This window comes from Balaenoptera physalus, assembly GCF_965194825.1.
Source record: "Balaenoptera physalus genome assembly, chromosome: 1".
NCBI lineage: Eukaryota > Metazoa > Chordata > Mammalia > Artiodactyla > Balaenopteridae > Balaenoptera > Balaenoptera physalus.
This window is the reverse complement of record NC_138882.1, coordinates 186427611-186547116: the sequence shown is the minus strand read 5'-3', so window position 1 is coordinate 186547116 and position 119506 is coordinate 186427611. Positions and strand designations below refer to the sequence as shown.

Genomic DNA, 119506 nt, shown 5'->3' with positions numbered 1-119506 from the left:
GCTCTCAGAGAAACGTCTGGCATTCTCCCTTAGTGCCCGTTACTTCGTAGCGAGATTTAAGGTTATATTACGAAATAGGCCTGGCCCTGACCACTTCCATCTCCCTGAAGGGGCACAAAGGAACTTTAGAAGCCCCCATGCCTGCCTCCATGCATGGTTTGTCACACATAGCACAGGACCTGGGCTCATCAGGGGCTATCAAGGCTGTGATGTAGGAAATGGTGCTAATGACCCCTTGTGATGTCATTTTTAACCCTATTAAAAGGGATGGCAGGATCTCACAGTGGTCAGAGTATGGAGGTTGGTGGTAATGACCCCCACGATGTCACCTTTAACACCCCATTAAAGGAAAAGCAGGATCTCACAGTGGTCAAACCACAGACTCTGGGTCAGGCTCCCTGAGTTTAGATTCCTGCTCTGTGACTCACTTGCTGTGTGACCTTGGGCAAATTTCTTAATCTCTCTGTACCTCAGTTTCCTGACCTGTCAAATGGGCATGATATTCATCATGCTACTACCCCTTAGTGTTTGTAAATGCTTAGACTGGTGCTAGATGATGCCGAGTGGTGGTTAGGGTTAAATAAAGATCAGACTCAATAAAGAGGACATTCCTTTGAATTTGAAACCTAACCAAGTTTCCACTTGTGGCAAAACTGCCTCTTCACTGCTCTCCCCCACCCTGCCTCCAAAGGGAAGCTCACCCGCCAGGAGAGTTCTCAGGCTGCACATTGCTCAGGATTTTCCCAGGCAGCACTTCTGAAGGTTGGGAGGGTGGATGAGTGCCTTGACCCTTGGCCCTGTGTGCCTGGGTTTCTCCCTCTGGAAGATGCACCCAGCTCCGTGGCGTGAGCCCTCCCAGGCCACGATGGAAATGCTGCATTGGCCCAAATATCTAGTCTCAGGGCCTGTTTTCTCAAGGGCTCCGCCCTCTGAATTCTTGGAATTCTTGGCTAACAGGAGTGTCTCCCAAGGGGGCTGGGTCAGCTGAGCTGATTTACCTAGCAGGGGGCTCGGGCTGCAGCCCGATGGGGTGTGGAGGGGGCACTGAGGATGAGGATTCCCACCGTCCCCTGAGGCCAGGGCATCCTGGTGGTGCTCAGGCCCCACCTCATCTTCCCCAGCAAGTTGGCGCCCCAGAGTTTTGCTCTGTGCAGGGCGTGGGGGGCTGGATCTACCTCGTAGCACACCCCAGGAAATGCAGCACCCCTCCCAAGGGCCTGGGAAGGGAGGGACCCTGAACCCTTCAGAGGGGGAGCTAGTGTCTGGACTGTTGCCTGCCTTCCCCGTGATCTGGGTAAGTTGCAGACTCCCCGAACTCCAGTTTTCTCACTGGTAAAATGGGGTTCATAGCATTACCTACGAGCATGGAGTAGAATTCTGGGCCACCACCTTGCTGTGTTTGGTGTCCCCGGGAGACGGGGTGAGGTCCGAGCCTGGCCAGGACGCCCTGTCCTACAGCACAGTGGGAACCTTGGCTGGCTGTGTACAGGAAGCTCTGACTTGCCACTCAGAAAGCCCGTTACTGTTTTTCCCCTCTGGAGTCGTGTTTTGGAAATTTGGTTCAAAACCCTGCTGTGACCAGTGATGTTCCACGTGCCTCCAGATTTCAAATTCCAGAAGGGCACCCATCCTTCAGTTCAGGTGTGTTGAGCAACATCTCTGTGTGGGCGCTGGCCTTGAGAGGCAGGGGGGCCCTGGAGGGTGAGCCTCCCTCCGTCCACCTGACTGTCCATCGGTCCATCTGTCTGCCGGTCTGTCTATCCATCAGGGAGTAGATGGGCCGAGCCCTTCTACTTCCTGGCTCTGCAAACGTGGCGAGTTAGTTAGGCAATCTTGGGCCTCAGTGTGTTCATCTATATGGGGATGACACCAGTATGTATCTTAGGTGGTTTCTGGCATTAATCAAATTCACACAGGTAAGGGACTTAACAGCTGTGCTGGCTCATGGCAGGCACTAAACCAGTGTTGGACCTTAGTTATTATTATTGTTGTTGCTATTGTTATTGTTGCTGTTATTATTAAGATGTTATTGGAACTTGCACAAAATTAACACCCAGCCTCACATACTTGGCAGAAACTTCTTCACCTTTGGCAGGGGTCTTGGGAAGCTGACGAAGTCTTGCACCAGAGTCTGTTTCATGTTTGTACCTTCACCTCAATTGGCTCTTGGTAAGAAACGGGCTTGGCAGGTCTCAGTAAATGGCAACTATTTCATAGCTGCATTATATGCCTTGAGCACCTAGAGATTCAGCCACAGGCAACCCCACTGAATGTGCCCAACAGCCTGTGCTTTTTCATCTCCTCTGCCTTTGGACATTTCAGGACAACACTGCATACTCACACCGCTGTCCTCACAGCTCCCTGGGGTCTGAAGCCCCACCTCCGCCAAGCTAAATCCATAGTCTCAGTGAAGCCACATGGGGTGAAGGGCATGGGAACAGAATGGTCTGGGGAGTTAAAACTCAAAAGCTCTGTGCTCTCCTTGCCCTGTTCATCCCCCAGAGACCTCTATTAGGAAGAAGGAATGATATTGGTTAAGGTTGTGACTCAGGATGGATCTGCTTAAATCACACCCCTGCTCCACTGTTTGTTAGTCTAGGGCTTCCCCTCTTTGAGCCTCAGTTTCCCGATCTGTGAAATGGGGATAATGATACTACATTACCTACAGGCTTCTATTGAAGAGTAAATGAGATAATATTCCTAAAGCACTTGGCACCGTGTCTGGCACATAGTAGGTGCTCGGCAAATATGATTATTCTCCAGTAAGTTCAACCCCTCCCCTTTCCTCTCTGGAATATGACCTGGCAGAGGGTTTGTGCTCTGTCTGCTGGCCCCTCTAGATCTAGCTTCTTGCCTCCTCTGTTTCCTGGTTTCTCTTCCCTGGGAGGGAGCCTGCCAGATGGGAACCACAGCGTGTGCCAGTGTCGCCAAGAGTGGGCTCCACTCCCACGCCTCCCCCAGGCCTTTCTTCACCTACAACATGCTAAACCCCTCTGCTTGCAGGCTGGAGGTTATTCATTCGTCTAGTTAATTACATCCAAACTCATGTGGTAGGTAGAGGTGCTCAGAAAAGCAGGTGTATAAGTACCACATCTCCCATTGCACATTGCCTTATTTGATACAATGAGGCACCTTTATCCCCACTTTACAGATGAGGAAACTGAGGCACAGAGGGTTCAGTAGCTTGCTCAAGGTCTCAGATATAGTCAGAGGGGGAGCCTGACACAAACCCTGGCGGTCTGTCCCAGAGCTCACGTTCTTAAACACCAGGTTATACTGAATGGCCTCTGTTCTCTGACAGCAACACTGTGGGCTATTGTGAGGATTTGCTGGGAGAACACATGTCCAGTGCTTAATGCATAAGGAGGTAGTTCTGGTCACATTAATGTGTGCTCAGTAGAACTTAACTCTATAATGACAATAATATCAATAACTGCTATTATTGCTCTTGCCTATTTCCCGACCCGCCAACCTGAGATAATGTAGAAGCATCAGTCACAGGACCTGTATATTATAGATGTTCACTCTTCCTTCCCAACCCGGTTGAGCTGACAGTAAAACCCCAGGGAAGTCTGGCTGTAATGCAGAAATGCAGATTCCCATTAAGTATAAGAAAATCATAATTTTTTTTCTTGATTATAAAGGTTATAATCATATGGTTATTGTAGAACGATGGGAAAAAAATCCAGTGCCAAGAGATGGAGTCAGTTTAAGTCCCAGGGTCCCAGGGGCGGGGCTGGGAGGTCAGGCTCACCTGGCTGTTCAGGTTGGAGTGGGGCTTGGGGGCTGGGCATAGAGTGGGTGAGTATGAGGGGTACAGGGTGTGGGAGGCCACGGGGGGTGGGTCCTGGGGACTGGGAGCAGCATGACCTTCCCTCTCATCCTCTGCACATCAGTGAAGTTTCTGAACTCACAGGATGCTGATAGTGACTGGATTTTGTACGGCAGAAATCACCAGGGCTGAGGCAGAGCTAAGTCTGGACAACACGATCCAATGCAGGCAGGAGGACTACAAAGAAGCAGAAGGAAAAGTCAAGATTTTAGGAAGTGGAGGTTTGCTCTGGACTGGATGCTGTTAGCAAGCAGTGCATCTCTTAATAAACCTTATTTAGAAGTAGGGAGGCTACGTGCGCCACAACTACTGAGCCTGTGCTCTAGAGCCCACAAGCCACAACTACTGAAGCCCGCGCACCTAGAGCCATGCTCCGCAACAAGAGAAGCCACCGCAATGAGAAACCCGCGCACCGCAACGAAGAGTAGCCCCCGCTCGCCGCAACTAGAGAAAGCCCATGCACAGCAACGGAGACCCAACACAGCCAAAAATAAAAATATCAAAAAAAAAAAAAAAAAAAAAAGAAGTAGGGAGACTAGACCGAGGCTAAAGCTGTAATTGCCTAAGAAGCAGAAGTCGCTCATATGAGTCTTTTTTTGGCCATTATTGTGCCTTAGCCAATGTTCATGTTTTGTCTGTGTTCAGATGTGATTATGAAAGGGTCTTTTCTTTTTTCTTTTTTTTTTTATTAATCCATTATGGTCACCAAGTGGCTTTATCTAATGTTTATGTTCTATTAAATTGTCTATGCTCACCAGGAAAATACCAAGGCGCAGGTGACAGTGCCAGGGGCCAGCTCCCAGAGGTCAGGGTTGGTTTTCTTTCTCAGAAGTGAGATAAAGACACTTACAGAAATCAGAAGGAGGCTTTGGCCCTCACATGTACTGGAAGGAGGATGGCGGCCGGTTGAACTAGCTCTCCAAGGGGTGGGCCCAGTTTTTACAACTGGGTGACAAACAAAGTCTATAAGGAAAGAAATAGAAACTGGTCTTAAGCCACGCTGCAGTGACGATATTTTGTGTGATCTCTGGGTCAGCTCCCCTGGATTAAAATCCTAGCTCTTAGTAGCTGTGTGTAATCTTTGACTGAGTTCCTTAAACTTCTCTGTGCCTGTTTCTTCATCTGTAAAATGAGGATAGGATTCGTAGGGTTGTGTGAGGATTAGGGAGATAAGGTGTAGAAAGTGCCTGGTATATAGTGAGCACTGAAGTGTACGCTCTGTGTAGTTTGGTCTTCTGGTGTCTGGCTAAGCAATACATCAAGAATGTATTGTTTGCTCACATATCCCCCGCTCCCGGAATGATACTTGGCACAGAACAGACATGCAATAAAATTTTGTTGAATAAATAAGTGAGGGCATTTGTTTAACCATTTCTCTATCATTGGACATTTAGGTTATTTCCTATTTCTGTTGTCATAAATTACACGGTGCTATGAGCCTCCTGTAAGCAGAACATACGCTGTCCAGCTGCCCCGAACCCCACTGCTCCCTATTGCCCCCAACGCTGAGGTCATAGGCTGTTGCTGTTTTTATCATATGCGCGCTATGGTTTTTCTTAAAGGAATGTTGTTCTGCACGTACTCTCTGTCAAAAATAGAAACATAAAAGTAGGACCGAGGGAGTTGCCTGTTCCTAGAAAAATGGGAGTAAGCAAGCTCCTTGGTGAAGCTGATGAGCATCTTGTGTACAAAGCGTCCTTGTCTTGTACCCACTTGCCTTGCCTGTTGGCATATCGCCCTCCTTTACCTGCAGGATCTGAGCGAGCATCTTTCATCTACTCAGTGTGGGAACACACCTGTGTAACCAACGCCCGGCTGAAGAAGAAGAACGTGACCAGCATCCAGAAGCCAGCACTGTGCACGTTCAAGGGTTAACGTCATAGACTAGTCTTACCTGTTTGAACTTTGTATAAGTGGAAGCATACAGTATTCATTCTTTTGCGGAAACGTTGTGTTTAGGAGGTTTATCCATATTGTTGTAGTTTGTCCATTTTCATTTCTGTGTAATATTCCCCTGTATGGATATACGGGAGTCGTCCATTTTACTCTGGATGAACATTTGGGATTTTGTTTCTAGTTTTGGCCTATTACAAACGATGACTTTAGGGACATTTTTATGTCTTTTGGTGATCACCTGGATACTTTCTGTTAGCTTCTAGGAGAATGTTCTGCTTTAAAAGATTCTGCCAAATGGTTTTCCAAAGTGCTTAAGTCTGTTAAAGTTTTTTGTTTTTTTTTCTGCACTGCATGGCTTGCGGGATCTTAGTTTCCTAACCGCGGATTGAACCTGGGCCCTCGGTGGTAAGAGCATGGAGTCCTAACCACTGGACCACCAGGGAATTCCCTGTTTGAAGTGTTTTAACATTGGACATTCATTTAGTTCTGAGTATTATTAGTGTCCCTTTTTCACAGATAAGAAAACTGAGGCTCAGAGAGGTGAGTTAATTTATCTTAGGTCACACAGCTGGTCAAGGCTGGAGCTGGTTCCAGAGACCTCACTCTTCAACACCACGCTGTATTGTTTCTCGTGGAGTTCCAACCTGATTCCTATACAGTGTAGTGTCTGGGACATAGTAGGAGCTTAGTAAGTATTTGTTGAATAAATGGGCCAATGAAAGAATGAATCCCTCAAAGAAAGGGCTGAGGGGTCCTATCAGTCTACTCTCTGGACCAGTGGTTGATTTTTAGGGAACGTGACAGTTTGGATTTAGAGACCCAGAAGTGCTGCCATTGCTTCTGCTTCAACCTTCTGAAGAACTTTTGTCTCTTAAATTACATAAATAATAAATCATCACTACTGAAAAATTAGAAAAATTGATAGGTAAAAAAGATAAAAGTCACTCCAAGTCCCTCCACCCAGAGATAGCTACTGTGAACACATGACCAGTTACTTGCATGTAAATAAATGCTATTATGCCATTGAAGTCATCAATCTTCTCTTTTGTGATTTCTGTATTTTTAAGCATAGTGGAAATTACTTTTTCTTCTCCAAAGTTATAAGAAAATTCTTCCATATCTTCTTCTGGTGGTTTTATAATTTTTGTTTTAAAAGTGTATAAATTTGCTCCATTGGAGCTTACCCTGGTGTACAACATTCAATATGGGCTCAATTTTATTTATTTTCACTTAGCTACCCAAATGATCCCAGATCATTTGTTTAAAAGCACATATTTACCTTATTTTAATTATGAAGGTTTTGAAATATGTTTTCAAAAAACGTATTTTCAAAACATATTTTCAGTTTTCAAAACTGGCCTGGCCAGTTTCCTCCTATCTTCTTTTTCAGAATTTCCTGGATAATTTTGCTTCTTTATTTTCCACTTGAGATTCCATATCAGATTTTATAAATTTCAGGGGGAAAAGTATATCGGTCTTTTTGTTGGAATTTTATTAAGTTTAAAAATTATACCAGAGGAAATTGGCAACTTTATGATATTGAGTCTTCCTATCCAAGAACATATTATATAGTCTTCTTTTGTGTTCTTTAGTAGTATTTTGGAGTTCTTATTGTAGATTTTTTTTCACACATTTCTTATTAAGTTTGCCTCTTGGTTGTCTTTTTCTTGTTGCTGTTATAGAGACTATTTTTCTATTGTATGTTCTAACTAGTTGGGTTTTTTTTTTCACATGTAAGTGCTCCTAATTTCTGTATATCATTCTGTACTCTGCTACCTTACCATTATTGTTGGTTGTCATTTTCCTGTTGATTCTCTTGGATTTTCTAGATATACATTTATGTCATCTGCAAAGTAATAACTTTATTTCTCCTTCATTCCAATTTTCATGTCTCTAATTTAAAAATTCTTCCAAAATTGCATAGGCTAATCCTTTGAATGCAAAATTAAGTAGAGGTGCAATAATGGGCATTCTTATCATGTTTCCTAATTTCCTAGATGTGGGAATACTTCTAATATTTCTCCCCACTTAGAAAAATCTTTTTAAAGAAGTATTCGCTGATTTCTCTTTTATTAAATGTTTTTATGAAAAATGGATATTAGGTTCTATTAATGCCTCTTCAATAATTTTCTTTTGAGAAAGATTACATATCTTTAATATGTAAATTCTGTTAATAAATCTCCTAATATCAAAACCCCTTGTATTCCTGAAATAAATCCCTCTTGGTCATGATGAATAATTATTTTAATATGCTCTTGGATTCTATTTGTTAATAATTTGTTTGGGATTTTTGAAAAAATATTTACAATAAGCTATATCTGTAGTTTTCTTTTTGTGTAGTTTGTCAGGTTTTGTTAGAAATGTTATTTTTTTTTATAATGAAACTCTCTAGGAGTTACACCAGCATTTTATTTATTTATTTTATTTTTGGCTGTGTTGGGTCTTCATTTCCGTGCGAGGGCTTTCTCTAGTTACGGCAAGCGGGGCCACTCTTCATCGCGGTGTGCGGGCCTTTCACCGTCGCGGCCTCTCTTGTTGCAGAGCACAAGCTCCAGATGCGCAGGTTCAGTAATTGTGGCTCACGGGCCCAGTTGCTCCGCGGCATGTGGGATCTTCCCAGACCAGGGCGCGAACCCGTGTCCCCTGCATTAGCAGGCAGACTCTCAACCACTGCGCCACCAGGGAAGCCCAGAAATGTTATTCTTGCTTCAAAAAATAATTTAGAATGTTAGTGAAGATGTGGAGTAAATGGAACCCTCATGCATTGTTGATGAGAGAGCAAAATGGTAAAACCACGTTGGAAAAAGGTTAGTCAGTTTCTTATGAAAATCAAATGTAATACCTGCTCCATGATCCAGCAATTCCATTCCTAGATATTTATCTAAGATATATAAAAATATATGTCTATAAAAATGACTGTGACAAGAATGTTCATGGCAACTTTGCTCATAATAGTAAAAACTTGAAACAGCTGAGGAGTCCTTAAATAGAAGAAGGGATAAACAAACTTACATATTCATATGATGGAATACTACTTAGCAAGGGAAAGGAATAACCTAATGATACAGAGAAAAACAGTAATCAATCTTCAAAATATTACCATGAGTGAAAGAAAGCTTACACAAAAGGACACATATTGTATGCTTCCAGATATATGAAGTTCTGGAATAGGCAAAACTAATTCGTGGTGGAAAAAAATCAGAACCTCTGGGTGGGGTGGGAGAAAGGATTGCTTTGGAAGGAACATGAGAAAACTTTCTGGAGTGATAAGCCAAGCATAGTAAAATATTAATTGCAGAATCAATGTAGTGAAAATACAGACGTTAATGGTAAAATTCTTTCAATTTTTCTGTCTGCTTGAAATTTTTTATGGAAAATACCTGATTAGAAAAAACAGTTTAGGATTTCTGCTTCCAACCATAACAGAATAACTGGTAATAGAATTACCTTCCCATGGAAAACAAGTCTAGGCAACCCAGGTCTAGGCAGCCACTAATCTACTTTCTGTTTCTATGGATTTGCCTGTTCTGGGCATTTCATAGAAATGGAATTATACAACATGTGATCTTTTTGATTGGTTTCTTTCATTTAACCTAATGTTTTCAAGGTTCATCCACATTGTAGCATGTAGCAACACTTGATTCCTTTTTATAGCTGAATAATATTCCATTGTATGGATATACCTTTTTTTTGAAATTTAAAAAAATTAATTAATTTTTGGCTGCATTTGGTCTTCGATGCTGCGCATGGGCTTTCTCTAGCTGTGGCGAGTGGGGGCTACTCTTCGTTGCAGTGCGCGGACTTCTCATTGTGGTGGCTTCTCTTGTTGTGGAGCACGGGCTCTAGGCGCATGGGTTTCAGTAGTTGTGGCACTCCGGCTCAGTAGTTGTGGCTCGTGGGCTCTAGAACGCAGGCTCAGTAGTTGTGGCACATGGGCTTAGTTGCTCTGCTGCATATGGGATCTTCCCAGACCAGGGCTCGAACCCGTGTCCCCTGCATTGGCAGGTGGATTCTTAACCACTGCACCACCAGGGAAGTCCCTATCTATCTTTTTTATTATAGTCATCCTCTTGGGTGTGAAGTGGTATCTCATTGTAGCTTTGATTTCAATTTCCCTAATGTCTAATAATGTTGAGGATTTAACATACACTTATTGGCCATTGATATATCTTGTTTTTATCTATTCAGGTCATTTGCTCATTCTTCTTTTTTTGGCCACACTGCATGGCTTACGGGATCTTAGTTCCCTGACCAGGGATTGAACCTGCGCCCTGGCAGTGAAAGTGCCAAGCCCTAATCATTGGGCAACCAGGGAATTCACAGCCCATTCTTAAATTTGGTTATTTATATTTTATTATTCAGTTATGAGTTCTTTATATATTCTGGATATAAGCCACTTATCAGATATATGACTTGCAAATATTTTCTCCCATTTTGTAGGTTTTCATTTAACTTTCTTGGTGGTGTCCTTTAAAGCACAAAAATTTAATTTTGATGGAATCTAATACATCCATCTTTTCTTTTGTCTTTTGTGCTTTTGATGTTGTGCCTAAGAAAGCTTTGCCTAATCCAAGGTCATGAGGATTTATTCCTGTTTTCTTCTTAGAGATTTACAGTTTCAGCTCTTACATTTAGGTCTATGATCCATTTGGAGTTACTATTTGTGTATAATGTAAGGAAAGGATATAAATTCATTCTTTTGCATGTGGAGATACAGTTGTCCTGCTACCACTTCTGGGACAATTATTATTCTTTCCCCATTGAATTACCTTGCCATTCTTGTCAAAAATGAATTGACCATAAATGTGACAGTTTGGTTCTGGACTCTCAATTCTATTCCATTGATCCACGTATCTATCCTTATTACGTCAGTACCCCAGAGTCCTGATTGTATTGCTTTGTAGTAAGTTTTGCAATAAGGAGTTGTGAGTTCTTTTTTCCAACTGTGTTCTTTTTTTCAAGATTGTTTTTGGTATTCTGGATCCTTTATGTTTCTGTATGAATTTTAGGATCAGCTTGTCAATTGCTGTAAAAAAAGACAAGCTGGGATTTTGATAGGAATTGCACTGAATCTGCAGATCAATTTGACAAGTTTTGTCATCTTAACAACATTGTTTTCCTCGCCATAAACAAGGGATGTCATTGTATTCACTTAGGTCTTCTTTAATCTCTTTTTAAAATTTAATTTAATTTTATTTATTTTTGTCTGCGTTGGGTCTTCGTTGCTGCGCCCGGGCTTTCTCTAGTTGCGGCGAGCGGGGGTTACTCTTCATTGCGGTGCGCAGGTTTCTCATTGTGGTGGCTTCTGTTGTAGTGGAGCATGGGCTTCAGTAGTTGTGGCACACAGGCTCAGTAGTTGTGGCTCATGGGCTATAGAGCGCAGGCTCAGTAGTTGTGGCGCACAGGCTTAGTTGCTCCACGGCATGTGGGATCTTCCCGGACCAGGGCTCAAACCCATGTCCCCTGCATTGGCAGGCAGATTCTTAACCACTGCACCACCAGGGAAGTCCCTTTAATTTCTTTCAACAGTGTTTTGAAGTTTTCAGACTACAAGTTTCCCTTATAGGTTATTGCAAAATATTGAGTATATTTCCCTGTGTTATACAGTAGGTCCTGGTAGGTTATCTATTTTATATATAGTCGTGTTGCAGGAAAGAGAGTGGGGCACGAGAGGATGGTCATGTCCCAGGTCTTAGGCGAGTCCCAGGGATGGCTGCCAAGTGTGGGTTCTTGGGTTTGTGCAGGAAAGAATTCAAGAGTGAGCCATAGTAAAGAGAAAGAAGGTTTATTCAGGGAGATACACACTCTGAAGACAGAGTATGGGCCATCTCAGAAGGCAAGAGAGGCACCAGAGTATAGGGCTGTCAGTTTTTATAGGGGTGGGTAATTTCATAGGCTAATGAGTGGGAGAAGTATTCCAGTTATTTTGGGGAAGGGGTGGGGATTTCCAGGAATTAGGCCACTGCCCACTTTTTGACCTTTATGGTCAACCTTGGAACTGTCATGGCATCTGTGGGTGTGTCATTTAGCGTGCTGATGTGTTACAATGAGAATACAGTGAGGCTCAGGGTCAAGTGGAACCATCTTGGACCTAGTTTGTTCTAATCAGTTTATGTTGTGTCCTCAGGCTATGTCATTCTTTTAAAGGCTGTGCCCTGCCCCCTTCCTGTCTCAGTAGTGTGTATATGTTAATCCCAAACTCCTAATTTATCCCTTTCCCCAGGAAATATACAAGATATTCAAGATATAATATACAAGATAATGTCATCTGCAAATAGAAATAGTTTTGCTTCTTCCTTTTCAATCAGGATGCCATTTATATATATCTATCTATCATCATCTACCTATGTATATCTATCTGCCTGCTTATCTAATTCCCTGTTTGTTTGTTTGTTTTTGCCTAATTGCCCTGGCTAGAACCTCCAGTAAAATATTGAATAGAAATGGTGAGAATGGACATCCTCATCTTGTTCCTGGTCTTAAGGAGAAAGAATTCAGCCATTCACCACATGTAGGCAGAATAACGCCCTCTGCCCACCAAAAGATGTCCATAGCCTAATCCTGGAAACTGAGAATATAGTACCTTACATGGCAAAGGAGAATTAAGGTTGCAGGTTGCTAATCAGTTTAAAACAGGGAAATTATTCCAGATTATCTGGGTGGGCCTAGTGTAACCACAAGAACCCTTGCAAGTAGAAAAGGGAGGCCGAGGAGGCAGAACCAGAGACATGGCAGCATGAGATGGACTCTATGCCTTTGGCTTTGAAGATGGAGGAAGAGGGCTGACGCTGAAAGTTCAGCTTCTCTGTGCACCGGTGCCGAATAAAATCTCAGAGACAGAGTTTTGGGTGAAGTAGAAAAGGATAGCTTTATTACTTTGCCAGGTAAAGGGGGACGCAGTGGGCTCCTGCCTCAAAAAACTATGTGTCCCAACCCAGGAGGATGTGATAAGGAGTTTTATAACAATATTTCCCAAGGTTGGTGTTGCTGACAAGATTAGGGTGTGTGTAGGGGCTCAGGTGGTCGGGTCTCCTAATTTTTCTTTTTAAACTTTATTTATTTATTTTTAAATATTTAATTAATTTATTTATTTGGCTGTGCCGCCAGGTCTTAGTTGCAGCACGCGGGATCTTTAGTTTCGGCATGCAAGATCTTTAGTTGCGGCATGCATGCGGGATCTGGTTCCCTGACCAGGGATGAGCCCAGACCCCCTGCATTTGGGAGGGCAGAGTCTTAGCCACTGGACCACCAGGGAAGTCCTGGTCTCTTAATCTTGATGAGCGTCTCTGGTCCCTTTAATCTTGCCTCAGGTGGTTTCTTGGCTGCTCCTTCCTTGATTAACAACTGTTTGAATCTGCCCTTTGGAACTCAGGGAAGGTCATGGAGGCTGGAGTCTTGCCTGCAAGAAATGGGGGAGAAAAAATAAGAGGGGTCAATGCCCAGGAGGCTCACAGGGCCCCGCTCGGTTTCAGGGTTATGAGACAAGGAATGTGGTGGTCTCTAGAAGGTGGCAAGGAAACAGATTCTGCCCTAGAGCATCCAGCAAGAATTGCAGCCTTGCTGACACCTTGATTTTAGCCCAATGAGATCCAGGGTGGACTTCTGACCTCTAGAACTGTGAGGTAATGAGTGTGTATTGGTTAAGCCACTAAGTTCATGATAACTTTTTTTATAGCAGCAATGGAAACTAATATACACCATTAATTATGATGTTAGGTGTGGCTTTTTCATAGATGCCCTTAGTCAGGAAGTTCCTTTTTGTCTTGAGTTTGTTGAGTGTTTTTATCACAAAAGGGTTTTGGATTTTGTTAAGCGCTTTTTCGGCATCTACTGAGATGATCATGTGGTTTTTATCTTGTGTTCTATTGATATTAATCGAATTTCACATGTTAAATCCGCTTTGCATTACTGGAATAAATTAATTACTTGGTAATTAATCCTTTTTCTAAGTTGCTGGATTCAGTTTTGTTGAGGATCTCTGCATGTATATTGGTCCATAGTTTTCTTTTCTTTTGATGTCTTTGTCTTTGATATCAGGATAATACTGGAGTCACAGTGAAACCGTGTGACTCAGAATGGGACTTGAACCCGCGGTCTTTTAACTGAGATCACACACTTGGGTCTCCGGACTTAATGAAGCTCAGGTTCTTGATGTCTCATCACAGAAAGAATTCAGTGAGAGACACAGTGATGGGTAAAAAGTGTATTTATTTAGAGAGAAGCACACTCCACAGACAGAGCATGGGCAAGAGAGGCACCAGAGTATGGGGTTGTCGGTTTTTATAGGGGTGGGTAATTTCATAGGCTAATGAGTGGGAGAAGTATTCCAGTTATTTTGGGGAAGGGGTGGGGATTTCCAGGAAATGGGCTACCGCCCACTTTTTGACCTTTGTGGTCAGCCTTGAAACTGTCATGGCATCTGTGGGTGTGTCATTTAGCTTGTTGATGTGTTACAATGAGAATATACTGAGGCTCAGGGTCTAGTGGAGCCATCTTGGACCTAGTTTGTTCTAATTAGTTTACGTTGTGTCCTTGGGCTATGTCATTCTTTTAAAGGTTATGCCCTGCCCCCTTCCCTCCTGTTTCAATAGAACAAGCTGGGAAGTGTGTTCTTTCCTCTTCAATTTTTAAGAAGATATTGTGAAGAACTGGAATTAATTCTTCTTTAAGTGTTTGACAGAATTTACCAGTGACACCATCTCTTTCTGTTGATCATACTTAGAGCTTCTTGGATGTGGATAATGTTTTTTATCAAATTTAGGAAGCTTTCAGCCATTACTTCTTTGAGTATTTTCCTGATTATTTTTCTCCTCTGGCATTTCCATTACATGTATGGTGGTGTACCTAATGATATCCCACTTTTCTTGGAATTCTCTGTTCATTTTTCTTCCTTCATTTTCTCTCTGTTCTTCTGATTGCACCATCTCTATTAGTCTACCTTTAACTTTGCTTATTATTTCTTCTGTCAGCTCAAATCTACTGTTGAGCCCCTCTAGTGAATATTTCATTTTGGTTATTGTACTTTCCAATTCCATAATTTTAGTTTGGTCTTCTTTTTTAAAAAATAATTTTTATCTCTTTGTTGGTATTCTTTATATGAAATAAGATCATCATATGTTCCTTTATTTCTTTGAGCATGATTTTCTTTGGCTCTTTGAACATATTTATTATTGCTGCTTTGACATGTTCGTTAAGCCTGACATCTGGGTACTCTCAAAGGCAGTTTCTCTTGCCTTTTTTTTTTCTTCCTTATGGTCACACTTTCCTGTTTCTCTGCATGTCTCATAATTTTTTTTTGCTGTTGTTGAAAACTGGAGATTTTAGATATTACCTTGTAGCAATGCTGGATATTGATTCCTCCCCCACTCCTCCCTGGGCCTGTTGCTTACATTGTTTGCTTATTTGTTTAGTGACTTGGATGGATATCCAGTAAAGTCTGTTTCCCTTAGTGTGCAGCTCTGACTAAGGGGGTGCAGCCTCGGGATGACTTTTTTTCTTTAGGGCCCTCTGACTTTCGGTGATCTCTCTGCTAAGCTATCTGCCTCTGTTGGTGCTATACCCAACTGTTAGCCTAATTGCAAGGTAGGCTCTTTTGTTTTCAGCAATGTCCTGGGGCACAAATTGCTCCACCAGCTCCTCTAGGCACAGCTCCTGAAATGTGCATGGCTTCCCCAGACCTCGGGTCCTGCAGCATGTGTGGTTTTATCAACTCCAGCTCCTGCTGTTTGGATGGCATCTCTTGTAGTAGCTTTCCCTTCCAGGCCCCTTGGGTAGTTTCACTGAAGAATGCCTCCAGCCAGATACTTCCCTGTGAATGAAGGGCTTTTAATAGCACCCAGGTGGGCAGATTTCCAGCAAATTATTTTGGTGAGGGTTGGGGTAGATGCCATCAAGTCTTGCTGGTACAGCAGCAGAGCAACTATTAACCGATTCAATGAGGCCCTCTCCAACAAGCTCTGGACCTCAAGCCAATGGGGTGAGAGGAGGGGTTTTTCCTTTGGGTGCGCTATCTCAGCCCTAGGGGTAATAGTTGTTCCTTATATCTGCAATTATTTTGAGCTTCCTTTACTTCTTGCTTCTTCTCTTGTGACTCCCCGTTATGGTTAATAATTCCTTCTGTTGCACTTTTCCTCACACAGTGCAAAAGCTGGGTGCTGGCAAAGCCACGTGGTCTGAAGGATCCTGCTGTGTGAGTACCTGGAACCAGGAAGCCGAGCCCTTCTCTCCTGAGATGTCTTTCCAGTACTCTTTCTTTCTTTTTTTTTTTTAAATTAATTAATTAACTTATCTATTTTTGGCTGCATTGGGTCTTCCTTGCTGCACACGGGCTTTCTCTAGTTGTGGCGAGCAGGGGCTACCCTTCATTGCAGTGTGCGTGCTTCTCACTGCGGTGGCTTCTCTTTGTTGCGGAGCATGGGCTCTAGGCGTGCAGGCTTCAGTAGTTGTGGCACGTGGGCTCAGTAGTCATGGCTCACGGAATCTAGAGCACAGGCTCAGTAGTTGTGGCGCATGGGCTTAGTTGCTCCACGGCATGTGGGATGTTCTTGGACCAGGGATCGAACCTGTGTCCCCTGCATTGGCAGGCGGATTCTTAACCATTGCGCCACCAGGGAAGTCCCTCCACTACTCTTTCCTGACAATGCTTTGGTGCCAGTGGACAAAGGAAAGACATTGAAAAGTTCCAGCCCATTTTCACAGAGCAGGCAAAAATTGTGAGTTTGGAGCTAAGAGGCAATGCAGTGATAACTGGCAAAAACTCAAATGTCCTTCAGCAGCAGAAGGACAAATATACCACAAATATACCACAAAAGTTGTGATATATTCATACAATGGAATGCGATACCAGAATAAGAATGAATGAACCGCTACATACAACACGGAAGATACGTACAGCAGTGTTCAGTGAAAGAAGCCAGACATAAAGGAACACTCTCTGCATGGTTCCACTTGTATAAAATTCAGAAACCAGCCAAATGAGTCTTGGCTGTTAAAGGAAGGATTGTGGTTACCTCTGGTGGGTGTAGTAACTAGGGGAGGGGGTGGTGGTGATGTGGAGAAGATGCTCTTTATCCTTGGTTTGGGTGCTGGTCACTTGGGTGTTCTTGTTTTGTGAAAATTCCTCAAGCTTATCCTTATGATTTAAGCACTTTTACATATGCACATGTATGCATATATTTATTTATTACAGCTCAGCAAAATTGACTTGAAAAGTGAGAGGATGTTTACACATCCATGTTCATTGCAGCACTATTCACAATTCCTCAGTCAGGTTTTCTAATGGTCTCCTTCTTACAGGAGAGGAAATGGACATGCAGAGACCAGACATAACTTACCTAAGACCACAGAGCCAGTAAGTGGAAAAGGCAGGATTCAACCCAGGTGGGCTCGCTTCTGAGTGGGTCCTGTTAACCTTGGGCTCCGCTGCCTCTCCCCAGGGGGATTGGAGCATCAGAGCGGGGTCAGGACAGCTGACTGGAATAAGATGCACTTTGCCCACCTTGACCAGATGCACAGGAGGAAGGCTGGCCGTGTGTCTCCTATTTTACAATTGAAAGATCAGGCCAAAGGCTCCTGTGCAGCTTGCATGAGACCTCTCCCTTGGTGCCCAGCTGCGGGCTCTGTTTGAGCCTGATATTTGCTGAGCCTTTGGGAAGCCCATCTCCCAAGACTCCCCCTGGTCCCTGTATTCCTTAAGGAAGTAGGTCCCTCCGGCTCCCACTTGTCCTGTTGTGTTTATGTTTAAGAAGCCAGGTCAGGTCACAGGTCAAAGTTAATCCAAAAAGAGTGGGAGGCTACCAAATGTAAAATGGACAGGTGGTGGGAAGCAGTTGCATAGCACAGGGAGATCAGCTGGGTGCTTTTCGACCACCTAGAGAGGTGGGATAAGGAGGATGGGAGGGAGCCGCAAGAGGGAGGAGATATGGGGATATACATATGCATATAGCTGATTCACTTTGTTATACAGCAGAAACTAACACAACACTGTAAAGCAATTATACTCCAATAAAGATGTTAAAAAAAAAAAAGAGAGTGGGAGGGAGGAGACAGCCGATATGACCAGCTCAAGTCCCACTGACAGAAGTTCCTAAGCTCCTCACAGCCTCCGGAACACGGTGGTCCCGTGGTTGGTGCTTCTCGCTGCACTGTGCACCTTTCTCCTGGGGGTCTTTGTCTGGGCTGTCTTTGAGCACTTCCTCGCCACAGGTGTCCCCTCTACTCTGCAACATCCTGCCAAGTTCCGATTTCTGCACTGCGTGTTCCTCTACATGGTCACTTGGGTGAGTTTGCACTCAGGCCCTGTCATGGGTTGGGGCACTCTCTCTCTCTGTGCCTTGCCCCTCCTTTCCCTCCTACATTTGCCTTCCCTCTCTCTCTTCAGACTCCCCCAAGAAAGACAGACTTTGCTATAAAGTGGGCTCTCCATATCCGTGGGTCCTTCATCCATGGATGGGGGGTCGACTGTAAGAGACTGAGCAGTGAAGATGTTGGTATCATGGCGGTCCTGGAACCAGTCCTTCATGGACACGGAGGGACGGACGACGGTCCTCTCTTTTGTGTCTGCTATTCTGTTTCTCTCCTTCTTCTCGTCCTTCCTCTCACCTACCCCCCGCCTCCTTTCCTTCCTACAACAGCAAATATTTACTGAGTGCCAATCACCGGGCTCATTTCTGAGGATTCCCAAACAATTCCAGACCCAGCCTCTGCCCTGAAAAGGCTTAGAGCCTGGCAGAATGAACTTGCTTCAGCCACAGTGTCTTCCACTTCATGGCACACAGGCGTTTCCCTCCTGCTTAGATTGCAAACACCTGGAAGGCAGGGACCACCTTATGCATCTCTGCAAGCCTAGCCCCTAGCCCAGGGCCTGGCACCTAGCAGGTGCTTACTCACCATTTGCTGATCAATCACCAGGGAATTCACCCAGCGTTTCAGAGTGGCCACACCAACCAGGCTCTGAACAGGGGTTTGGGATTTTGGGTAGAACGGTGCCTGCCTAGAGCAGCAGATTTGGAAACAGTTTGGCACTAAGAGATAGGCAACTTGATTTAATCCCAACGTCCCAACCCTGGGTGGAGACCTGATGGCAGCCAAACAGTTCACAATGATGACCTGTGGGGAGAACAACCGCTGAAGGAGGTGAGGAGGCCACGCTCAGCTCTGACAGCCGCTCCCTGGCTGTGTGATCTTGGGCAATTTACTTTACCTCTCTTCACCTCTCTGTGTCTTGGTTTCCTCATCTGCAAAGGGGGAACAATTGCATTTCTTCCATCAGACTGGTAAGAGGATCAAGATGACAGGTGAAAAGGGCTAATTTGTTTGGTGATATTTGGTAAATAAGTAGAATATGTTTCTGTGCTGCTGTAATGTTTCACCAGGGAAATGGATGACTTTCAGAGAAATGAACAAGTCTATGTCATAATTACATGAACGTCACTGCCCCAAGGAGACAGGCTGAGGATGTGGTACTAGCATCTCTCTTATTAATCCGGGTCACGCACTTTGCTGGAGGTCAGGCTGTCTCAAGCCAGTGGCTGCAATCCTTATGGAATTATAGGCTAGTTTGAGGCCCTAGGGCTGAAAATGAGGGCCTCAGATGTCCAGGTGGCCCAGAAAACCCGAGACCTTTCCAACCTTCAGTGTTTCTCCTCAAGAGTAACCCACAAGCCAAGCATCTCTGATGACAGCTGCTCACGGGAGCCTCTGAGATGGGCCATGGAGGGTGAATTCAGCTCATGATGTCCCACCCTGGTCCCCCCAGCACTGAGCCCTCCTAGGACAGACTGCTGATCACAAGGTGACTATGATGAGGGTGGTGATATCCAAGTGGTCACTTGCTTCCAGAAGACAGATGGGTACAGGAATTTTAAGGAGAAGGAGGCGAAACCTAAAAGCTTCTACGGCCCAGAAATCAGGTGTCTAGTTTTGGTATCAGACAACCTTGTGTCTGAGACCTGAATCTTCACTTGCTAGTTTTGTAGACTAATGTCTTTGAGTCTCTGTTTTCTGCTCTAAAAAATGAGGGGCTTCCCTGGTGGCGCAGTGGTTGAGAATCTGCCTGCCAATGCAGGGGACACGGGTTCGAGCCCTGGTCTGGGAAGATCCCACATGCCACGGAGCAACTAGGCCCGTGAGCCACAATTACTGAGACTGCGTGTCTGGAGCCTGTGCTCCGCAACAAGAGAGGCCGCGATAATGAGAGGCCCGCGCACCGCGATGAAGAGTGGCCCCCACTTGCTACAACTAGAGAAAGCCCTGGCACAGAAACGAAGACCCAACACAGCCATAAATAAAAAAAATAAATAAATAAGGATAGCAAGAGATGCTTTTTACAGGTGTGAGGTGGGGATTGAATGAGAAATGCATTTAAGGTGCAAGGTACAGTGCTGGGCACTTAGAAAGGACTCCATAAAAATAGATTATTTGTAGTATATATATCAAATCTCTGAAGGCAAAGACACAGCATTTCCTAAAATCATTATTGATTTAAAAGCTGTGATGAATGATTTCAGCCTTACTAAAAGATATAAGGACTAATATAACAAATGCTATGGATTTTATTTTATTTTTTGTTTTTGTTTCATTTTTTGACCTCTTCCCAGGGTGTGTAGGATCTTAGTTCCCTGACCAGGGATTGAACCCGCGCCCCCTGAGTTGGAAGCGTGGAGTCTTAACCACTAGACTGCCAGGGAAGTCCCTAGATTTTATTTTAAAGGGCAAACTCTGCTAGAATATTTTGTGAAAGAGTTTCAATATCCATCTAAAGTTCTGGATCTCAGGCATTCCTAAACTAGTGATGGTCCCATTTATACTACTACTAATACATTCTTATAAATAATATCAAAATATTATATTATATTTATATTATTTATATATACATATTATAACATTTATGCAAATAATATATTTATAATATAGAAATATAATATTTATATATACAATATATTTATAATATTTATATATAAATAATATGTATTTATAATATTATATAATAATATATAATAATCAATCTTCCTTATTTGCCTCTGTCCTAAATTACCAGCTCTGGCAAATATGGACTCACTGTGAGAAAAAACAAACCAAACCAAACCAAATCTAACTTCCTGGCTGTATCTAGTGACCTTTCAGAATGTCGTGCTAAGAGACGTTTATCACCACATTGCATCGTTCAAAATCCCTGAAACATTTACTCTTCTAGATGCTGGAAATGGATTCCTCAGATGTGGGCTAAGTGGTGGGGAAAGTAGGTCATCTCCACCGCGTTGGTCACCTTGCTCCCACCTCAGGCTGGGAAATAGGGGTTTTGTTGGGAGTTCCCTTTTGAGAAACCTAAGCCTTGGCAATGGGGCAGTGGGGATGGGGGTGGGGTCGTCTCCATGGAGCGAATGCACTGGGGCATCCCATAAACCTGGGGCAGGACCCAGTATGAGCTCACACTTGCCAGGACCCACCAGTGACACACTCCATATGGGTGGTTGCATCTAATTCCCAAGCTTCATCCTCAGGGACTGTAGACTCCATTCTTCTATTTTATAAAATGAGGAAAATTGAAGCTCAGAGAAGGTAACGCTCAAGATCTTTCAGTGAGTCGGTGGTAGATAGAGCTAAGTCTTGAATCCAAATCTGCTGGACTTGAGAACCCAAGCTCTTTCTAGTTTAGTGGTTGAGAACGTAAGTTCTACATCTTACTTGTTGACGGGCAAGGCACTCGACCTTGGCATGCCTCTCTTTTCCCATCTGTGAAATGGAGCTGATAATTGTGCTTGACTTAGGAGGGTCGCTGAGTGGTTTAAGCCAGTTAATAATCCAAATCACTTGGACCAGTATTGGCATGTTGTAGGAGACTAATAAGTGTCAGCTGTTCTTATTATGTTCACAATTATCCCGGGCTGTTTTCTTTATGGCAAAGACACATATTCCATGCGAGGTCCACGGAAGAGATGATCCATTATGGTGGAAATGCATTTAGTACATGAGGTATGATACCATGTGACTATATTTCATGAAATATTCAGATATTTTGCTTGTTTATAACTAGAGTGACCATATTAGTTTAAAAACAATGGACTTCTTTTCACATTTGGCAAATATATAGCCCTTGTGACATTGCTCCTTCCTCCTGAGCCCATGGCAGACAGCCCTAATCGATCTCATTACTCTTTCCTGTTGAACACAAATGAGACTTAAGGGTCTGTCATAACCCAGAGAGGCAATGATGGTATTGACCCAGGTGATGGACCGTCTTTGCCGTCTTAGGCTGGGAGCCAGAGAGAGCGAGGTTGCCAGCCAGCTGCCTTGGACATTGGCTTTGATCAGTTCAATGCCCAGCCACTCAGCCCAAACGTGGGCTAGCTCTTCAGCAAATTCATACCGCTATTCAACCAAGAGCTTTTGGGAGGAGATTCTGACAGCCCAATGCTTTATCTGGACACACCCTAGAGCCTGATGAGCTCTGGGTGCATGCCTTTGAGGCAGATGAGAAACTGGCAAAACACCCTAGCAGTTACAAGGGGCAGGAGTCATCTACCATCCAGATAGATCCTAACCTCTCCTAATATCTCCCGCTCTTTCTCTTACCTCTAACAGGGGAATCTACTTGAGAAATTGGGCATTTGCTCCATGCCCAGATTTATTCAGTTTTTGCACAACAGCGTGAGAATCAAGAAGGACCCTGGGCTTGTGGTAACTGACCTGCGTTTTGGAACCGCACCTGTGAGGCTGTTCCAGCCCAAGGCGGCCTCCCCTGGCCCCCCGCGAGGCATCATCTTCTTCCACGGAGGGGAAGCCGTATTCGGGAGCCTGGGTAAGATGGTCCCCGGCGGCTTCGTGAAGGAAGAGCCTCATCTTCATGCACAACTCTGCCCACCCCTCCCATGGGAACCTTGTTGGAGTCACTCCAAGGAATCAGCAGCTGGACGTTCTTATAGGGAGCCCTGACTAAGGGCTTTGGGCTCAAGTCAGCGGATGGTGTGAAAACGTTCTTTTTTTATACTATGATAGTCTTGGTCAAGGAGAGGGTGGTGAAGTGGCCAGGGCTGGGGTAGGGTGGCGTTTGGTGTTTATGGCCCTGCAGTGTTGACTCTTCTCCGCTTCTTCACCACTCACAGCCATTGACCAGTCCTGTCTGTTCTCACCCCACAGTATTTCCCAAGCCCATGCGTTTCTCTCCGGCTCTGCAAGACCCCTGTGATCTGAAGCCACCTTCTCTTGTCTGCATCCGTTTATCCCTACATCCCAGTAACTGCTCTCCCCATGTCACCCCTCACCCCTCACAGTCTAATCCTCACCCAGCAACCAGAAAGAACCCTTAAAAATACAAGTCGGAACTTGTCAGTCTTGCAGTGAACACTTCCTGTGGCTTTACAGGGTCTTTAGGTGAAATCCCAACTCCTCCCCACAGCTGGTGCTGGCCCTGCAGACCTCTCCAACCTGGTCACCCGGGTCTCCCACCTCCCACGGCGATTCACTCTGCTGCAGCCATGCTGCCTGTTTCTCTGGGCTTTGGACACACCAGGCTCCTTCTCACCCTGAAACTCCTGCACTTGCTGTTCCCGAGTCCTCCAAAGTTGTGTCTCCCCCAACCCCTGCTTTGCAGGATGGGTGACCCCTTCTTCATTCTTCCAGTCTGATCTCAAATGTCCCTCTGCAGAGTGGACTCTCTGGACATCTTATCTAAAGAACTCTCCCTGCCCACTCTAGTGCCCTACCCTATGCCTGACCCCACCTCCATCCCTGACATCATCCTTTAGTTTTCTTCATGGCACTTGTCGCAATCTGAACTTATCTCATTCCTCTGGGTGTTTCCTTATTTACCATCTGCCTTCCCCAACTAAAAGTGGAAATTCCAAGAGTGCAAGAAAGTCTTCTATTTTGCTTGCTGCAGGATCCCCAGGACCAGGCCTGTGGTTTTATTTTTTGAATGGATGTATGAGTGCATGAATATATAGATGGATGGATGGGCAAATAACTGGGTGAAAGGTTATGTTCATGAACCAACAAACCAATGGATGGATGGAGGGATGGCCGCACAGGAGAAAAATTTTTTTAAATTAATTTTTATTGGAGTATAGTTGATTTACAGTGTTGTGATAGTTTCTTGCTGTACAGCAAAGTGAATCAGTCATACGTATACATATATCCACTCTTGTTTAGATTTCCTTCCCATTTAGGTCACCACAGAGCATTGAGTAGAGTTCCCTGTGCTGTACAGTAGGTTCTCATTAGTTATCTATTTTATACATAGTAATGTAATATGTCAATCCCAGTCTCCCAATTTGTTCCACCCTCCCCTTCCCCCCTTGGTAACTATAAGTTTGTTCTCTACGTCTGTGTCTCTATTTCCGCACAGGAGAAAATTTGCCCATGTGAAGAGGTGTGCTGTTCGCATTACATGTTCCCTGAGATTAGGGTGTACTGCCACCTGGTGGTGAAAATACAATATCTGCATTTGCTGCCCTGAAGCTCTCCCCTTTTCAGAAGTTAATTATGAATAATCTCCCATCTACTGGCCTCACCCTTGTCCAAGATCACTCTTCCCTTTCAGAGGCCCCGGGCAGCACCCCCATTCATTGGCTGGGTCTGTTCCCCTTCCTCTGTGGAGGGATGACGTTATTTCCAAAAGTAAAACCAGGGCTCACTCAGCAAATGTTTACTGAGCACCTACTTTGTGTCAGACCCTCTTTGAGGCACGGGGGACACTGTGGAGAACAAGAAAGGTCCTCATTGGAGCCCACTCAAATGAGGGGGCCGGACAGTGAAACAAATGAGTAGGGTAATTTCACATCGTGGTAGCACAGAGCGATGGAGTAGAGAATGACTCAGGGAGCAGATTTAGTTTATCCTATCAGAGGAAGCCTCTCCAAGAAGGCAAAGTTTGAGCTCAGGATCAACTGATGAGAAGGGGCCGGCCCCACAGAGGCCGGGAAAGAGAGCTCCAAGCCTTACGGGAATGGGGTGAGGCACGTGAGGCACCCTCCTTGGGCTCCGTATTTAAAGGGGCACACAAAACCACAGTGATCCAGATAAAGATATTTTTATGCAATATTAAAAATATCAGTATTCATGCAGAAAACTAAGATGAACAACATACCAACGTTTATATAAAAGCAGGATCCAAGAGAGCTGGGTAAGTCGTGCAAAAGCAAAGGAGGATTCTATTTAAAATTTCGATATGTTGTTCATCACGGTCGTTTCTGGCATTCATTTTGATTCCTTAAAATATTGCACCAAAGTATTATTTATCTTGGATACTGAGTGTTTTGACGCTCCCTTAATTTTGCGCCCAAGGCGAGTGCCTTGCTTGCCTCACCCTAGTCCCAACCCTGTTAAGGGACAGCAAATGCAAAACCTCGGGTGCTCGAGAGAAAGAAGAATGTCGGGGCCACAGAGCGGGGGGCTGAAGTGGGGAAGGTCGGCAGGACCAGGTCGTGGCTAGCAGTTTTCTCCACTCTGGCTGCGTGCGCTTTAGAACCACCCGGGGGCTTGAGAGTCACACTCACACCCAGCTCCTACCCCAGGCCGACTGTCAGTCTCTGGGGATGGGATCCAGTATCAGTATTTTAAAAAAGCTCCCAGATGACTTAAGCCAGGTCTGAGACCTACTTAGGAGCTGCCCACTCTGACTCGTTTTGACCCTTCTTCTGTCACCTCCCCAAACCGTGTTAACAAAGCATGTACCCGCCCCACTGTTGCTTCTCTCTGCCAGATGGTCAATCACCACCTCCCCTGACACTGGAATTGCCTGGTGGGATTTGAGAAATCCTGTCCCCTGTGCTCCCACCCTAGAGATTCTGATTTGGTTGGTCTGGGGCTCAGCCTGGGCAACAGGGTGCGTAAACCGCACCCCCACTCCCCCCCAGTATTTCTATAAACAGCCAGGGTTGAGAACTGCTGAGTTAGACATGGTTTATTTGGTACAGATTCTGTGTCTGGCACTGTGCCCATGTGGTCAATGTATTAATGGTCAGGGGCCTGCTCTCTGAGAACCCCAGACATACTGCTCGACTCATAGAAATGGCCCATTCGATCACTGCTTACTTCTTAATAACATCTATACATATATATATAATTATTATTCATATTTCAGGGCAGACACGCCCACCTCCCCTCATCTTGGCTTTATCGGTTTCAAATCACCAAGCCTTCTAGGTCCACAGTTTCCCCTACTGTAAAAGAAAACGTTGCAGCTGGGGAGCCCCAAGGCGCACCTGAGCCACGATATTCAGGAGATTGGGGTGGACTCAGGTGTCTGACTTGGCTTTTTGTGTTGTCCCAGCAGAGGTGGCCAGAGTCACTTCAGAGGAGCCAAGAATAGGAAGAAAGGGAAGATGCCACACCCAGTGCCAGCACTGTTGGTAGCTCTTCTTGGGGGCTGGGGAGCAGTGCTGGGCCCCGTGGGGCACCGACCTCCCTACAAGTGGCTGTTGTTGTGTCGGTTTTGCCTTGCAGACATGTACCGCGCCCTGTGTGCTTTTCTATCCCAGGAGACCGACTCTGTGCTGCTGTCGGTTGGGTGAATTGTTGGAGAAAGTCGGTGGGTGTTACCTGGGTGACAGAAGGGAGGGGTGAGGCCTCGGATGATTTGCAGAACAGAGGGAGGGGAGGTCCTAGGCCCCCGAGAGAGGCACTCTTGCACATGCATCCACGGAGACAGGCGCAGCATGGTTCAAAACAGCCCAGACCCGAAACAACCCAAATACCCCTCGACGGGAAGTGCATGAATCAACTGTGGCATAGTCAATGTCATATGGCACAGCTATTAAGACGTTATGCGATATGACATAGCTGTTCAAATGAGTGAACCGGAAGGCACACCATACTGTGGATGAATGTCGGCAGTATAACAGTCAGTGAAAAAATTTTCAAAAAATTACGTAAAGCCAGATACTTTGTCTACAAAATTTAAAACAATTAAAATCATAATAATACTTTTAAGGAATATACCGAGATACAATGGAACTATGTAAAAAGGAAAGAAAGGGAGTGATGGATACGGGATTCAAGGTAACCGTTCTCTCAGACTGGGAAGGCAGCGAGATGGGATGGTGGTGGGGGTATTAAGGGCTTGGCTGAAGGTTCTGGTCAAGGTCCTGGCTGTGGTTTGGGGCGATGATGCTGCAGGTGCTTTTTGCATTGTTGAAACTAATACCTTCAAGTCCCAATCTGGGTTTAGGCTGGGTTCGAGTCCCGGCACGTGGGTTCAAGTCCCAATCTGAGGTGCACGGTTTCAATTAGGCCTGGGACAAACTTTTAAATATTTGTTTCTAAGCTTTTTTTTTTTTTTTTTTTTTTTTTTAGCTTGGGGCCATTTTGACTTAAAAAATAACTTTTTAGCTTCATGCTTTCCTTTAATGTTATTTGAAATAACTGAACAAAAAAATTGGAATTAATTAATGTTTAAACGTGTCTTTGGGAATTAATAAATATTAATATTATTAATATTAAAAAAACCCCTAATACCTAATGGACTTACGAACTAACTAGCTAACTAATTAACTGCTGGCCATGCAGGGACCAATGTTGGGAGCGTCTCAAGAAAACCACGACTCAGGGCACCTGAGGTTCTTTGAAAACAGGAGAGGGGGAGCTTTTTAGTGGATGGAGGGGGCCATGGGTACCACTCACCAGAATTCTGGTTCTTAATCCAACAGATTACAGCAAGTCACAGGGAAACAGTTTAGAGAAGGCAAGTGAGAGGAACTAAACACTGCCCTTTTAGGTTCAACCTCTAGAACAAGCCCCCTCATGTAACTTACTTAAAGTAACTTCCTTAGCATCTCTGGTTTTCTTGATGAGCTTGAGGAAGACAGCATCTTTCCAGGATCCATCAACGTACCTCCCAGCCGGCTGAGCCTTGTGTCTGAAATTCCACCATCAGAGTTTCCACCAGACTTTACATCTCTGAAGGGTGATAATAAAAACATCCCTTGAACACATAAAGGTGTTAATAAGCACCTCTGTTAATACCCTGTAGGAAATTGTTGAGGATATTGTTATTCTAGATAGTTGAAAAGACCTAGCACGCAGGCCAGACTGGTTTTGATCGACAGGCTGGTGGAAGAAGAAAGGCAGGTAAGGTTCTTCAGGCTGCCAGGGGGCTGCAGGTGGATGGTGCCTGTGAGGAAATGCCCCGAGAGCACTGTCCGGTGGGAAATGTTCAGGAGCTGGGTGCCCCCTGATTCCTCATCAAGACATAATGCGGTTTCTTAAGTAAGCTCCTGGAGGAGATCAGCCTTTCAACTGTTTGGTTCTGCAGAGCCTTCACCCCTGTGGTGGATGGGCAAGAGAGAGTCCAAGGAGGCATGGGCATTTCTGCTTCCTTCTGGCAGGTCTGCGTTGTGATCTGCGGACACAGCGCTGGGGCAGGGATTGTGACCTTGACCTCTCAGACCTTGGTGGGCAGATCCGGTCTTCCTCGGATCCGGGCCCAGGTCCTGATTTATCCCATTGTCCAACTCATCAATTTTCGGCTGCCATCCTTTCCGCAGAACCAATACATCCAGTTCCTCACCCGGAAGTTCATGATGCGTGTTTAAATACGTGCTTATCGACTTCTCCTGGTGGGATGCCATCTTGAGTGGTGCTTTTATTCCCCCGGAAGTCTGGAAGAAGTAGTGGAAGTGGGTCAGCGCGGGCAACATACCGGAGAGATTCAAGAAGACAGACTGGGCTTCCCTGGTGGCGCAGTGGTTGAGAATCTGCCTGCCAACGCAGGGGACACGGGTTCGAGCCCTGGTCTGGGAAGATCCCACATGCCGCGGAGCAGCTAGGCCCGTGAGCCACAACTACTGAGCCTGCGCGTCTGGAGCGCGTGCTCCGCGACAGTGAGAGGCCCGCGCACCGCGATGAAGAGTGGCCCCCGCTCGCCGCAACTAGAGAAAGCCCGTGCACAGAAACGAAGACCCAATACACCCATAAATAAATAAATAAATAAATAAATAAATAAATAAATAAATAAATAAAAAGACAGACTACCAACCCCTGTTTCCTGGTCCTTTCAATGAGGCTGCCTGTCTAGAAAACAATCCCTTGTTGGATGTGGAACATACACCCCTCATAAAGGATGATGAGACCATTGCCCAGCTTCCCGAGGCCTTCCTGGTGAGCTGTGAGTATGACATCCTCCGTGATGACATCTTGCTCTATAAGAAGTGCTTGGAGGACTAGGGGGTCCCCGTGACATGGTACCACGTGGAGGATGGCTTTCATGGATCTCTGATATTATTTGATAGGAAGCCTTTCTCTTTCCCATGCTCCCTGAAAATTGTGAATGCTATAGTCAATTATATAAAGCGCACACTGTAACCCTGGGGCCCTGAGTAGGGCATAGCAAGTATAGACTCTACTACATGCTGAGTCCTTTGATGAATTGTATTTTATTGATTAAGGAGATGCTAAGTCAGGACTTACCCTGCAGGGGAAGGATGAGATGTAAGCTAAGAATAGCCTTGCCTAGTGTTTGAGAAAATCCAAACTGTGTCTGTTTCCTTTCAGTGCCAACAGTGTTCAATTCTGGATCTAGCAACATTCTCTAACATTCTCATTCAGGTGAAATAAATAGTCAATGGAGAAAAAAATGCCTTTAAAATTTCTCAAAGCTCTAACACACAAGGCCTCTGCAGAATGAATGCCAACAGCTGGCCACACTGTCCGTGGTGGGTATATACCCATAATGCTGAAGCATTGCTTGGGGTCAGGTCCCTGTTGGAGGAGGGGGCACCTAATTGTTCCTGGGGCCAAAGGTCACCAGCCAAATTCCTGCAGATTGGTTACAGATTGGTTCCAGTTGGCCTGAGAAATGCTGCTGCAGTGGATCTCTGCCCTCAGTATAGCCACATTTGGGCTGGACTAAAGGGAAGTTATGGAGGAGATCACTGGAAAGGGAGATGCAAGAAGAAGCAAGAGGAAGGCAGTGAGGAAAAGGGTGGGCTCTGGGGGCTGGGGACTTTTCCTGGGCTTAAGTCTTTAATCTGAATTCCAAAATGAGATCACTGGTTACCAAGAGGCAGGGTCTCAGAGCCAAGGCAGTCTTGGGAATCTCTGGGTGCCATCTGCGATATGGAAACTGCATTCCCTAAAGCAGTAAGGTGTCAGCATTCTTTGGTACACTTATATATTGGTCCCACTTTTACAAAGAACCTTACCTTCACTTAGCCCACACCACTTTCTCTGCTCACAGAGAAAAGGAAGAGAATATTTGTCTTGCATGCTGGGGGCAGTCCACATTAGCTTTTGCATTGGGCCCGTGTTTGCTAGATACATTTGTAGTAGCACTGGGCCTCTCTGCTGCCTAGTCCCACCCAAGTGCTAAAGCTGGAGGATCTCTCTTCTCTGCAACCATAGCATCTCTTGGTGCCAAGGACCTCACCTATGACTGATGGAGGAGGGAGTCTTACAGGTGTCTTGGATCCTTGCCGAGGGGGCAGATATCTACATAAGCAGTTTGGACTGGGATCCTGGGAGCATCAACAGGCATCATGATTCATGTGTTATATGCAAGCAGCTTTGATGGAAAAGTTTGTTAATTATCTATTGCTGTGTAACAACACTACCATGAACTTAGTGGCTTAAAACAGCACACATTTATTATCTCACAGTTTCTGTGGGTCAGGAGTCTGAGAATAGCTTAGCTGCAATCAAGGTGCTGGGGCTGTGGTTTCATCTGAGGCTCGACTGGGGAGGGATCTACTTCCAAGCTCAGTCAGGTTGTTTGCAGAATTCAGTTTCTTGAAGTTGTAGATGGAGAGCTTCAGTTGCTTGCTAGCTGTTGGCCAGAGGCCACTATTGGCTTCTAGAAGCCACTCACAGTTTTTTGCATGTGAGTTTTCCCCAAATGGCTGGTTTCTTCCTTAAAGTGAGCAAGGGAGAAAGACTTAAGCAAGCTAGCCACTAAAATCTAAAGTAATTTAATCACAGATGTAATCACATATATGCCATCATCTTTGCCTTATTCTGTTAGTTAGAAGCAAATCACAGGTCTTGCCCACACAAGGGGATCACACAAGTATGTGAACACCAGGGAGTGGAGATCTTGGGGGCCACTGTAGAGTCTGTCCACCCCAAAAGGTGTCTCCAGAAGGGGACGGGAAGGACAGTCAACACAACTTCTCTGCCTAGGAAATACATTGGCTTGACTTTCTGGAGCTAGTGATGATAGTTATGGGCTGTACGTTGAGACTCTTCCCCATAGGGTCCCCCAGGAGAGGTCCTCTCATTTCTCCCCAGTCCTAACTCCCATCACATCACCATCATCTGGTTTCCCCAGGGGGCAGTAATCTGGACCTTCCTCTAGTCTCTTCCCAGTCTATGTTTATGATAAACTCTATGCTTTTGTATTAGTCAGGGTCCAATCAGGAGAAGGAAATCACACCACTCATCTTCTTTTTTCTTTTGCAAGTCTTTATTAGCCTCAAGTACAATAAAATCTTCTGAAGACATTTTCTGCCTTCAAGGATCTACCTAAAAATTACATCCAGGAACACTTATAGGAAATTGTGGACACACAAAGTATCTGGACAGCTAAATGTATCACAATACAAGATTTGATAAGTAAAAAGTCAAGATTATTGATTTTTTCAAAGGGCTGGACAAAGACATAGGGCTCTTCTAGTCTAACTGATCATTAAATTTTTTTTTTATTGTAAAATAGTTGATTTACAATGTTGTGTTACTTTCTGCTGTATAGCAAAGTGAATCAGTTATACATATACATATATCCACTCTTTTTCATATTCTTCCCATATAGGTCATTACAGAGTATTGAGTAGAGTTCCCTGTTTTATACAGTTGGTCCTTATTAGTTATCGATTTTATATATAGTTGTGTGTCTATGTCAGTCCCAATCTCCCAATTTATCCCTCCCTTCCTTTCCACCCTGGTAACCATAAAATTGTTTTCTATATCTGTGACTCTATTTCTGTTTTGTAGATAAGTTCTTTTGTAGCATTCTTTTTAGATTCCACATATAATATCATATGATATTTGTCCTTCTCTGTCTGACTTACTTTACTCAGTATGATAATCTCTAGGTCCATCCATGCTGCTGCAAATGGCATTATTTCATTCTTTTTTATGGCTGAGTAATATTCCATTGTATATATGTACCACATCTTCTTTATCCATTCCTCTGTTGATGGATATTTAGGTTGCTTCCATGTCCTGGCTATTGCAAACAGTGCTGCAATGAACATTGAGGTGCATGTCTCTTTTCAAATATGGTTTTCTCTGGGTATATGACCAGGAGTGGGATTGCTGGGTCATATGGTAGCTCTATTTTTAGTTTTTTAAGGAAACTCCATACTGTTCTCTATAGTGGCTGCACCAATTTACATTCCCACTAACAGTGTAGGAGGGTTCCCTTTTCCCCACAACCTCTCCAGAATTTCTTGTTTGTAGATTTTTTGATGATGGCCATTCTAACTGGTGGGAGGTGATACCTCATTGTAGTTTGATTTGCATTTTTCTAATAATTAGTGATGTTGAGCATATTTTCATGTTTTTTTTTGGCCCTCTGTATGTCTTCTTTGGAGAAATGTCTGTTTAGATCTTCCACCCATTTTCTGATTGGCTTGTTTGTTTTTTTGTTATTGAGCTGCATGAGCTATTTGTATATTTTGAAGATTAATCCCTTGTCTAACCCTATCATTTTTCAGCTGGGGAAACAGCTGCTCCAAGAGTGAGCTGATTCACCCAGGATCACCCAGGGATATTCGAGGCATGAGTGGGGGAGTGGCAAGAGTGTCTGAAAAATCGGGCAAAGGATAGCTCCCACAGGCTTTGTAGGCCATGTAAAGAAGTTTAGAGTTTAACTTAAAGCCTTTGGGATACTAATGTTTTTAATCAGAGAAGCAACATGATTAGATTTATATTTTAGAAAAAGTGTCCTGGAAGAAGTTGGGAAACATGTTGCAAAGGACTGAATGGTTAGTTAAAATGCTACAACAATCCCCCATCCCCTCCCTGCTCTCCACAAAAGCAAAAACAAACAAACAAACAAAAACACATACACACACAAACAAACCCCCCAAACAATCCACTAGAATGGAACAAGGGATGGAGGAATGGAGTGACAATATTGGCTGTAGGGCTAGAGAAGAGAGAACAAAGTTGCATCTTATTAAGGAGGTAGAAGGAGACTCAACAGCAGTTTGTGACCAGAGTAGATGGGGGAAAGTGTCGAGGGGTGAGCATAGTGGGTAGCATGAAATGGCTAGGCACATGGACACTGAATCCAGTGAGTTACTTAACCTTAATGGAGCTGGTAAGCATGTAGTTTAGAATACCTTAGTGAGACATAAGTAAAGTGGGGGGTGGGACATGAACCCCTCAACAATCAAGGGGGCAACCATCTTAGTGAAATTTCCGGGGGTTCAACTCCAAGATAAAAGAGAAGTTGTTGCACTTGTATCACCTACTATGACAAATGCACAATGCTCGTTAGGCTTTTCTGGTTTTTGGGGAGGCAACATGCTCAGCTACAAAACTTCTCATAGCCTATTGCCTTTTTTGAGTGGGGACCAGAGCAAGAGAAGGCTCTGTAGCAAGTTCAGGCTGTAGTAGAAGCTGCTCTGTCACTTGGAAACCCTACCGCATACAACCAGCCAGTTACTGTCAACCTGTACCCTACAACTGATGTAAGTCCCACCTAGTTGACCCCAAAATTGTAAGCCATATTTTCTTTCCAGGGGCACCATGTGTTCCCATGGGGCCATACTTCTTGTGTGGAAGGTACATATTAACTTATGTCCCTCCCCAAAATACAGTGATTTGTACCTCCCAAGAGGTGAAAAACCTCATATGAGGTCCTTGAGTGTTTAAGGAAACATCACCTTGGCTCTAACATACATTCAGATAAGCCCTGACTCCGTGCCCAGGGTTATTGCAGATGATAAAATTGCTTTAGTTTCCCTCCTTGTGGGATGAGGCAGAGTTTGCACAGCTGTTAATACATCCTGCTGTACCTGGATTTATGCTTCAGGTCCAATAGAAAAATCAATACAAAACTTAAGAGAAAGCCACTTGCCTTTCCAAGGTAAATCCTGATGGTTTATCAGATTTTTTCAACTGGCTGCATCTGCTACATGTTAGCCTGATCCTAATTCTTGGGGCCCCGTAGAAAGTACTTTTAATCAAATGCTATGTAAGATAAACTAAAGATTTCCCCCCTCCTCCCAGCCTCTGTCAGTCAGGTTAATTGGAGTGGCTGAAGGAGAAGCATACTCATGGAAAAACTTGCCAGAAGCCAAGACCATGTGGAAATGAGGAAATATTTTTGGGAGACGATTCTCCATGGGTCTCTCATGTTTCTGTACTTCTTGTGAACAGGCACTGGTAGCTTTTGATCCAGACTGTCTTTTCAAAGACATTTGTAGAGTAAACAATCCTGGAAGACAGAGGTAGTGTTCCCCCCCCCGCAATTGTTTCCAGAAGAGGGCAGCTTTGTTTACTATCTGGTATACTATAATAATGGGGAAGTTTTAGGCTGGCATGTAAGGAGCTTAGAAGTTGTCGTTCCATTGTAACAACAAGGCAAAACTGGACAAACTGAAAATTAACAACCCTTCTTCTTAGATCCATCAGGGAAGTGAGGACACAGGGAAAACCACTGCCCTCCCTGGCCCTCACACCCCTCAAAAAATGTTGGTGAGACATGCAGGCACATACAGAGGATTACAACTTACTGGAGCAGAAACCGAGGAGCAGAAACTTCCATAGGAACCAGTGCCAAGGTAGGAAAACCTGAACTGTATCTGTTCATTGCTGGAGGACAAGGCTGGGGGTCAAAAACTCCAGGGGTGCCTGTCACTGGGAAGCCCCCACACTTTTGTGAGTTTTGCCTCCAGGAGTTCTATCAGATTCTCACAGTGAATATTGGAGAAAAATCCCCCTCATGCTTCTGGCATGCTTCTGGAGGGGAAAAGGAACCCTTTTGAAATATACCAGAGCATTCTGTTTTTCTTAACAAGGCCTGCCCTCAGGAGAATCTATTTTATGAGGTCCAAGTCTGCTAGAGAATCTATTTTATCAGAGCCTAACATACCTGGGGAAGGGAAATACCCAACTCCAGCCCTCTCCAGCCATCTTGTCCCATGTAATGTGAGGGGAGGGGAAATTGGGGTTGAGAAGCATTGGTGAAGTTCACGGCCCTGGATGTACAAGCTCACTAAGATACTGAGACCTAATCATAGGACTATACAATGCTTCCTCTCCCCCCACACCTTACTGCTACATTACTAAGAGCATATGTACCATCATTCATTCTATTCAGTACATCATGTCTACCCTTCAACAGAAAAACTACACGGCATACTAAAAGACAAAAGCCACGTGTTGAACATAACTGAATAAACATCAGAACCAGAGTCAGATATGGCAGGAATGTTGGAATTATCAGACTGGGAATTAAAAAAAACAACAACTAAGGCTAATATGCTAAGGGCTTCAATGGAAAAAGTAGACAACATGCAAGAACAAACAGATATGTAAACAGAGGATAAAAATTCTAAGAGAATAAAGAACAAATGCTAGACCAAAAACACTTAAACAGAAATGAAAATTGCCTTTGATGGGCTCATTAGGAGACTGAACACAGCTGAGGAAAGAATCTCTGAGCTTGAGGATATGACAGTAGAAACTTCCAAAACTGAAAAGCAAAGAGAAAAAAAAAAAAAAGAAAAAAAAGACAGAATATCTAAAAACTGTGGGACAACTATAAAAGATGTAACGTATTGGGTTGGCAAAAAGTTTGTTTAGGTTTTCCTTATGGAAAAACCCAAACGAACCTTTTGGCCAGCCCAACATATGTAACAGGAATACAAGAAGGATAAGAAAGAAAGAAAGGAAAAGAAGCAATATTTGAAGCAAAAATTTACCCCAAATAATGTCAGACACCAAACCACAGTTGCAGGAACCTCAGAGAACACCAAGCAGGATAAATGCCCCAAACCTACACCTAGACAGATCATATTCAAACTTCAGAAAATCAAAAATAAAGGAAAAAGTCTTTAAAGAAGGAAGAGGGGAAAAAATGCCTTACCTATATATAGAGGAGCAAAGATAAGAATTACATCTGATTTATCCTCAGAAACCATGTAAGCAAGAGGAGAATGGAGTGAAATATTTAAAGAATTAAGAGAAAAAACCCCGTCAACCTAGAATTCTGTACCTGTTGAAATTACCCTTCAAAGGTGAAAGAGAAGTAAAGACTTTCTCAGACAAAGAAAAAATGGGGAAACTTGTTGCCAGTAGACCTGCCTTGTACGAAATGTTAAAAGAAGATTTTTTGTTGTTTGTTTTTGTTTTTGAGAGAAGGAAAATGATACATGTCAGAAACTCAGATCTACATACAGAAAGGAAGAGATTTGGAGAATAAATAAATGAAGGTAAAATACTTATTTTTCTTAGGTGATCCAACAGATAACAGTTTGTTTAAAATAAAAGCAATAATATATTTAATTACATGTGCTTATGTGTAAGTGAAATGAATGACGTCAATGATACAAGGGACAATAGAGAGTAATTAGAAACATTTTGTTATTGTAAGGTACTTGCACATGGAACATTCACCAACATGGTCTAGGTCCTGGGCCATAAAACACACCTTAACAAGTTTAAAAGAATAGAAATCATACAACATTTGCTTTCAGACCACAATGGAATTAAACTATAAATCAATGACAGAAAGACAGCTGGAAAGTCCCCAAATACTTGGAGGTTAAAGACACACTTCTAAAGAATATCTGAGAATGGTGGGACAACTGTAAAAAGTAATATACATGTAATGGGAACACCAGAAGGAGAAGAAAGAGAGAGAGGGAAAGAAGCAATATTTGAAGTAATAATGACTAAAAAATTTTCCAAAATCCTTTGACATGGGTCAAAGAATCAATCTCAAGAGAAAAAAAATTTTTTAAAAACCTTTGAATTGTACCCTTTATTTTTATTTTTAAATAATTAATTAATTAGGTTACACTCAGTCTTATTTGTGGCAGGTGTGCTCCTTAGTTGTTGTTCGCCGGCCCTTAGTTGTGGCATGTGAACTCTTAGTTGCGGCATGCATGTGGGGTCTAGTTCCCTGACCAGGGATGGAACCCGGGCCCCCTGCATTGGGAGTGCAGAGTCTTAACCACTGTACCACCAGGGAAGTTCCTCAATAGAAATTTAAAAAATATTTTGAACTAAATGAAAATGACAATACAACTTATCAAATTTGAGGGATGCAGTGAAAACAGTGCTTAAAGGGAAATGTATACCATTGAATATGCATATTAGAAAAGATGAAAGACCTAAAATCAATAATCTAAGATTCCACCTTAGGAAACTAGAAAAGGAAGAGGGAATTATGTTCAAGGTAAGGAGAAGAAAAGCAATAATAAAAATCAGACCAGAAATAAATGAAATTGAAAATAAGAAATCAACAGAGGAAACAAAAAACTGGTTCTTTGAAAAGATCAACAAAATAAGTCCCTAGCCAAGCTAACCAAGAAAAAAAGAGATAGGACACAAGTTCCTAACATCGGAAATGAAAGAGGGGACATTATTACAGATCCCATTGACACTAAAAGGATAATAAAAGGATATTATGAACAACTATATGCTGACTGATTTGATAACCTTGAGGAAATGAATGGAATTCCTTAAAGACACAAGCTGCAAAAAACCCATGCAAAAAGAAATAGGCCATCTGAATCGGCTTATACCTATTAAAGAAATTGAATTAAATTAATAAACTTTCAAAATAGAAAGCACCAAGCTCAGATGGGTTCACTGGTGAATTCTACCCAACATTTAAGTAAGAAATTATACCAGTTCACTTCCAGAACATAGAAGCAGAAGGAATACTTCCTAACTTGTTCTGTGAAGCCAGCATTACCCTAATACCAAAACCAGATAAAGACATTACAAAAATCCCCCTAACCCCACCCCAAACAATGGAGTACTATCTCTTATGAACATAGATGAAAAAATTGTCTACAAAATATTATCAAATTGAATCAAAAATGTATAAAAAGAATTATACACCATAATAGAGTGGGATTTTTCCTAGGTGTAGATGCCAGCTCAACATCTGAAAGTCAATTAATGCAATCCATCAGGTTAACAGGCTAAAAAAGGAAAGTCATGTGATCATATCAATAGATGCAGAAAAAGCATTTGACAGAATCTAACACTCATTCATGATAAAAACTCAGCAAACTAGGAGTGGAGGGGAACATCTTCAACTTGATAAAGGACATCTACAAAAAACCTACAAGCTAACATCACACTTGATGGTGAGAAACTTGAAGCTTTTCTGGTAAGATCAGAAAAAGTCAAGAATATCCCTTCTCACCACTGTTATTTGACATTGTACTGGAAGTCCTAGCAAACGCAATAAGATAATGAAAGGAAATAAGAGGTATATAGATTAGGAAGGAAGAAACAGAACTGTCTTTGTTCATAGATATCATGATCATCTATGTAGAAAATCTGAAACAAACTGACCAAAAACCCTCCTGGAACTAATAAGTAATTATGGCAAAATTGCAGGATACAACATTAATATATAAAAGTCAGTTGCTTTCTTATATACCACAATGGACAAAGAGGAGTTTGAAGTTAAAAACATATACCATTTAAGGGCTTCCCTGGTGGCACAGTGGTTGAGAATCTGCCTGCTAATGCAGGGGACACGGGTTCGAGCCCTGGTCTAGGAGGATCCCACATGCCACGGAGCAACTAGGCCCGTGAGCCACAACTACTGAGCCTGCGCGTCTGGAGCCTGTGCTCCGCAACAAGAGAGGCCGCGATAGTGAAGAGGCCCGCGCACCGCGATGAAGAGTGGCCCCTGCTTGCTGCAACTAGAGAAAGCCCTAGCACAGAAACGAAGACCCAACATAGCAATCAATCAATCAATCAATCAATAAATCTTTAAAAAAATATATACCATTTAAATTACTCCCCCTGGGACTTCCCTGGCAGTGCAGTGGTTAAGAATCCGCCTGCCAATACAGGGGACATGGGTGCGATCCCTGGTCCAAGAAGATCCCACATGCTGCGGAGCAATTAAGCCTGTGCACCACAACTACTGAGCCTGTGCTGTAGAGCCCGTGAGCCACAACTACTGAACCCACGTGCCACAACTACTGAAGCCCACGTGCCTAGAGCCTGTGCTCTACAACAAGAGAAACCACTGCAATGAGAAGCCTGCGCACCACAACGAAGGGTAGCCCCTGCTCGCTGCAACTAGAGAAAGCCTGTGCACAGCAACGAAGACCAAATACAGCCAAAAATAAATAAATAAACAAATAAAAAATGTTTAAAAAAACTAAATAAGTTACTCCTCCCATTGTATACCTATTTTTATACTTAGGTATAAAAATAACAAAACACGTACAAAATCTATGTGAGGAAAACTTCAAAATTCTGATGAAAGATGTCAAAGAACTAAATAAATGGAGAGATATTCCATGTTCATGAATAGAAAGACTCAATATTTTCAAGATATCAGTTACTTCCAACTTCATCTATAGATTCAAGGACAACTCCAATAAAAATACCAGCAAGTTATTTTGTGGATGTCAGCAAACTGATTCTGAAGTTTATATGAAGAGGCAAAAGACACAGAGTAGACAACCTAGTATTGAAGGAGAAGAACAACGTTAGAGGACCAACACTATCCAACTTCAAGATTTACTATAAAGTCACAGTAATTAAGACAGTGTGGTATCAGCTAGAATAGACAAATAGATCATGGGAACAGAATAAACAGCCCAGAAGCAGACCCACACAAATATAATCAACTGATCTTTGACAAAGGAGCAAAAGCAATACAATGGAGAAAAGATAATCCTTTCAACAAATGGTGTTGGAACAAATGGACATCCGTGTGCAAAAAAATGAATCTAGACACAGACTTTACACTCTTTATAAAAATTAAATCAAAATGGATCTTATGTCTAAATGTAAAATGCAAAACTATAAAACTCCTGGAAGATAACATAGGAGAAAATCTAGGTGATAACTGTTTAGATACAGCACCAAAGACATAATCCATGAAAGAAAAGATTGATAAGCTCAACTTCATTAAAAGTAAAAACTTATGTGAAAAACAGTGCTAAGATAATGAGAAGACAAGCCATGGATTGGGAGAAAATATTTGCAAAAGACACATCTGATAAAGGACACTTATCTAAAATATACAAGAAACTCTTAAAACTCAATGATAAAAAAGAGCAAACTGATTAAAAAATGGGCAAAGACCTGATTAAAAAAATGGGCAAATCACCTCACCAAGGAAGATATACAGATGGCAAGTAAGCATATGAAAAAAAAGTTCAACGTGATTTGTCATTGGGAAATTACAAATCAAAATGACACTACACAGCTATTAGAACAGCCAAAATCCAAAATACTGACAATACCAAATGCTGGCAAGGATGTGGAGCAACAGGACCACTCCATTGCTGGTGTGAATGCAAAATGGTACAGCCACTTTGGAAGACAGTTTGGCAATTTCTTACAAAACTAAACATACGCTTACCACATGATCCCAAAACTGCGCTCCTTGGTATTTACCCAAATGAACTGAAAACTATGTCTACACCAAAACCAGTACAGGACGTTTATAGCAGGTTTGTTCATAGTTGCAAACTTAGAAGGAACCAACATGTTTTTCAGTAGGTGAATGGATAAATAAAGCAGCTTTGTTCATAGTTGCAAACTTAGAAGCAACCAACATATTTTTCAGTAGGTGAATGGATAAATAAATTAATACATCTAGACATTAGACTATTATTCAATTCTAAAAAGAAATGAGCTATCAGGGCATAAAAAGACATGGAGGGGGGCGGAGTCAAGATGGCAGTGTGGGAAGACACCGAGTTAGCATCTCCCCACAACTAGGGCGCCTGCTGGCCGCTGGTGCGGGACCCTGATGCCCAAGGAGATGGAAGGAACCCCCAAGTGAACCGGTAGGGTGTGGGGGGACTGAGGGGGGAGGAGAGGTGGAGAACAGACAGGATTGGCACCCCTGAGGCCAGGGAGATAAGGAGAGGCAGGTGGGAGAGGCCCTCCGGGAGGAGCGAGAGAGGAGAGGAGGGCAATTGCCCCGCCCACTAGGACCCGGGGAGCCTGCTGAGCTTGCAGGCCGGTCCTCTGCCCTCCAAGACACCCCCTCCTCCTGGCCTCATTCATCCTGGGGGCATAGGAAGGAGGCTGAGGGGAGAACAGGAGAGGCAGGCGGGAGGGACCCTCCAGGACTGGAGGAGCAGTAGAGGAGAGGAGGGCATTTGCCCCACCCACTTGAGCCCAGGAAGCCTGCTGGGTTCCTAGGTGAGGTCCCCTGCCCTCTGACACCAGGGGCGGGGGGCATGCCTGGGTCCCTTCTGTTCCGTTGAGCCTAAGCCCCACCCCCACAGCCCCCAGGGCTTTTTCCAGCCCTGTGGGTCCTAAGTATAGGCCCTGCCCACAGCCCAAATCTTGCCCTAGCTTAGGCCCCACCCTCTACAGATGAGGAGGAGGGCTTTTCCCCCCCTTTTCTTTTTTTCTTTTCCCTCCTCTTTTTTACTATCATGGTACTGTTGTACCTCTGGTTGTTGATTCATCTATATTTTTATTTTTATTTATTTATTTTTTAATAGTAATCTTTTATTTATTTATTTATTTTTATATTTATTTTTGGCTGTGTTGGGTCTTTGTTTCTGTGCTAGGGCTTTCTCTAGTTGCAGCAAGCAGGGGCCACTCTTCATCGCGGTGTGCGGGCCTCTTCACTATTGCGGCCTCTCTTGTTGCGGAGCACAGGCTCCAGATGCGCAGGCTCAGTAGTTGTGGCTCATGGGCCCAGTTGCTCCGTGGCATGTGGGATCCTCCCAGACCAGGACTCGAACCTGTGTCCCCTGCATTAGCAGGCAGACTCTCAACCACTGCACCACCAGGGAAGCCCTATATTTTTATTTTTATACTCTTTCTAACATATCTGTTAGTTTCCTAGTCTAATTTTATTTTTTACTTTGTTATTGTTCTCTCTCTCTTTTTTTTTTTTTGCCACCCCACATGGCTTGTGGGATCTTGGTTCATGAGCCGGGGGCCAGGCCAAAGCTTCTATGGTGGGAGCTCTGAGTCCAAACCACTGAACTAATAGAGAACCTCAAACCCCAGGGAGTATTCATCAGAGTGAGGTCTCACGGAAGTCCTCATCTCAGCACCAAGACCCAGCTCTACCCAACAGTCTACAAACTCCAGGGTTGGAAGCCTCAGGCCAAACAACCAGTAAGACAGGAACACAATCCCACTCATAAAAAAAAAAAATGAGATGGCAAAACTATATGTCACAGATGAAGGAGCAAGGTAAAAACCTACAAGACCAAATAAATGAAGAGGAAATAGGCAATCTACCTGAAAAATAATTCAGAGTAATCATAGTAAAAATGATCCAGAATCTCAGAAATAGGATGGAGGCATGGATTGAGAAAATACAAGAAATGTTTAACAAAGATCTAGAAGAACTAAAGAACAAACAAACAGAGATGAACAACACAATAACTGAAATGAAAAATACACCAGAAGGAATCAATAACAGAATAACTGAGGTAGAAGAACGAATAAGTGAGTTGGAAGACAAAATGGTGGAAATAACTGCTAAGGAGTAGGAAAAAGAAAAAAGAATGAAAAGAATTGAAGACAATCTCAGAGACATCTGGGACAACACTAAACACACCAGCATTCGAATTATAAGGTTCCCAGAAGAAGAAGAGAAAAAGAAAGGGTCTGAGAAAATAGTTGAAGAAATTATAGTTGAAAACATCCCTAACATGGAAAAGGAGATGGTCACCCGGGTCCAGGAAGCACAGAGAGTCCCATACAGGATAAACTCTAGGAAAAACACACCAAGACAAATATTAATCAAACTAACAGAAATTAAATTCAAAGAAAAAATATTAAAAGCAGCAAGGGAAAAACAAAAAATAACATACAAAGGAATCCCCATAAGGTTATCAGCTGATTTTTCAGCAGAAACTCTGCAGGCCAGAAGGGAGTGGCAGGATATACTTAAAGTGATGAAAGAGAAAAACCTACAACCAAGATTACTCTACCCAGGAAGGATCTCATTCAGATTCAACGGAGAAATCAAAAGCTTTTCAGACAAGCAAAAGCTAAGAGAATACAGCACCACCAAACCAGCTTTACAATGATAGCTAAAGGAACTTCTCTAGGCAGGAAACACAAGAGAAGGAAAAGACAACAAATGAATGGATAAAGAAGATGTGGCACATATATACAATGGAATATTACTCAGCCATAAAAAGAAATGAAATTGAGTTATTTGTACTGAGGTGGATGGACCTACAGTTTGTCCTACAGAGTGAAGTAAGTCAGAAAGAGAAAAACAAATACCGTACGCTAACACATATATATGGAATCTAAAAAAATAAAAAAATAAAAAAAGGTCATGAAGAACCTAGGGGCAAGATGGGAATAAAGACACAGACCTACTAGAGAATGGACTTGAGGTTACGGGGAGGGGAAAGGGTAAGCTGGGACAAAGTGGGAGAGTGGCATGGACATATATACACTACCAAACATAAAATAGATAGCTAGTGGGAAGCAGCCACATAGCACAGGGGGATCAGCTCAGTGCTTTGTGACCACCTAGAGGGGTGAAATAGGGAGGGTGGGAGGGAGGGAGACACAAGATGGAAGAGATATGGGGACATATGTATATGTATAACTGATTCACTTTGTTATAAAGCAGAAACTAACACACCATTGTAAAGCAATTATACTCCAATAAAGACGTTAAAAAAAAACCCAAAACAATTAAGAAAATGGTAATAGGAACATACATATCGATAATTACCTTAAATGTAAATGGATTAAATGCTCCAACCAAAAAACATAGACTGGCTGAATGGATACAAAAACAAGACCTGTATATATGCTGTCTACAAGAGACCCACTTCAGACCTAGGGACACATACAGACTGAAAGTGAGGGGATGGAAGAAGATATTCCATGCAAATGGAAATCAAAAGAAAGCTGGAGTAGCAATTCTCATATCAGACGAAATAGACTTTAAAATAAAAACTACTACAAGAGACAAAGAAGGACACTACATTACATAATGATCAAGGGATCAATCCAAGAAGAAGATATAACAATTGTAAATATTTATACACCCAACATAGGAACACCTCAGTACATAAGGCAAATGCTAACAGCCACAAAAGGGGAAATCGATAGTAACACAATAATAGTAGGGGACTATAACATCCCACTTTCACCAATGGACCTATCATCAAAAATGAAAATAAATAAGGAAATACAAGCTTTAAATGACACATTAGACAAGATGGACTTAATTGATATTTATAGGACGTTCCATCCAAAAATAACAGAATACACTTTTTTCTCAAGTGCTCATGGAACATTCTCCAGGATAGATCATATCTTGGTTCACAAATCAAGCCTTGGTAAATTTAAGAAAATTGAAATCATATCAAGTAACTTTTCCGACCACAACGCTATGAGACTAGGTATCAATTTCAGGAAAAAAAAACTGTATAAAATACAAACACATGGAGACTAAACAATACACTACTAAATAACCAAGAGATCACTGAAGAAATGAAAGAGGAAATAAAAAAATACCTAGAGACAATGACAATGAAAACGACGACGACCCAAAGCCTATGGGATGCAGCAAAAGCAGTTCTAAGAGGGAATTTTATAACAACACAATCCTACCACAAGAAACAAGAAACATCTCAAATAAACAACCTAACCTTACACCTAAAGCAATTAGAGAAAGAAGAACAAAAACAAACAAACAAACAAAAAAAACACCCCAACGTTAGCAGAAGGAAAGAAACCATAAAGATCAGATCAGAAATAAATGAAAAAGAAATGAAGGAAACAATAGCAAAGATCAATAATACTAAAAGCTGGTTCTTTGAGAAGATAAACAAATTGATAAACCATTAGCCAGACTCATCAAGAAATAAAGGGAGATGACTCACATCAACAGATTTAGAAATGAAAAAGGAGAAGTAACAACTGACACTGCAGAAATACAAAGAATCATGAGAGATTGCTACAAGCAACTATATGCCAATAAAATGGACAACCTGGAAGAAATGGACAAATTCTTAGAAAAGCACAACCTTCTGAGACTGAAACAGGAAGAAATAGAAAATATAAACAGACCAATCACAAGCACTGAAATTGAAACTGTGATCAAAAATCTTCCAACAAACAAAAGCCCAGGACCAGATGGCTTCACAGGCGAATTCTATCAAACATTTAGAGAAGAACTAACAACTATCCTTCCCAAACTCCTCCAAAATATAGCAGAGGGAGGAACACTCCCAAACTGATTCTATGAGGCCACCATCACCCTGATACCAAAACCAGACAAAGATGTCACAGAAAAAGAAAATTATAGGGCAATATCACTGATGAATATAGATGCAAAAATCCTCAAAAAATACTAGCAGATAGAATCCAACAGCACATTAAAAGGATCAATCACCATGATCAAGTGGGGTTTATCCCAGGAATGCAAGGATTCTTCAATACATGAAAATCAATCGATGTGATGTACCATATTAACAAACTGAAGGATAAAAACTATATGATAATCTCAATAGGTGCAGAAAAAGCTTTCAACAAAATTCAACACCCATTTATGATAAAAACTCTCCAGAAAGTAGACATAGAGGGAACCTACCTCAACATAATAAAGGCCATATATGACAAACCCATAGCCAATATCGTTCTCAATGGTGAAAAACTGAAAGCATTTCCTCTAAGATCAGGAACAAGACAAGGTTGCCCACTCTCACCACTGTTATTTAACATAGTTTTGGAAGTTTTAGCCACGGCAATCAGAGAAGAAAAAGAAATAAAAGGAATTCAAATCCGAAAAGAGAAGTAAAACTGTCACTGTTTGCAGATGACATGATACTATACACAGAAAATCAATATGTAACCAGAAAACTACTAGAGCTAATCAATGAATTTGGTAACGTAGCAGGATACAAAATTAATGCACAGAAATCTCTTGCATTCTTATACACTAATGATGAAAAATCTGAAAGAGAAATTAAGGAAACACTCCCACTTACCACTGCAACAAAAAGAATAAAATACCTAGGAATAATCCTACCTAAGGAGACAAAAAACCTGTATGCGGAAAACTATAAGACACTGATGAAAGAAATTAAAGATGATACAAACAGATGGAGAAATATAACATGTCCTTGGATTGGAAGAATCAACAATGTAAAAATAACTATACTACCCAAAGCAATCTACAGATTCAATGCAATCCCTATCAAACTACCAATGGCAATTTTCTCAGAACTAGAAGAAAAAATTTCACAATTTGTATGGAAGCACGAAAAACCCCGAATAGCCAAAGCAATCTTGAGAAAGAAAAACAGAGCTGGAGGAATCAGGCTCCTTTACTTCAGACTATACTACAAAGCTACAATAATCAAGACAGTATGGTACTAGCACAAGAACAGAAATATAGATCAATGGAACAGGATAGAAAATCCAGAGATAAACCCACACATTTATGGTCACCTAATCTATGACAAAGGAGGCAAGAATATACAATGGAGAAAAGACAGCCTCTTCAATACATGGTGCTGGGAAAACTGGACAGCTACATGTAAAAGAATGAAATTAGAACACTCCCTAACACCATACACAAAAATAAACTCAAAATGGATTAAAGACCTAAATGCAGGCCAGACACTATAAAACTCTTAGAGGAAAACAGAGGCAGAACACTCTATGACATAAATCACACCAAGATCCTTTTTGACCCACCTCCTAGAGAAATGGAAATAAAAACAAAAATAAGCAAATGGGACCTAATGAAACTTAAAAGCTTTTGCACAACAAAGGAAACCATAAACAAGACAAAAAGATAACCCTCAGAATGGAAGAAAATATTTGCAAATGAAGCAACTGACAAAGGAATTATCTCCAAAATATCCAAGCAGCTGATGCAGCTCAATATCAAAAAAACAAATAACCCAATCCAAAAATGGGCAGAAGACCTAAATAGACATTTCTCCAAAGAAGATATACAGATTGTCAACAAACACATGAAAGGATGCTCAACATCATTAATCATTAGAGAAATGCAAATAAAAACTACAATGAGGGATCACCTCACACTGGTCAGAATGGCCATCATCAAAAAATCTACAAACAATAAATGCTGGAGGGGGTGTGGAGAAAAGGGAAGCCTCTTGCACTGTTGGTGGGAATGTAAATTGATACAGCCACTATGGAGAGCAGTATGGAGGTTCCTTAAAAAACTAAACATAGAACTAACATTTGACCCAGCAATCCCACTACTGGGCATATACCCTGAGAAAATCATAATTCAAAAAGAGACATGTACCACAATGTTCATTGCAACACTATTTACAATAGCCAGGACATGGAAGCAACCTAAGTGTCCATCCACAGATGAATGGGTAAAGAAGACGTGGCACATATATACAGTGGAATATTACTCGGCCATAAAAGGAAGCAAAACTGAGTTATTTGTAGTGAGGTGGATGGACCTAGAGTCTGTCATACAGAGTGAAGTAAGTCAGAAAGAGAAAAACAAATACCGTGTGCTAACACGTATACATGGAATCTGATGAACCCTAGGTTCTGATGAACCTAGGGGTGGGACTGGAATAAAGACACAGATGTACAGAATGGACTTGAGGACATGGGGAGGGGGAAGGGTAAGCTGGGATGAACTGAGAGAGTAGCATTGACATATATACACTACCAAATGTAAAATATATAGTTAGTGGGAAGCAGCTGCATAGCACAGGGAGATCAGCTCGGTGCTTTGTGACCATCTAGAGAGGTGGGTTAGGGAGGGTGGGAGGGTGATGCAAGAGGGAGGAGATATGGGGATGTATGTATACATATAGCTGATTCACTTTGTTATACAGCAGAAACTAACACAACATTGTAAAGCAATTATACTCCACTAAAGATGTTATAAAAAAAAAAGAAATATACCATGTTCTTGGGTTGGAAGAATCAATATTGTGAAAATGACTATACTACCCAAAGCAATCTCCAGATTCAGTGCAATCCCTATCAAACTACTAATGCCATTCTTCACAGAATTAGAACAAAACATTTTACATTTCGTATGGAAACACAAAAGACCCCGAATAGCCAAAGCAATCTTGAGAAAGAAAAACGGAGTTGGAGGAATCAGGCTCCCCAACTTCAAACTCTACCACAAAGCTACACTAATCAAGACAATATGGTGCTGGCACAAAAACAGAAACATAGATCAATGGTACAGGATAGAATGCCCAGAGATAAACCCATGCACCTATGGTCACCCAATTTACGACAAAGGAGGCAAGAACATACAATGGAGAAAAGACAGCCTCTTCAATAAGTGGTGCGGGGAAAACTGGACAGCTACATGTAAAAGAATGAAATTAGAACACTCCCTAACACCATACACAAAAATAAACTCAAAATGGATTAAAGACTTAAATGTAAGACTGGACACTATAAAACTCTTAGAGGAAAACATAGGAAAAACACTCTTTGACATAAACCACAGCAAGATCTTTTTTGACCCACCTCCTAGAGTAATGGAAATAAAAACAAAGATAAAAAAATGGGACTTAATTAATCTTAAAAGCTTTTGCACAGCAAAGGAAACCATGGACAAGACAAAGGATTAATCTCCAAAATATACAAACAGCTCATGCAGCTCAATATCAAAAAAACAAACAACACAATTAAAAAATGGGCAGAAGGGCTTCCCTGGTGGCGCAGTGGTTGAGAGTCTGCCTGCCAATGCAGGGGACACGGGTTCGGGCCCTGGTCTGGGAGGATCCTACATGCCGCGGAGCAAATGGGCCCGTGAGCCACAGCTACTGAGCCTGCGCGTCTGGAGCCTGTGCTCCGCAACAAGAGGCCGCGACAGCGAGAGGCCCGCGCACCGCGATGAAGAGTGGCCCCCGCTCGCTGCAAGTGGAGAAAGCCCTAGCACAGAAACGAAGACCCAACACACCCAAAAATAAATAATAAATAAATTAATTAATTAAAAAAAAATGGGCAGAAGACCTAAATAGACATTTCACCAAGGAAGACATACAGATGGCCAAGAGGCACATGGAAAGATGCTCAACATCACTAATTATCAGAGAAATGCAAATCAAAACTACAATGAGGTATCACCTCGCACCGGTCAGAATGGCAATTATCACAAATTCTAGAAACAATAAATGCTGGAAAGGGTGTGGTGAAAAGGGAACCCTCTTGCACTGTTGGTGGGAATGTAAACTGATAAAACCGTTATGGGGAACTGTATTGAGTTTCCTTAAAAAACTAAAAACAGAACTACCATATGACCCAGCAATCCCACTGCTGATCATATACCCTGAGAAAACCATAATTCAAAAAGACACATGCACCCCAATCTTCATTTCAGCACTATTTACAATAGCCAGGACATGGAACCAACCTAAATGTCCATCGACAGATGAATGGATAAAGAAGATATGGCACACATATACAATGGAATATTACTCAGCCATGAAAAGAAACGAAACTGAGTTATTTGTACTGAGGTGGATAGACCTAGAGTCTGTCATACAGAATGAAGTAAGTCAGAAAGAGAAAAACAAATACCATATGCTAATGCACATATATGGAATCTAAAAAATAAAATGGTACTGGTGATCCTAGTTGCAGGGCAGGAATAAAGATGTAGACATAGAGAATGGACTTGAGGACATGGGGTGGGAGGGGGAAGCTGGGACGAAGTGAGAGTAGCATCGACCTATATACACTACCAAAGGTAAAATAGTTAGCTACTGGGAAGCAGCAGCATAGACAGGGAGATCAGCTCGGTGCTTTGTGATAACCTAGAGGGGTGGGATAGGGAGGGTGGGAGGGAGGCTCAAGAGGGAGGGGATATGGGGACATGTGTATGCATATGGCTGATTCACTTTGTTGTACAGCAGAAACTAACACAGTATTGTGAAGCAATTATACTCCAATAAAGATCTGTTAAAAAAAAAGACATGGAGGAATCTTAAATGCATATCACTAAGTGAAAGAAGTCAATCTACAAAGTCTACATACTATATGATTCCAACTCTATGCCATTTTGGAAAAGGCAAAACTATGGAGATGGTAAAAGAACTAGTGGTTGCCAGCAATTGAAGGGAGGGAGGGATGAGTAGGTAGTGAACAAAGGACTTTTAGGGCAGTGAAACTACTGTGTATCATACTAATATTGGATATATGTCTTTATACATTTGTTAAAACCTATAGAATACATAACACCAAGAGTGAACCCTAATGTAAAGTGTAGACTTTGTGTGATAAGGATATGTCAATGCAAGTTCATTTATTATAACAAATGTACCACTCTGGATTGGGATATTGATAGTGGGGGAGTTTGTGCATGTGTGGATACAGGGGGCATATGGGCACTGTCTGTACTTTCTGTTCAATTTTGCTGAGAACCCAAAATTCCTCTAAAAAATAAATCTTATAATTAAAAAAAAAATAATGGGAAAAGACCAGGCAAGTTTGCTTCCTTATAAAATATTTGAGTTCCCTAAGGTCAGGGTTCCTAAGCTGTAATGCAAACCTGCTATATGCACACCACCCACCTGGGCATCTCTGAAGTTCCCATGCAACTTCAGAGGGAAGGAGAATTAGTGCTAAAATGAGGTTCATTCTGTTTGCTGTGCTATAAGTAATAAAAGTCTTTGAATCTGAGCAAGGTATCCTACGTTTTCTGACAGTATCCTTGAAATGGGGGCAGGCTAACTTGTTAGTTTGCGAGTAGGATAAAACCTCAGACCTATTTCACAATTCTTGATACTCCCTTTTCGTATTTCTCCTTTGCCATCTGGAACAATGTTAAAGTTTGTCAGTAGAGGGCGCTGGAGGAATATTGAAAAAGGATGGGTCTCTTTCTGGTTCCAGCGTACTCCTCTGGCCAGACGCCTGCAGTTCTTGGCTTCTCTAGCACTGGGCTCCTGCAGCAGTTTCTCCAGCACACGGTCCTGCAGTGAATGGCTTCTTCAGTGCCTGACTCCCACAGCAGCCATCACAACCAAGTGGACAGCAGCTCCCGTGGTACCATTCAGGCAGCTTTACAGCAGAATGCTACTAACAAGGCACTTTCCCATGATTTGCTTCCTTGGCACCCCTTCCAGTTAGCTATAGCCATGGCTCTAGAGTAAGGTCTGGATCTTGCCTTAGGAGTAGTGGTTGTTCGTTACATCTGTGATTCCCTGTCTCTGTCTCCTGGTTGCACCCTGACTAATACAGCAGATAAAGTACTTGCTGCTGTGTGCCCAGATGGTCTAATCAGCACAATGTCATCAAGGTAGTGGATCAGTGTGATGTTGGATGGAATGTCATGATCGTGATCTCTGCACACTATATACACTTCCACAATATCAGTCTATCTATCTATCTATCTATCTATCTATCTATCTATCTATCTATCTATCTATCTATCATCTATTTCACACTATATACTTTCCTGCAAAAGTAGATTTGACAGAACCCTGAAGAGAGACTATAAAAGTATACTGTTGACCCTACCAGATAAAGGCAAATGGCTCTGTTATCCCTTACAAATTGCTATGCACAAAAAGGCATCATCCAGGGCAGTGGCTGCATACCAAGTGCCAGGGGCAGTGTTGATGTGCTTCAATAAAGAAGTATAGCTGAGAGAGCAGCTGCAATTGGAGTCACTGCATGAGTAAGTTTAGGATCATCCATTCTCCAAGATCTGTCTGACTTCTGCATATTCCAAACTGGTGAGTTTAATAAGAGGTGTGGTAAGTGCTTGTTTCACGTCTTTTGTGGTGGCAGTACTCTCTGCAGTTCCCTGTGAGATGTGGTTTACCCTCTTGGTAGAGAGGTGAAGACCCAGGACCTTCCAATTAGCTCTTCCTACCCCCGACCCTCCTCTCTTTGGTCAGAGAGCCCGCGTGGGGACTCTGTCAGTTTCCAAGGACGCCCATTCCAATCAGACATTCAGGAATACAAGTGCCCCAATGGGGCCCCCTGAAAGTTGGACTTGAGGCAAGACCATGTCTGTCACCTGACCACAGTGAGCCCCTACTTTGACTGGGGGACCAAAGTAGTGTTTTTGGTCCACATGAGCAAGCGTTGGGGTTGGTCAAGGGCAGAAGGAGATGGAAGAATGCTGGGCAAGAGCCTTTATCGTGGTTTCCATGGGAAGGAACAGGTGAGGCCGGGTGAGCAGGCTTAGGATTGGCTACTTTGAATAATTTCAGTGGCCTCTGGGGCATAGGGGCTGCCCCTAGTTGTCTGGCACCCAGCCCTGGGGGTGCTTAGGGCAGGAGGATAGTGGCCCAGAGCGTGACAGCTGGATAGAGGAGGTAGTTGGGGGGTGTGGGCTCTGGATGGGCTGGTTTGCATTTGAAAATCTCACTCACAGGGGAGTGTTTACTCTCTGTAGGAATTGGCTAACTCTGGTGGGGGGGGGGTGTTCCTTCTGGGTCAGCGGGTCCCTTCTGGGTCAGCATGTACCAGATGTCAAAGCATCAGAGTACAGAAAATAAAATACCTGGTTAGTACAGGAGTAATTATGAAGCAATTCCTTAACCTGCGAAGATCAGGTCAGTGGGACAGGAGACGTGAGAATGGGGTGGGTGAATGTGTCACACCTCAGGATTTGCTCCCTTTTACCCAGGCTGAACTTGGCTCTCTTATCTCTGATTTTACAAATGAGTAAAGAGCCAAGGGCATCTGATGTAACTTTTGTAAGTTTCCCCAGTCTCCCAGGAGCTGGGCCAGGGAAGCTTTTCACCCAGAAGGGCCCCCTGTGGCCATCTCCTGACCAGGATGGTGGTTCAGCCTGCCTCCCCTGGGGACAAGGTGCCAGGGCTCCACTCCTGCAGGGACACGGCCTCTCCAGGTATGAATCTGACACTTAACATGGGGACACTTTGAATTTGCTAAAGCCTCTGCCTGTAGGGGAGAGCCAGGCCCTGGAGCCACCCCAGAAATTATAAGGTTGGGGGTCTGCAGGGGACAGAGTTATACCGAGTCTTCTCCAGGTGACAGTTTTTCCTCATCTCACTGTCAAGGAACAAGAGAACGTTAGTCTTTTATCCAGTAAACATTGATCAGGCACCTGTTCTTTGCAGGGCACTCTGCTAAATGTAGGGCACAGGGAAGGGTAATCTGGAAATAAGTGCCAGGAAGGCCGAGGCCTTGCCAGCCCAATCCTGGGACAAGGCTCAGGAAATCCTCTGTCCTCAGGACAACCTGAGAAAGAAAGTGAAAACATGGACCATTTCCCCAGTATTTTTTAATAAAAATAAAGTTGCATATTCTCTGAGCCAAGGTCAGTGCTAAATGCAGTCCTCACAAAGTTTCCAGGATATGACTGTAGGGCAGTTGAGTTTTACATTATTTAACAGATATGTATAAGGCCCATACTCTGGGCCAGACCCTGTTCAAGGTGATGGGGACCCAGTGGTGAATGAAAAGGACACGAGTCTTGCGTGGAGCTTACCTGCTAGTGGTAGACGGACAGCCAATGAATGCACTCGGCAGCCCACTGAAAGAGACTGTGTGCTGGTGGGGCAGCGTGCTGTGGAAAAGAAAAGGCAGGCAGGGGGATGGAGATACCTGGCCTGGGACGGCCTCGAGGAGGGGTGGCAGTAACCGCTGGAGGAGGTGAGGGGGTGAAGCACATGCGTATCCTGGGGGAAGAGTGGTCCAGAAGGCACGTGTGTGGGGGGAACAGCCAGGATGCCAGTGTGGCTAGGACAGAGTGGGCAGGGGACAGGGAGGGAATGGTGAGAGGGTGGGGAATGGTGTAGGACCCTGAGGATATTCTAAGGCCTTTGGTGTTTCCTTGAGTGAGATGGGAAGACACGTGGACAGTTCACAGGTATATATATGCCAACTTGCATCAACTCGCTGTGCATTGCCTTTGGGCAGAGGGTTCCGCAGAATAACCCAGTGAGTGCCTTCATTCAGTCCCGGACACGGCTGGTAATAGAGCAAATAAACGGATTTCCGTGGGGCATTTGTGGCCACCAGGTCCCAGTCACACCTTTTCCACCTTCAGGAATCCCGTTACCTGGGGCTTCCCTGCGGACTTGTAGCCTTGGGCATTGCCTCTGTCACATTTAGAGAGTGTGTGCTGAGTGCCTGCCAGGCACATGGTAGATGTTCAAGAAATCATGGGAGAGGCAACGAGCCTTTGCAGAGTGCATTCAGTTGGACTTTCCATAAATAAATCTATTTACTCCCCTTAGAAACCCTTCAAGACACTGATTATTCCCTTTGTTGATGAAGCGTGTCATTCATTTAGCTACAGCCACACGGCTTCAGGCGGTGGTGAGAGTTGAACATAGGTCTTTCCATCTGCAAAGTCTATTCTACAAGGGGCCTAAATCAAGGGCAAATTCTGGGTCAGCCACTGGGCTGTGCTATGCACTGTGTGTGCAGGAAGGGGCCTGTGAAGGCCGAAGTACCGAGGGTCCATGAAAGTCATAATGTGGCTATGGACCTAGAAAAGCAATGGCCTCCCACAAACGTTTGTTGAATGAACAGATAAAGAAATAAACGAAGACACCAAACCACCTTGGAAATGATGTCCTGGATAGTTAGAATTAAGAGCCAGCATAGGCTAAATGGGCCAAGGGGGTTTTGTATGGAGGCCAAGAGGAAATTCTATCCAATAAGGAGGAATCACCCCCTTCTCCTTGTTCACATCCACCTTACTTCTTAGAGCTTTAGGATAAAGCTTTAGGATAAAGATTATCCTAGCTTTAGGATAATCACCTGTGAGAGGGGAAAACCAACTGAGAGCGCACCCAAAACGGCAGCTGTACCTGTGCATAACCTCATCTGAAACAGGCAGCGCCATCTGCGTGAAAAGAATCACTTCATCCTGCAACCAATCGATGGTCTCTCTCTCTGTCCCTCTTTCAAACAGGGACATAGTTTAGAGAAGTTGGGAATTTGCTCCATGCCCAGACTTGTCCATTTTGTACATGACAGCATGAGAATAAAGAAGGACCCTGAACTACACCCATGAGGCTGTTGTCACCCAAGGTCGTGTCCCCCAGTCCCAGCGAGGCAACCTCTTCTACTCTGGACGGGGTGGGGTTTTCCAGAGGTGCTTCCCTTACTCAGCTTCGTATAGGAAGAGTCTCATTTGCTGGCACATAGTAGGTGCTCAGTAAGTATTTGTCTAGTGGACGAATAAGAGAATGAATGAGCAGCATCTTCTCCCAGCTTATCCTCTTTACTGTCCATTGATTCAGTTCCAGTGATGCCTTAATGGAATTAGGCCATCTAGAATTATATATTTATCAACAGGTCCAAAATTCCTTATCTGCAGCTCCAATATCCAGACAGTTGGGAAAGCTGAGAAGTTTTTCACAACTTGTTTGGCAGTCATATTTGACCTGAGCTCATTTGTTCGCATATTCAGATTTAAATTGGGATGAGGATACTTACTGCCCTTATTTATTCACTTATGTGATGTTCATAGGTTTGCTGCAGAAATGTTAATGTGTGTAATAGTGGAATTATTTTCCCGTGTCCTGCTGGGGTGATATGTACTATACAGTTCATGCATCTCTTAAGTTATTTATTTATTTTTTATAAATAAATGTATTTATTTTTGGCTGCATTGGGTCTTCGTTGCTGCACGCGGGCTTTCCCTAGTTGCGGCGAGCGGGGGCTACTCTTCGTTGCGGTGCATGGGCTTCTCGTTGCGATGGCTTCTCTTGCTGCAGAGCACAGGCTCTAGGTGTGCAAGCTCAGTAGTTGTGGCACGTGGGCTCAGTAGTTGTGGCTCATGGGCTCTAGAGCACAGGTTCAGTAGTTGTGGCCCGCAGGCCTAGTTGCTCCATGGCATGTGGGATCTTCCCGGACCAGGGCACGAACCTGTGTCCCCTCTTTGGCAGGCAGATTCTTAACCACTGCGCCACCAGGGAAGTCCCTCTTAAGTTATTTTGTTATAGCTTTTAAATGATCAGAAACACATAGGAAATCACAATGAGATATCACTGTACTTCCATCAGCTTGGTTAAAATAAAAAATAGTGATAAAATCAAATGTTGGCAAGGATGCAGAGAAACTGGATCATTCATTGCTGGTGGAAATGTAAAACGGTACAGCCACTCTGGAACATCTAACGATAGAGGTCTTCAGAAACATATAGCTTTAAACGTTCAGCTATAAAAACCTGGACTTGCTGAACAGAGTCAGCATTTGATGATCTTGGCTTTTGGATCTTTCTTTCCTCTGTCCCTACCAGCAATTAGCATAGTTTCTTTGAAATTCTCATCAGCTTTTTAACCTTTATTTTAACAACCAAGCTCCAAGCAACTCCAGCAAAGGGTTGCATCTTACGAGTAGTACCTTTTCCCTTTACCAGGCGCTGGTTCCCCATCAATCCGTATTATAACCATCGTAGGTCTGACATTAATTCTACACTCTCATTAATGAATGCAGTGGAGTCCATTGAAGTTGTAAAATGTCCTCTGTAAGAGAAAGCCTAGATCAGGTTCTGCTCAGATGCTTATGCAGAAAGCTCAAAGGTAGACAATAAATATAAGCTTTGACATGAGAATGATACCATTTATTTTTGCCCTCTTTTCAACCATACAAATATTTATGGGGTGTCTGTGGTATGTCAGATACTGTCCTGGCTCTGGGATATAGGACTGAGTAAAACCGGACTGAGTCTATTGATTATCCTTTGTTTTCCAGAGTTTACATGAGCTATGTGGTTACTAAGGAGCGTGACTCTCTACTTCTGTCAATTGGGTAAGAGACAGAGTGCAGTGGGTGAGATGCTGATGGGCAAGGAATGCATGGCAGCGAGGAGGGGGCTCAGATCTTCCTGTTTGGGTTTCATGCTGAGTTGAACTGACCTCCATACCCTGGAGTCAACCGCAGCAGACCAAATCATCAAGAAAAGGAGGAAATTAGGAAGGAATAGTTAGGTCAATTCAGAAAAAAAAGAGTAAAGAGGAGGGATTTTTCCTACCTGGTAGTAACAACATACTACAATGCAAAGACATAGTCATACAAGCAGCATGATGCCAACACAGGAACTGACAAATAGGCCCACAGGGCAGAATAAAGGTCTCAGAAACAGACTTGATAGGTGATTGGTGATACCCCAAATCAGTGAGGAAAAGATGGATTGTTTAGGAGATGGTGTTGTGACATCTCATTCAAGACAAGGGGAGAAATAAAGGTTGGCTAGCACCTTACACTACAGACACTTTGTATAGAGGTGGAATCCAGATGGCCTCAGAACCAAAGCAGGAGAGGTAAAACTATAAATCTACCAGAAGAAAATGTAGAAAGATATTTCTATGGCATAGAATTGGCAAGCAACTTAAATAACATACAAAAAGCATAAACCACGGGGTGAAAAACAGTATGGATTGGATACACAAAACTTAAGAATTTCTGCTCAAAAGAGACACCATAGAAAAGTCATCAGAAAGATGACAGTCTCAGAGAAAAATCATACGATGTCTGAAAGTAACAAGAGATGTCCAGAAAACACAAGGGATTCCTGAAACGCAGCAGAAAAGACAGAACACACTTGCCTAAAAATGGGTAAATGATGTCAAAAGGCAACTCACAGAATGGGAAATATAACTGCTATGTGGATATGAAAAAGTGTTCCAATCCACTATAAATAAAAAATGTAAATTAAAACAACAGTCAGATGTGCCTTTATAATCTATCAGACGGGCAAGAATGAGAAAGAGGGTAATTGCTGCTGAGGATGTGGGGAAATAGAAATCTTTGCTTGTTGCTGCCTAGGGAGCTGCAGGCGTCTGGGAGATTCTGGCAGTATTTTTTTCTTTTTTTTTATTTATTTAATTTATTTATTTTTGGCTGCGTTGGGTCTTCATTGCTGCGTGTGGGCTTTCTCTAATTACATCCAGTGGGGGCTACTCTTCGTTGCGGTGCTCCGGCTTCTCATTGCGGTGGCTTCTCTTGTTGTGGAGCACGGGCTCTAGGCGTGCGGGCTCAGTAGTTGTGGCTTGCGGGCTCAGTACTTGTGGTGCACGGGCTTATTTGGTCCACGGCATGTGGGATCTTCCTGGACCAGGGCTCAAACCCGTGTCCCCTGCCGTGGCAGGCGGATTCCTAATCACTGCGCCACCAGGGAAGGAAAGCCCTCCGTCAGTATTCAGTCAGTTAAGCATGTGTCTACCCGAAGGCCCAACCACCCCTCTGCGTGGTTATTCCCGATAAACTGTCACCCAGTGCTGTGACATACATGGCATACATCAGCGTGCATACAGAGACAACCTGTTTCCATCACTAGGAAAACCATGAGTAAAATGGCTTGCATTGATATTGTGGAATACTGTTCAGTAACTACAAAGAACACACAAGATGCAGACACAGCAACATAGATCTTAAAAACTCAGTGAGAATTAAAAAAAATAACAGAATGAAAACAACATAAAATTTATGTTAATTAGCAAACACACAAACAATACAATGTGTTTTATAAGACATGTATATTCACAGACATGTATCAAGCATACTTGGGAAGGTGCCTATGGGAGAGGAAATAGAAATGGGGAATAGAAATAAAAGGAAGTAAATAAGTAAAACAAGAGTGGGACCACATAAGGACTGATAAGGGTTTGCTGTGAGCACGAGCTCCAATTGAAAACATTCGCTAGATGGAGCAAGCAGGAAGCTGAGCTCGATCGGGGGCACGGGGCTTCGAGCAGGATGGCCAGCCCTGGGTGGGAACCTGGGGCACGTGAATGGCATTGCATCAGATGGGGGGTTAATCAGGGGTTCTCAGAAACTGCCTGGTCCAACTCCCTTATTTTCCAGGAAGGCGTCTGTGATCTGGCGAGTTATGGGTCCTCAGAGCCATGAGTGGCAAAGGTAGGACCAGAAGCCACAGTTTCTGCAGCCCCCTCAGCGCAGGGATTTTCCTTCTGCACTTCACCGCTTCGGCCACGGGGAGGCGCCTTCACAAGGGCGGAGGCAACAGGGTGTCTGGAGGCAACTCTCTGTGTCCAGATTTTTAAGGAGGGTGGGTGGATTAGCCACATAGATAAAACCGTACCTGCTGCTCCGCCCCTTCCCGCAGGCGGCGCAGCTTCCCCCGCAGCACTTCCCCTCTCGGGGAGGGAGGTGGAGGGGCTCCGGATACCGCGCGCAGACCTGCTCCGGCTGCGCGCGGCGCCGCGGTCCTAGGAGAGCGGCAGCGGTAGCCGCGGCGGCCCCGGGGGCTCACGGCTCCCGCAGCTCCTCGGGGGAGCCGAGCGCGCCTCTCCTGCGCGCCCAGCACCCCCAACCTGCTCCCCGCGCGCAGCTGAACCGCCGCCCAACATGGATTTCCTCCTGGCGCTGGTGCTCGGGTCCTCGCTCTACCTGCAGGTGGCCGCGGAGTTCGACGGGAGGTGGCCCAGGCAAGTGTTGTCGTCCATTGGCCTGTGTCGTTATGGTGGGAGGATTGACTGCTACTGGGGCTGGGCCCGCCGGTCCTGGGGACAGTGTCAGCTGGCTTCCAGGAATGAATTCAGTAAAATAGGAAAATAGAATTAACAAAGGCTAGAGGAAGAAAAAAGGATAGAATAAAAGCCCATGTATTTTAACGATCAGTCAGCAGTTGATAGAGTTGGTACCCAGAAGCATTGGGAATGGAATACAGATAGGTGTCCCCACCAGTATCCAGTATTAGGATCCGGTATTAGGAGGCTCTGCAAAGAAATCAGTGTGAGAATTTTTTGTATCAAATTTGTATGTTATTATTTTTGTATTCATTGGATATCAGTATAAAAAGTCATTACCAAAAAACCCTACAAAAAAACACCCCCAAAACCCCATGTCTGCTCAAAAAAATAACCCGCAGTGGTGAGACAGGCTAATAATCCTCCAAGGAATATAAGCAAAGCAATCAGTGGTATCCATTGAAGTAACAGGCATGCAGAGGTAGAACATCTTTGCTGACTAATCCTTACTGAGACGTGGCACAGTGGAAAACATCCTGGCTGCACTATCCACGCAGGGCAGGGTTCAAGTCCTGGTTCTACCGTAAAACGCAGGTGGCTCTGGGCAATGATCCACTTGGCTCAATAATGTTTATTGAATACCTGTCACCTGCCAGATACTGTCCTGTCATGTGGAATATACCTGTGAATGAAACAGACAAAAACTCCTTGCTTCTGAGAGGGTTCCCATCCTAGTAGGTTCCTGCACAGTTGGTGCACGCGCAGCCATCCCAAGTCTGGGATAACTTCTCAAGCTTTGGGTGTGGACATTGAGCGTCTGGAGGTGTCTCCTCCACCAGACTCTTATGTGATATGGGATACATGGCAATGGTTCTGATTTGCAGTCAGTGGCTACAAATGACCCTAACCACAAATCCTTTACAAATGTTGTCCCAGGAGTTGACTTTTCTTTTCTTTTTTCTTTTGGTCATGCCGTGAAGCTTGTGGGATTTTAGTTACCTGACCAGGGATTGAACCCAGGTCCCCTACAGTGGAAGTTCTGGGTCCTAACCACTGGACCACCAGGGAATTCCCGGGAGTTGAGTTTTCTTTTCTTACGTGACAACACCTAGTTTCATGAAGACATTTGCTTCCCCAAACCTACGACTTCATTAACTTGGACATGCTTGTTTCCTCCTAGGTTTTGGCCAGCTTGCCTGGGGCTCACCCAGCCCTTTGGGGTACATTTTGCAGCCATCCCCAGTCCTCTGACTTGGGGCCAGTCAGTCCTCTTCTTTTGTTCAAGTCAAACAGTTCTTCTGACGTTTCTCCTTGCCTGTTTCCTTTGAAGAAAGACACCTCTGTTAAGTCATTATTTGAGCCAGAAACATGCAATTTGTTGGCCCTGATCACTAGACTTCTACCATGGGAGGTAGATGGTTGGTTCTGGGAGTCTAGTTTAGGATGAGAAAGGAATGCCTAACATTGTACATATTCAGTTAAGTGTCAGAGTCATCAACTGACATCGTCGTTAAACTTGGACTTGCCCTTGAATTCATTAGGATCTTTATTGTGTTTATATTAGTGAAACCAGACAAGATCCAGGGAGTTTTAGGTGTGCCAGGGTCTCTCTCTCTCTGTTTATTCAGATGGAAGAGTGCAGGACCTTCTATGGTCCTGGTCCTTACTCTTAGTTCCTCCTTCTAGCGCTTTTCTGTTGTTGTTGTTAGGGGTCTTCCGTGTCCTCTCCTTCCTTTCCAGCCTCCAAAGTCTTGTCCTTCCCTCCTCCCTGTCCAGCAGACCACCCTCCATAGAGTTGGGTCAACAGGGATAAGCTAGTATTTATAATTTTAATAATTATAATAATAACTCAAGTATGGAAAGACAACTTCTGAGAGGGATTTGAAACATAGTAACAGTTCCTTTTAAAATTATAGCATCTTTTAAATCAGTGAAAATGTATATGGCACCCTGATGTATAAAACAGAGAAAAGCAGAGTTGTCTGGTTGAGGTAGAGAGAGGAGGTCTATCCACTGAGCCTCTCCCTTGAACTCATGGTTTATAGTCACCAAAAGCATCTATCACCAGGACAAGGTGAAGCTAGTGGCATTCAGTTCCATTTCTACTCATGGAAGAGCAAAATTCTTTTCTGTTTAAGTCTTAGGTCCTTGTCTTTGGGTTTTCACTGCAACTACTTTCTCTACAACCATCTAATCACATACTGGCCAAGAATCCCTGTGCTCTACGCTTAGATCCCCGGTCATCTCCCTCTTTTCACTCCTTCATGGATGGAAAGAATAGACATAGCCACGCTTGAGGTTTGACTGCCACTTGGTGGCAGCATACTCAAAACAATAGGTTTAAATTTCTAAGAAGCACGTGTTTTGAAGGTTGACTCTTCAACCTCAAACTGGTGGTAATAGCGGCACGATGATAGATGAAATGAGACACAAAGCAGACAAATTTTGGCAAATGAGACAGTGTATAGAGGAAAGAAAATTTCATCACCTGAGGAAGGAGCCAATTTTGATGGAGGGAATCCAGGTGACTATGGGGCAGCATACAAGCATAACAAAGAAGGCAAAAGGTCATAGATAAGTTTCTAATTCACAGTTTTGTTCAAGATCAGCCATGTGTGCTGTGGGTTATTACACTGATGCAATAGTAGCCCCAAATACTACCAGGCAAGGTATTCTGAAGGTCACTGAACAGAAAGGCTCACAGACCAAATTAAGATGGTCTAATCACAAGGCTTAAGTCCATTTAAAAAACAGCAAGAAGCAAGGGGAAAAGTGATGAGGAAATTAGACCATGTAAAGTAAGGTGCCAGGGGGTGGAAGGTTCATACCTGCTCCATATAGGATTAGGCAATATTGACATGTCCTCTCTCCTCTGTTGCATGCACCTTCCCCTCTGTTGGTGTGTTTAAGAGGACCAGAGGGGTTCCAACAGATGGAGGGTGTCTGGAACCAACACACATGCTTACTTCATCAGAGAGACACTGGAGCAGGTACACCTGGCCACAGCAGCGGTTCACCTATTAGCCTGCTGGGTATCTGTGAATTTTATCTGCATTCTTTGGGAGACGATGTCTAGGGCCAGAATGGGGCCATACTGGGTGTTACCAATGGTTGGCCAATTTAGGATGACATGGCTATCAGTGCACACATGGCACGCTCATGACTTCTGACTTAATCTTTCCATCACTTTCTTTCTATAAGTGGTACTCTGTTTGTTTCACCAAATATTGTTTCATAAATACTCTATTTTTAATATGGTGTGCTGTTAATATCTTACTGTATATCTTAATGCATGATATAATTTCTTTCTTTTATTTTAACATCTTTATTGGAGTATAATTGCTTTACAATGATGTGTTAGTTTCTGCTTTATAACAAAGTGAATCAGCTATACATATACATATATCCCCATATTTCCTCCCTCTTGTGTCTCCCTCCCACCCTCCCTATCCCACCTCTCTAAGTGGTCACAGAACACCCAGCTTATCTCCCTGTGCTATGCGGCTGCTTCCCACTAGCTAGCTATTTTACATTTGGTAGTATATATAAGTCCATGCCACTCTCTCACATCGTCCCAGCTTACCCTTCCCCGTCCCCGTGTCTTCAAGTCCATTCTCTACATCTGTGTCTTTATTCCTGTCCTGCGCCTAGGTTCTTCAGAACCTTTTTTTTTTTTTTAAATTCCATATATATGTGTTAGCACACGGTATTTGTTTTTCTCTTTCTGACTTACTTCACTCTGTATGACAGACTCTAGGTCCATCCACCTCACTACAAATAACTCAATCTCGTTTCTTTTTATGGCTGAGTAATATTCCATTGTATATATGTGCCACATCTTCTTTATCCATTAATCTGTCAATGGACACTTAGGTTGCTTCCATGTCCTGGCTATTGTAAACAGAGCTGCAATGAACATTGTGGTACATGACTCTTTTTGAATTACGGTTTTCTCAGGGTATATGCCCAGTAGTGGGGTTGCTGGATCATATGGTAGTTCTATTTTTAGTTTTTTAAGGAACCTCCATACTATTCTCCATAGTGGCTGTATCAATTTACATTCCCACCAACAGTGCAAGAGGGTTCCCTTTTCTTCACACCCTCTCCAGCGTTTATTGTTTGTAGATTTTTTTGATGATGGCCATTCTGACCGGTGTGAGGTGATACTTCATTGTAGTTTTGATTTGCATTTCTCTAATGATTAGTGATGTTGAGCATTCTTTCATGTGTTTGTTGGCAATCTGTACATCTTCTTTGGAGAAATGTCTTTTTAGGTCTTTTGCCCATTTTTGGATTGGGTTGTTTGTTTTTTTGATATTGAGCTGCATGAGCTGCTTGGATATTTTGGAGATTAATCCTTTGTCAGTTGCTTCATTTGCAAATATTTTCTCCCATTCTGATGGTTGTCTTTTGGTCTTGTTTATGGTTTCCTTTGCTGTGCAAAAGCTTTTAAGTTTCATTAGGTCCCATTTGTTTATTTTTGTTTTTATTTCCATTTCTCTAGGAGGTGGGTCAAAAAGGATCTTGGTGTGATTTATGTCATAGAGTGTTCTGCCTCTGTTTTCCTCTAAGAGTTTTATAGTGTCTGGCCTGCATTTAGGTCTTTAATCCATTTTGAGTTTATTTTTGTGTATGGTGTTAGGGAGTGTTCTAATTTCATTCTTTTACATGTAGCTGTCCAGTGTTCCCAGCACCACTTACTGAAGAGGCTGTCTTTTCTCCATTGTATATTCTTGCCTCCTTTATCAAAAATAAGGTGACCATATGTGCGTGGGTTTATCTCTGGGGTTTCTATCCTGTTCCATTGATCTATATTTCTGTTTTTGTGCCAGTACCATACTGTCTTGATTACTATAATTTCTTTCCGTGTCTCCAAACTCCCTGTTTATTCATGATCTGTATTTGACACTTCCTATGCGTTTTGTCTATGTCTTGAGCTACCAGCTTACTTTACTTCTATGCTTAACACTTATTATGAGTTTCATTCAGCCTGTTTTTCTTTCTTTCTTTTTAGGATTAGAATTGAATATTCTTAAGTAATAAAGCAAGCACCCATTACCTCAGGCTTCTGCTTTCCCATCTTTACAATGAGTAAGAATTTTTGCCCCGTCTGTCTCTCAGGAATGCAGCTTCAGGTATTTTCAAGAACCATATGATTGGAAATCATTACAGTGTGAGTGGGTCAAGAGACGCAAAGGGAGAGATACTCGGGGGTTGCTATAACCTTTGTGATATGTGGACTGTGGTGGTTTGTTGACAAGGGATGAACTTGGCCTTGGAGTCAGATTTGAATAGACTTGGATTTAAACAAAATTGGATTTGAGTTGAATTGAATTAGAACCCCAGCTCTGTCTGCCACTGAATGTGGGCAAATTGCTTAATTAATTGCAGCTTCTGTTTTTTCATCCATAAAAATAGAATTAATAGTGTTTCTGTTTCTGGAACTCTCCCTACCCAGCAGTCAAGCGCTCTTTGGGACCTGGGATAACATAGTGGAGACAGAGGCTGTAGAATCTGAAGAGACTGGAGTCCAAGATGGTTTCAAAGAAATAAACTTCACACAGATTTCATGTGTGTTTTCTCCAGACTTTTTGCAATTCCATCCCCTCTCATTTCCACCAGCACCTGTAACCAACAATACACACAACCAAAGCAGCAAGAGAACGAGTTGTCTATATTACCCTTGTGAAAAAAATGAATACACAGAAACCTCAATTAAATAGAGTCAGGAGACCAGAAGGGGAAGCTCTCACACCCTGTGATGATAGTAGAGCCCAATAAGAAGAAGGAGTGCTTTTCTTTCCTGGCAACAAGCCATAGACTCTTTGTTTACTATAGCCCTCCCAACTTCCTTTTCCCTGCTCTAAAATTTTGAGTTCTCCTTCCCTTGTTGTGTGGAGTTTTGCTCATGGCTCACCGTGGTTGCAGACCCTGAGTTGCAATTCTTTGCTGATCCTGAATAAACCCACTTTTGCTGCAGAAATAACTGGCAGTCTATTATTTTGGTCAATAGTTTGGTGGCCAGTACGGGGATCCAGAGAATACCCCTGATGATTCCAGGGCTGGTGGGTAAACTGGTGCAGTACCCACACTGAGCCCATTGTTGCTCTCTGCTTTTCTCACCAACCTTGGAGTTGGAATGCTCCTCTTTCTCCTGAATCTGAGCTTCTGCCCTCTTTGTGTTTGGAAGCTCTCCAGGTTTAATTCGAGATCTATTTTAAGATTATGTCTTTTCTGGTTAAGGTCTTGTTCTGTATGCAAGTACTGGTTTGGCATTTTGGTCTGATTTTGAAATCAGACTGTTTCATTGGAGCTGGCTAGTCTTTGACCCATTCCTGCAGGAACAGGGGCTGTTTCATTGGAACTGTGCTGGTTCAGCCTTGGGCCCATTCCTTTGGAATAGGAGCTGGTCTGTGGGAACTGGGCTTAGAAACCTTCAGCCTGGCTCCTCAAGGACCACGTTGTTCCCTTAGAACTGGCTGGTATTAAGCTTACAGTTTGTTTGAGGTATTTGAGCTGCTGGAGTTGCACACTATTTCTCTTATTTGAGTTGTTTAAACTGTTTTGAGATGTAAGCTATTTATGCTGTTTGAAAATTATTCTCTTTCTCTAGAGAAAGTCTTCTGAGAAATGGGATCCCAGTTATCTACATATTTTGAGGGTACCCTCCCTACAGGTACTCTAGCCTATTATATATTTAATAACCACCATCCTTCCTCATTCAAATTTCTAACTAAATGGACTGACCTAGCCAAAGGCAATTTAGACTATCAATGGCTATTATGGGAAAGTTGTGAAAACCTCGAAATTACTGTTCTTAAAACTGAATTGGGGACTTCCCTGGTGGCCCAGTGGTTAAGACTTCGCCTTCCAATGCAGGGCATGTGGGTTCAATCCCTGGTCGGGGAGCTAAGATCCCACATGCCTCACAGCCAAAAAACCAAAACATAAAACAGAAGCAATATTGTAACAAGTTCAATAAAGACCTTAAAAATGGTCCACATTAAAAAAGATCTTAAAAATAAAAACTGAATTGGACTACCATAGCTCTAAAATTTCCAAAACTGAATGGAATGCCTATTTCAGTTGGTATTTTGAGGATTCCATATGTTATCAAAACCCAAAATTGCCTCTCTGCAAAATTAGATTTTAAGATTAACTGAGGCAAACAAACCATTAAAGAAAGATAAATGGCTTCTAAAGTCTCAGGCTCCATTTCATTGGCTTTTAAATCTCAGGCCACACCTCCAGCACCGTCTTCCTCCTTCCCTTCTATGCTGCCTACATCTCCTCTATACCCTCAGCTCCCATTACTAATTCTCTCAGCCAGCCCTTCTTTTTCTCTGAAACTCTTCCCATTCCATTTTCCTGTGAATTTATCAGAGCCTGTCCTTTTTTTAAATAATATTTTTATTTTTTATTTTTTAAATTGAAATATAGTTAATTTACAGTGTTGTGTTAGTAACATAATATTTTTATTAATTAACTGCCAAACATACATCTTTGATACTTTTTTCTTCTAAATTTCTTGACTGCATACTCTTTTTTTTTTTAATTAATTTTTATTGGAGTATAACTGCTTTACAATGTTGTGTTAGTTTCTGCTGTGCAGCAAAGTGAATCAGTTATACATATACATATATCCAGTCTTTTTTAGATTTCCTTCCCAGTTAGGTCACCATACAGCACTGAGTAGAGTTTCCTGTGCTATACAGTAGGTTCTCATTAGTTATCTATTTTATACATAGTAGCGTATATATATCAATCCCAATCTCCCAATTCATCCCACCCTCCTTACCCCTTTGGTAACCATAAGTTTGTTCTCTACATCTGTGACTATTTCTGCTTTGCAAATAAGTTCACCTGTACCATTTTTCTAGATCCCACATATAAGCGATATTATACGATATTTGTTTTTCTTTCTGACTTACTTCACTCTGCATAACAACATATAGGTCCATCCACGTCACAGCCTGTCCTTTAAAATGAAGCCTTCCAAGGATACAGAGGCTAACCCCTTAATTTCTTATACTCCCAGGATTAAAGCTGAACTCCAACCATAGTCAAAGATTTTCCCAAAGTAACCAAAGATCCTCACAGATTTGCTGAGGAATTTAATATAGTTATTCAAACTATCAATCTGGTTTCTCTGACTTATATCAGCTAGTTCATATGCTTGTTGGTGAAGGCCAGGGCAAGCACTGGATGAAAACCACTAATGGCGAATATCCTGAAAGGTCTGTAAGTACAACCAAAAGACCAGCCCACTAACTTATATGATCAGACTCAGGGAATTGCTAGGCAACTTCACTGGGAAATTCCTGGGGATTTTCCAAAGCCTGTGGATTGAAACCAGATTTAGACTTCCTCATAAAAATCTGATGAACCCGTTCATGACTATTACAATGGATGTCAGATTATTTTAAAAGTCTTGTCTTCCTTCAGATATTGATTCCACCTGGATAGCTTTTAACCCTGTGTTTATTGATGTGCTGAACTGGGACCTTTTCCTTCTAGTAAAAAGGATCAGGATGGAATGGAAACTATGTCCATACCAGGTTTAGTTAATTTGTCAAACCAGCTCTCTCTCATTCTAGATGAATCACCTCAAAGGAAGACTACCAAAATTCTTAATCTTCAACACCAGCAAATGAAGGCACCCCCCCCCCTCCCAAACCCAAAGGCTTCTAGTTTCTGCTATTATTGCAAAGAGCCAGGGCATTGGAAAAGAGATTGTTATAAATTCAAGTGCTTCAGGCACTTTCAGTCTTCTAACCAGACTTTCCAATGTCCTCCCAGTTCTCAATAATGGGGCTCTGAGGAACTACAGGGGCTCTTTCCAGTCCTTCATCTTAATCAGCCTGGAGAACATTTCTCCAAGTTGAAGATGAATCTCTTCCAGTCCTAACTGACAGTAGAGCCACACTCTCAGTGCTCAACCACACTACTATAAAACAGTCCCTGCCATGGAGTCCTAAAAGAGTTCAAATAGTGGAGATCTCTAATAAATCTGAAGAGGTTCCTGTCTCTGAACCTATTCCCTTTGGTTTAGCCCTTTGAGAGATGCACACCCTTTTCTCCTTAGTTCTTCTACAACTTTCCATTTATAAGGCCAAGACTTCTTAGAGAAGTACCATGCCAACATTTCTTTCTCCCCAAAGGGGGAAATAATTCTAGAAATTGACAGTAGTCATAAAAACATCCAACCAGGTAAATTAAATGATACTTTGATATCTTTTATTTGCTGTCTCTGACGGTACTAGAGCTGATTCTAGAAACACTGCTCATTTGTCCCTAGTGCATCAGCTACCAAGGCAAAATCTCCAACTGATTTTGGCACAATGCACAGCATATCTCCCATAAAAATTCAAAAAGATCTCTTCAAACCTCTTTCCAGAATTAATCAATACCCAATACATAAGGAGCACTTCAAATCCTAACATCCATAATTTATTACAACTCTCAAGGTCTCATTATTTTGCACTATTCCCTGTAAGATTCCTATTTTACTGGTGAGAAACTTAAGGACCAAGGATGGAGGTTTTTCAGGGACCTCCACTCAATAAACATCATTGTTATCACTTGAAACCCTGTCGTTCCTACCTCGCCGACACTACCGACATCTATTCCTACTGGAAGCAAATTCTTTACTATAATTGATTTATGCAGTACATCCTTTCCTATTCCAGTTGATAAGGTTAGCCAATACATTTTTGCCTTCACCTGGCATAGACAGCAATGCACCTGGACAGTAATGCCTCAGGGTTTTACTGAGAGTCCTTATTTCTCACAAATCCTGAAGGCTGACCTATGATATAAACCTCCCTAGGAGTTCTATGCTATTGCAACATGTGGATGGTTTCTTTCTTTTTTTCTTCTTCTCAAGCTTCCTCACAGGAAGACAGCATCTGCTTGCTAAAGCTTTTAGCCATAAAGAGATATAAGGTCGCCAAAGGAAAATTGCAGCTTGACCAAAGCCAGGTTCAACATTTAAGGTTTATGATATCAGAACAAGGGGTACACCTAGATCCAGACAGACTTCATGGTGTTTTAAGTTCCCCCAAATCCAAAACTAAGCACCAATTGTGAGATTTTCTTGGGCTGGTTGGTTATTGCTGAAATTGAATCCCAGATTTCTCTCATGGTCAAAACTTTGTATGTTTTACTAAAGAATAACAACCCCAACTTATTTTTTAATGGGAAAACCAGACAACATAGCTTTGAAGGTCTTAAAGGAAAGTTTGATGAACCCACCTGCCCTTGGCATCCCAATTATCAGATTCCCTTTTCCTTTTTGTATATAAAAAGGAAGGGAGGACTTCCCTGGTGACACAGAGGTTAAGAATCTGCCTGACAATGCAAGGGACACAAGTTCGTTCCCTGGTCTGGGAAGATCCCACATGCTGCGGAGCAACTAAGCCTGTGCACCACAACTACTGAGCCTGTACTCTAGAGCCCACGAGCCACAACTACTGAGCCCGTGTGCCACAACTACTGAAACCCACACGCCCTAGAGCCCGTGCTCCAAAACAAGAGAAGCCACCACAATGAGAAGCCCACACACCACAACGAAGAGTAGCCCCCACTCACCACAACTAGAGAAAGCCCGTGCACAGCAATGAAGACCCAATGCAGCCAAAAATAAATAAATAAATAAATTTATAAAATAAATAAACAAATAAAGGTCTGAGCCTTTAGAATGGGCTACCCTGTATATTTAAAAAAAAAAAAAAGGAAGGGAATGCCCTTTGGGTACTCACCCCAAACATGGAGACCATCACAGACCCATATGGTATCATAGCGAGCAACTGGACCCTGTGGCACTGGGATACCCCTTGCCTTGGAGCCATCATAGCCACTGTGCTTTTGGTTAGGACCATGGAGAAAATTGTTGTGGGATTCCCTTTAACCATTTTCGTACCTCATGCATTAGAAGCTCTCCAGAATTGCCATCACACTCAACATTTCTCTTTCAGCCTCCTCACATAACTCTTTTACGTTGTAATAACCTTAACCCTGCTACTCTTCTCCCCTCTGTCACTGAGGAAGTCCCTCACAACTGCTTGATGCTGATGGATCACATTCTGACTCCTTGTGGTGATCTACAAGAAGCTTCTGTGGGTAACACTGAGTTCTCATGGTTCACTGATGGTTCTTATTTAAAGGTGACGGTATTGTGCTAGGCATGCTATTACAGCTCCTTTTGATGTTGTTGAGGCAGCATCTTTACCTATGGCTGCTTAAGCCCAACAAGCTGAATTACACACTGTTACACAGGCTTGTACTTTAGCCAAGGATAAAACTGCCAATATTTATACTGATAGTAGTTATGATTTTGGAGTAGCTCATGATTTTGGAATGTTGTGGAAACAACATGGTTTCCTTACTTACAGCAGAAATAAAATTAAAAGTGACTTCTTTGTTCAGGAATTATTAGATGCAATATTTTACTGACTGCTTTAGCCATTATCAAGATTCTGGGGAGTTTTAAACTTGAGTCTCTGGAAGCTAAGGGAAACAACTTGCTGATATTTCCACAAGGAATGCTGTCCTTAAAGGGACCAACAGCAGGCAAACCTCTGTCATGGTACAAAGGGATATCTCCCCAAAAGATAACTTAGAAAAACTGGCTAGAGAAGCCCAACAATTGGCCTGAGAAAAGGAAAAACAAGATTGGAAATTCAATTGTTGGTTTGATAAATAGAGAAAACTCAGATTTGGACCAAATAACCCAGTCCTAACTGGAGACTCTAAAATTCCCTCTCCTCACCACTGTACCTGCATTAAACAATTGGTCTACTGACAAAATGATAGCATTCATGAGTCAATATTGCTGAGGGAGTATTAAAAAGGCTGCAAAATTGCCTACCTCACTTGTCCCACTTGTCCAACAATACAACCTGGGGACGCCTGTTCCTACTGCTCCTGGACATTTAAAACTGCATAATGAACCATTCACAGTCTGGCAAAAGGATTTCATACAACTTCCTCCATCTCATGGATATAAGTATGTTTTAGTCATCATCTGTACGTTTTCACACTGGACTGAGAAGCCTTCCCTTACAGACAGGCTACTGCCTCTTCTGTTGATAAAGTCCTTTTGGAAAAGATTATCCTTACATGGGAAGTCCTCTAAAACTTCATAGTAATTGAGGAAACCATTTTACTGGTCAGGTACTTCAATAAGTTTGCATTGTTTGGCTGGTTATAAACATTTTCACTGTGCTTACCACTCTCAATCCTCTGGTTTAGTTTTATGCACTAATGGTGCTGTTAAGACACAATTGGCATTTCCTCTAAGATCAGGAGCAAAACAAGGATGTTGACTCTCTCCACTTTTATTCAACATAGTTTTGGAAGTCCTAGCCATGGCAATCAGAGAAGAAAAAGAAATAAAAGGAATTCAAATTGGAAAAGAAGTAAAACTGTCACTGTTTGCAGATGACATGATACTATACATAGGAAATCCTAAAGGTACTACCAGAAAGATACTAGAGCTCATCAATGAATTTTGTAAAGTTGCAGGATACAAAATTAATACACAGAAATCTCTTGCATTCCTATACACTAACAACGAAAGATCAGAAAGAGAAATTAAGGAAACAATTCCATTTACCATTACATCAAAAAGAATAAAATACCTAGTAATAAACCTACCTAAGGAGACAAAAGACCTGTACTCAGAAAACTATAAGATACTGATGAAAGAAATCAAAGATGACACAAACAGATGGGAGAGATATACCATGTTCTTGGATTGGAAGAAAAAATATTGTGAAAATGACTATACTACCCAAAGTAATCTACAAATTAAGTGCAATCCCTATCAAATTACCAATAGCATTTTTCACAGAACTAGAACCAAGAAATCTTAAAATCTGTATGGAGACACAAAAGACCCTGAATAGCCAAAGCAATCTTGAGAAAGAAAAATGGAGCTGGAGGAATTAAGCTCCCTGACTTCAGACTATACTACAAAGCTACAGTCATCAAAATAGTATGGTACTGGCACAAAAACAGAAATATAGATCAATGGAACAGTATAGAAAATCCAGAGATAAACCCACACATTTATGGTCACCTGATCTATGACAAAGGAGGCAAGAATATACAATGGAGAAAAGACAGTCTCTTCAATAAGTGGTGGTGGGAAAACTGGACAGCTACATGTAAAAGAATGAAATCAGAACATTCTCTAACACCATACACAAGAATAAACTCAAAATGGATTAAAGACCTAAATGTAAGACTGGATATTATAAAACCCTTAGAGGAAAACATTGGCAGAACACTCTCTGACATAAATCACAGCAAGATCTTTTTTGATCCACCTCCAAGAGTAATGAGAATAAAACAAAAAATAAACAAATGAGACCTAATTGAACTTAAAAGCTTTTTCACAGCAAAGGAAACTATAAACAAAATGAAAAGACAACTTACAGAATGGTAGAAAATATTTGTAAACGAAGCGACTGACAAGGGATTAATCTCCAAAATATACAAACAGCTCATGCAGCTCAATATAAAAAAAACAAGCAACCCAATCAAAGAATGGGCAGAAGATCTAAATAGACATTTCTCCAAAGAAGACATACAGATGACTAAGAGGCACATGAAAAGATACTCAACAGAACTAATTATTAGAGAAATGCAAATCAAAACTACAATGAGGTAGCACCTCACACCAGTTAGAATGGGCATCATCAAAATCTACAAACAACAAATGCTGGAGAGGGTGTGGAGAAAAGGGAACCCTCTTGCACTGTTGGTGGGAATGTAAATTGATACAGCCACTATGCAGAACAGTATGGAGGTTCCTTAAAAACTAAAAATAGAGCTACCATATGATCCAGCAATCTCATTCTTGGGCATATATCCAGAGAAAATGATAATTCGAAAGGATACTTGTACCCCAGTGTTCACTGCAGCACTATTTACAATAGCCAGGACATGGAAGCAACCTAAATGTCCACTGATGGAGGAATGGATAAAGAAGATGTGGTACATATGTGCAATGGAATATTAATCAGCCATAAAAAAAGAATGAAATAATGCCATTTGCAGCAACATGGATGGACATAGAGATTGTCATACTAAGTGAAGTAAGTCAGACAGAGAAAGACAAATATCATATGATATCGCTTATATGTGGAATCTAAGAAAAATGGTACAAATGAACCTATTTACAAAACAGAAATAGAGTCACAGATGTAGAAAAGAAACTTATGTTTACCAAGGAGGAAAAGGCGGGGGGATAAATTGGGAGATGGGGATTGACATATACACACTACTATATATAAAATAGATAACTAATAAGAACCTACTGTATAGTACAGGGAACTCTACCTATATGGGAATAGAATCTAAAAAAGAGTGTATGTATGTATGTGTATGATTCACTTTGCTGTACAGCAGAAAATAACACAACATTGTAAATCAACTATACTCCAATAAAAATTAATTAAAAAAAGACACAATTAGCAAATTTTTTTTTTAAATGAGAAAGGCATTGGGCTAGTTGTGGGGGAAGCATAGAGATTAATAAAAAATAGCTCTTTCTCTCGAGGAGATTATAACTTATCAGGAAAGAGAAGCACTTACTCAATAACAGTAACACGAGGTTGAAGCAAACATAGTCCATCCTCATTATTCATGGATTCTGATAGAATTATTTATTGAAATCCATACTCATGGTGCTTTCACAGTCATTTAAGGCCACGTACACAATGGTGAAAATTTTTTGGTTGCTTGACAAGCATGTTCCCAGCTGAGGTTTTTCATAGCCTGTTTAGTACCAATGTATAAAGACGGTACTACTTAATATTCATGTAACAGTAAACACTCTTTTAACTAATTTCGTATCCAATACCTCAGAGAAAAGATAATACAAGAAAATCAGCTGAAATACAGGAAGGTTTTTTTTTGTTTGTTTGTTTTTAACATCTTTATTGGAGTATAATTGCTTTACAATGGTGTGTTAGTTGCTGCTGTATAACAAAGTGAATCAGCTATACATATACATATATCCCCATATCTCCTCCCTCTTGCATCTCCCTCCCACCCTCCCTATCCCACCCCTCTAGGTGGTCACAAAGCACTGAGCTGATCTCCCTGTGCTATGTGGCTGCTTCCCACTAGCTATCTATTTTACATTTGGTAGTGTATATATGTCCATGCCACTCTCTTACTTCGTCCCAGCTTACCCTTCCCCCTCCCATGTCCTCAAATCCATTCTCTACGTCTGCATCTTTATTCCTGTCCTGCGCCTAGGTTCTTCAGAACCTTTTTTTTTTTTTTTTTTTTTAAGATTCCATATATATATGTCAGCATACGGTATTTGTCTTCCTCTTTCTGACTTACTTCACTCTGTATGACAGACTCTAGGTCCATCCACGTCACTACAAATAACTCAATTTTGTTTCTTTTTATGGCTGAATAATATTCCATTGTATATATGTGCCACATCTTCTTTATCCATTAATCTGTCGATGGACACTTAGGTTGCTTCTATGTCCTGGCGATTGTAAATAGTGCTGCAACGAACATTGTGGTACATGTCTCTTTTTGCATTATGGGAAAACTACAAATTTTTAAAAGCTGAAAATACCATCAACATCACAAAAATCCAGAAAGTATTATTTAAATGCCTGACACAGCTCTATCCTACAGGCAAGGGACCCCGCTGCTAGTGTGGAAAAAAGTCAGTATGGTGATACACCAAAATGAATGCATACTACTTGCAGAATTTAAAAAAAAAAGGATGTTTTAAAAAAATCAGTAAGTCTGAGTAACTGATAGACTCTTCTTTACCTTTGTCATAAAGTAATAAATCTTAGGCCTGACAGATTTTTTTTTTAATTAATTAATTAATTAATTTATGGCTGTGTTGGGTCTGTTTCTGTGCGAGGGCTTTCTCTAGTTGCAGCGAGCGGGGGCCACTCTTCATCGCAGTGCGCGGGCCTCTCACTATCGTGGCCTCTCTTGTTGCGGAGCACAGGCTCCAGACGCGCAGGCTCAGTAATTGTGGCTCACGGGCCCAGTTGCTCCGCGGCATGTGGGATCTTCCCAGACCAGGGCTCGAACCCGTGTCCCCTGCATTGGCAGGCAGATTCTGAACCACTGCGCCACCAGGGAAGCCCTGACAGATTTTTAACGTGGCTGCCGGTTACGCAATGAGCTGGGAGTTCCTTCTGAGTCCATTGCTGTTCAGCCACGTTTCCGCAGCGGCTGGATGGGAGACTGGTTGAGGCGTAGGTGAGGTCTGCTGAGCGTTTTCTTTATTCCTTGAAATTTTGGCAGCGCTCAAACTAAGGGCCTGAGAAGAACCTTGCTTGGTTATGAGGCTCCCCTACAACTTAGGTTTATGAGTTTTGTGACCTTGGGGAAGCTACTTAGCCTCACAGAGGCTGAGTTTCCTTTTCCATAAAATGGGGACAAGAAGAGAGTCTACCTAAATAAAGGGTTGATGGGAGAGCTAAATGTATTAACACACGCAGAGGGTTTGGCTCAGCACCGGACACAGAGCTGGGACCCCAGCTTTGCTTTATAAGTGAAGAAGCTGCCAGCAGAGAGGGGGTGAGTAAATTGCCCATCTTATTGTGCTAGGTCAGAAGCAGAGGTGGAAGAGCGCCTGGGTGTCTGCCAGTCTGGGTTCCTTCACTGCTCACCTCAGATGGCGGTGGATGCAGGGTTCAGGTGTCAGGATCAGTGGCTTTCCTGGGAGTGAGTTCAGTGTCTTGCAGTCGAAGGATAAAAGCGCAAGGAAATAAGCAAGAGTTACGCAGAATTAAAGTAAATTTAGACTTTGGCGTTGCAGAAGTCCTTCCCAGCTTTCATGTTGCCACTGCAGCAATACGACCCAGGAGAGGCTAGTAGCCGTGACAAATGATCCTGTATCTTAGTAGGTTAACACCACCAACCTGCATACCCCGTCAGGCAACACCTGACAGGTGCTCCCGCTGGGTCCCCTTTCCGGCATCTCACCTCCAGGACTGACACGGAGATCCAGGCTCTGACACTGTGAAGCTTAGCCATCAGGAGTCCCTCCTTTCTGGAGAGAGCGAGCATGAGGGATCGCATGAACATTCTAATGCCAGGCTTGGAAGTGGCGGCAGCATGGTGACTCACAGCCCCTGGCCAGAACACATCATGTGGTCACCCCAGAAGCAGCAGGGGCTAGATTAAGAATTATCACCTGTGTGCCTTTCCCTCCACAAGGGGAGTGAAGGGGTTTGGAGAACACATAGAAATGTCTTGGCCTTGCTCCCTGACATCTATTAAGGGTTCCCACACCCAGACTCAGGCTAGAGGCTTACAGACACCGTGCCTTTGATGCACCCAACAACCCCATGGGGATACTATTATTATCCACCCCATTTCACAGATTTGGAACTGGGGGATTAGAGAGTATAACTTGCTCATGATCAGAATGCTGGCATTCGGCAGGATTCAAATCCAAGTCTTACTAACTCAGGATTTTTCAACCTCGTCACTATTGATACATTGGACCAGATAATTCCTTGCTCTGGGGACCATCCTGTGCACTGTACGATGCTTCCCAACATCTCTGGCATCGACCGGCGAGATGCCGGTGCCAGCCCCTGCCCCCACGGAGTTGTGACAATCAAAAATGTCTCCAGATGTGTCCTGGGGTTAAGTCCCCCTGTGTAAAAACCGCTGCCCTGACACCACGGTGGGGAGGTGAGAAAGATAGTAGACATCATCATTATTACAGAGGATGAGGGACTTTGTTGTCAGGGAAGACTTGGAACACTGATATCAATCTCTGACCCAACCTGGAAAGGCAGGTGAGCTCAGTTTTTTTTTTTTCTGCTTTATGATGAAAAGAACAAAGCCTGTTTATTCATTCGTTCATTCAATAGACATTGCTGAGCACCTACTATGTACCAAACCCTGATCTAGCCTTTGAGGACAAAGCAAGTAAGAAAACAAAAATTCCTGTCCTCACAGAGGTTACGTTCAAGGCAGTAAGTGAACAAGTGAAGCACGTGGTATCTCAGGCAATGATAAAGGCCACAGAGACAGAGTATGCAGGTGGGACCAGGGTGGGTATAGGAAGGCTTGTGGGGACTTACAGTGTTAAATAAGGTGGTCAGGGATGGCCTCACTCAGAAGGTGACATTTGAGCAGAGTCGCAGAGTCGCAGTAGGGGAGGGGTTGAAGTGAGCTGACGTCTCAGGGAAGAATGCTGTGCAGGGAACTGTAAGTGCCTAGGCCCTGGGGCCTCCTTGGCAGGCTGAGGAACAGTAAGTTCAACCAGAGTGGAATTAGGAGGTGGTGATGAGGTCACAGGGCTGGTGGAGGGAATAGTGCTTGTGATGTCCACGGTGACTTATCCAAGGCCATTTCTAGTAGCAATTCCAGGATGCAAGCTCAGACTTCGGAGCTCTCCTTTCCAGCTGCAGCAGGTTGCACGAGCCACTTTCTCCTCCACACGGGCCCTGTCCTGGAACCAGACCCTCACCTGAGTCTGTGACTCACCTGGCTGGACCAATGCTTGCAGGACATGGGGAGGTGGTGGGGGCAGGTTGTGATGTATAAGTGGAGGAGGTGTATAAGTGGAGGAGGTCTGCTGGCTCCCATCCGAGTCCGAAATAGCCTGTCCTGAGCACAGCCTCCTGAGCACAGGCCTCTCCTGTGGTGGAATCAGCAAGATGTTCTCCCTCCTGCTTCTGGTCCTTGCTACAGCCTGCGTGTTCTCCGTGGGGGTTGGGCTGTGGGCTGTCGGCAACCATTTCCTCACTGCAGACATCCCTGCAGCCGTTGGCCACCCCGTGAAACTTCAGGTCCTCCGTTGCTTCTTCCAGCTGTTGGTGACACGGGTGAGTTTTGTGTTTTATTTGTCTGCTCTTTCTGAGGATTAAGGAGGGGGTTGGGGAAACACGCGCCAGACTCTTCTAGTTGAATTAATAGTCGTATCACGGCGGTGGAGGCTGACAGCATATTTCAGATCTGAGTAATTCCTATCGGGTAACATGGTCCTTAACCTCTTCCTGGTGTTTCTCAAGCTGGACTGGGCTAAGAGCCACAACATTCAAAAAATGATTCACTTTCTCAGGTAACAGAGAAATTCCATCCTGCCTCCTGTCTTACTTTCTTCACGGCACCCACCACTCTGTGAAGCTGTGACGATAGGAATCATCTTCACAGGGCCCTTGTTACTACCTACCTGCTACCTAGAAGCAGCCAACAACACAATAAAGAAATGTAGCAGATGGGTAAATTAGGACAGATGAGCAAAACTACAGACTGTGACTTTTTAGAAAAATATTTTGCTGCTTCTGAGAGATGGAAAACTGTTTCTGTCCTATAGTCAGATGCCGCTCATTGTTGCTGGTGTGTGTAATTTAATCAGATCCTTGGAAGTAGATCATGGTGAGGATCGAGTACATGTTGCCAGTAAGGATTCACTGTACTTTTCCAGAAGGGCTGACAGAGACTGGATATAGAAAATATGTTTCTTAAGTCTCTTACTTCATGAAAAGTGATTGCAAGCACCTGTTCTCACTGCAGACCTTGAGGGAGGAGAACCCAGGAACCAGTTTTCTTACCTGCAGGGTCAGCTTTTACAAGATGGGATGGTTCAGTCCTGTGGTTTTTCTGGCCTTGACTCTCATAGTCTACACTCCAGGTTTCCAAATATAGTGACTCAGTTTCCTCATCTGCAAAATCAAGGAAAGTAAGAGACCCCACTTCAGAGCATTTGGTGGGGATGCAATGAGTTAATCTAGCCAGAGTGGGCTTTACATGCCTGGCACAGAGTAAGCCGTTCATAAATAGTAGCCTTATTGCTATTTTTTTGATTTGTTTTTTTCTACAAAGTTGTGTTGTGTAACTGCTGTGTGTCATTCTCCCTTTCCAGCTCGGAGGATCAGCGATGGGCAAGAGAAATAAAGTCCCAGACAGAGTCGGCCTGCAGGGAGTTTGGACACTCGTGGCAGTGGGAGGTGAGGAGGCAGCAATAAATAAGCAAACTCACTACAAATAAACCAAGTGACCGAGTGGCAGGTGCTGTGAGGAGAGTAAAACAGGGCAGTAGAGTGCAGTAGCGCTTCTTAACCTGGGGTTCCTAGAACCCCCCCAAGGGTAACAATGCAAAGAGCCCATGAATTTGGATGGGGTGGAAATTGCCCCATTTTCACTAACCTCTAATGCAAATGTAGTATTATTTCCTTCCATTATGCATGAAGGGGACAAACTACCACTGGGATAGCAGAACCCTTGACTTTGTCACCAAGAGGAATCACGGATATCTTCAGAGCATATTATAGCTACTGCAGAGATTGCAAAAAATCGCATATGTGCCTCATTCCTTTGAAATTATGATAGTATTAGACCAGCCACTAGATCTTCTATTTAGTGTGCTAATAAGGAAGCATATAAGGTATATTATTACAGCATATTTACTCTAGTATTTTGATAACCATATTTCAGTAAAATGTAATAATCCCATGTATTTTATTTTATGTATTCAAAGGTATTCTGTGAAAAGGTCCACGAGCTTCACTAAAAGCCAAAATGGCCTTGGTACAGGAAAAGTGAGGAACCACCGGAAAGAGAGTGCCTGGGGAAGAGCCCACATTACTCGTTTATATTTATTTTTTATCATGCAAACTTACAGACATAACTCAAAGGAGACAGAATAATGTAAAGAAGCCCCAGGCACCCAACCCATAGCATTCGTGATTATTGACTCCCAGCCAATCTCATTTCATCTGTGCTCCCACATTTACCCTCATTCCCATTTTCTCATGAGTGGATCCTGGACATGGTATTATTTTATCTAAAAATATTTCTGTACGTATCTCTAAAAAATAAGAACTGTCTCCCCATCCCTTTTAAAAAACGTAACCACAATGCAGTCATCACGTCTTAAAAATAGCAGCAAATGCTCAGGATGGCCATTATGACTAGGGTGGTCCAGAGGGCCTCCCTGGGAAGAGACGTCCCATCCAGGCTGAGGTGGGAGGCTTTCCAGGTTAGAGGGAACCCTCGAGGGGCGGCCAGAAACCTGGTTTGTGGGGCTGGGTGTCCAGTGTCTGGGGAGAGAAGATGGAGAGGGGCTGGTGCTGGGGCAGCGTGGGCCTGGGCGGGGGCGGATTTTCTGCAGGCGTGATGGAGGCACAGCGGGGGGACCTGCAGGGCTGCGGTCCAGTCTGCCCTCCAGCCGCTCTGTGGAGGGAGCCGCGGTGGCAGGGCTCCGGCATGGCAAACGCTGAAACCCTCCCCGCCCCATTTCCTCTTCTCTCACCAACAGGGGACGATTTTTGAGAAACTGAGAATCTGTTCTATGCCCCAGTTTGTCCGTTTCATTCACGATCTGGCGCCGCTCAAGAAGGATCCGGATGGGATAGTCAAGGACCTCTGGAACGGGACGATCCCCGAGAAGCTGTACCAGCCCAAGGCGTCCTCAAGCACCTGCAGGCCTGGCATCGTGTTCTGCAAGGCGGCGGGGGCATCGTAGGGAGCTTGAGTAAGAGTCCTTCCCTCAGACCACCCCGACCCCCGCCCGGAGTGTGATCTTCTCAGAGCAGAGTTGGGTGGACACCCACCTTCCAGCGGGCGGTGGCGCTCCCGTCATCTCCCCAAGGTCTCAAAGCTGCTATTATGACCAGGACAGTTAGTGGGGCCCAGATCATTAAGGCTAAGATATGGAGTGTATTGACCACTTTCTGGAGGTAAGGATATAGATATATATAGTACCTATGTATATATATATAGTACCTATGTATATATATGCCTGTGTATGTGTATCTATGTATGTGTCTGTGTGTATATATATGTGTGTGTGTGTATATGTATATAAGTATATACAATTCACGTAACATAAAATTAACCATTTTAAAGTGTACAGTTCAGTGGCACTCAGTACATTCAAATGTTGTGTGACCACCACCTCTGTTTAGCTGGAAATAAGGATTTCAAAAAAAAAATGAAAATAATTAAACACACAATTGTGTTTCACAATAGCTATTGATTAAGACAAATTCTGGTACAGACAGTTTTTCTCAACTCTTTTTTTTTTTCTCAACAAAGAGTTGAGAAAAATTAATGAGGGAAAAAATGCAAAATTGAGACAATGTTATTGTTTTAATTTTTTCCATCATGAATTAGGGAGAAAAACCACCTTTATATAGTGCTTTCTAATCTGTGGAATGCCAGGGTCGTGTAGTCTTTGAGAATAAGGGACTTAATGCGACCATGGTTGTGATTTGGTCTGCCTTATCAATGATAGTAATAGCCAATATTTATTGGTTGATATTTATTAATATTAATATTTACATGGCAGATACTGTGGAAGCCGTGTGTATGTAGAATCTCATCTAAGCCCCCAACAGCCCTATCACTGTCTTTATTCCCATTTTGCAGAAGAGGAAATTGAACCTCAGGGAGGTGAAGGGACTTGCCCACTACCACTTCAGGTCAAGCTAAAAAGAGGCAAATTTGGGATTTGAACTTGGGTCTGAATCCAGAGCTCACCCCCTGAACCATTGTGCTCCATGGCCAGACAGCTTCTCAGATGCTGTGAATAAATTGTAGAATTTATGGGGTTGGAGGGGGGGGTGAGTCTTAGGGAAAGTTGTTGAGACAGTGCCACAGAGGAGAGCTAGTGAGAAGGTTGAGAGAGGAAGGCTGCTGAGAGCTAGAGGAGAGTCAGCAAAACCTTGTTAGAATCAACCTAGGCACTCCGTCTGTCATGGTTGTTAGTGAGAAGGGGCAGTTGAGGATGGCTGGCAAAGGAAACCCACTAGCCTTCCTAGCTTGAATGTTTCAAACCTTTCATTTTCTAGAAACTCACCATGGCTTATGCTGTCATTTGTGCAAGAAGAGTGACTCTGGTTCTAGCAGTTGGGTGAGTAAGGGGAAGACGGGGAGGTGCTGGGATTCCAGGAGTGCCAGGGCAGTGATGGGGAGGGAGACTGGGGGTGGAGGGACAGCAGGAACAGGGGACGGGCTGGGAGAAGCCAGTGAGCAGGAGGGCAAGGAAGAGGGAGAGGAAGGGAGAGACAGGGAGAGGCAGAGATGGGGCACTCCTTCCTGCGGGTGGCCCTTAGGTATGTTTAAAGGATGCCTTTTGAGCACTGCATCATCTGGAAACTGGACGGGGTCGGGGGGTGGTCTTCATGAAGCAAATACAGTGCAGAGCTTCACAACCAGTGCACATCTAGGTGGAACACTCTTCACTGAGCAGAACAACCCTGCACATTCCGAACTCTTAGCACCTCCCTCCACTAAATGCCCACAGTGCCCTGTGCCGTAAGCCCGACAACTTCAAACACTGCTACATCATTTCCAAGTGCTCCCAAGAGGGAGGTCCACCCTGGTGAGAGCCACAGAAGGAAGCAGGAAAAATTAAAAAGCCACTCTCTCTCTTAACCAATCTGGGAGTGTCACCACACAATCTAGAACCTCGAAGGGGCAGGAGAGACCTGGGACGGGCCCTCCCTGGGTCTCCACATCAGGCAAACTGGACACATGTGAGGAGCATACTGAACACCATAGTGGTGTGGGCTCGCCCTCCTGCCCTGCTGCCTGACACATCGTCGCCAGGGCCAGGGTGCTTCCTCCTGATCAAGCACTTCCTGAAGTTTCATTTAAATGCAACATGCCATAAAGAAATATCCACTGCCAACGTCTTGGTGGGAATACAGCCAGTGGAGTAAGTAAAAATTACAGAAGTCAGTCCTGGATGAGAGAGAGAGACCTGGAGAAACTCCCCACTTTACAATTCTTGGCTCCAAAACCATTTCTGCAACGGGATGGAGATCTCGACCCAGTTGTTGGCCACTATATGCCTTACCGTTCTGGTTGCGCTGAACCAAGAGATCATCAGTAGAATATACTAGCAAATCCCTGCAAGAAAGTTATTTTCTGACTCCAGGGGAGATGGCGCTTCGGAGTTGAAAGCGTTGTTGTCCCAGCCTGAACCTAGGGTAGCTTAGAACAGGGAGCATCAGAATACAAATGCCTGACAGGAGATTTGTTGAGTCCATAAAGAATTTCCTTTTCTTAAAAAAATTAAATTAAAAAAAAAAGTGAGGTCAGCATTTAAAATGGTGAAATTTCTTGCCAACCCCAGATTTCTGGAATCTCTTGAAAGATGAGGTGGTCTAGCACTGCCAAGCTGGCGTAGCCTCATGAACATGGAGCCCATGGTCTGGAGTGGGCGTGGCTGATCTGGAGGGACCGTATGTTAGCTGCTAGCCCCTTCTGGTATTTAAGTCTTCAAGATCCTCCCACAAAACTTGTGAGCATGGCAGGATTACTTAGAATCTACACCCAAGCAAGCCTTATAAAAGAATAAAAACAGGTGTGAGTCAGGGAAGCAGCATCAGGTAGGTTCAGAGAGCTGGGGATCATGTTGGCGATAGCTGAGCTGTTGACCATTAGGTGGATGTCAGGGCTCGTGTGGTCACAGACTGTCCCCCCAGTTGGCATTGAGACAGTGGGAATAGCATACCACTTTCTGAGCCTATATGTCCGGTACTGAAGGCTTTATGTTTGTCACCTAGTTTAAGCTTTCTACCTTAACGTCACCTGCCCAGGCTTCAGAAAAAGAAGTTAATGGAAGAAATCTGGGCTGAAGGATGTTAGACACAGGTGTTTTTGGCTCTGTGGTGAGAGGAAACTGTGTTCATTACTTCCTTTTCCGACATCACAGGATGCTCCAGCATAGGTTTCTGGTGATAGTAAGAGACTCCATGGTGGCTACCATCCACTTCTTGAAGTCCTTGAATACATATGGGGCAGATCCAGCCCGGGTCGTGGTCTGTGGTGACAGTGTGGGTGGGGGCGTGGCAACAATAGTTTGTCAAACCTTGTGGACAGTTCTGATCTCCCCAAGATCCGTGCTCAGATCCTGATCTACGTCGCTCTCCAAGCCCTGGATTTCCAGCCTCCTTCTTATCAGCAGAACAAGAATGTTCCACTGCTTAGGCAGAATTTGGCCTTCTACTGTTGGTGTGGTTACCTGGACATCAGCCCCTCCTGGAAAAGCGCCGTATTAAAAGGAGCCCACTTGCCTGTCGAAGTCTGGGAAAAGTACAGAAAGTGGTTGGGTGCAGAAAACATTCCAGAGAAGTTTAAGAAGAGAGGCTACATGCCGCATGCGCCCCTGAATGAAACTGCCTATCTGGAGACAAACATCATTCTAGATTTGACGAACTCACCCCTGATTGCAGATGATGAAGTAGTGTCTCAGCTCCCCAAAGCTTGCATCGTGAGCTGTGAGTATGATATTCTCCAGGACCATTCGCTGTTGTACAAGAAGAGGCTGTAGGACCTGGGAGTCCCAGTGACTTGGCACCACATGGAGGATGGTTTTCACGGGGTGTTGGTCACCCTTGACCTGGGCTGCTTGTACTTGCCCTGCTCCACGAGGATTCTGAATGCTGCGGTCCATTTTATAAAGGAGTTGTGACCATCTTTCCTTCCTGCTGCAGTTGCAAGAGTGTGAATTCCGCCATCATCCAGTTCCCATTGGGGATCCTTGTTGCTGATGTAGGATGCTGAGTAGGGCTGGGGAGAGTGTTGAGGATGCCATCTCCTCTTGCTTCAGGTTCTAGAATCCTAGAATGCATGTTTCTGATATCTAGAAGGAGAGAAGTAGAAGAGACAGGTTTGGGAGGAGGGTGGGGCTCTCTAGCCATGTTCACTGTAGGGAAAATTTGAGCTGACATTCTTCAGTGACCATTTGCAAGAGTGAATGAGCATATAAAGACTGCTCATGGCCTCCCCGAGGGAGAGTTCAGGTGGCTCAGGCTGACCAGGCTGTGGGCAACAGGAGTGTCTACTTGGCTGGGCCTTGGAATAACCCAGAAACATCATGGGCAGTCTCATGGGCCTCTTCCAATCTGGCTCAGAGGGCAGGGCTCTGATGTCCTAATGCTGGGTGGACGTGGAGAAACTGGTCTCACCCTTTTCCTCTGGGTACGTGGTGACACTTCTCCCGCCGTTCTCTGCCTCTGAGCTCAGAGTCTCAACTGCTGGGCTGGAAGAGTGAAGACGGATTGGGTAGGTTTTCCATGATGGTGGGCACCTAGTGGCACATGAAGACTGGAGCCATCTGACTGACGGAGCTCTGGAGCTCTTGGAGTCAAAGTCAGGCTTCCAACCAAGGCCCCGGAAGCAACATGTTCGAGGAGCGGAGTCCAGAGGGAAGCTGAGTCCCAAGTCAGAGACCCATGAAGACAAAGTCTGACCAAACTCAACCATGTCCACAGTGGAAATCAAAGGAGGGCCCAAAGAACTGAAGACGTGTTAGTGAGAACTGTATCTGTTTTAAGACACAGAACCAACTCAAACTGGCCTAAATCATAGAGAGAACGTATTGGCTAATGTAGCTACAAATTCCAGGGATAAATCAGGCATGGTTTGATCCAGGAACTCAAACAGTGTCACCAGCTGCCTTCTCTTCTTTTCTCTAGTCTATGCTCTTCTGTGTGAACTTCACCTTACTCTCTCTATACTGTGGCCCTGAGTACCTCCATGCTTGTATTCTCCCAGAGTCAAATCCATTATTATGAACTTGCCTAATTCTCAGCAGTCCCAGTGGAAATCACATTGCAACCCGATGGCTTTCTTGGCTTTCTGAGTGGTGTATCTAGTTGCTAAAACCAAGAGGATGGAATGTTATGACTGACTAGCCCCAAGTCCCATGTCATCCCTGGGGTGGAAGGTGGGGTCAACTCCACCTGGTGCTTGGATGGGCATGGAGGATGGAGTGAGTACTCCCTCACATTAACACTTACTCCACTATACAAGCTAAATTGAAGCCTGAGTCAAGGTCCTTGGAAGTGGCAAGAGATGTCAAGGACCACTGGGCAAGTTGACCACCTGCCACTTAGGAATAAAAATTCCTTTGAAAGGGATGGCCCAGGCGCTCATGCTGGTCCCATCTGGCCTTCAGGAGGCTCTGCTCCTGGTTGGCCAGTGGCTTTTATAGGCCAATATCCAAGTCTACTGCACAAAGGACCCCATGTTTGCCCTTACCTTGCTTTCAGTTGAAAGTTCATGCTGAAACATGGGACAGAGAGGAATCCCATTGGGTGGCTTCTTGATCCATTCACAGCAGGAAGACCGGCTTTGTTGGAGAAATAGGAACCACTCACTGTAAGCACATATTTTGGTGGCCACTCAGCTGTTGGGGAGCACTGTCCCTTCTGAGACAGGCCTCCGAGTTGAGTCTGGGTAGGCTCCCCTCCTGGATTGTTGTCTTGATTCACCCCTGCCTCTGGAGATAGGTAGAGGGACATGAGCTGGCCTTCTGGAAATTTGGGTGGTCAGCTCTTCTACAGTGGGGTGGTGAGGAGTGGGTGAGCCACAGGAAGATGGTGCCCAGTGGAGATGAGTGGGTTACACTTTAGTGTCTGGAAGAACTGTTGGGTGGGCTCATTTCTGAAGCTGCTTCCTTCTGCAGACCGTGGGAGAGATGAAGCACTTTCACCCCCAATGGCTGGTTTGATCTGGAGACCCAGTGCTCATCTCTTCTCCTTTACCGATTCATTGCTCTCCTTCCTGCAGCCTGTCGTGAGGCTCAGGGAATGGAAAAGGGATAGGAATAAACGTTCACTGAGAGCCAGCTGCATGCTAGGCGCCATAGTGGGCTGTTTAAATCTACCACCTCATTGTGATGAGAAACAGATGTGCTGGGTTTCTGCCTAAGCATTTTATAGTATGACAGCCCTGCTCACATCCAGAGTCTGGACATCTTGATAAAGACCCGAGCTTAGGATTCCTACCACAAGTTCCTGCTTTGCTTTGCCCTGGTCACCTTTTAAAATAACCACTTAGAGTTGAGCCTGTGAAAAGTTAGTGACCTCCACCCCAGTCACCTTAGAAGGAACAGGTGCTTGCTTGCTGCCCTGCTGGCCGTATCCTGCTCGCTCATGACCTGGAACAGAGGACTGCTCTCCCCACTTCTCATTAATAATAATAAATCCTGTTACTTTACCTCCTTTGTGTGAGTGTATTGAAACTGCACCTTCAGTTGAAATGACCCCTGGGTTTTCGCTTCCCCAGAGCAGGAGTTCAGATGCGGGGCAGGGGAGCTCCCTGCTGACCCCGTGTGGGTGGCTTGTGCCCCCTCATTCATCAGGTCATCATCTGCACGTCTTAATTTAATACACCAGCTACACCGCCCCCCCGCCACCCCCACCATGTGTGCCTCACATGAATTCTGCAGAGTGGGTATTCTTTCTCTTTTTAAAATTATTTATCTATTTTATACATATTAGTGTTTCTATGTCAATCCCAATCTCCCAATTCATCCCACCCTCCCCCAAAGTGGGTATTCTTAAGCCCACTTTACAGATGAGGAAACTGAGGCCCAGAGACATTAATAACAATACTCATTTCCTGACCCTTTCCAGTCAGGCTCAAGGCCAGCTGATTCAGTAGTTTACCCAAGGCTGTGTAGTTGGCCGGGCACTGAGCATTGCAGCCCTGGTCTGTCTGACAACAAACCTTTTCTGCTGAGCCCCATGGTCCATTAGCTCTTTTCTTTCCTATCATTTCAGAATTAAAATGAGAGACACGACTGAGCCACATGACCTTATGTGAGTCATTTCCCATCCAGCTGGGCGTCAGCCTCCCTCTGATCTGAACTAGATTGATAGCGTCAAGTCTTTTTGCCATCATTTTTGTTTGTTTGTTTTGCTTCCTTGACTGTAGCTTTCTCTAAGTCTGAATGGCTTTGGAATTGGTAACTGTAGCCCACTCCAGGAATGCACAGCTGATGTGCCCCACTAATACGGCTCAGGAGAGAGGGACACCCCCATACCTTTAAGCCCAGGTGCTCCGGGAGTGTTTTCTCAGTAAGTTCCCAGGACTTCCGCTGGAAAGATCCACCAGTTAGGCGGGGGCAAGTGCCATCAGATAGAAAATAACGTGTTGCATCCCAGATGACTTTCTTTTGTCAGAAGGCAATGGAGGAGGAGATCTCGGGGCAAAGTCGGAAAAACTGTGTCCTTCCCAGGGCACTCCTCACCCCCACCCAGGAACTCCTTGACTGTCTGACCCCAGACCTTGTCTCCCTTTACCCCTGCATCCTCTGCTCCAGAGTGCCTGCCTGCTCTCTCCTCCTGTCCTAGTACAGGTTAAGCTCCACTGCAGTGACAAATGGCCCCACAGTCTCAGTGGCTTATGACAGTAAAGGTCTATTTCCTGCTCAATCACCTATTACATGACCCTCAAAGGTCTGCGACAGCTCTGCTCCACATTCGTCTACTCCTGGATACAGGCTCTATCTGAAATATCTCCAGTCTCATGGCAGAGGGAAAAAGAACATGACAAATCACACACTGGCTCCCCAGGCTTCTGCTCAGAGGTGATGCTCACCTTTTCTGCTCACCTTTCGTTGGCCAGAGCAAGTCCTATGACCAAACTTGATGCTGACAGAACAGGGAAGCATAATCCTCCCCGGAGAGGGGCGACAGTTACTTTTGGACAATATTACAGCTTTTCACACTCTCATTCATAATATTTTCATTTCCATTCTACCTTAAAATTTAATTTTAAATTATGTAAGTGATACACAAATATATTCTCCTTTTATTTATTTATTTATTTTGGCCGTGCCACGTGGCTTGCGGGATCTTACTTCCCAGACCAAGGGGAGAACATGCGTCCTCAGCAGTGAAAGCACAGAGCCCCAACCACTGGACCACCAGGGAGTTTCCTTTTAAAAAAAAATTCTCCTTTTAGACATAAGGCTGAAGTGTCTTTTTACCACTCTCCCTCAACTCTATTCCTTTTTATCTGGATTCATCCACTATTACCTTTTTTAGGGGGTGGAGGGTAGGTTTTCCAACCCTTCAAAACCTGTTTCTATGCTTTCACATATGCAGATGTATACCCACAGAAAATATAGAGGATTATTTTGTGGGATGACTTTGACATATATTTTATATAACAGATACTATTCTGTACATGTTGTGCCACTTGAGATTTTTTTCACTCCACAACGTATCTTAGAAATCTAGCCTAGTAAACAACATAGATATATCTTGCTCCTTTTAGCTACTGCATGGTATTCCATGGTATGGCATATTACAATTCTTAGCCATTCCCTAGTGGTGGACACATTTAGTCTCTTTCCAGTTTTTCACAAACAATTCTGTAGTGAATATTTCTGCACATGCCCCCTTCTGCACTTGTGATTCTCTGTGATAGATTCAAGAAGGACTTTTGATCCTGCACAATTTTACGTGTTGATAGATGCTACAAAGAAGCCTGTCCCATTCCCTTTTTTTCCTAGCAGGTCTCAGCTTTGGGGGAAGTAGTTTGATCGTAACCACCAATCCCAAAAGCAAAACAAAAATTGATTGGCTTGACAACTGGTCGAGTGGGATGGAGTTGGCTGGCAGGTCTGTATTTGAAAGGGAAAATTTCTTAACTCAAATGAACCTTTCCAAGAATCATTTGAGGAGTTTGGGCAGGCTGCAATGTTACTGGTGTGTTGCCTCTAACATCCTTGTCTCCATCTAACAAAGCAAAGGATGCCAGAGGCAGCAGATTGGCTCCTTGTTCCCAGGTTGCCAAGGCTTGCTCTTGGCTACAACACCCCTGCTCCAACATTGCAGCTGGTTTCTTGCAAATAGCTGTGCAAGGTTGAATCAATTAAGGCAGTGCCTGGGGCTCAGTTTTCAAAGCACTTATCATAGGAAAAACCCCACAAGAGTCTGACCTCCTTACAGTGAAACAACTCCCTGCTATGTCATCACCAAAGGATAGAACAGTTTTAATTTTAAGTTGAAGAGACACATTCTGGGTTTGTTATTGCTGCTTGTGCAAAGCCACTTCTGCAAAGCTGCTTCCGGGAGGCAGAGTGATGGAGGACACATGGTCTGGAATCAATTAGAGGCCCAATATTTAGTTAACCTCCTAGTCCCTCAGTTTTCTTGCCTTGAAATGGGGATAATCATATTGAATGCATAGGGGTGTTTGTGTAAAGCAGGCTGAATCGATGTAAGTTGTGACTAGGCATCTGCTGTTCAACAGATACCGTTACAGAGGTGCTGGTTATCAGACTCACAGCATATCCTCTGATGGGGATAACAAGCTGCTTTTGTGTTCAGGAATCCCCTCTTCAAAGAGAATCTAGAATTGTTCCCTTTGGGATATTTCTGCCCCAATTTCCCAAATTTACTCCTCTAATATAGGGAAAGGAATGGATTTTGTTACTAAAATAAACTTGGTTTAGGCACAAAGGGAAGAGAGGGTTGAACATTTATTGATCCCTTATATGTGATAGGCATTTTACGAAGTGCTCTGTAGGTGACATTTCACTGAATTCTCATAATCTTCTCTTATGAAGTACATGATGTTTACTCCCAATTTACAGATTAGGAAACCAAGGCTGGCTTGACCCAGGAACTTGGCCAAAGTGAAACAACTGGTAAGAGGTGGGACTGGAAGTGGAAGCCAAGTTTGTCTGAGTACCCAGCAACCCCCCACCCCATCCCGTTCCTTGTGCAATAACCCAAAGCTGATTGCCCACCTTTAAGAAGTATTTCTGGGATGTACTAGACCAGGAGAAGAGAAGTCAATTCATTATCCATCTTTGAGGTCTCACCATAGAAGGGTGCCACCTTCTCTGGAACTAGACCCTCGTCCTATGGGCACAGAGTCTGCTGTAGCTCCTCCAGTGTGGTGCTGAGCACACAGTATTGTGATTATTTAATGACCAAAAGTGTCTGCTCCTAAACTGGATTAAAGTGATCCCCAGTTTCTAATATGCATAAGTGATTGGAAAAGCAAGTGACAATCATCTCTGATGGAAGATAATATCATCCTAGACCTTACCATTTAGTTTTTCAGATACCAGGCATACAAGAAGAGAAGAGCTAGCAACAGAAACCCACAGAAACAATGGTTAAAAAAAGAAAAAGGAAGCCTTTGTAAAATAGCTCTCTTTATTATGTAGATAAAATAGCTGTGCTGAGAATTTCCTAAGATGATTGAATGATTAAGTATTAAAAAGTATTTTATTACTTTTCAACATTACTTATCTTTATATACTTTTTTAATATATTTTGGGCAAAATCCTTAAACCATAAAATATTGACACAATAGAGGTGATCAACAATGCCACATTTTGGTTCACTAAAAAGACTGATAAAATTGATCAATATCTGATGAGACCAATAAAGAAGAAAAGGAAGAATCACAAAGAGTAAATACTAGGAATAAAAAGGGACTTCAGCACAGATCTTAGAGATATTAAAAAGATGATAAGAGGACATTATGAACAACGTATGACCCCAAATTTGAAATTTAGATGCTATGTGTAAATTCTTAGAAAAATACAACTCACCAAACTGACACAAAAGGAAAGAGAAAAATCTGATTCGTTTTTTTAACTAATAAAAGATATTAAGTCTACAATGAAAAGCCTTAAAACAAAGATAAACAAAAGAGAAATCTCCTGGCCTTGATGCCTTGACTTATTTAATATTCAGGGATGAAATACATTAATCTTATGTAAACTTTCCTAGAGAATATAAAAAGTAGGCATATTCTTTCTATGAGGTTAACTTAATCTTTTAAAAATTTTTTTAAATTTTTATTTATATATTTTCTTATTAGTCATCCATTTTATACACATCAGTGTATACATGTCAATCCCAATCTCCCAATTCATCACACCACAACCCCCACCCACCCGCCGCTTTCCCCCCTTGGTGTCCATATGTTTGTTCTCTACTTCTGTGTCTCAATTTCTGCTCTGCAAACAGGTACATCTGTATCATTTTCTAGGTTCCACATATATGCGTTAATATACGATATTTGTTTTTCTCTTTCTGACTTACTTCACTCAGTATGACAGTCTCTAGATGCATCCATGTCTCTACAAGTGACCCAGTTTTGTTCCTTTTTATGGCTGAGTAATACTTCATTGTATATATGTACCACATCTTCTCTATCCATTCATCTGTCGATGGGCATTTAGGTTGCTTGCATGGCCTGGCTATTGTAAATAGTGCTGCAATGAACATTGGGGTGTATGTGTCTTTTTTTTTTTTTTTTTAAAGAATTGAGATATCGGACTTCCCTGGTGGCGCAGTGGTTGAGAATCTGCCTGCCAATGCAGGGGACACGGGTTTGAGCCCTGGTCTGGGAAGATCCCACATGCCGCGGAGCGGCTGGGCCCGTGAGCCACAGCTACTGAGCCTGCGCGTCTGGAGCCTGTGCTCCGCAACAAGAGAAGCCGCGATAGTGAGAGGCCCGTGCACCGCGATGAAGAGAGGCCCCCGCTTGCCGCAACTGGAGAAAGCCCTCGCACAGAAACGAAGACCCAACGCAGCCAAAAAAATAAATAAGTAAATAAATAAAAAATAAAAATAAAGGAATTCCTTTAAAAGAAAAAAAGAATTGAGATATCTTTTTTTTGTTGTTGTTGTTGTTGTTATTTATTTATTTTTATTTATGGCTGTGTTGGGTCTTCGTTTCTGTGAGAGAGCTTTCTCTACTTGCGGCAAGTGGGGGCCACATTTCATCGTGGTGCGCAGGCCTCTCATTATCGCGGCCTCTCTTGTTGCGGAGCACAGGCTCCAGACGCGCAGGCTCAGTAGTTGTGGCTCACGGGCCTAGTTGCTCCACGGCATGTGGGATCTTCCCAGACCAGGGCTCGAACCCGTGTGCCCTGCATTGGCAGGCAGATTCTCAACCACTGTACCACCAGGGAAGCCCCAGTGTCTTTTTGAATTATGGTTTTCTCTGGGTATATGGCCGGTAGTGGTATTGCTGGGTCATATGGTAATTCTATTTTTAGTTCTTTAAGGAACCTCCAGACTGTTCTCCATAGTGGCTGTATCAATTTACATTCCCACCAACAGTGCAAGAGGGTTCCCTTTTCTCCACACCCTCTCCAGCTTTTGTTGTTTGTAGATTTTCTGATGATGCCCATTTTAATTGATGTGAGGTGATACCTCATTGTAGTTTTGATTTGCATTTCTCTGATAATTAGTGATGTTGAGCAGCTTTTCATCTGCCTCTTGGCCAACTGTATGTTTTCTTTGGAGAAATGTCTATTTAGGTCTTCTGCCCATTTTTGGATTGGGTTGTTTGTTTTTTTAATATTGAGCTGCACGAGCTATTTATGTATTTTAGAGATTAATCCTTTGTCGGATGATTCATTTGCAAATATTTTCTCCCATTCTGAGGGTTGTCTTTTTGTCTTGTTTATGGTTTCCTTTGCTGTGCAAAAGCTTTGAAGTTTCATTAGGTCCCACTTGTTTATTTTTGTTTTTATTTCCATTACTCTAGGAGGTGGATCAAAAAAGATCTTGCTGAGATTTATGTCAAAGAGGGTTCTTCCTATGTTTTCCTCTAAGAGTATTATAGTGTCCGGTCTTACATTTAGGTCTCTAACCCATTTTGAGTTTATTTTTGTGTATGGTGGTAAAGAGTGTTCTAATTTCATTCTTTTACATGTAGCTGTCCAGTTTTCCCAGCACCACTTATTGAAGACTCTGTCTTTTCTCTATTGTATATCCTTGCCTCCTTTGTCATACATTAGTTGACCATATGTGCGTGGGTTTATCTCTGGGCTTTCTATCCTGTTCCATTGATATATATTTCTGTTTTTGTGCCAGTACCATATTGTCTTGATTACTGTAGCTTTGTAGTATAGTCTGAAGTCAGGGAGTCTGATTCCTCCAGCTCCGTTTTTTTTGCCTCACGACTGCTTTGCATATTCAGGGTCTTTTGTGTCTCCATACAAATTTTAAGATTTTTTGTTCTAGTTCTGTACAAAATGCTATTGGCAATTTGATAGGGATTGCTTTGGATCTGTAGATTGCTTTGGGTAGTAGAGTCATTTTCACAATATTGATTCTTCCAATCCAAGAACATGGTATATCTCTCCATCTGTTGGTATCATCTTTAATTTCTTTCATCAGTGTTTTATAGTTTTCTGCATACAGATCTTTTGTCTCCCTAGGGAGGTTTATTCCTAGATATTTTATTCTTTTTTTTGCAAGGGTAAATGGGAGTGTTTCCTTAATTTCTCTTTCAGATTTTTCATCATTAGTGTATAGGAATGCAAGGGATTTCTGTGCATTAATTTTGTATCCTGCAACTTTACCAAATTGTTTGTTTAGCTCTAGTAGTTTTCTGGTGGCATCTTTAGGATTCTCTATGCATAGTATCATGTCATCTGCAAACAGTGACAGTTTTACTTCTTTTTCAATTTGCATTCCTTTTATTTCTTTTTCTTCTCTGATTGCCATGGCTAGGACTTCCAAAACTATGTTGAATAATAGTGGTGAGAGTGGACATCCTTGTCTTGTTCCTGATCTTGAAGAGTTTGAGAAGGACGGGTGTTAGCTCTTCTCTAAATGTTTGATAGAATTCACCTGTGAAGCCATCTGGTCCTGGACTTTTGTTTGTTGGAAGATTTTTAATCACAGTTTCAATTTCATTACTTGTGATTGGTCCGTTCATATTTTCTATTTCTTCCTGGTTCAGTCTTGGAAGGTTATACCTCTCTAAGAATTTGTCCATTTCTTCCAGATTGTCCATTTTATTGACATAGAGTTGCTTGTAGTAGTCTCTTAGGATGCTTTGTATTTCTGCAGTGTCTGTTATAACTTCTCCTTTTTCATTTCTAATTTTATTGATTTGAGCCCTCTCCCTCTTTTTCTTGATGAGTCTGGCTAATGGTTTATCAATTTTGTTTAACTTCTCAAAGAACCACCTTTTAGTTTTATTGATCTTTGCTATTGTTTTCTTTGTTTCTATTTCATTTATTTCTGCTCTGATCTTTATGACTTCTTTCCTTCTGCTAACTTTGGGTTTTGTTTGTTCTTCTTTCTATAGTTCCTTTAGGTGTAACGTTAGATTGTTTATTTGAGATTTTTCTTGTTTCTTGAGGTAGACTTGTATTGCTATAAACTTCCCTCTTAGAACTGATTTTGCTGCATCCCATAGGTTTTGGATCGTTGTGTTTTCATTGTCATTTGTCTGTAAGTATTTTTTTATTTCTTCTTTGATTTCTTCAGTGATCTCTTGGTTATTTAGTAACGTATTGTTTAGCCTCTATGTGTTTGTGTTTTTTACTTTTTTCCCTGTAATTGATTTCTAATCTCATAACATTGTAGTCAGAAAGATGTTTGGTATGATTTCAATGTTCTTAAATTTACTGAGGCTTGATTTGTGACCCAAGATGTGATCTATTCTGGAGACTGTTCCCTGCGCACTTGAGAAGAAAGTGTAATCTGCTGTTTTTGGATGGAATGTCCTATAAATATCAATTAAATCTATCTGGTCTATTGTGTCATTTAAAACTTGTGTTTCCTTATTAATTTTCTGTTTGGATGATCTGTCCATTGGTGTAAGTGAGGTGTTAAAGTCCCCCACTATTATTGTGTTACTGTTGATTTCCTCTTTTAGAGCTGTTAGCAGTTGCCTTATGTATTGAGGTGCTCCTATGGTGGGTGCATATATATTTATAATTGTTATATCTTCTTCTTGGATTGATCCCTTGATCATTATGTAGTGTCCTTCCTTGTCTCTTGTAACATTCTTTATTTTAAAGTCTATTTTATCTGATATGAGTATTGCTACTCCAGCTTTCTTTTGATTTCCATTTGCATGGGATATCTTTTTCCATCCCCTCACTTTCAGTCTGTATGTGTCCCTAGGTCTGAAGTGGGTCTCTTGTAGACAGCATATATATGGGTCTTGTTTTTGTATCCATTCAGCAAGCCTGTGTCTTTTGGTTGGAGCATTTAATCCATTCACATTTAAGGTAATTATCACTATGTATGTTCCTATTACCATTTTCTTAATTTTTGGGGGTTTGTTTTTGTAGGTCCTTTTCTTCTCTTGTGTTTCCCACTTAGAGAAGTTCCTTTAGCATTTGTTGTAGAGCTGGTTTGGTGGTGCTAAATTCTCTTAGCTTTTGCTTGTCTGTAAAGCTTTTGATTTCTCCATTGAATCTGAATGAGATCCTTGCTGGGTAGAGTAATCTTGGTTGTAGGTTCTTCCCTTTCATCACTTTAAGTATATCATGCCACTCCATTCTGGCTTGTAGAGTTTCTGCTGAGAAATCAGCTATTAACCTTATGGGAGTTCCCTTGTATGTTATTTGTCATTTTTCCCTTGCTGCTTTCAATAATTTTTCTTTGTCTTAATTTTTGCCAATTTGATTACTATATGTGCCAGCATGTTTCTCCTTGGGTTTACCCTGTATGGGACTCTCTGCATTTCCTGGACTTGGTTGGCTATTTCCTTTCCCATGTTAGGGAAGTTTTCGACTACAATCTCTTCAAATATTTTCTCAGGTCCTTTCTCTCTCTCTTCTCCTTCTGGGACCCCTATAATGCGAATGTTGTTGTGTTTAATGTTGTCCCAGAGGTCTCTTAGGCTGTCCTCATTTCTTTTCATTCTTTTTTCTTTATTCTGTTCCACAGCAGTGAATTCCACCATTCTGTCTTCCAGGTCACTTATCCGTTCTTCTGCTTCAGTTATTCTGCTATTGATTCCTTCTAGTGTAGTTTCCATTTCAATTATTGTGTTGTTCATCTCTGTTTGTTCGTTCTTTAATTCTTCTAGGTCTTTGTTAAACATTTCTTGCATCTTCTCGATCTTTGCCTCCATTCTTTTTCCGAGGTCCTGGATCATCTTCACTATCGTTATTCTGAATTCTTTTTCTAGAAGATTGCCTATCCCCACTTCATTTAGTTGTTTTTCTGGGGTTTTATCTTGTTCCTTCATCTGCTACATAGCCTTCTGCATTTTCATCTTGTCTATCTTTCTGTGAATGTGGTTTTTGTTCCACAGGCTGCAGGACTGTAGTTCTTCTTGCTTCTGCTGTCTGCCCTCTGGTGGTTGATGCCATCTAAGAGGCTTGTGGAAGTTTTCTGATGGGAGGGATTGGTGGATGGTAGAGCTGGCTGTTCCTCTGGTGGGCAGAGCTCAGTAAAACTTTCAGGTTAACTTAATCTTAATAATAAAATCCCACAAAAACTGAGGAAATGAAAATTGCAGGCTATGAAAATCTTACTCATGTATATAGAGGCAAAAAATTTTTCTAAAAAATATTTGGCAAGCAGAATCCATAAATATTAGAAAAAGGATACTGTATCATGATCATATATACTAGAGTTTATACTAGAAATGTAAGATCAGTTTAACATTGCAGAATTGATCAATACAATTTATCACATTAATGGATTCAATGAGAGAAAGTGTGTGATTATCTTAATAGATGCAAAAAATTAAACATTTATTTTTGGAAACTGTCTAAGCAAATTTAGAATAGAAGGAAACTTCTTGAACTCAATAAATGACATTTACAAAAACATCATACTTAATGGTAAACATTAAACTTTTTTTCTTTGGTATTAGGAACAGGACAAGAGCTGCTCACTACCATTTTTAATGAACATTGTTCTGGTGGTCTTAGCCAATGCAAAAGACAAGTATAAAACAAGTTAGGATTGGAAAAGAGGAAATAAAATAGTATTATTTGCAGATGCTATACTCCTGTGTGCAGACTCACAAAGAATCTACAGGGAAATTATTGGAATTAATAAGATAATTAACAAGGTTGATGGACATAAAGTTATTGTTTCAAAAAATTAATTGCATTTTAATATATAGGCAAGAATCAGAAAATGAAATAAAAAATAATTCATTTACGTAGCATAAAATACAAACTACATAGGAATAGATGATATCAAGAGAGTGAAAAGACAACTCACAGAATGAGAGAAAATATTTGCAAATCTTATATCTGATAAGGGATTAATATCCAGAATATAAAGAACTCCTACAACTCAACACACACACACACACAATTAAAAAATGAGCAAAGGACTTGAATAGGCCTTTCTCCAAAGAAGATATGCAAATGGCCAATAAGCACAGGAAAAGATGCTCAATATCATTAGCCATTGGGAAAATATAAATCGAAACTACAATGAGGTACCACCTCACACCCATTAGGATAGGCTATTACAAAAAAAAAAAAAAAAAAGAAAGAAAGAAAAATAACATGTTGGCAAAAAATAAAGAAACAGGAACCCTGTGCATTGCTGGTGGGAATGTAAAGTGGTGTGGTTGCTGTGCAAAATAGCTTTGTGGTGCTGATTCCACTCTTAGGTGAATACTCAAAAGAGTGTAGCTCAAACAGCTATCTGTAAACCAATGTTCACAGCAGCATTACTCACATAGCCAAAAGGTGGAAACAATCCAATTGTCCATCAACAGATAAAGTGTGGTATATATATACACAGTAGAATATTATTCAGCCATAAAAAGGAATGAAATTCTGACATATGCTACAACACAGATGAACCTTGGAAACATTTGTTTAAGTGAAATAAGCTATGAGGTATCTAGAGTAGGCAAATTCATAGAGACAAAAAAATAGAATAAAGGTTACCAGGGCTTGAGGGAAGAAGGAATGAGGAGTTATTGTTAATGGGTACATAATTTTTGTTTGGGATGTTAAAAAAGTACTAGAAGGTGTGGAGTAATGTAAACAAACACTCATACACTGTTGGGGGAGGATGTAAATTGATATAACTCTTTGGAAAATAGTTTGGCATTATCTAGCAAAGTTAAGACACACATACCCTATGACCCAGAAACCCCACTCCTAGGTATATATCTAAGAGCAGAGGTTTTCAAAGCATAGTCCACAGACCCCTGGAGATCCCCAAGCTCCTTTTAGGGGATCTTCAAGGTCAACACTATTTTCTTTCTTTTTTTTTTTTTTGGTGTGTATGATTGTTTTTTTATTGGGGTACAGTTGTTTTACAATGTTGTGTTTGTTTCTATTGTACAATGAAGTGAAGTGTAGTTGAGTTCCCTGTGCTATACAGCAGGTTCTCATTAGTTATCTATTTTATACATATTAGTTAGTGTAGATATGTCAATCCCAATCTCCTAGTTCATCCCATCCCCCAACCCTTTGCCCCCTTGGTGTCCATATGTTTGTTCTCTATGTCTGTGTCTCTATTTCTGCCTTGCAAACAGGTTCATCTGTACCATTTTTCTAGATTCCACATATATGTGTTAATATACGATACTTGTTTTTCTTTTTCTGACTTACTTCACTCTGTATGACAGTCTTTAGGTCCATCCACATCTCTACAAATGACCTAATTTCATTCCTTTTTATGGCTGAGTAATATTCCATTGTGTATATGTACCATATTTTCTTTATCCATTCATCTGTTGATGGAGATTTAGGCTGTTTCCTTGTCCTGGCTATTGTAAACAGTGCTGTAATGAACACTGGGGTGCATGTGTCTTTTTGAGTTATGGTTTTCTCAGGGTATATGCCCAGTAGTGGGATTGCTGGGTCATATGGTAATTCTATTTTTAGTTTTTTAAGGAACCTCCATATTGTTCTCCATAATGACTGTATCAATTTACATTCCCACCAACAATGTAATATTAAGATGCTATTTGCCTTTTTCCACGTTGTTGACATTTGCACTGATGGTGCAGAAGTGATGGTGGGTAAAACTGCCAGAGCCTGTGCATAAATCAAGGCAGTGCCATTAACATTTGTATTCTTCACCACCACACACTCGCAGTTTTTTAAAAAAATTGCTAGTTTCACTTCGTCCCAGCTTACCCTTCACCCCTCCCCCATGCCGTGTCCTCAAGTCCATTCTCTATGTCTGTGTCTTTATTCCTATCCTGCCCTTAGGTTCATCAGAGCCATTTCTTTCTTTTTTTTTTAGATTCCATATATATGTGTTAGCGAAGTGAGAGAGTAGCATTGACATATACACACTACCAAATGTAAAATAGATAGCTAGTGGGAAGCAGCTGCATAGCACAGGGAGATCAGCTGGGTGCTTTGTGACCACCTAGAAGGGTGGGATAGGGAGGGTGGGAGGGAGGCGCAAGAGGGAGGGGATATGGGGATATATGTATACATATAGCTGATTCACTTTGTTATACAGCAGAAACTAACACAACATTGTAAAGCAATTATACTCCAATAAAGATGTTTAAAAAAACTGCTAGTTTCACATAGAGTGTCCTTGATGAAGAAGTAAAAATTATTAATTTTATTAAATCTTGACCCTTGAGCAGATGTCTTTTTCACATGCTATGTGATGAAATGGGAAGGGCGCATGAGAAAGTTCTGCTGTTGCGTGCCCAAGTTCAATGGTTCTCTTGAGAAAGAATGCTCTGTGTGTGATTGTTTGAGTTGTGAGTGAAATTAGCTGGGTTTTTTTTTTTTTTTTCAGCTTGTGGGATCTTAATTCCCCGACCAGGGATCAACCTGGGCCCCCTGCTATGGAATCTCAAGAGTCCTAACCACTGGACCGCCAGAGAATTCCCAGGGTTTTTTTTTTTTTTTTTTTTTAATGAAACACTATTTTTACCTGAAAGAACGACTGGCAGACAAATCATGGTTATTCGAATTGGAACATTTGGCGGATGATTTCTCAAAAATGAATGATGGAAGGCTGTCACTTCAAGGAAAACAATGGTCAGTAGTTGTTACCAATGACAAAAATTTTGAGCTTTCAAGCTAAAACTAGAATTTTGGAAAACCTGTATCTACCACTGTGAGCTTGTCAACTTCCTAATAAGTGCTTTTCTGATGATATCAGTAGGGATATTAGCAAATGTGATTTTTTTTGGATATAGTATAATGAAACATGTCAACATTTGGAAGATCTGCTCAGTAAAACTATCTTTTTCAAATGACCACCATGATGTTACAAAATTACAAATGGGTTAAAGATCTATCCAAAGCACAAGATCAATCAGTGGATTTTAACGTAATAGAGCTCAAAGAGTTCACTGAATAGTTTCAGATTCCACACTGCAACTAAACTTAAAAAACCGCCGCTTGTTGAGTTTTGGTGTAGTAGCAAAGAATATCCATGATTAACTGCAAAGGGTAGTAAAATATTTCTTTTTCTTCTAACTACATATCTATGTGAAACTGATTTTCTCCTTTAAACAAAACAACATATTACAACAGATTGAAAGTTTGTTGTTACTTCTTATAAATTAATAAATACTAATTAATATATAATATAATTCATTGGGTTGGGCAATTCTGTGGTGTAATATTCCTGTCATGACTGATTTCAAGCTACCAACGTGACTACAGAATGTAGTGTTGGCTCTCACGAACTGGTACAGTCTGGCTCCAGACCACTAATATAATCCACATTTTAAAAAGCCCTTTGGGTCCTCAATAGTTTTTAAGAGACTAGAAATTTTGAGAACCACTGCCCTAGAGAAATGGCTATATCTGGCTACTAGGAGACGTGTTTTGTGTCCAAAAATATTTAGGAACCACAGCTACGTGCAACATGGATGATTCTTAAAAACATTAACCATATTGAGGAAAAGAATTCAGACTCAAATGAATACATGCTAGAGGGTTCCATTTAAATCCACAATCAGGCAATACTAAGCTTTAGTGTTTAGGAATGCATCCTTTGGTGCTAAGCATATACAGAAAATCAAGGAAGAGATTGCCACAGAAGTCAGGTTGGAGTGGAAGAAGGCATATGGGAACACTTCTGGGGTGCTGGGAATGTTTTATTTCTTGACCTACATGCTGGTGGGGTTTTGTTTACTAGAATTCAATTTTTCTGTACATTTATTTTTAATGTAATTTTTCATGTTTGTGTTACATTTTACAATAAAAAGTTTAAAAAAATGGAATTATACAGAACATGTAGCTCTCTTGGGTTTTGATTGAGAGGATAGCCCATCTTCCTGGCTCAAGACTTGCCCAAACTATGGTACCTGCCAAATAGAAGTTTACTCTGCTCTATCTTCCATGCCTTTTCCCTGCCACATAGTTAGTTTCAATATGGAACAAATAATTTCCTGGAGTTCCTCTGTTTTTGTTTAAAGACCATTGGAAAACATTTTCTCTGAATTGCCTGCTTGAAATGGAATGTCTTCATTTGTGGCAAGCAAGACTACAGTGTACTGCTTCTTTAGCTTAACCATATATTGCAGGCATCTTCCTATGTCAGCATTTTTTAACAGCTACAGGGTATTTGTTTATATGATGTGCCACATCAGCTCTCTGTTGGTAGATATCTAGGTGGTTCCTGATTTTTTGGCTTAATGAATAAACAAGATCATGGTCTTTATCCCATTGGACTGAGCTCTATAGGGATGGGGCCCTGGTCTAACCACTGATGCGTTGTAGCCCCAGCTCAGTGCCAAGGATGTGGCATATGCTTGCTAGAATGACTCTGGAATGAATGACTGGAGATGATCTGAATGAACAATATTTATTAGTTTGACCACAAAGATAGGATTCTTCCTCAAGCCCCTTAGGCAAAGGGGCAGATGGGCAGTGAGTAGAGCCTAGTGGTTTAGACCTGAATCAGAGTGGATTTAAATCCCAGCTCTCCACGTGTGAGACTTGAGGCAGCTACTTAATCCCTCCTTGCTTCAGTGTCCTCATCCATAAAATGGGTACAATCATTGGCACCTGCTTCATAGGGCTGCTTTGAGGATTAAACAAGTGAGTACATGTAAAAGTCTCAGTATGGGCCTAGCACATCAGCACTCATTAAGTAGTAGAATGTGATCATCTCAACTCATTCTAGTTGTAAAAACGCAGCCAAGATGATGCCTTTGATCAGGTAGTGACATAGAAACCAGATCCTTCTGCCTCCTGCTTTTGTGGTGATTGTTGGTTTGATTTGCTTTTGTGGTGTCAGTTTTGCTCCTGAAGAATCAGCTGCCCCCTTAAGGAGAGTATTTATACTCAGAGTCTATCACCATGGAGACAGTCAACAGTAGGGAATCCAAGATCACATCACCTCTCCCTGGAGGCTGAAAGTGGACTCTCAGGTCCCTTTTATTCTGTGAAGTTAGCAGAGTTTCATCTACTACCACTCCTTTTGACTGCTGAAAAGAAAAAAAAGGCATCCCAAACTCAGCAACTTCATAACATCTCCCACCCCTGAAACCTTAAACTGTGTTAAGTCAAAGAAGCTTGGGGCAAATCCTTACCATGCAGTTTCTTACTGCAGTAAGTCCACAGTCTTTCTCCACTCCAAGCTGGAAGATTGAGGCCAAGTATTCAACCAGAGTGCTCACTGGAAACTGGTTGGAGGAGAGGAGGAAGGTAAGAAAAGAGAAGGTGGGCAGAGGGCTCAGAGGGAGACCTGGCAGGGAGAGGGAGGAGTTAGGGCATTATTATTTTCAAAGGGCCATAGGCGACTGCATCTTAAGAAGGTGGCATTAGGGACTCTGTGCTATACATAGAGGAGTTACGTTCAAGCAATCATCAAGGTCCCTATTACATCTTGAAAACATCATAGCACAGGTGTCAATATGGTTGTGCCTTGCAGTTCTATATACAGTGGAGTGTTTCTAGGCATCCAATGTTCCCTGTCCCTAATTCCACTGCACCTTGATTTGAAGAATGTCTGCTCTCCCGGGGCTGGTCCTTCCCAGAACGTGTTACCTGCCAAGGCAGGCTTGACACTCCTAGTGTTGATGTCCAGGGATGAACTGCTGCTCTCTGGCACCTGTTATGCAACCTTGCCCTGCCTGTGCATTTCAGCTTTCACTTTCAAAACAGAACAAATGGGCTTTTGGTGTTCCCATGTACCTTAAAGGTCATCACAAAATACTTTGCCTGAATTGGCCTACTTAAAATAGAATATCTTCATTCGTGGCAATCAAGACTGACCCACTTAAATTTCTGCAGAGACGTCTAGACATCCTCATGTCTTCTTGGAAAATAGGCAAGGGAAAGAGGGTGAGATAGAATTGGCAGCTTTGATGCAAGTGGGGGAAGGTTGATGGTGATTTCTGAGAACTGGAAAAGGCTGTTTTCATGGGGGAACATTAACATTTACCACCCCTCTGGCCAGATGTGGCTTTTGGCCATTTTTAGCTCTGACTGCACTTGGCTTTGTTTGAGGAGTAGGGGTGTGTAATCCAAGGACCAATCCCTTCAGGCTCCTGTGGGCAAGGCAGTACCCAGGGATATTATGGACTGGTCCAACACCTAGAAGAGATTGCGTAAAGAGAGCAGAGTTGGAGTGATGTCAGGAAGATGGCAGACTAAGAAGCTCCAGGTTCCTTGTTCTCCCGGAAACACTTAAAAAGCAACTATAGCCTAACTGAAACAACTATATGGGAGCTCTGCAAAACAAAGGTCTATAGCAAAAAATCAAATGCCCAGTAGAAAAAGCCACGTTCAAAATAGTAGGAGATTCCATGGCATTTTTACTTGCCCTTTCTGCATTCCCTCCCCAGCACAGTGTGGTGCAGTGTGGGGGAAGCAGTGGCTCAGCTCCCAGTTCCCTCCCTGGAACCCAGAGGCAGTGGAGCAACATTGTAACCTGTCTGGAAGCTGCCTGAGGGATTGGTCTCTGTTCTGCCTAACTCAAGAGATCGGACAGGGAAAAGTGGGTAGTTCATATTTTAGGCTAGGAAGAGCTTGAAAAGCAGTGGTGGTCACAGTTAATGAAAGCTGCCAGGGGACTACAAACTTGCAAATGTCTGGGGGCAAGAAATTATAGATAGAGGAATGCAACAGAACATCTAAGAGTCTGAGAAGAAGCCAGGAAGAGACTCCTCAGATAATTAAGGCATTTTAAAGCAGCCACATACACAGGGGAAATAAAAAGCGTGCGCACGCGCACACACACACACACACACACACACACACACACACACAGAGGCCTAAGGAGGATGCATGCTCATGTTCAGAGAAGTCCTGAGAAGAACTTAAACCTTCATACCTGGCTGGTTCCAAGGCTCAGAACATGCCCTGCTACTTAGCGGAGAACTTTCCTTGAGTGGAGCCAGTCTGCAAAGACTAGGAGAGATGGCTGTTTTTTTCAAGTGCTCAGTGTTCAACAAAAAAATCATAAGGCATACAAAGAAACAGGAAAAGATGGCCCACTAAAAGGAAGAAAATAAAGTGCCAGAAATGGTCCCTGAAGAAGCACAAGCAATGGAAGTACCAGAGAAAAACTTTAAAAAACCTGTCTTAGGGGCTTCCCTGGTGGTGCAGTGGTTAAGAATCCACCTGCCAATGCAGGGGACACGGGTTCGATCCCTGGTCCAGGAAGATCCCACATGCTGTGGAGCAACTAAGCCCATGTGCCACAACTACTTAGCTTGTGTGCCACAACTACTGAAGCCTGCATATCTAGAGCCCCTGCTCCTCAACAAGAGAAGCCACCACAATGAGAAGCCTGTGCACCTCAATGAAGAGTAGCCCCTGCTGGACGCAGCTAGAGAAAGCCCACGCACAGCAACTGAGAACCAACACAACCAAAAATAAATAAATAAAGTAAATAAATTTAAAAGAATTAAAAAACAACCCACCAGTCTTAAATATGCTTAAAGACCTAAAAGAAAATATGGACAAAGAATTAAAGGAAATTGGGAAAATAATATATAAGCAAAATGAGAATATTAATGAAAGATAGAAATTATAAAAAGGAATCAAACAAAAATAATGGAATTGAAAAACACAGTAATGAAACTGAAAAAAAATTCACTAGAGACATTCAACAGTGGATTTGAACAAGCAGAAGAAAGAATCAGAGAACTTGAAGACAGATCAGTTGAAATTATTGAGTCTAGGGAGCAAAAAGAAAAATGAATAAGAAAAGTGAACAGATCCCAAGGACTTATGGGACATCATCAAGCTGACCAGTATACAGATTATGGGATAAAAGAGAGAGAGAAAGGGGCAGAGAGATTATTTGAAGAAATAATGGCTGAAAACAACCCAAACTGGAAGAAAAGATATGGATCTACAAATCCAAGAAGCTCAATGAAGATCAAATAAAATAAATCCCCAAAGAGACCCACACAGAGACAATTATAATCAAACTGATGAAAGTCAAAGAAAAAGAGATCATCTTTAAAGAAGCAAGAGAAAAATGAATCATCACATACAAGGGAGCCCTAATAAGATTATCATTAGATTTCTCAAAAGAAACCTTGCAGGTCAGAAGGCAGTGGAGTGATACATTTAAAGGGCTCAAAAACAGCAACAACAAAAAACCCCCACCCCACTATCAACAGAGAATACTGTTTTAGCCAGCAAAACTCTACTTCAAAAATAGAGAAATTAAAACATTCCCAGATAAACAAAAGCTGAGGGAGTTCATTACCACTAGGGCTGCCCTACAAGAAATGCTAATGGGAGTCCTTGAAGTTGAAATGGAGAAATGCTAGACAGTAACTTGAAGCCATATGAAAATATAAAGACCTCTGGTAAAGACAAATACACAGACAAATATAAAAACCATTATTATTATAATTTTGGTTTGTAATTCTACTATTTTCTACATGATTAAAAAACCCAAGTGTATAAAAATAATTATAAATCCATGTTAATGCATACATGGTATATCAAGATGTAATTTGTGACATCAATAACATAAAATGGGAAAAGGCAGAGCTGTAAAGGAGTGGAGTTTTTATTAATGAGTTAAGGCAAGTTAGTATCAATTTAAAATAGATTGTTACAAAGCACAGCTAACATCATACTCATGCAAAAGAATGAAGTTGGACACTTACCTCACACCATATTAAAAAATTAATTCAAAATGGATCAAAGACCTAGATACAAGACCTAAAACTATAAAACTCTTAGACGAAAACATAGAAGAAAAGCTGCATGACCTTGAATTTAGCAGTGATTTCTTGGATATGACACCCAAAACATAGGCAACAAGAGAAAAAAATAGATAGATTGGACTTCATCAAAATTAAAAACTTTATGCATCAAAGAACTCTATCAACACTATCAACAGAGTGAAAGCAGGATCTTGAAGAGAGATATTTGCACATTCATGTTCTCAGCAGCATTATTCACAGGAACTGAAAGGTAGATGTAATCCAATGACGAATGAATGGATAAGCAAAATGGAGCATGTGCATACCATGGAATATTACTCAGTCTTTAAAAGAAAATTATGACACATGCTACCGTGTAGATAAAACTTGAAGACACTATGCTAAGTGAAATAAGTCAGTCACCAAAAGACAAATACTGTATATTTCCACTTATCTGAGGTACATAGAGTAGTCAAATTCATAGAGACAGAAAGTAGAATGATGGTTGCCAGGGGCTGAGGGAGGGAAGACTGGGGAGTTGTTGCTTAATGGGGACAGAGTTTCAGTTTGAGAGGATGAAAAAGTCCTGGAAATGGAGGGTGGTAGTGGTTGCACACCAGGGTTAATGTACTTAATGCCACTGAACCACACACTTAAAAATAGTTAAAATGGTACCTTTTATTATGCATATTTTACCACAATGAATTTCAAAAAAAAATCAACCACAAAAACATGATATAATGGGGGAAAGAAAGAGTAGAGTTGGGAAGAGTGAGGAACAAAGGAGGAAAAGAAAGGGAGGAGTCAAGCAGGAGGGAGGAGCAGGGAGAGAGAGGAGAGAACAGAAACAGGTGCGGACCATGAGATATGGTCAGGTGACACCAAAACAGCTTTCCCAAGGGCTCTTGGGGGGGGTGCAAAGTCCCTGAGCACACTTCTTTTCAAGTACTGGAAGGGAGGGGGGCACAGTTAAGCCTGTGTTGTGCAGGATGCCCGGGGCCCATGTTTACCCTTTTTCTGCCCAGCTTCCAATGGTTGGGAGCTGAGGGGATGCAGCAGAAGTTTGAGAAGGGGCATCTCAGAAACTGTCCTGAATATTTCGTCTTTTTCAGTTCACCAAAGCCACTGAGAAAACACCCCAGACCATTTATAGAAAAGAGTATACCCCCTTCCCAGGCCACAGACCGGACCAGATCTCCAGGTGGTACAGCAAGAGGAGAGTTGAGGTAAGAGGGCTCAGGACCCCTCACTCAGGCCTGACTCCCTCCCAATGCTCAGGAGACACTAACAGCCAGACTCTTTCTAGACCCATTTCCCTCTTAGAAACTCAGGAGTAACCTCATTAAATACCCTCCCCAGCCAGGGGGCTGCCAATGTCATTTACCCTTATTTACTGGGTGGACAGATGTCAATCTAATCTCAAGCTGGTAGCATTCCCCTTGGCTGGTATCCCAGCACGTTCCTGGGCCATTTCCCCCATTCCTTCACACTTTTCCAACAGGGTGCAGGCAAAGAATATGGGAAACAAACAAAGGTAAGTGTTCAATTAAGGTAAATGTAGTCAGGAATCACACAAAGTACTCCAAAAGTTAAGTGATGGTGAAGTTTAAACAGACAGTGTTTGCAGTAGATGTGCCCAAGCATCCTGTTCTTTTGTATGAAAAGTCAAGGACCATTCAGTGCACTCTCACTTGTTGGGTGCCTGTTTGTGAGTGTGGCTGTGTTCCAGGCTTTCAGAACAGGGGAGCAGGGCACTGCCACCTCAGAACATGCCTTCCATGCCCAAGACCAGGCATTTGAGACATTTATCAAATTAGGTGAGAGGGTGCCAGAGGCTCAGAGATCCTGGCCCTTCCAGGAACAGGAGGGAAAGCCTCTTCCTATATCAACCCTCATGGGTACTTCCCACCAGGCTCAGCCTGGAGAGATTAAGCTTGTAGGTGCCCACCCACTGGGTGCACAACTATGCCCTGTCCCCACCATGATCTGGGTGTCCCCCAAGTTATTTCTTCTGCCAGCGTGCTGCTCATAGAGGTGATTTCTGTCCCCTCACTCCCACCCCACATAACCCTACCTTTGCCTAAATTCAGGGTGGGGGCAGGGAGGCACAGAATGAGGGATGGACATCCTTCAGGATGGAGCATTTTAGAGCTGGAAGGCACCCAAGGGATTGTCCAGCTCAGCACCCTCATTTTCAGATAAAATGTGCCCAAGGGTGGCGAGTGTCTTGTCTGAAGCTGTGTAGCTTGTCGGTAAGGGACTGAGCAAGGGGGCTGCTCAGCAAATCAAGAAATCAAGCAAAGAGTCTCCTCAGATCCCTTTTTACCACCTGCCAGAGTTGACTCTTCAACTTCTGCATTTGGGGATTCATGTCAGTATAAACAGTGCCAGATTTTCAGTTCTGTGCTAGCATCCCTGGACCCTGTTGGCGTCTCTGGTTTATGCTGTCACATCTGGGTCACACTGCATGGTCCTCGGACCATGCTGATGCTTTGGTGCTGCCAACCATTAACATCAGTGTGCACTGAAGACACAAACATATTTTAATACAAGGAAGTCAAAATTAGAACCCACAGTCCTAACCATCCCCTAACCATCAATGTACATGAGGCATTTAGCCTAGCTCTCAATACACCTTTGGTGCCCTTTCTTAAAGACATTTGTTGTCCCATCACAAACCCTGATGAAGGTTTAACCACACATACATAGAGTCTGGATAAAATTAAGATACCTCCTCCAACACACACACAAAATAGAACCGAGCAATTGGATATTCGTTCCTAGGGATTCGGTTCAAATAGCCTGTTTGTGTGCTGAGGACACTGGACACAGCATCGCTTCCCCGTGGCTGCTTCAGTGCTGTCAGCTCCTCTGTGTGCTTCACCCTGTGCTCCCCTACTGCGACAGCCTCCACTTCCATCTCCCTCCCCACTTTACTCTTCCCCCTTTGGCAAATGCTGCACCTGCTCTTCAGATTGACCATGGATCAATGGAGTTTTTATCCCCTAGGCAGGTGTTTTAATCATGTTTTTTATTTTCTGTATTTTACTTTGATCTTTTAGGGGCCTTGCTAATCCTGGAGAGGCTGCCCCTCCCAGGGCTAGCTAATTCCTAGGGACAGTAAACAGCTTGCCTGCCATCATGCCTTTCAGATGCAAACCAACCAATCCAGAGCCCATCCCTCCAATCACCTCCTTTATCTAATGCTCACATGCGAGGCCAATATTCCCCACTCCAGGGCCAGGCAGGGACAACCAGAGACACCCTGAATTTATCCAAACTGTGCAATCCTACACTTCTCAAACATGCCTACCCTGCTTTGCCCATTCCTCTGTTGGAAAGCACAACGAAGGCTCTGGGCCATGTTCTATCTTCAGTCCTTCTGCCTCCTGACTGACCCTTGTGCTTCCCGTGTGGTCCTGTGTGATGTGACATGCCCCCTCCTCTTGGGAATTGTAAGTGATAAACTCTTCTTTCAAAAGGCAGTTGTCTCTATGTCTGTCAGCTTACCGTACCTGATCAAAACAAAAATCTTGTGCACATGGTCAAGATAGCAGAGTTGTGCCCCAAACCAAGAGAAACTGCAAGAAAATGCCTCTTGGCCTCTCTCCTTTCCCTGCTGTGTTGCCTCCTCAGAACTTCCCTTGGCTGAAGAGTACTCCTCCAACTTGCTTTCCCTGACCTTGGAAATATACTCCAGACGCCTGGTGACGCGGATCTTGGGAACCCCTGCTTAATGTCTGTGCGCATCCCCCTTGGCCTCCTTCTGGCATTGTGATCTGACTGATTTATGGAACCACCACCTGAAATATTTGGTGCAGCCAGTGTTTTTTTTTAAAGTACAGATTATTTTTTAAATTTATTTATTTATTTATCTATGGCTGTGTTGGGTCTTCGTTTCTGTGCGAGGGCTTTCTCCAGTTGCGGCAAGTGGGGACCACTCTTCATCGCGGTGCGCGGGCCTCTCACTATCGCGGCCTCTCTTGTTGCGGAGCACAGGCTCCAGACGCGCAGGCTCAGTAGTTGTGGCTCACGGGCCTAGTTGCTCCGTGGCATGTGGGATCTTCCCAGACCAGGGCTCGAACCCGTGTGCCCTGCATTGGCAAGCAGACTCTCAACCACTGCGCCACCAGGGAAGCCCAGCAGCCAGTGTTTTTAGGACATAGTAGACACAGACCTCCCCACTACTCCAGACAAGAGGACGAGCATGGAAATCCACATTATCCTCCCTGTAAATCAGCCCAGTCCTCTAGGATTCCCTTTTAGGCCCAAGAGGATTTTCTTAGGAAAAGCACTGATTCAGGCAAACGTCCCGGAGTCGGGAGAACACGGCTTTCTTCTCCCTGTAAATAACTCCACACCAAAGAAATCACTCCCTGAGTTGCCAGCTGAGGGAGACGTAAATCCTCTGCAGAAGGCAATTTACGGAGCATCCTCTGACTCTTCCCACGGTAACTGATTGAAATAGAAGGTGCAGACGTCAGGCTCAGCATTTAACATCTCTCACTTGCCATGGAAATCGGCACTTGGAAGGATGAGACTTGAGACAAATCAAAGGGGGTAATTTCAGATCACAAGTGCATGCAATGAGATGGCTCAGACTCTCCCGATTCAGCTGGGTATCCTGACTTTCGTTTTAACGCATCCCCCTAGCTCGGTCTCGGGATGAGTTGTCTTGGCGTAGGCTGGGAGCTTCTCACACAGAGAACTGACTGCAGCTGAGGTGGGATGTGTGTTTGAAGGTGAACTGCGTCATGGTGGGCAGACAAGTGTGTTTCCTGTTGGTGGCTCCCAGGGCTCAGGCAGCCACACTCCCGTGAGGGCCCCCTCTCCATCAACACCACAGATCTCCATGGCGGGCAGATTCTGTCTCCAGCCACAGCCAGGTGGATGCCTTCCTCCGATCGGTAACACATGCCCTGCGTCTGTCCTTCCAGGGCCTCCCGTACAAACACCTGATCACCCATCACCAGGAGCCCTCGTGCCGCCATCTGATCAGCACGTACGACGACCATTACAACCGGCATAACTATAACCCCGGCTTGCCCCAGCTCCGCACGTGGGATAGACATAAGTTGCTGTGGCTCCCAGAGAAAGCTGACTTCCCCCTTCTCGGTAATTTTATAATTCGAGATCACCCCCTTTATTGGGCTCTAAAGGGTTCGTAACTGCATAGGGCTGAGGTGTGCCCACCTGGTGCGGAAGAACCTCACAGGTGACTCAGACTCCAGAAGAGCGTTAGAATGAGAAGATAGGGAAAGAGTCCTGTTTACCCTCCAGGCCACCTGCCCTCTCCCTGTGTTGCTGGATGATGTTGCTGTGTGATGAACCTGTCACCTGCAGCAGCATGTTTACCTGGAGCACAGGTGGTGGGGGCAGCGTCACTGCACACTCAGTTCCGTCATCCATTTCATAAATACTGACTGAGTAATCCCCAGGTGCCATGCCCTATTGTAGCACCTGGGGACACAGCAGTGACAGACAGGGAGGAATTCCTGCCCTCAGGGAATTGACACCCCCATGAAGAGACACAGAAGACATCATTAATGAATAAGATAACCTAAGATCCAGTACACTGCACCGGGATATGTGGTATGAAGAAAAGAAAACGGGTAGCGGAGAGAAAGTGAGGCAGGTATATAGATTCTCATTTGGATGGGATGACAAAGGATGGTCTTTCTGGAGGAAATAACTGAGTTGAGAAGGAGGGAGCCATGCAGGAATTGGAGGGAAGAACATCCCAGGGGAGGCAATAGCGAGTGACAAAGCTGCAAAGCAGGGGTAGAGGAAGTCCAGGTAGGGGCTCATAGGCCACAATAAGGATTGTGGATTTTGTCCTTCCCTCAGTAACAAGACTTTGCACAGATTTACCAGGAGAGTGCCTTGGTTTGATCTACATTTCAAGATGCCCCTAGCCTTTGCACTTATCTTTTTGTGGAGAGCGAGCGGCTTGTCACAATGCATTACTTTGCAAGGGTTTCTTGCAAGGTCACTCTTGCAAGCTCGCGCTGTCCTTCCCTACTGGGGTGGGGCAGTTATTATCCAGGAGCTGATGGGGCCGCCCTCAATCAGGTCATGGGGCTGAATTTTCCAAGGCTTCTCACAGTGCCTGGTCCCTCCTAGGTCCACAGGGGGCAGGCCACACCCTGAGGCTCTCGGGGGTTGGCAGGACAACCACTCCCCTGCAAGCCTCCTTCTCCCCTCTGGTGCACGGCCAGCCTAGCTCCCTGGTACGGCAGCCTGGGAGAACCTGCAGGGTCCAGCCAACCATTCTCCTGTCCCATCAACACTGGCATCCTCCTCTAAGCCCTGTTCACTGAGACTCTGGTTTGCCTTGCAGCTCCCCCTACAAACTACGGACTCTATGAGCAGTTGAAGCAGAGATGGCTCCCATCACCCGAGGCCACCTGGAGGGAGAGTGTTTACACTTCTTCCTGCCCCAGACCACCTTCTGGTGCTACGTCTCTGCGGGAGCATGCGATTCAGGGGCCTCCTGCTCGCCTGCGGCCTGTCCCACACTCCTGAGAACTGCCACCCCATCACAGCCCAGGTGGGATCACATGGAGACCCACCACACCATCGGACCTGCCAGACAGCCAGCAGGCGGCTGCAGATACTTCCAGAGTTTTAAATCAGGCCCATCTGAGTGGCCCTTGGAATCATGGTCTGTGTTTTCCACTTTCCACCCCTCCTTCAAACCCACAGGTTCCTTTCTTTTCCAGCCCACAAATAAAGCCCTTTGACACAAGGAGTGTCATGTATGTGCAGAAGACAGACTTGAATGTCAAGAGTAACTGAAGAACCCATAAGTTCCCATATTTCACACAAGGGGAAACTGAGGCCCAGAGAGGTAACATGACTCCAAGTTCTCACAACTCGGTACATATCCTCCAGGAATGTTTGTTGAATGAATGAGTGACATGAGGAATGGGGACTGAGGAAGTGTGTGGTAGAAGACGTAAGTGACAGCTGACATGGAGCCAGCTGGCCTCCTCACACCTCCTGCACCATCCATTCATCCCACAAACATCCACTGAGCCGTGGTCAAGGCAGCCTCTGGCCTCACAGCCTTCTGTCCAGCAGGAAAGGGAGGTTGAATGCATCCCTTTCCTGCGTTCAGGAGAGGGTGATGTTGGGGGACAGGCTTACAGAAGTGAGGACCTTGGGGACCAGTTGGTCATAAGCGAGATCACTGGGGTTGTGCTGAACTAAAGGGGTGCATGAGAGCAGTAATGGGGGCGTGGAGACATGACCTAGTGAGCGAGGGCTTCCCTGAGGAGGGGACATTGAGGCTGAGACTAGGATGCAGGGACAGGTGGGGAGGGAGGACAGGGTTGTTCAGGCTGCAAGGATGGCAGATGTGAGGCTTCGAGTTGGCAAGGAGCTTGGCAGGTTTGTTAAAGGTCCAGAAAGGTGGTGTACTAGTTCTTATGGCTGCTGTAACAAATACCACAAACTCACTGTCCTAAAGTAACACAAGTTTATTCCCTTACAGCTTTAGAGGTGAGAAGTTCACAGTGGATTCTCGGGGCTGTGTTCCCTCTGGAGGCTGTAGGGGTCAATTCTTTCCTTGCCTTTTCCTGCTACCAGGGGACACCTACATTCCTTGGCTCGTGTCCTCTTCCTCCATTTCCAGACCCAGCAGTGTAGCATCTTCTTTCCTCTCTGTCTCCCTCTCTAAGGATCCTTCTGATTATGTGAGGCTCACTGGATAACCCAGTGTCATCCCCCATCTCAAAATCCTTCATCACAACTGCAAAGTTCCTTTTGAATATAAATGATCGTATTCACAGGTTCCAGGGATGAGGATGTGGACACTTTGGGGGAGCATGAATCACCTGCAGCCTGGATGCCAGGCAGGAGCTCTCTGGGCTCAGTACATGTTCCACCACTTATCCCTCCATCCATCTAATCCTTTCCAGGCAGTTGAGACGGTGGAGGGACAATGGTTAAGGGTGGAGGTGGGACTGAGTGGATCCCAGAGCCCATGGCTGCCCATACGTGGTCAGCGTTCCATGACCTTACACACACACACACACACACACACACACACACACACACAGAGTCTAAAAAGTGGCTGTTAACACTGTAGTGACCGGAAGTAGTTGAGCCGGATTACTAAGCGCTCAAAAGTCAGACGAAAACATTGCTATCAGATTAACAATTGGGCTGCACAACCAATAGCAGTAGCCTGATTGGAGGGGGGTTTCCCTACCTTCTGAAAATGAGTGGAAAGGAGGGAGGAATCCAGCCAGAGAGGATGTTTTTCCTACATCCCTGCCTCACGTGGATGCTCAAAGTGAGGCAGCTCAGCATCCCCGGCAGAAGTGGTGGGTGTTTGAGGAGGTGCTTATTAAAACACCAATGTTGGTCCCACCCTCTGAGTTTCTGGATCAGTAGGACTGGGGTGGGCCCAAGAAGTCACTTTTAGAACACGTTCTCAGGTGACGCTGATGCTGCCGGTCTGGGGACCCCACATTGGGAACCACCGTAGTAGGTGGTGCTACTCCACTTTTATTTTATCTGTGCGGTTTTTGGAATAACATTCTGCAGAGAAAACAACATGGTAAACATCTGAACCTCATGTTCTTTCACACTTCCTCCTGTAAGAGAGGAGTCTAAGACTCCAGTATTTTATTACAAGGCTTAAAGTGGGCAGTGCACTGTCACGTGCTGGCACAGCATAGGGCAGAGTATCCAAGAGCACTGACAGACAGAGCTTCCAGTTCTACCACTTACAGGCTGTGTGCCTTGGAAGAAGTTACTGCTCCTCTCTGAATCTATCTGTCGCTCTATTGAATGGGTACCATATAATCTCTAACTCAGATAAAAACACTGAGTCCCAATATCAAAAAAACAAACAACCCAATCCAAAAATGGGCAGAAGACCTAAATAGACATTTCTCCAAAGAAGATATACAGATTGCCAACAAACACATGAAAGGATGCTCAACATCGCTAATCATTAGAGAAATGCAAATCAAAACTACAATGAAGTATCACCTCACACCGGTCAGAATGGCCATCATCAAAAAAATCTACAAACAACAAATGCTGGAGAGGGTGTGGAGAAAAGGGAACCCTCTTGCACTGTTGGTGGGAATGTAAATTGATACAGCCACTATGGAGAACAGTATGGAGGTTCCTTAAAAAACTAAAAATAGAACTACCATATGACCCAGCAATCCCACTACTGGGCATATACCCTGAGAAAACCATAATTCAAAAAGAGTCATGTACCACAATGTTCATTGCAGCTCTATTTACAATAGCCAGGACATGGAAGCAACCTAAGAGTCCATCGACAGATGAATGGATAAAGAAGATGTGACACATATATACAATGGAAAAATATATGTTTTCACTCAGCCATAAAAAAATGAAATTGAGTTATTTGTAGTGAGCTGGATGGACCTAGAGTCTGTCATACAGAGTGAAGTAAGTCAGAAAGAGAAAAACAAATACGTATGCTAACACATATATATGGAATCTAAAAACAAACAAAAAATGGTCATGAAGAACCTAGGGGCAAGATGGGAATAAAGACGCAGACCTACTAGAGAATGGACTTGAGGATACAGGGAGGGGAAAGGGTAAGCTGGGACAAAGTGAGAGAGTGGCATGGACATATATACACTACCAAATGTAAAATAGATAGCTAGTGGGAAGCAGCCGCATAGCACAGGGAGATCAGCTCGGTGCTTTGTGACCACCTAGAGGAGTGGGATAGGGAGGGTGGGAGGGAGGGAGATGCAAGAGGGAAGAGATATGGGAACATATGTATATGTATAACTGATTCACTTTGTTATAAAGCAGAAACTAACACACCATTGTAAAGCAGTTATACTCCAATAAAGATGTTAAAAAAAAATAGATACACCACTATGGAGAACAATATGGAGGTTCCTCAAAAAACTAAAAATAGAACTACCATATGGGGCTTCCCTGGTGGCGCAGTGGTTGAGAATCTGCCTGCTAATGCAGGGGACACGGGTTCGAGCCCTGGTCTGGGGGGATCCCACATGCCGCAGAGCAACTAGGCCCGTAAGCCAAAATTACTGAGCCTGAGCGTCTGCAGCCTGTGCTCCACAACGAGAGAGGCCATGATAGTGAGAGGCCCGCGCACCGTGATGAAGAATGGCCCCCGCTTGCTGCAACTAGAGAAAGCCCTCACAGAAACGAAGACCCAACACAGCCAAAAAAATAATAAATAAATAAATTTAAAAAAAAAAAGAAAAAAAGAACTGCCATATGACCCAGCAATCACACTACTGGGCATATATCCTGAGAAAACCATAATTCAAAAAGAGTCATGTACCACAATGTTCATTGCAGCTCTATTTACAATAGCCAGGACATGGAAGCAACCTAAGTGTCCATCGACAGATGAATGGATAAAGAAGATGTGGCACATATATACAATGGAATATTAGTCAGTCATAAAAAGAAACGAAACTGAGTTAATTGTAGTGAGGTGGATGGACCTAGAGGCTGTCATACAGAGTGAAGTAAGTTAGAAAGAGAAAAACAAATACCGTATGCTAAGACATATATATGGAATCTAAAAAAAAAAAAAAAAGGTTCTGAAGAACGTAGGGTCAGGACAGGAATAAAGACACAGACATAGAGAATGGATTTGAGGACATGGGAGGGGGAAGGGTAAGCTGGGACGAAGTGAGAGAGTGGCATGGACATATATACACTACCAAATGTAAAATAGATAGCTAGTGGGAAGCAGCCACATAGCACAGGGAGATCAGCTCGGTGCTTTGTGACCACCTAGGGGGGTGGGATATGGAGGGTGGGAGGGAGACGCAAGAAGGTGGAGATATGGGAATGTATGTATATGTATAGCTGATTCACTTTGTTATAAAGCAGAAACTGACACACCATTTTAAAGCACTTATACTCCAATAAAGATGTTAAAAAAAATCATATTTCCCCATCCCGTGATTTTCTGTTTTTTCTTGGAAAATTTCTGGGGTCTGTTGGTGATCGTAGGTATACGGACGCTCAGAGAATTCATGCCTCAGTTGGAAGGCTAAGCCCTGTTGACCTACCAACATTTTGGGGCTCACCCCGAGGTCCCAGTTCTGGCCAGACATTACCTTGCTGGTAGCTCACTTCGCGCCCTGGACCTCAGATGCTTTGTTTGAGAAAGAAATTGTTTCTGAGGTTCCTGTGACACTGTAGGTACCCCGGGTCACTCCTGAATCCGGCTTTCATGCTGGGTTTTGTTTTTCTTGGACTTGGACTCCCACAGCCACTGGAAAAGGAGAAGCTTGGCTGCATGTGGTTTCTGAAACCCAAGTCCCCAACTCCCATCTGGGGGTCTTCCCACCCATTGCCCACTACAGTTGTGGGAGAACAGTTTTCTTCCTTTCCTGGTACAAATCCCCAGCTTCAGGTAAAATTGCCTGGCATCTTCCTACATGAGATAGGAACCCCACATGCCCCAGGGTCAGGTGGGGGTGAGTGAAGGATTGCAGGAGGGGACCAGGGAGACCTGGAGGACACGGGACCCCACATCAGGGAAGCTGCTTCTGAGTTCATGCCGAGTGATGCCTTTTAGGAAGGTGAACTCAGTGTTGCTACATTTTTCTTTTACTAATTTTTTCCCCCTGAGGGACATTGGAGAGTAAATTGTGATATAAAACTTGATTTTTAACCTCTGGCCACAAATTTTATTTGTTAGAACTTTGTCCCAAAAGATGTGTGTGGGACATATTTGGCTTTTGGGGTGCCACCCGGTAGCCTCTGATATGAGAAAACTGTTGAGCATGGCACTCTGACCTGACCCACCGTGACCCTGATGACATCAGAAGAAAAAGTGCCTTTGCACTTCTGGACCTGAGACCCACCTTGGTCAGTGGGCCTGGTTTTGAAATTGTTGGGGCTGGAGTCACCCTTACACCCCACAAATCCTGCAACACCAGGTGTAAAATATATGTTCCACGGGAGGCATTATCCAATAGCTCTTGAATGAATATATATATGATTTTATATAAATAGAATTCTATTGCATGTGCTGTTCTGTACTTGATATTTCTTTTCACTCAGTGATGTAATCATCTCAAAACATACATGGCCCACTAGACTCCTTACTTTCTTTTTCCATACCTGCTCCTTTTCCATTCCTCCCAATCTCAGGAAATCACAATCAAGCTCTAGGGGGTTCCTGGAAACCTGCCTTACCCTGTTACCTCACATTCACTTTAAGATCAAAATGTTGCTGATTCTGCCTCCAGGACATCCCCAAAGCTGTCCTCTGGGCCACTCAAGTGCAAGCCAGGATCCCCTGCCAAGAGCAGCAAAGTGTCTCCTGCTGGTATCCTGCTTCCTTGTTAACCTCTCAACGTTGTCCAACAGCAAACAGGGAGACTGGGGAATATGCATCAGGTCATGTCACAACCCTACTCACAAACTTTAGGTGGTCCCCTAGCAATCCCCTGCCTGGGTGGTCTCGCTCCACCTCCCCAGCCTCCAATCCCTGGCTTCCCCAAAGTTCAAGGCAATGCAAGTTCTCTCACCTTCCTCTGGGGATCCTGCACAGAAGCCGATTCTGGGCCCACAGTGCTCCCTGGTAGCTGGAGATGCAAGATCCTCTGGACAGCTGGGCCAGGGGTGAGGCCTGGAGGAAGCCCTGTGGAAGGACAGGACCCTGGATTTGGAAAAAGTCTTGGAAGAGGAAAAGCTTAGGAGA

At 43.3% G+C, this 119506-nt stretch overlaps 3 protein-coding genes across 3 annotated transcripts; all 3 read left to right on the top strand.

The window, feature by feature from the left end:
- Window positions 1–15699: 15699 nt before the first annotated feature.
- Window positions 15700–32538, top strand: LOC309658915 (arylacetamide deacetylase-like 4; the record flags this gene model as incomplete). The annotated part of the gene is given in 7 exon segments (XM_082458085.1): window positions 15700–15704; window positions 17829–18006; window positions 22310–22640; window positions 26171–26234; window positions 27918–28251; window positions 28682–28885; window positions 28889–32538. Coding segments are annotated over 7 exon segments (1254 nt in total). The 3' UTR covers window positions 29027–32538.
- Window positions 32539–61584: 29046 nt separating this feature from the next.
- On the top strand, window positions 61585–91285 carry LOC309639815 (arylacetamide deacetylase-like 3). Its single transcript, XM_082417576.1, is given in 9 exon segments — window positions 61585–62258; window positions 77935–78068; window positions 80504–80684; window positions 80687–80719; window positions 82038–82080; window positions 82082–82099; window positions 83909–84060; window positions 84063–84523; window positions 84527–91285. Coding segments are annotated over 9 exon segments (1263 nt in total). The 5' UTR covers window positions 61585–62158; the 3' UTR covers window positions 84668–91285.
- A 7701-nt stretch (window positions 91286–98986) lies between these two features.
- On the top strand, window positions 98987–115454 carry CFAP107 (cilia and flagella associated protein 107). Its single transcript, XM_082417501.1, has 4 exons — window positions 98987–103336; window positions 107916–108029; window positions 111741–111918; window positions 113144–115454. Exons 1-4 carry the CDS (start codon window positions 103223–103225, stop codon window positions 113326–113328), a joined length of 591 nt encoding a protein of 196 aa, XP_082273627.1. The 5' UTR covers window positions 98987–103222; the 3' UTR covers window positions 113329–115454.
- Window positions 115455–119506: the final 4052 nt, after the last annotated feature.

Bases quoted from the DNA above. Each gene is read 5' to 3' on its own strand.
- CFAP107 (XM_082417501.1), top strand. From the start codon at position 103,223: ATGCAGTTTCTTACTGCAGTAAGTCCACAGTCTTTCTCCACTCCAAGC. The intron at 108,030-111,740 runs GTAAGAGGGCTC...CTGTCCTTCCAG, and splicing joins ACAGCAAGAGGAGAGTTGAG to GGCCTCCCGTACAAACACCT. The intron at 111,919-113,143 runs GTAATTTTATAA...TTTGCCTTGCAG, and splicing joins AGCTGACTTCCCCCTTCTCG to CTCCCCCTACAAACTACGGA.